At 48.4% G+C, this 125,512-nt stretch overlaps 2 protein-coding genes and 1 non-coding gene across 5 annotated transcripts; 2 read left to right on the top strand and 1 right to left on the bottom strand.

Annotated features, from left to right (window-relative positions):
* Positions 1–4,119: 4,119 nt before the first annotated feature.
* On the bottom strand, positions 4,120–44,338 carry UBASH3A (ubiquitin associated and SH3 domain containing A). The gene is made up of 14 exons (XM_067737320.1): positions 44,223–44,338; positions 42,198–42,251; positions 39,309–39,495; positions 36,384–36,582; positions 32,356–32,525; positions 31,216–31,424; positions 24,648–24,771; positions 19,108–19,207; positions 16,174–16,296; positions 14,770–14,862; positions 10,562–10,706; positions 9,800–9,906; positions 6,467–6,576; positions 4,120–4,646 (listed from the first exon to the last, which is right to left on the bottom strand). The coding sequence occupies exons 1-14, from the start codon at positions 44,333–44,335 to the stop codon at positions 4,509–4,511; spliced, it is 1,872 nt and encodes a 623-aa protein (XP_067593421.1). The 5' UTR covers positions 44,336–44,338; the 3' UTR covers positions 4,120–4,508.
* Positions 25,788–25,915, top strand: LOC137225624 (small nucleolar RNA SNORA61). The gene has a single exon (XR_010943935.1). It is a non-coding gene; the product is annotated as a small nucleolar RNA SNORA61 (small nucleolar RNA).
* A 9,911-nt stretch (positions 44,339–54,249) lies between the features above and the next one.
* On the top strand, positions 54,250–75,351 carry TMPRSS3 (transmembrane serine protease 3). 3 transcript variants are annotated; one of them, XM_067737319.1, is made up of 14 exons: positions 55,030–55,212; positions 55,633–55,771; positions 61,004–61,114; positions 61,977–62,093; positions 62,480–62,603; positions 65,335–65,460; positions 66,682–66,725; positions 67,222–67,387; positions 68,137–68,306; positions 70,388–70,483; positions 70,697–70,699; positions 71,587–71,729; positions 72,345–72,497; positions 75,334–75,351. In XM_067737319.1, the coding sequence occupies exons 1-14, from the start codon at positions 55,210–55,212 to the stop codon at positions 75,349–75,351; spliced, it is 1,413 nt and encodes a 470-aa protein (XP_067593420.1). In that variant the 5' UTR covers positions 55,030–55,209. The 3 variants fall into 3 exon arrangements, with proteins under 3 accessions (XP_067593418.1, XP_067593420.1, XP_067593419.1); XM_067737317.1 differs by lacking the exons at positions 55,030–55,212; positions 70,697–70,699 and adding an exon at positions 54,250–54,276; XM_067737318.1 differs by lacking the exon at positions 55,030–55,212 and having other exon boundaries at positions 55,678–55,771.
* Positions 75,352–125,512: the final 50,161 nt, after the last annotated feature.

Here is a 125,512-nt window from a genome sequence, read left to right as displayed (position 1 = left end):
GTGCAGTGGTTGAGAGTCCGCCTGCTGATGCAGGGGACGCGGGTTCATGCCCCGGTCTGGGAAGATCCCACATGCCGCGGAGCAGTTGGGCCCGTGAGCCATGGCCGCTGAGCCTGCGTGTCCGGAGCCTGTGCTCTGCAATGGGAGAGGCCACAACAGTGAGAGGCCCACGTACTGCAAAAAATAAAATAAAATAAAATATAATGTGTTTAATATCTGTTGGGGTTACTTCCCCTCTTTATCCCAACACTCCCTTTTGGATTTTGTTAGTTATTCCTCCTGGAAGTTTGTTTTTCCTCATGAACTTCAGAATCCACTCATTTCTCCCTCAAAAGTCATTTTCATGATTTGAATTTGATTGTGATCACCCTGTGGATGAATTTAGGAGATGGCATCCTTGTGATGTTGAGTCTTACTTTCTATGGGGGAACATGGCGTGCCTTTCCAACCATTCCAGCCTTCTTCTGTGCCCCTCGGTGGTATGTTAAGTTCTCATGAGTCCTGTAAGTGTATTCCTAGGTGTTTCATGTTGTGCTGTCAGGGCCATGCAAACGGGACATTCTCTGTGTCGTATCTCCTAAGGATGTGGGCCTAAACAAAAGTTATTGATGTTTGAACTTACCCATGAGCTCAGCCATGTGGCTGAATTCTCTTCCTGGGGTACGAGGATTTCAGTCCATTTCTTGGGGTTCCAGGCTTATGGTCCCAGCATCTGCAAGTACTGACAACTGGCTTTCGATGTGTGGCCAGAGGGTGCAGGGTCTCTGCACGTGGGTAGGAGGGACGCCTCTGTTCCCCACTTCCTCTGCCACACTCCTTGGACTGATCTGGGGGTCTGATGGAGTGGGAGAAGCAGTTAGGGCTGTTTGTAGGCCTTTGTGAGCCCCCAAGACCGGGTGACAAAGGGACTTGGAGAGGCTCCAAGCCTGGCTCCCCAGCCTGGCTCTGTGTAGGAGGTTCTGGGAGCGTGGGCCGTGACCCTAGGTGGGTGCCTTTCTCTAGACAGTAGGATGGCAAAGCCACTAGGGGCTCTTGAACTTGGGGGCTGAGAAGGGCAGTGTCCCACAGATCCCTTCCCGAGCACCCGTGCTCCCCAGAGGACTCCCAGAAATAACTGGGGTGGGAAGAGGGGGTCAGCACAAATGTCCCTGCACCTCGTTCTTCCCCAAGGCCAGGGAGGGAGGACTTTTAGGTGACCCAGGTTCTGGCCTTTACTCCTCACAAGACCTGCCCACAGGGAGTTAGATTTTTATGTTAACTGAAAATAAGTACAGAAAAAGTCAGGAGGGGTCGTGTATGGATCTGGACGCTTTAAACAGGCTCGGTTGATGGTGACATTTATTATGGGCCTTGCGCTGAGCTGCGTGCCCTGGCCAGTAACCAGCCCTTCAGAAGTATCCGTGTTTGGTGTTTGTGTCAATGTTTTTTATGCTCTGTAGTAGAGTCTTGGGGCTGCCTTGACAAAGTGCCACAGGCTGGGCGGCTCAAAAAAAAGTTGTTTATTTTAGTCTTATACTCTGGAGGTTTGAAGTTCAAGATTGAGGTGTGGGCAGGGCTGGTCCCTCTGAGGCCTCTCTCCTGGGCATGTAGATGGCCTTCTTCTCCCCGTGTCCTCACATGATTGTCCCTCTGTATGTCTGTGTCCTAATCTCCTCTTCTTATAAGGACTCCAGTCATCTTGGATTAGGGCCCCACCCCAATGACCTCATTGTAGTTTTATCACCGCTTTAAAGACCCATCTCCAATAGAAGTCACATTCTGAAGTGCTGTGGGTTAGGACTTCAGCTTATAAAATTTAGGGGGACAGGATTCAACCCATAAAATTCACCAACATGACTCATACCTAAAGCATCTCAAATTTGGTGCTAAAATAAGACTTGCTTCAGTGGAAAATTATGACGGCTCTTTCTTCTCAGAGAAACTTAGCAGCGTTTGCAGGGATGGGTGGTCCCAGACCTGTGGCTGAGGGCTTCTCTGTCACAGGCATGAGCTCAGGCCCCTCAATTCCTTTGCAGCCCAGCCCAAGGCCAGCTCCTCCCCCTGCTTTCAGCCTCCTCTCATCTTCCGAAGGAGCCAAGTACTGGCCAGGAGAAGCCCCAGTCACTGTGCCGCAAAGTTATTAAACAATGTTAACCTCCACCGTGTGGGGGGCAGCAAGTAAAACACGGTGGAGGGCCCCTTTCCAGGTTTGTGTTTTCGAGCTCACAGGTGAGAAAATCAAAGAGATAATGTGGGCGGGAACGGAGGTGGGCGCCAGTGGGCACAGGACATCTATTTCCAGATGACGTCAGCAGGGCTCAGACTAAGCTTGTAAACACCTGAGGACCAGCAGGGCCAAAGGAAAGAGGAAAGAGGAGAGTGCTCAGAAATCTTTCTTTCCTTCTTCTTTTTTTTTTTTTTTTTTTGCGGTACGCGGGCCTCTCACTGCTGTGGCCCCTCCCGTTGCGGAGCACAGGCTCCGGACACGCAGGCTCAGCGGCCATGGCTCACGGGCCCAGCCGTTCCGCAGCCTGTGGGCTCTTCCTGGACCAGGGCACGAACCCGTGTCCCCTGCATCGGCAGGCGAACTCTCAACCGCTGCGCCACCAGGGAAGCCCTCTTTCCTTCTTTTTTGGTTCCTTATTAGTTCATAGAGTTGAAAACTTACACCAAATAATGAAAAGCTTCCAAAGGCACCTCCATCCTTACCCCTCCGCACGACAGCTCTGTGCCCAAGGACACCCCGCACAGTGAGGGTCATTCTGGAAGCCGAGAATGACAGAAGTGGGCTTTTCTATCTTTGCAGCACAAGTGGGGGGCTAGTCAGAAGAATTAGAGAATATAAAGAAAACAGTGTTTCTTGCACACGTGACTTCAAGCTCCGAGATTCAAACCCATCTCGTCGTCCTGTGTAAACCCCCATCAGCAGCCCACTGAAGACGAGGTCGTTGTCTGCCCCCTTCATCACCCAGGGGCGTGAGACCCAGAAGCCTCCCCCGTGAGAGGGTGACCCTGGACATCTTGTGGACCACCCCAGAGCAGTGACCACTATGTGGACCACCCCAGAGCAGTGACCACTATGGAAACCCCATTTGCTTGATTTGTGAAGTTTTTATCATCATCGTGATTAGGAAGGTCTGTGTGGCACTGGGCTACCCAGGAGAGAATGCAGAGGGATTGCGAGGTGGTGGTGTAGCACATCCAACCACGACTGTGCCCTCCCTCTGAGCACTTGGAGAACTTTTTCTGTTTCTTCAGCACGGTTGGGGTGAGACGACACCACTGGGGGCCCCCCCTCGACTGCCTGGACCAGCTTCTTCAAAGTCAGAGCACCGTTGGATACACCATCTCTGGATACTTCACTGTGCCTGGTGGGCTTGGGGGCTCTCTGGTTTTTCCTTCCTGTTAGTCAGGGCAGGACCCACTGCCTCCATCTGTAAAGCTCCCCTCCCCCCTCCACTTGATCAAAGGGAGAAAAAGAGAAGCTGAATAAGACCTGCACCAAGGGGGGATGTCACAAATCCTTACACCTTGGCCTCTGTATAAGCAGCTGGAAGTGCTTGGAAGGACTGGGGGTGGGGTGGGCTGAAGACTGAGCGGCCCCAGAGATGTGCACATCCTAATCCCTGGACCTGTGACTACGTTACATCACATGGCAAAGGGGACTTTGCAGGTGGGATTAAATTATGGGTCTTGAGATGGGGAGATAGTCCCAGATTATTGGGATTATTGGGTGGGTTCAATGTAATCCCAGGGGAATTTACAAAAGGGAGCCAAGAAGGTCAGAAGCAGAAGGCAATCTGACTGTAAGTAAAGGAACAGGGAGATCTGAAGGGGCACCACTGCTGCCTTTGAAGACAGAGGAAGGTGCTGTGAACCAAGGAATGCAGGAGCCTCTAATGCCTGGAGAAGCAGGGAAGCAGACTCTCCCCAGGGCCGCGGAAGGAAAGGAACCCGCTGGCCTATTTCAGAACTGCTGACCCGCAGGACTGTAACAGAGTAAACACGTGTGTGTTTAAAAAGTTGTGTCTCTAATCAGTACTGTGCAGTTACTTGTTACAGCGGCAACAGGAAGCTAATACCTGGTCTGTGGTCACCAAGCCTGTTTCCCGGTTTTGATCTGGTAGGTGGTTTCCTTGCAACATTTTATTCAATATTCCACCTCTTTTGGCCTATGTGGACATAGCCAAAGAGTGATGGAAACAGAAAAAGAAAAAAACGATTGGGAACTTGATGAATAAAAACATATAAAGTAAAGTAGAATTTTCTGTGGGGTCAATGTCATGGTTCCTCATTCCCCTCCAAGCCACATGGCCAATGCACATGGTACACGGTGGCATCCCCACAGCTAAGCTCACAGGATGACGGTCCGCAGAGGGCAAACACTCTGGTATCTAAAAGTGCCTTTTGTGCTTCTACAAGTCACATTAGGGGAGACTATGACTCCTTCGAAATAACGGTATCTTACAGCCACTGCGAAGCGTTTCCCCTCTTCATCATTATGAATTATGCAAACATAGAGGCGGCTCTTAGTTGCCCAGGATCCAGTTACTCCAGTTAAACGCTGAGTTTGAGCCATGAGTCAGCGTCTTCACGGGAGGGTTCACCAGCTCCCATTTTCCTTCTTCTTTGTTTTCTTCTAAGAAGCACATACCCAGAGAAGGGATCTAGAACAGAGTTAAATCACTTATTATTATTTTATACCAGGTCCATGGATTTCAGACTTGTTCCAAAGGCAACAGCCTTGGAGGCTGGCGTGACGTCCCCACGATGCCTTGAATGCAGCGCTAACACCCAATGCAGCATCCCTCAGTGGGGCCTCCCCGCCCTCCTACGGGCAGTGGGAAGTGTCTGCAGACCTTACTCTTGGTCACAGCTGGGGGTGCTACGGCATCTCAGGAGTAGAGGCCAGGGATGCTTCTAAACATCCCACAATGCACAGGACAGTCCCCATAGCACAGCATCGTCCCGCCCAGATGTCAACAGTGTTGAGACTGAGAACCCCTTCTGTCTACCCTACTGCTTCAAGAGCGGCTTCCATTCTCGAATTCAGCGTCACAAAAGGATACAGGTATTGTGTTTTCAAACCCAAGATTAAAGGACAAAGCGAAACTTCAGACCTCAATTCCCTGTAAAATAAATGGTTTGGAGGAGATCTTTGTTTTTAAGGCTTTGTTTGTTTACATGTTCTGCTTTCCTTTATTCCCCCTCTCTTTTCAATGTCCAGAAATTCCTTGTTTAGAAGAAACGTGCAAAAACTCCAACCTGGGGGGCAGGATGCAAGTGGGGGCTGGCGTTGACTCAGGGACACCCTCTCCTTCTGTGTGTAGAGACTGGGGGGAGGGTTCGGGGATGAGTGTGATGGGGGTGGGCTCCTGAATGTCCGTTTTCAGCTGCCCCTGACTTTAAGGCCCATCGTTGGTTGGTAAAGCCCTTGATGAATTTCTGATATGAACTGGCAAGTCCAGCTAACTTGGGGATGGGGTGGGGTGGACTCTAAGTCCTCAGTGTAAGAAAGTGGCGGGAGTGTGGAAGTTCAAGGCTGGCATCTCGAGGGGGGAGGCCAAGGGTCAGGGGAGTGGGTGGGAATTTGGCCACAAAGACTAATGGGATTTTGGAACCGTGTCAACATGCAATTGACATGCAGTCTCAGTCAGCGTCTGGCGTGTGCAGCACTGCTGTCTGCATGGATAACGAGGACCCCCAGGGGGCCCCGGGGTGGGAAGGGATGCAAGAATAGGAGCGGCCACGTCAGAGTACGCGGGGACGGGAGACGTGGTGATGTCAGCAGGAGCAAGGCCCTGAGTAGACTTAGGGGGCAGGGATGGGGGCGCGGTCTGAGTCCTGAGTTTCCCGCCTCCATTCACCTCGCCATCTGGATAAAAGCCACCTCTGCTTTGCCGGGTGATGCTCCAGTTTGGTCCAAAGTACCCGTTATCCTTCTCTACACATCCGTCACCTGCTTGCTTTTTCAGTATGTGTTTATACGGCCCCGGCCCGGCACCAGGCACCCCAGCAGCTTTGACCAGCTCGTGTGTTCCGAGGCTGGATGACTCCAAAGGTAAGAGGGAGGGGCTCCCCTCTGTCCGTCAGCCCCCCAGTCCCCAGAGCAAGTGAGCCCAGCAACCGCCCTTTCTCTTCTTATCCAAATGTCTCACCCCCCACTGGACCAAGTGCTCAACTACTGGAGTGACAGGAATTATCATGTGACCTGATAATAAAAGTTCTCTGTCTTGTTTTTTATATTATGTGGGTAGCAAATGGCCACAGTTGCCATAATGGTAAAGATGACAAACATCCCCGTCTGCTCCCTGCCCAAGGCTGCCCTTTGCGTCAGAGCAGGCGGGCACGTTCTCAGGTGACAGGTGGGTCCCTGCTGCCCTGGGTTGTCAGGACGCTTGTCTTCGTCCTGAGAGGGGCGTGTGGTGATGCCGCATCGTCGGGCTGCCTGTTTCTGCGGCAGAAACACGAACGAGGGGGCGCGTACCTTCCTCACTAGCTGGGTAAACACTGTGCAGTCCCGGGGCGGCAGCCCAAGGAGTGGGCGCGTGCAGGAGTCCAGCGCCGAGCCATGGCCAACGACCAGGATGACGCCCACTGTGGGAGGAAGGACACCCCGAGGTCAGAGCAGGCACAGAGAACGCGTCTTATTAGACGGTGGGGGGGGGGGGGGCAAAGTTGTCGGGCGGAACAAGCTCGTGGTGCCCCGAGGCCTTGAGGGACCCCGGGTAGGAGGGAGGCGTGGTTGGTAAGAGCTCGTTAACACTGGCAGTCGGCCTCTCGTTTGTGTAGAAGTTCTTCTGAGCCCGTCGCATCCTGTGCGGGGCTCGGGTGGCTGCACCCGCCCGCAAGCTTCAGGGATGGGCCGGCGCCGTGCGCTGAGCGGCCTCGTCCAGGCCTCGTCTGTGAGCTTGCGAAAGATCAGCTGCTCAGGGCCAAAGGGGCCACGGATGACTCTCTCTTTACAGAAAGACCTCCAGAGTCCAGGGCCGAGTGAGTCTCCTAACGGTGACGGGCGCGGGCAAGGCTGGGAGTTAGTCCCGCGCGTGAGCCAGGGGGGCCCCAAGGCCGGACCCAGCCCGCCACCTGAGGACGGAATCAGAACCCGAGCTTCCCTGGAAAGCTGACAGTCACAGAGCGATCTATTCATTTGCCCCTAATGTGGCTATAAATCCTCCGGTGTGACCCCCAGAGCCAAGCCCCTGCCTGCTTCTCCTGTGTTATTTCTGAGTAATTTCACACTCATTTCTTTGGCCTCCAAGGTCATGGTGAGGTTGCCGGACATGCAGGTTTGACCCCTGGCCTGTGCTCTCCAGCCGGGCCACCTGGACACGGCGGCCTCCTAGACACTCTGAGCTTCCAAGTCACATGGTGTCAGTGGAGGTGATATCTCAGACCGCACGGGAGGGTGAGGACCTAACAGGTAAAGCCTGTGATGGGCCACCAGTGCCGCAGGATTGGCAGGTGTTAGGTTTTACCCTCCAGCCCCACTGGACTTTCCGTTGCTCTGTCCGCTGGATCCACACGTCTCTGCCTCCTCCTGGCCCCGCCTTTGCCTTCCAAACCCTACTCGTTCCACGGCTCAGGTGCTGCGTCCCGGGTGCCTCAGCCATGGGTGGAAGGGTCTGCATCCCTTCAGCAGGCCGCGGCCACCTGTGTCACAGGCAGGGCTCAGTAGACCCTAGAGGTAATGAAGCAATGGTTCTGCATCCTCTTCCAGAAGCCCTCAGGACCGTAGGGAGATGCTTGGAAGGAAGGTCATCCGTGGACACTGAATTTCAGCCTGGGTCAGGTGCAGACAGGTGGGCCAGGGCGGGGCCTGGGTGCATGAAAGGCCCTCATTTCATTCTGTCCTCTGATGGCCTGTAGCGATAATTGTGAGCAACGGGAGACTGATAATGAGTCAAAGGCCACTAAGGTGTGGTTTCCAAAAGCACCTTCCCCAGGGTGTCCGTCAGTCAAAACAGGTCACGTGGACCCGTCTCGGGGCCGGGTGTGTGTGCGGTGCTGGACACCGCAAGGTTGAGGCCTCAGAGCCTGTGCCCCACGGTGCACTGGGGACTCTGGCGGGAGGGCAGGGGCTCAGCTGTCCCTGAGGTCCTGGTCATCAGAGTCTTTGGTCCCCTGAGCTCCTTTGGACAAGGGATGGAAAGAACGATGGTGGGGCAAGCGGGCCGGGTGGTCCCTTATCGACTCCTTCTGAGCTCTTTTTCATGTTATTTAATATTCCTAATACTCCAGACGTTTGTGTCTTTTCCTCCAACAACATTCATACCCTTTGAGGGCAGATCGTGTGTCTTCTTTGCTTAGATTTTTCCCATGATGCTTTATCTGGTACCTGACACATTGCTGATGTTCGATACGCACTTGCTAACTTAAATCTTACAGGATTCGTTTTTCCAGTTTTACTACGGACATTTTCATATATACCCCAAAAGCGGGTCTGATGAATCTCCGTGCACCCATCAGGGAGCTCCAACGGTTGTTGACATTTTGCCCATCTTGTATCATCTGTCTGCTACCCCACGCCCTTTTCTGTGAAGTATTTTTATTTTATTTTTACTGAAGTATAGTTTATGTACAATATTATACTGTATAAGTTACAATATTATATAAGGTGTACAATATAGTGATTCACAATTTTTTTTTTTTTTTTTGCGGTACGCGGGCCTCTCACTGTTGTGGCCTCTCCCGTTGTGGAGCACAGGCTCCAGACGCGCAGGCTCAGCGGCCATGGCTCACGGGCCCAGCCGCTCCGCGGCATGTGGGATCCTCCCGGACCGGGGCACGAACCCGTGTCCCCTGCATCGGCAGGCGGACTCTCAACCACTGCGCCACCAGGGAAGCCCCTGATTCACAATTTTTAAAGGCTATACGCCATTTAGTGGCTATAAAATATTGGCTATGTTCCCTATGTTGTACAATATATCCTTGTAGCTTATTTTATACCTAATAGCTTGCACCTCTTAATCCCCTACCCCTATCGTGCCCCTCCCCGTTTCCTCTCCCCACTGGTACTCCTCGTTTGTTTTCAATACCTGTGAGTCTGCCTCTTTTTTGTTATATTCACTAGTTTGTTGTATTTTTTAGATTCCACATATAAGTGTTTGTCTTTCTCTGTCTGACTAATTTCACTTGGCGTAACGCCCTTCAAGTCCATCCATGTTGCTGCAAATGTCAAAATTTCATTCTTTTTTCTGGCTGAGTAATATTCCATTGTGTATATGCACCACATCTTCTTAATCCATTCATTGGTTGATGGACACTTAGTGAAGTGTTTTAAAGCACATCCCAAACATCACGTCATTTCACAGGATATACCTCGGTTTGCATCTCCAAATGAGGACTTTTCATTCTTACACAACAACCATGCTATTATCACACCTCACAAAATTAGCATTAATATTTCTCAAATACTTCCATATTCAGATTCCAGATTTAAATTCCATGTTCAAATTTCTTTCATGGTCTCAACCATCAACTTAAACAGACGCTTTGTCCGAACTGTCATTTAAACATGACCCAACATTTGGCTGTTTGCTCCTTAGTTTCTTTTGTTTCCTAGGAAGTGGGCTTGGGTGGTCTGTGTTGACCCTTCTGTCCTGGATCCCATCAGGTCTTGGTTCCGAAATCAGGGGCCCCAGGGCCTGGGTCGGGGGCACGTGTCTATGCAGAGGCAGCGATATAGCACTCCAGAGGCAGGGAAATGGGGCAGGGGAGGCTGGGGCATCCCTAGGTTCAAAAATCCATCATTTCCATCCCGGAGGTGAGAACCCAACCCCCAGGGCGGCTGGTACCCGAGGACGACGGGGGCACGTACCATCCTGCGGGCGGATGCTGACCATCTGTTCCATGCTCACCGCACACCTGTGCAAGTAATCCTCGTAGCGCTCGGCGGGCAGGAGGGAGGGAAGGGGGAAGGCGGGCCTGGAGGAGGGGGAGGGGAACAGAAGAAAGGTGACGGCTTGCCTCTAGCCAGGGCTCGCGGTCAGCAGGAAGCCTCCAGATCTGTGCTCAAAACCAGCAAAGAGCTGGCGTTGGGCCTCCAGCGTGCCTTCTCACTGCGCACCAGCCACACGGGCTTGTGATAGCGGCCAGCCGCGGGCAGAGGGAGATGCAGGTCCTCTGGCTGACGAACTCTAGCCAGACTGACTGACCCTCTTCTCAGCGGGCCCGACTTGTGGGCTTCACATCCAACCTTGTGGACTCAGTTTAGCCAGAATCGCCCACCCCCGTATCTGACCACTCTGGATATCCGAGCAAACTCGGCTTCCCCTCCAACCCCAGGAGGTGTCCGATCCCCTGGCCTGCCTGCGGAAAGGATCCTTTTAGGTTCCGTTTAGCGAGAATCACCCTGTTCTCTTAAGAATCTCCCATCGCCCCACCCTGCTCCTGGGAGGAAGAATCCCCACTTGGCCTTGTATTCGGAGGGGAAGCTGATCTTCCTCCCGTTCTGCAACCCCCCACTGCAGCGGTCCCTCTTGAATAAAGCCTTCCTTGGTATCTTTACCAAGCGTCGGGAGTAATTTTTCTTTAACAAGAACGAGAAAACCCCAGCAGCAGACGACGCGAGGCGGCTCACCTATAATCCATGCTGACGTTGAAGTTCGCCCCTTTCAGCTCTTCCAGGGTCATGAGGGTCGGGGTAGTTTTGCCAGCCTCCCATTTGGTCCATTCAAAGATTCCGGGCTCCACTCTTATCTTAATTTTCTTCTCCAGTTTGAGCTCTGGATTCAACAGAATACAAGTGTTTATCATCTTCGGCGTCTGTTCTGGCTTTCTGTAAAGATGTCTCTTCCTAGGTCTAAATCAAACCTTTGGAAAAAAATCTGACTTTATACTATTTCTCAGACAAAAGCCACGGGGCAGTTGGAGGGTATGAGAGGAGTGAGGACCCTCTGTTCATCAGGAAGGGCCAGAGTCTCTTGGGATCTGGGAGGTGCCACTGGCAGCAGCCTCCCTGGAGCTCATCCTGGTCACCCGATGCAGCCCCATGGCACGCGGAACCCGCGCGCCTCCTTGGGTCAAGAAGGAACCTGCACCTATGAGGACTTGGCTGGTCCAATGATCTGAGGAAAAGACGAGGGCAATCGTGGAGCTTGTTAGTCACACGGAAGCGCCATCCTGGTAAACACTTACCCCGGACTGAGCTGAAGCGGAGGGTGGATGGGAGTCACCTTCTGGAACATTCTCTCTCTCACAACTGGCCCTTCCCTAGGATTTTTTTTTTAATGAGAAAAAACCTCCACTTTCTATTGTAAATTAAACAAAACTGGAAATGGAAGTCATGAATTCAGTAAAACCTAACTGGTGAAGTTGTTTTGGACAAGACTTCATATAATCATATTTGCATCTAAGTGTACTTCATCTGTTTTGCCAAAAATAGTACATATGTTTGCTACAGAAAAGCACATTCCATAAGCTGACATTTTTTTTTAATACCTTCAGTAAGAGACCTGTAAACTAAAGTCACCTCTTTTCGAGTGGGGGAAAAACAAGACCTTAATGCTTTTATTCGAAATGGAGAAAATGACATTAAACGGAAATGCTGGCAATAAAACCCATTCCCAAAATGTATTTCAGGCTCATGAAATGGGTTCCTTTGCAAAGCACATTTAGAAAAGAGAGTTAAGCCTGGTTGATGGGGCTCCTGGGCTCTCCCGCAGCCTGTGAGGGGCTCGTGTCCACCGGGAATAGGTGACACGAAGAAAGAGTTTGGAGAGGGATGGATTGGGAGTTTGAGATTAGCAGATGCAAACTATTATATATAGGCTGGATAAACAACAAGGTCCTACTGTAGAGCGCAGGGAACTACATTCAATATCCTGTGATAAACCATAATGGAAAAGAATATGGAAAAGAATATATATGCATACAACTGAGTCACTTTGCTGTACAGCAGAAATTAACACAACATTGTAATTCAACTATTCTTCAATAAAAAATAAATTGAAAAAAGAAAAATAATACTCTACAAAATTAAAAAAAAGGAGTCTGGAGAGTGTCCCAAATGGCGTTGGGCCCTCTCCCTGTTCTGTGGGTCACACGTTGGGAAATGGTCCATCGGGACACATTCACTGACATGGTGGTGAGATAAAGCTTAGCATTCTGGGGAAAGGATGGTCATGTTCGAGGACATATGAAGAAGGCCGGGCATCCTGCTTTCTGGGTTAACACAGGATTTATGGATTTATGCTCTTTTAACTGACTTTGTCGTCCTCTCCCCACCTGCATATAGAGTAAAAGTCAATGAGAGATCATGTTAAAGACATTGACATGATCATGGTCAGAAAACATTTTGGGGAGCTTTTATTTTAAATGCAAGAGATCCACATAATAGAATAGAAGTCAGAGAAATTGGAACAGATACGTTCATAATGAAGAAACATGAATGATAACCAAAAGGGGATAAAGTTATGAAAAATGTTTTTGAAGCTCTCAGTTATATTCATTTAAGGCCAAAAGAATATTCCTTTATCTTTTTTCTCATACATTGTGACCATGGCTGGGAGGCTGGGTGGGGAAAGGGAGCCCGAGAGCATCCTTAGCAAAGGGCCTGGCGACTCGGAGGAAGTAGTCACCGTCAGAGACATCCGCGTGCTGGCCTGGCTGGACACGGGCTATCTGCAGGTGTCACCCCCGCTCACCTGTGGGCTGCCAGCCTCAGATGGAAATTCAAGTGTTTTTTTAGGTTAGTGGAAACGTATCAGCCTCTCGGATGGGTTAAAACAAAATAAGTTCCATTAAATGGCAGGTTTAAAGGCGGGTGGGGGGCATAGGAGAATCGGGGATGAGCCTGTCACCTTTTATCCTGTATTTGTGCGTGTTTCTTACTTTCTTCACATCTGATCACTGTAGCTGTTGAGTTAATTGCACATATATTGATCCTGAGCTATCCGGGGATAGAATGACTTCATATCTATTTTGCTTTCTTCTGTCCTATTTATTAAGAGTTATCAAATGGAAACAGAGCAAACACGGCGGGGTCCTGGGCCCCTCCCGGGTTTGTTTAGCAGCTGACATTGTGCGTTAACCTGCCCTCGGCTCCATGGGTCCAGAGCCCAGAGCTGCAGGGAAGCAAAGCAATGAACGTGCACATCTCAACAGTGGGGGAAACCACGGGCGTTTCTCCATCTCAGGGACCCGAGAAACCGTGCAGGGGAGTCCAGGGTCCCCTGTCATGCTCGGATGAGACATGACAAACGGAGGACGTCTGCAGGGCTGACGATGCACAGAGACGACGTCCGAGTTTTAAAAGTGCGGAAAGTGGACGGTGATGAAATGGGTTTCTACCCTCACAACTTAGCCAGTGGATCAAGAAACAGCACGTTAATGAGAAGGTAGGAAAGGACTGGATTGGCCACGGGCCCACACGGGTCCTGTGCAAGGATCAGGTCCATCCCTGGGAGGGATTCCCGGCTGCATGGCAGAATTGGGAAGGCACTTTGTCCGAGCTTCTCTGATCTACGTGGAGGAGATATCGGGGAGGGGCTCAGGCTGGCGGACCCGCCATAGTTTCAACAGCTCCTCCCGTGAAGGTCCGCTTGCTGCCCTCTTTCTGACACCGCTCCAGCAGTAGCCTCTTTCCGCTTTGTCCCCTTCCTCCACTGATGTCCTTCCTCCCTGACCTTGATCTAGTAGGTCATTCCCAGCAGCTGCAACCCCCTCTAAGCTCAGTGCCATTCCCTTCTCTATCTCCAGCCAGCCTTCCTTTCTCTGTAGCCTCCTGTCCCTCGTGTCGGATTCCAACCCTCCAGCCACCTCCCGGGATTTCACTCCACGGAGCTGACTCTTTTCTTGGTATCATTGGCCTCCCCCAGCCCCTAACTCCCTACCTTACACAGCTTAAAATCTCCACTCAATCTCCACGGCCCTTCCCTGTGCACCTCGCACCCTTTCTTGCTTCATCGTACTCACTTCTCAAATCCGTCAGGGGTTACAGCCCCAGGTCCTTCCGCTCCTCCCGGCCCATGCCTGGGGGCAGCCCCAGCCCAGCTGATGGGTCTCCGTGTAAGGCTGTGCCCATGACGTCAAGTGGCCTTTGTGCTGCCCAATGGTCACCTTGTACTTCCCCATCCCTGTCCTGGTCCCCCTCCCCAATAAGCATGTCACACGTTCAGCACTCCCCTTTCTCATGCTTACCTGGTGACCTGACTTCCTGTGTCTCTGAGAAAGCAGAGGCAAGCCACCTCCTCCACATGTGCCCACCTGCTACACCTGTGTCCACACGCTCTGCCCTCATTCCCATCACTGTGGAGGACCGGCCGTGCATGCATGGCGACCTAGGTCTTGTGCCCTCTTCCCCACACTGGGAGGGGCGGAACCAGGACCTCCAGGGCAGGCTGCCCATCTCTGGCAGGAAGTTGCTTCTTCCTGTAGGTGGACGCTCGCTCAGAAGGGTCTGCCACTGGCTTCCGATCACACAGCAGCTTTTGATGGTACTGAACAGCTCCCAGGAGCCGATTCCCTTGCCCAGGGAGTCTTGCATTTTGGACTTGAGAAGGGACCACAGCAGTTCTCAGCTCTCTGGGAACACCCTCGCCCCCAGCTTTTTAAAAAACACATGGCAGAAGCAGGCCAAAGGCGAATTACAATCCTGACCTCCCAGAAATGCTAACTGGCTCAGTGCCTCCTAACAGTCCTCGAGGGCTGGTTCACGGCTGTCTTGTGACTTTGTGTGGCCATTCGTGGTCACCCACCCCAGTCTCACCTCTGTTCACTGTCGTCTCCCCCAGGAGAAGAGTCATGAGGTCAAGGCCACATGAGAAGCTAGCTACAGTTCTCACTGACCTTCCAGGATGTGTTTGGCTGTCTGCACACAGTGGAGGGCTGGGGAGGTGAAGACGGAGGTGATCCTGATGCCACTGTCCAGCAGAGCTTCCCCTGGAAGACAGCAGGTGGAGAAGTGCTCTCTTTATAACTGTAGCTACCCATGGTGGCAACTCCAACAGGTGGCTTATTACCCGTGGCAGGCAGGGTCTTAAGTGGCCCCAAGAATCCCCACCACCACCCCGTATACACACCCTGTATAATCCCCTGGTGTGTGGGTGGAAGCTGTGAGTACGGTGAGCTAGCACCCCTGTGACCAGGTTATGTTATAAGGCAGAAGGGAGATTATCACAGGTGGGCCAGACCCATTCAGGTGAGCCCATTAAAAGCAGAGATTTCTCCAGCCGGTCACGGAAAAGAAGTCAGATAACATATTCACACTGCTATGTATAAAACAGACAACCAACAAGGTCCTTCTTCATAGCACAGGGAACTAGACTCAATATTTTGTAATAACCTATAAGGGAAAAGAATCTGATAAAGAACATCTATCTATCTATCTATCTGTCTATCTATCTAAAACGGAACCACTTTGCTGTACACCTGAAACTTATATGATATTGTAAATCAACTATACTTTAATAAAAAATTTTTTAAAAACCAAAGGTAGAGGGATTTGACATGTAATAAATTCTCTATTGTTGGCTTCCAAGATGGAGGGGGCCATGTTGCAAGGAAGGTGGGTGGGCTCTAGGAATCCAGCAGGCCCTCTGCTGGCACCAGGCAAGGAAGTGAGGACTTCAGTCCTACAACCACAAGGAACTGAATTCTCCCACCAGCCCAATGAATGTGGAACGTCTTCCAGGAGGCTCCAGGTGGGAAGTCAGCCCAGCCAGCAGCTTGATATCAGAGTTCAGACCCTGAACAGAGAACCCAGCCATGCTGTGTTTGTGTTTCTGACCCACAGAACTGTGAGCATCAAGTGGGTGCTGTTTCAAGTTCATGGTCATCTGTAGTAATGGAAACTCAAGCCCCCGGGGGCTCATGGAAGGACAAGCCTGTAAATTACATTTCTTCTTGCAAAATTAGAGGACCTGGTCTTTGGGAAAGAAGGACATCTCTTCAGTACAAAATCTGCACGGTACCAACCCCAGTGAGGTTTCCGTGGATGTTGTGATGGGCTGATTTCTGTTCCCTAAATTCACATGTTGGAGTCCTAACCCCATGCCTCACAGTGTGACCTTCTTTGAATGTAGGGTCTTTCTAGAGGTGATCAAGTTAAGATGAGCAATTTGAGGACTGGTGCCCTTATATAGAGGGGAGATCTGACCTCCAAGGGCACGTAGCAAGGACTCAAGACACGTGAGTGATAATCACTGCTACAACTATTGTGACTATTCCTACTAGAATGATCCTCAAACATACCTGCCATTCTGGACTGGAAAATTCCACAGGACGATAAAGGTGGATCGTTTTCAAAGTCTTTGATACCTCGGCTCCGTCTGGGCAGACTGCGAGGGAAGTTCAGGTCTGGCCGGTAGTATTTCCCTAAAGCATAAATACGTACCAGATGCTCAGTTCCACTGAGTTAGTGCACATTTGTCCCACTAAACTCTTAAGATCAAGACCCACATTTGAAACATGGTAATTATTTACATTGTGGTCGACTGTGTTTTTTCTTGAGCATGCTCTGTGATGTGGATTCCAGGAGGAAGTCCTACTCCCACCACCCATTCCCTCAAACACAGAAGACGTATGTTTCAGCCATAGGAACCATGAGACCTTCCTTGTCCTCTCAACCCCCCCCCCCCGAAGAGTCATTCATACAATTTTCCTGATGAAGAGCCGAGACTGATTTAGCTTAACTCGATAAGAATCTCAAATTGGTATTAATTAATTAGATGAAACTCAACCCATCCCCATAGCTTGAAGATGTCCCATTGCCTACGGGACAGAATACAGATGGCGGGAGAGGGTCCTGCATTGTGTATTATTAGTCAGCTGCTTGAGGTAGGACTGGACATCAGGGGGCTCCACTGGGACTCCCCCCCCCCACCACCCATTCAGAGGCTCAGAGCACCTTGGTTCACTTTGAGTTTGACCTTGGGCTCGAAGATTGGATGATCTGGTGCAAATCCTGGCACCACCAGTTACTAGCTGTGTGTGTAGAGGCAACTGACTAATCTCCCTTATCAATAAAAATCGGGAAACAACAGAGTTGTCTGAACGAATCAGCAAGATAATGCTTGGAGCCTGGAGCCTGGCTCAGAGGTAGTGGCCAATAGGGTCAGGTCTGATCTCATCCTCAGATTATCCAATTATCCCTGCGGATAAATGGATAATCACGCCACACCACACCAAGCCCTCTCATCCTCCCAAGCGGCCCCCAAACCTCCTGGCTACAACAGATTCTAGCAGCCAACCTGCCTCTCCTGAGACCTGCCATACATCATACGGCTGGCCTGTCACTTGCTCCTGAACACGCCACCCCAGCCTCCCAGCAGTTCACCGAGGGGAGGCAGGTGGAGGCTATCTGCATGCCTTGTGTTTTTAGGTTCCCTGCAAGATTTTTCTGGAAGCTGCCTCCCTGGAATTTCCACTGGCAGAGACTTTGTTTGAACCGTAAGCTTTACAGACCTTTATTAAATGCCAGTGTTAGGTGTGCCTGCAGGGAAAGCTGGTATTTGTTTTTCATTCAAAGCGAAGGTCCGTCACTTCTGTCATATTCTCAAGGGCATCTGTCATCCCCAAATGTGAAACTACTCCATTGAGGTCTTTTGCCCTCACTGATGCTTTATCTGTGATCACTTTGGGAGGCAGAGGGCAGAGCTCAGAAGAAGCCGAGGACCTGGGGGGTGGTTGGGTTCTGACGGGAGTACAGTCTGAGCGAATAGGGGTGTCCTGGGCCAGTGCCGCTGGGAAGTCAGGGGCCATAGAGAGTGTGGGTCCTTCGTCCAGAAGTGAGCAGAAACCAGGAGGGACGCCGGAATGCAAGGGGAGGCCAGCAGTGTCCCCGAATACCCGCCATTGTAATTGATCAAACACTGCAACTTGCAGAATTCAGACCAAGTAGACAGTCACAACGCACTTTACCAGGGCTTCCTTACCTGGTAGAACACCCATCAGCAGCTTCCTCTAAGCTGGGAATTTCCAGTGCCTCTAAAATATTTTCCCTTATAGGTGACTTGATCTTTTGCATAGATGACCAAATCTTTTCCCTCTTTTTATGAAGTCCAGTCACTTTTTTTTTTCAGTCACTCTTTTTTGACGTTGGTTGTTTGGTCTGGTTCTCACACCACCACCACCATCATATACCTACTGACGTGTGTGCCATTTCAGTCTGTAGTTTTAGTAATTGTTTTATTGCAAGAAGTGTCTTATAATTCTTTGTTTGAATGCCAATGCATCTTCAGAGCCACCTGTTTCTTTCTTGAGCCTTTGTGCCTCTACTTGGTCTTGTTTTGTAGAGACAAGCATTGCATTAGTTCTATGGGTTCTTGGCGATAGGTGTAGTCATGACGTCATTTGCTCAGGAATTTTCTTCTGCATTCAGGTCATCTGCCAATGCTTCCCCTAGTCACCTCCCCCTTTCTTGGCCTGTTGGGCTCCTGGAGGGATCCCCAAGGGCTCAGCAAGTCCAGCCACTGTGAATGGATTTTATCACTGGGTTCATTTAATGCTTTCATTTATATAATTATCCATGGCTCAGAAATAGTGGCACTCTGGGCTTTCCATTAGGGGGTGTGTGTGACACAATTGTGGATCAGTACAGAGACTGTGGGTATATTGTGTTTACAAGCCCTGTTCTCCGTTCTTGGCATCCAGAGGGGTGAAGTTGGGGTAAGCACCCAATACATTAAAAAATATGCCCTTCAGTTGAGTATAGCAAGGCCAGACATTGTAGGGAAGCGACCACCGCAGGGAAGAGGACCTCAGAAAGATGCGGCTGTGAGACTGCGAGCTGGGGTATGTGCCAGCAGCTGAGGGTCCGTGACTGCGGTCAGAGTGACTGGCTTTCAAGGCAGTGCCTTACCCACTAACTAAATGCCACGTGTGTGCTGCCAGGACACACAGGGCTGTCCACGTGTCACTCCAGCAGACTTGCTTACTATTGAAAACCATTCCTCCGTCTTCCCCAAGCGTTTGAGGTAAGATACTTACGGATGCATACACGCTCACATGCACACATGTAATGCCTGTGGAGAGAGATGGAGCGTGTGTCTATCCCACATGAACAGTCTATGCACGGTCATTCTGAAGAATGGTGCCCCAGGGGCTCTGGCTAAGAAGTCTGAGACGTGATCTCATCTGTTAGCTCTGTCTAATTCCTGCCTCTGGATTCTCCAGGACTGCACCTACCGTCGGGAGTGGAACACTGCTGCAGCCAGGACTTCCCGAAGATCTGGTCCACTCTCTCCCCATGGCGCACCACCAGGACGCTTTTCCTCAGTATGGTGGCCTGGAATGGTGGAAAGAAAGGCACGTGAGAGTGAACACCCACCTTATGAGACTTGTTCCAGCAGCTTCTCCCCCTCATCCAGTGGTGGCCTGGACACCACGTCTCTTCCTTCCTCGCTCAGTAGCTACAGCCCGTTTTACCAGGATCATTATGATGAGAAGGGACTAGAATTGCAGGTGATCTCTAATTTCTTGCAACTTTTAATTTTCTGGGCACTACAGCACACATAGGAAATGAAAAGAAAGTGGAACAAATGACCCACATCATGACACATCAACTGTCTACTTTCTGTCTCTTCCAAGTTCTTACCCTTTGTCTTGGTCCCTTCAGGCTGCTGTAATAAAATACCTGGGTGGCTTAAAGACAACAGAAATTTGTGTCTCATGGTTCTGGAGGCTGGAAGTCTCAGGCTGCCAGAGATCAGGCACCAGCACAGTTAGGTGAGGGCCCTCTTTTGGGCTAACATCTCACTGTGTCCTCACACGGTGGAGGGTAAGGGAGCTCTCTGGGGTCTTTTCCATAAGGTCACTAACCCCTTTCATGAGAGCTCCACCCGCATGACCTAAGCCCCACCTCCAAACACCATCACATTGATCAACAAGATTTCAACATAGGAATTTGGTGGGGGACACAAATATTCACCCCTCCATAGTGACTTCTTAGGAAATGATCTGAATCTATCTAAATATAATAATATATACATTTATTACTTTATAATATGATATGTAATTGTAATTCAATTATATAATATAATTATAATCTTTATAATATACTATATTATAATATATCTATCATAATGTACTATATTATAATATACTATCTATTATAATATTATAGATTACATAATATCTATTATATATAATAGATATATGTATATACTATTAGATATGTACAAATCTTCCTCAACATAGGATGGGGTTACATCCCAATAAACCCATATAAATTGAAAATATCTTAAGTAAAAAATGCATTTAATATCATTTGATATCTGCCCAACATCAGAGAGAGGATTGGACCACATGTCACTAGTCTGGGAATATTCAAAATTCAAGTATTCAAAATTCTACTGAATGCATATTGTTTTTGCATCATCTTAAAGTCAAACAACGGTAAGTCAAACCATTGTAAGTTGGGGACCATCTGTGTGTGTATATCTATATCTATCTATAAAATCTATCTATTATCTATTTATCAATCATCTATCTATCTATCTACCTATCTATCTACCTATCTATCTCTCTATCTCTCTATCTATCTATCTCTCTATCTAATCTATCTATCATTTAGCCATCCATCCATCCATCCTAGTCTCCTCTGTTGTTGGCACTCGTTTTCTTCCGAGGGGGCCTCTGGGACCACCCCAGTGTTGGTGTGTTAAATGTGGTTCACCCTGTTCTCCAGGGTGCCAGGGCGTGTGTTCAGCTCTGGGCACCCAGGGGAGAAGCCCTGCATCTACCCCTTCCTTCTCCTTTCTTGCCGGTCCTTCTTTCCCATAGCTGGCGTTTTTCTGTTTGGCTGAGGGCTAGGGGAAAACAGCACTTTATTTTACTTCATTTATTTTGGGGAGAGAAAGGCATCGACAGGAGGTTAGCAGGGTCCAGCTGTGGAAACAGCAGAGCTCTCTGGAGCTCTCCCCCTTTGCTTTGGGCAGGGGCTCAGACGGCCTTTGGGCCTCAAAACTGCAGGGCTCACGTCCACCTTTGCTCTTGGGGAGGTCAGTGCTTCGGTGAATTAACCCAAGGGCTGCATTCCAGGCTGTGGCGTGGGGGTCTTTGAGGAGGGGGCCCCTATATGCGGGGTGGCTGGGGGTTTCCTCAGGGGAGCTGGGGCTGAACCTTCTCCTCGCTGTGCTATGTCGGAGGGAGAGGTTGACCTCGAGAGGAAGCCTGAGCACATTTTCTGCAAAAAAGACGGAGAGAATGAGGGAGAGCTGAGATGGCCAGAAAGGTGAGAGTGACCTGCAGAGGCTGAGGGTGGAGCCGACGTGGAGCTGCCAGGACAGCTGTGTGGGGCACAGGCCTCCCCCGGGAGCCCCAGAGGTGACAGAGAACCTCTCGAGGGAGGCGCTGAGGCTGGGCCGGGACCCTGAAGGAGCTCGCCTCCCAGCCTCGGGGGCGGGGGTGATGCTGCCCAGTGCCAGGCCCAGACCATTCAGGGGACTCGACTCTGGAGCAGGATGGGAAATTCCACATCAGCACAGGCCCGCTGCCTCTGGGGACTCGCGCCGTCAGGGTCCGGGGACACGCGTGCCAGATGCTGGGACACAAGTTGTCGTCCACAGGTGCCCCACTTAGGGGGCCTCGGATCTCACTGGGGCCTCTGGACCAACGTGGAAAGATGAGTCACAGATGGCAGAGGACGAGGGGCAGAGCTGACAGTGCCTGCCACAGGAGGTGGGCTGGGGGGACTCCAGGGAAGACATGGGACTTGGTCATGCCTGGAGCCATGGTCACCAGGGATGGTCAGAAGGGGGAGGGCGTCTGGACAGGAGACAGCTCCAGCCAGAGGTCTGCTTTGCCCTGACCACTCCTTTTCGTCAGGTGGACCCTTTCTCTCCCTCCCCATCTTTGGCCTCACATCCCTCTGAAGGTGGGCTTCGGGGTGCAAATGAGACAAGCTGATAGTTTTGTATCTGCTATTTTTTTTTCTTTTGGCTGCTCTGCGCAGCATGTGGGATCTTAGTTCCCCGACCGGGGATCGAACTCTCACCCCCTGCATCGGAAGTGCAGAGTCTTAACCACTGGACCACCGGGGAAGTCCCTCTATCTTTGCTATTGAGTGAGGTGAGGAAGAGGTGACGAGATGTGGCCCTCCTCAGTGTGAACTCCATCACCAGACCCAGAATCACACTCTGGTTTCCCCCAAATACTGGAGAGGAAAATGTAGGTATTTTTAACAGGTAAACACTCTGAGAGACACGGCGTTCATTTGAAACTAGCCAGTGCTACTGACCACGCCCTTGGGATTGATTCTGCCGACAGGGGTGGGGCCTCGAGGGTCTGCACCTCTGGCTGCCCCCCCAGCACGTCTTCAAGTTCATCAAGAAGGACGAAGGGGCCCCAGCAGAGTCCCCGCATGTTGGAAAGTGGTTGGGAATTGCTGAGAAGGGCAGACACCAGAAAGTAGGGTCTCGGGCAAACTGCACCTGCCTCACAAGCGCTCTTGGGTCCGACACCATGGGCAGCCCCAGCCAGACCCTCCCAACCCCTCATGGGGCCCACCCACCCCTGGGGGGGTGCAGAATCCCCAGCTGCTTGACATACAGTGCTCTTCTCAGTGGACCTGACTACGTTCTGACGGGCGCGTGAAATGCGGTGTTTGTGAGCCGATGGGACGGTCAAGGTCTCCATATGTAGTTTCTCGGGGCCTTGGGGCGGAGTCTTCAAAATGGGCACAAGGTCAAGGTGAAGTGAATACTGTGGTGGAGGGCGCCGATGTTTGGTCCAGGATGCAAACACCGACCTCCGGCAGCTGCAAGGGGAAGGTCGTCTTGCCGTCTTACATTTTTTTAAAATTATTTATTTGGTTGCACTGGGTCTTAGTTGCAGTATGTGGGCTTCTTAGTTGCGGCACGTGGGCTCCTTAGTTGTGGCGTGCATGTGGGAACCCGAGCCCCCTGCCTTTGGAGCACGGAGTCCCAGCCACTGTGCCACCAGGGAAGTCCCGTTGCTGTCTTACATTTTGAAGTATGGCTGTGGGACTGCCTGCACGGACACCAGGACCCCCTTTCTATTTCACTCCCCCTGCCGAGGACGGATCTTCCCAGCAGGTCACAGGACACACATGTGCTCCCAACCTGGATCTGCTCCCTGATGGTCTCAAAGCACATCACTGCCTTGGGCTGAGGTTTTGGACTGGGGACATTTTCTTCCCTGGAAGAGCACGGACGAGTTGAACTTTGAAATGCAGAGTTTTGCATCAGGAATATTATGATAAAGTGAAAGGTCTGTGGGGAATGGAATGGAGTAAGCCCTGGGCCCACACAACAGCAGGGCTGCATCAGACCTTTTTTTTTTTTTTTTTTTTTTGCGGTGCGCGGGCCTCTCACTGTTGTGGCCTCTCCCGTTGCGGAGCACAGGCTCCGGATGCGCAGGCTCAGCGGCCATGGCTCACGGGCCCAGACGCTCCGCGGTATGTGGGATCTTCCCGGACCGGGGCACGAACCCGCGTCCCCTGCATCCGCAGACGGACTCTCAACCACTGCACCACCAGGGAAGCCCACATTAGATCTTTTGACAGAAGGCGCCGGATGCCTTTCCTGGGACTGCTGTAACAAAGCACCAACTGCGGGGGCTGAAAACAAAGGAAGCTTATTCTCTTCCAGTTCTGAAGACCGGAAGTCCAAAATCAAGGCGTCGCAGGGCCAGGCCCCCTCAGAGGCTCTAGGGGAGGGTCCCGGTGGCCCCTGCATCCTTGACGTGTGGCCGTGTGGCTGCAGTCTCTGCCCCGAGGTCACGTGGCTTCTCCCTGTGTGCCTGTCTCCTCGTCTATGAGGATCACATCCCCTGTTTCCTGTGATTAGGTTTAGGGCCTGCAAGATAATCTCCCCATCAAGATCCTTATCTCAGTCCCACATGCAAAGACCATTTTCCTCATAATAGGTGGCAGGAATTGGGACCTTACCTCTTTGGAGACGTTCTTCAGCCCACTACTCGACCATAGCAAAACGGTGGCCAGTTTTCCATTCTCACTACCTGGATGGAGTGACCTCAGGCCAGGGGAGGGTTCAGTTATCGGGGACGGTGTCAGGTTCTCGTTCATTTAAAGCACCAGTGTTCAGACAGAGGCCGAGCTCGAGCTCGGGGCTGACCATTGCAAGCCAGCTCCTCCCCTCCTTCAATCTGAAAGGGGGGCTCAGCCTCAGGGAGCCCACGGCCCCAGTCCAGGCCGGCCCCCCTCATTCCCAGAGAGTCTGGGCCGGGGGCCCCATTTTCATCGGTCTGGGGCTGGCAGGCCTCTGGCTCCCAGTCTGCAGCTTCTCCACCCAGGCCGTTCACCCCCTGAAGGCCCAGCTAAAGAGGTCACCCATTGTCCTCCCAGGGTCCCCTGCCCTGCGCTCAGCTCTTGTCTGAACTGGAGGCAAGCTCTGGGGGCCGGTGGGCTCTTGGGGAAGGAGGCAGCTGGCCGATGGCAGAGTTAGGGTGAGAGTGTGGCCCCCCAGGAGGGCTGGGTCTCTGCCCCTTTCCTGCCCCGTGACCTAGTGCCATGATGACAGTGGTCAGGCTCACAGCGTGTGAGTGTGTGCAGGGGTCACCCTCTGCCCGGGGTGGACGGAGCAGGGGGACCTGGTAGCAGAGAGATGGGGCCCTTGCTGGCCCACCTGGGTCTGAGCTCAGGGCAGCAGTGTCTGAGTGAAAGCTGCCCCTGAGAAGCTGAGTCTACCCGGAGTCGACACAGAGTCGGGCTGTGAGCGGCTCATTTGACCTCAGGGCCCCGTCACCTGTAGGGACTGCAGGCTGCTGCTCTGGGACACGGGCAGAGGCTGAGGCTCCCCGTTCCGTCTGCTGCTGGCTTCACCGTCCTTCCCGGAGCTCTGGTCTGGGGCTACACCGAAGGTGTACGTCCTGTGGGAGAGGAAAGAGATCAGTGTCATGACGACCCCGGGAAGCATCCGGTCGTCACGTGATGGAGAGCACGCATGCGACGCGACAGGTGGGTGGGGTCGTCGTGGGGATGAAACGAAACAATGGTTCAAAACGGCTCAGTGCCCAGCACATAGCAGCTCCTGAGCCAGTGGTGGTGGTTCACGTTCTCCGTCACCACCTGTTACAGACTGAACTGTGTGCCCTCAGGTGTATAGTCCTGACCCCCAGGACCTCCGAATGGGACCCTATTTGGAGGTCGGATCTTTAAAGAGCTGATGAAGGTAAAATGAGGTCACTAGGGTGGGTGCTAATTCAATCTGACTGGGTCCTTTTGAGAAGAGGAGATCAGGACACAGGGACGACAATGTGGGGACACTGGGAGGAGACGGCCATCTACACACCCGGGAGAGAGGCCTCGGGAGGGACCAGCTTCAGCTTGGGCTTCCAGCCTCCAGGGCTGCAAGAGAAGGGACACCTGCTGTTTAAGTCACCATGTCTGTGATATCTTGTTATGAGGCCCGAGCAAACCAGTGCATCATCCTCTAAGAATCGCCTTCTAAAATAACCAAAGGTGTGAAGATGCTCGTGGTTGGGAACAGGGATAAGGGAGCAGAACAGACACATTAAACACCATGGCAACACACAGGAAAGGCACAGATGCATTAGCGGGCGGGCGGGTGACCACAGTGCCCGAGCAGTTGCAGGTGGAGAAGAAACTGCTGCTCGTCTAGGGGATCAAGAAAGGTGCCCCGGGTGGGCAGCTGTTTGGGAGCTCTGAGGACCACTGAGGGCAAAGGTCATGGCACACCAGAGCTGTGAGAACTCCGGAAGGCGAGTGGCTGCTGGTGCCGAGGTGAGGAACAGGGGAGGGGCCAGGCGCTGACCGTCATGGATGCAAATCCTCCAAGAGCAAGAAATGGCCAGGTTCCCGGGGAGATTCCCTTTAGAAAGCGAAAGGCCATCTTTGTAACCTCTAGTTAAAAACAATTTACAAGCACCTCTGGTTCCCTTTCCCATGGGATCTGAACACCTGTCCTGGTGGTCGTAAAAGGACGACTAGTTAGACTGAAGCTGTCCTCAGGAGCTGTCTGCTTTAGAGCATGTGGGCCAGTTTCAAACAAGGCTGAGTGAAAAAGATACGTACAATCAGAGGAGAGAAATGGACAGTAGCTAGAGAGGGAAATGGGAAAAAAAGAGCTTGTGCTTGATTTTGTTTTTAAGATGACAGCATGTTTGCTTGCTGGTGGGAGCCATTGGGGAGGGCCTTGGGATGACAGGTGATGCTGGCGTGATGCCATTGGAGGGCAAGGGATGCCCAGGAGGGATGGGATGCAACGCGCCGTGAACAGGTGGCCTTGGCTAGTTTGGGCCCAGCATCACTGTGTGCTATGGGGAGAAGGGCACGTGGGCCCAGAGGCTGCAGGTGACCAGAGCGGGTAGACACCCTTCTGATGTTCACCTGTCCCGGTGGATAGGAATGAGGAATGCAGTAGGTGGCCTCTGGGTTCAATGAAAAAATCGGACACAAATCAACGGGTGGGCAGAGTGTCCAGGGATGCCTGGGCCTCCAGTTTACGGGGGAAGAGAAGGAGGCAGACAGTCCGCTCACGTGAGTGACTGGTAAGGGAACGTCATCTTTATTACTATTCTCTGGAAAGCATGTTCTCATCTTGCTCTTTAAATTGTAGTATTCTTTATGATTTTTAACATACAGAAGGCTTACATTTTAAGCATTTAATAATCAGTATTAAAGACACATCTGTTAAGTCTCACCCTAAGATCCATTCCACTGCTTCTCTGCTTTCAAAGCTCTCCCCAGTCCAGAAATCAGAAATACAGTCGTTTAAACTGCCTTCTATTTTAAAATGAGTTTCTTTTTCTGTTTAATTCTTGACTCAGAATTAAACTGATATCAGTGTGTGCTGTGAGGTCATACAGAACACCTCTTATTTTACACCCATTTATTTTCCTATTTCTGACGTATTTATCAGATAGGAACCTCCTAATATACCAGGTCTCCTGCTCTGTTAGCTAGTCTGTTCCATGGATGTATTTTTTCTCTTTCCCTCAAGTCAGCACCATATTATAGATTTATAACATGCTTTTAATATCTGGTAGGGTAAATATCTCCTCTCACCCCTGTTATTTTTCAAAGTGTTCTCAGCTCTTCTCTCCTAGTTATTCTCCCAGATAAATTTTTCAAGCACTCAGTGAAGTTCCAACAGACGATCCCATTGGGATTTTCCCTGGAATTTCATTAAACCTGGAAACGGCTCTGGGGGGATTCATTTTGCTCCAGCATGAGCGTGGTGTGTTTCTACTTATTCGGCCCATTTGTAAATGTTTGCCTTTCTCTCCCACAGTGGCCCCAAGTCCCCCAGTTCTCGTAAAGCTGATGGCCCCCAGGCCTCCATCCTGAGACCCTAACCGGGTCCTGAGCTGGGAGTGGCATCATTTCTCCTGCATCTCAGGGGCCCACAGGCTCAGGCCACCTGCTTTTCACCATCAAAACCGTACGCCCGGGACCCTCAGTGCCCACGCGGTGTTTCGATGTAGTGAACTCACTTCTGAAACTGTCTGCCAGTCGTACCTTCTCTTCCCATCTTGTTGCCTGTCCTGTCTTGAGTGGTAAATCCTACTGGCGGTGAGACAGGCTGGGACCCGGGGCCCTTTGCTGGGACCTGGGGCCCTTTGCTGGGACCTGGGGCCCTTTGCTGCAGGGCTTGCCCCTGGACACACCTCTCCTCCAGCAACAGATACAAAGAAACTGGACAGGACTAAAAATAACTGCGTGCATACCCAGTTGGGTCAAATTCTGGACCCAAAAGATACAAAGAGACCAAAAAACCCAACTGCCACTTTTGAAGAGCCTGGAGCAGAAACAGGGTGTCGGGAGCAAAAGCAGGGCACTGCGCGCGCCCCCCGCACACACCACCACCTAAGGGGTGGGCAGACCACCTAAGTCGCCCCTCCAGCCTGACCCCTGGACACACCCTACCCTCACCCCATATAAGGAACTAGCTCGCCCCCCCTCGGGGAGCAGGCAAGCAAGGGAACCTGTTGTTGGTTCTCACTCCCCCCTGTGGCAGCAGTGGTCCCAACAAAGCCGTGCCTGAATTTCTTGTCTGGCCTCTGATCAATTTCCATTGATTAAGGAAGCTAAGAACCCTGGTCCGTAACAGCAGGATCCAGGTCAAATAGATTTACAGGCTCATATTCTCACAGGTCAGATGTCAGCACATTCGACATCTTTAACTGGTCGTAAATAGACAAGAAGGTGATCCCCTTATTCAGACCATTGACATTTCCCTCTTCTAGTGAGCACGCTCTCAGTATTTGCAGAGTCTCCTGTTGACACAGGAAATGCTGGTGGGTTTCCCCTTCCTGAGGGCGAGGTGTGGCCCTCCCGCACCCTGCTCCCGGCCCTCGGGGCAGAGAGTGAAGCCTCCTTATCTATAAATAACATCTGTGAAGCTTACAGCTGGAGAGAAAAATTGAATTTTTTTTTTTTGCTACTCTTTCAAATGAAATACAACCTTGATTATGACGGGGATGTTGGTGATGAGAAGAGAAAGGAAAGAACGTAGCATTTTAATACTTCTGTTTTTTTCTGAAACGTCGGAGACCCACTTACTGCTTAACTTACACCATAGAAATAGATGTATTTGAATTCTCCCTGGCTTTTAAAAGGGGCACAGCTGCCGTCTGTGGGGTTGTGTGGACTGTGTCTGCTAGGGATGCCGTAGCGAGGTACCATGGACAGGGCCGCTAAAGTAACAGATACTTATTCTCATACAGTCTGGGGGCTGAGTCCAAGATCGAGGTATGGGCGGGGTTAGTTCCTCCAGAGGCCTCTCTCCTTGGTGTGTACACGGCCGTCTCCTCCCTGTGTCCTCACATGATCATCCTTCTGTGTGTGTCTGCATCCGGATCTCCTCTTCTTATAAGGACACCAGGCAAATTGGATTAGGGCCCTGTGACCTCATCTTACCTTAGTCACCTCTTTAAAGACCCATCTCTAAATACAATCACATTGTGAGGTGCTGGGGCTTCAGACGTCAACGTACGGATTTGGGGGACACAATGCGGATGACAATCTCTATTATGTCTGAGCTACTTACCTGGAGCTTGCACTGTGGCTTTGGAAAGTTGCTGAGCATGTATTGCTCCAGGGTTGGTTCTCTCATCTTGGCTCAAAGAGGACAAAGTGTCCTCTAAGCTCTAACGTTCATGGCTCCTTGTTCGAGATTATGCTATACATACATTCTTGTCCGTGGAGGGTTGAAAACTGCTGTGATGCATGACTATGTTCCATCAATATCACAGTGGTCACCTCTGATCTTTTTCTTCAAAGTAACAGGCAAATCTTATGGGGTCATTTTGTTGCTGAGTAAATCCAGAGACCCTGAACCATTGGCACAAAGGCTGAATTGTCGCACTGGTGGTGGGTCACTGATGTAAGGCCAATAATTTTTCCTGCTTGGGTTGCACGTCCCAGGTGTGAATTCTGTGCTGACACTGTCAGAGATATTTATCCACTGTCTATAAACAACAGTTTGTCTGCCCACAGCTAAAGTAGCCTTGGACAGTATCATCGGACGGCATTTCTGCTCAACCAATTAGTAAGGTGTCCAGACATTCTAGGGCCATTTTCTGAATTTGAAAGTTTGAAGTTTAGTAAAGTACACTTTGGGCCATTTTAAAAGACTTAGCCAGGACAGCTGAGTCCGACAACAGTGCTGGCTCTCTGTCCTTCTGACCCATAATCACATGTCACAGTTTGTCTTACTTCTTCCCCAGCACAGCTGGGGTGCTTCCAAAACACGGCCAATCAGACACCCCACAGCCCAGCCCAGTACTTAGTTTTCTCTTCTTTTGCTATAATTCTTGTTAATACTTATCAATTCCTAGGGGAAACTTGTTTCTAGAAGGAATAGTCCCAGAAATGTTCAGCTTAAAAGCTGGAACCGTTACTTTGGTGACAGGTGACTAATACTAGATTAACTGTGAGGTGAAAGATGCGATAGCCACAAACTCATTTTCTCCAGAATCTTAGCTGCATAGTTCTAGAAACATCCAGTTTGCCGACTGCCTGGCGACAGTGATGCTCTCTCGTCCTGAGCAAGGATTGGAGGACTTGCTAGAGGACAGGGACCAGACGGGAGCCCACACCACCTGGACCTCAGATGCTCAGTTGGGGTGGAACTGGCATCTTCTCCCTTGTTACTCCTTAAATGGTTCATTGGACCGGGTGATGGTCTGAGCTGGTTCTAAAAGGAACCAAGTGCTTCCCTGATTGCGTGATGTCATCTGGCCCCTCCACCTCCCTGGGCCCAAGTGTTCTCAGCTCTCAGGGATGACGATGGACCTGATTATCTCTGCAGTCCCTCGTGACACCAATGTCCTGTGATTTTGTTGTGGCCACTGGACACATGGCCATGTCCACACCTGCAAAACTGTGCTTCTCCGGGACGACTGGTCTACCCACACCCGGGATGGCTGTGATCTTTTCGTGGAAGCCATATCCCTTTCCACGTTGGGTGTGGGAGAGCTCGGAGCCTGGGGCCCACAGCGTGCATGGTGTGCACAGAGCTTGGCCCTGGGTTTGTCTGACTTCTCTCCCTTTATTCTCCCTTTGACCCAGTTTCCTTATATTCTTTTCTTTAAACTTAAAATTGATTAATTTAGATATTGAATAAGTAATGCATTTCTATGGTTCACAAAGTTAAAAATTATGCAGTGGTAGAGGGTGAAACGTCTCCCTCCCATTCCTATTCCATTCTCCCAACTCCCACCCTCAATCCTGCAGGTAGCCACTGTTAGACGTTTATAGACATCTTCCCTTCCAGGGAACTATTACATATGAACGTGCATATAAATACATATTGTGCAGATAGAAGTACAGATGGTAATGTTTTAATGCATCTGTTCGCCACAGTTAGTACTATCCTATACACATTGTTCTGCAACTTCTCTTGGATTTTTTTATATCAGTACATAAAATACTTCCCTGTGATCATTTTTAAAAACCTCCAGTATTCTATTGTATGGATGTATCATAATTTATTTCACTGGCTTACCTTTAATTGAATTATCTCTTCTACGGAGCTTGTATGCTTCTATAATTTGTTATGCTCATAATAAGGAAGTGGTATTTTGTAGTCCTTTTGGGATTATGATCTCAGAAAAGTTTTGTAGAGTAATTGATGTTTTCTGAATGTTTTCAGTGGAAAACCACAAATCAACCAAGATATTTACCGTATACCTTCAGGGATAATGTTGCCAGCACGGAGAAGGCAATTTTTACCAACAATGGAACTGTCTAGAAGCATACAAGCACCGTGGCCACTGTTTCCAAAAAGACGCTCTCAGACACTAAGTCTGAGAGAGGCGTCTGGGCTGCGGGGGCAGAGCGGCGCTCACCTGTGCTTCACCCAGGTGTCACACTCGCTAGCTCGCTCCGTGTAGTTCTCGGGCAGGAAGCCCCGGCAGCCGGTCTGCTGCGAGATCCCAAACACCCAGCCCTCGCTGGCTTCCTCCTGCTGCGTGGGGTCCACGAAGATGTAGTCACCGGGGCTGAGGGTCAGCTCATCCATGTTCTGCGGCTTGTACTGGAACAGGACCCTCAGGGTCTAGAATGGAGGAAAGTGTCTTCACGTCTCAAGCAAGGATGGGTTCTGTGTCTCCAAGACACATCCAAGCCTCTGTCTGATGACAGTAGACTATGACAAAAGGAAGTATACACTTGTTCAGATACATTCAGAAATGCATTTTGGTATCTATCTATCGTCTGTCTCTCTAGTTATTATCTATCTATCATCTATCTATTATCTCTCTATCTATCATCTATCTATACATATCAATCATCTATCTATCATCTATTTACCTATCTGTATCTATCAATCACCTATCTAGCTAATCTATTATCTATCTACCTCTTATCTACCTATCAATTTATCTATCTACCTATCTATCATCTATCTAGCTATCTCTATCATCTATCTACCTATTTTATCAGTCTACTATCTACCTACCTATTTATCTCTGTTTACTTATTTCTTATATGAAAATCTCAAAGCATAACCAGATGTTCACATCTGGCCCCCTTGGAATGAGGTTATTTACAGCTTCTCCCACACCACAGAACACGGTGGATTCATTCATACTTGTTCCATGGGTCTGAAAGGAGCGTAACAAGCTTTCTATCTAAAGCAACCAATCCCGTGGGGAGGGAGTCTTGAACCGAGGCTTCACTCAAATCATTATCTAAACAAATTAGCAAGCAGCACAATGTATTCATAAATCTTTGCAACCGTCCATTTTTAATACCAGAAATGTTTCCACTTTTTCCCCAAATTTCTGTGTCTGCGACTCATATATACAAAAGAATGTTAATTCCCAAACGCAGGCCACAGAATGATTTTAGACAAGGGATAGAAGTTCGTCCTTCTGCTGAAATACCTCCATCCGAGGGCTCCTGCGGGTCAGGGCTCCGTCAGGAGGGCAGCGTTCACCTATTCCCATGGCGGGGTCCAGTCCAGCCGTCCGCCTGCATTCACTCACCTGGTAGTGTACAAAGCGCATGTCCCGGGAGTAGAGTGCGGCCGTCCACTGGCAGCCGTGGCCGGGGTGGACGGCTCTGGCCAGCTGCTCCAGCGTCCTCTGGTGGTGGGGATAGAACTTGTGGGCCAGGGTGAGATGCAGCTGCTTGGTGCAGGGCTTCACGGTGCAGTCTGTGAAATCACGCAAACGAGGCACCTTGACCCGGACGTCCGCAATGCACGCCCGGGGTCTCCGCATCCGGGGCGGCCACGAGCCTGGGCTGGAGGTGCAAACGCCTTTACACACGCACCTCCTGCCTCTGCCCACTCCCCTCCCCACACCAGCGCTCCCCAGCCAGGGCAAGGAGTTGGCCCAGACGGGCCACCACACAGAGGTCACCTCGTTAAGGAGGTGGCCGGGTACTAGCAGATTCTACGAAGAAGCAGGAAAGCAGAGGGTATAGAGACACAGGTTTTGGGGGCGGCTGTTTGTGGCCCATCAATTTGCAAGCTAATTGCCCCGACAACTGATTCAAATCTCCTTCATCCCCCGGGGTGTGCATGTGACACAGTGGCCTGAACGGGTGGGCTCACGCTCCAGTCAACTGCGGAGTCTCTGGAAGAAAATGCCCTAAGCAATGCGATTCCATCAGGCATCGCAGTGCCTTTAATATTCTGCTGACTTTGGTGAAGCAGGAAGCCCTTGGAGCGGCCAAGGCCCTGGTCTTTTTTTTTTTTTTTTTTTTACGCGGGCCTCTCACTGTTGTGGCCTCTCCCGTTGCAGAGCACAGGCTCCAGACGCGCAGGCTCAGCGGCCATGGCTCACGGGCCCAGCCGCTCCGCGGCATGTGGGATCTTCCCGGACCGGGGCACGAACCCGCATCCCCTGCATCGGCAGGCGGACTCTCAACCCCTGCGCCACCAGGCCCTGGTCTTTTGGAGTGACCTCTGCCCTCATGGCCCCAGTCCTCCTGGCCCCCATCCCAGGGCCCTCAGGTTAGTGGGCAGCAGCGTCCCCGAAGCAGCCAGGATCCGGTTTCAGCCAGGTCACAAAGCAGCTTTGTTCCGGGGAGGTGGTGACTAGTGGAACTGCACAGACTCTGGAATCGGATAGACCTGACTTTAGACCCAGCTTCCCCGTTTGGCAACTGACTTTGGGGACCATCCTGGTCTGACTCAGCTTCAGTTTCGACAGCAACAACTTGAGGATTGGACGGGCTGTCCTGGGAAACCGACCTCTTAACCGTAAGGTCCCCGGGAAACTTTCAGTAAATCTTAGTTACCTGCTACCTTTCTCACAGGCAACACTTAGCAACACACAGGATCCGTCTTCCCCCTGAAAAACGTCAAGGGTGATGCACCCACTTCCTGGAGTCCAGACTTGGCAAAACCCCATTGATGTCTCTCGTCCTCTATCTGAGCCTTTGGTAGCAAAAGAGATACCGGCGAGGTCTCCAGGCCCTGAGCTGCGGGGGAGAGGAGCTCGAAGCAAGAGAGCATGTGGGTGGCGGGGAAATTCCTTTTCTCGGGTGTTCCAGACGAGGTGGGGGGGACGGCCCTGCCGTGGATGAGTCAGCGTGGCCTGGGAAAGGCCCGCTGAGGTCATGGTCAGAGAGATCACTGAGTCACCTGATCTGAATGGGCGCTTGTCTATTTCTCTGTGTGGCCCATGCCCCTGGGGACCGTGAGCTGGCCAGGATCACGCTCGCTGGCTGAGCTGTGCCTGGTGCCTCCCGATCCAACAGGGTCAGGCCCAGGGTGCCGGCCGTGGAGGGCAGGGCGGAGCCTGCTAAGGGGTGGGCGATGGACGTGAGGTCAAAGCCCGTTTCCCGGGGTGCGGAGCGGGTCAGCACGAAGCCCAGGAGGCGTGAAGCAGGACGTGGCCGGGCTCTAATGCCAGGTCCACCACCCACTGGCTTGGGGACTCTGTTGTCACAGATGGCCACACCCTGGGTGGCCTAGAACAACAGAAATTTGTTCTCATGCGTCTGGAGGCTGCAAGTCCAAAACCAAGGTGTTGCAGGGCAGTGCCCCCCGCTGAAGGCTGCCGGGGAGGGTCCCTCCCGGCCTCCTCCAGCTCCTGTGGCCCCAGCATTCCTTTGCTTGTGGCCACATCCCTTCAATGCCTGCCTCCGTGGTCACATGGCCTCTCCTCTGTGTCTCTGTGTCTTCTCGTCATACAAGGACACCGGACTTAGGGCCTGTCCTACTCCAGTGTGACCTCAACTAATTACATCTAATAGAGACCCTATTTCCAAATAAGGTCCTTTTCTGAGGTTTTGGTGGACTTGAATTTTAGGGGACACTTTTCAACCCATGACAGTGACCTTGGGCAGGCACTTTACCCTGCACAGCCCTCGGTCACTCTATTTTTAAATGAGTGGTCATTAAGAGCTACTTTTGGGGGGCATGGGAGTAAGTGAGGTACTAGGCCTGCTCGGAGGCAAGCGGCTGATACACTGCATCAGGACAGGAGCCATGTCCGTCGTCCTTCTAGAGACAAGGAGATTCAAGAACCATCCCCTGAACTCACGTTTACATAAGGGAGGCAGTCCGCAAGGACATGGGGTGAGGTTATCATTAGCTGCAAATATGACCCCAGACTCGACAAGCGAGCCTCCAAATGGAGATCTGGGTCTAAGGAAATTATTCATGTGACCGGCACCTGCGTTCATACATGTCTGCAGGGGGCAGGGAGGGGTCCTGCTACCAGGGTGCCGCGGCCTCTTCGAGTTTCAGACTCAGCAAAGCACAGCTGTGTGGAGCACCTCTGAGTACCAGGACCACGGGGAAGTTCCCCAAACATACCGCACTGTTTAAAGGACGAGAGCCCCAGTCATTTGCAGAGAAAGCAAACGACTCAGGGGTCAGAGGACATGATTCAGGTCACATCACCAACCAGAGACGAGGGAAAATTCACACCTGAGGTCAAGTCTGGAATTCTTCCCAGTAAACCCCAGCCGGAACCTCAGTCTCCAGACCGGGGCTGGTGTCTGAGGAAAGTGAATTTGGTTGATTTGCAAAGTGAGTCTAGATAATTTTCCCCCCAAGAGGCCAAGGAGACAAGACTACGCTCATACCTAGAACGTTAAAATGAATCAGCTAGGACTTGTGTTCTACATACAGCGCTGGCCTGGTGAGGAGGCCTGCCTCTGGTGGGCGTGGGGCTGGGGGAGGTGCCCCAGCCTACGATCCCCTGTCATCATGTGACCACACACCGTCCCTCCTGGGACAGTTTCCCAGCAGCCGGAACACGGCTGAGTGTTTTGAAAAAGCACATCGATGCAGACAAGGCTATTCCCACTCAGAGAAGAGCCGTCTGCTAGTTCTGAGTCTTTCTATGCGCTCACTCTGTTTTGTTTTTAATTAATTTTTATTGGAGTATAATTGATGTACAATGTTGTGTTAGTTTCTGCTGTACAGCAAAGTGAATCCATTATACGTATACATATATCCACTCTTTTTTAGATTCTATTCCCATATAGGTCATTACAGTGTACTGAGTAGAGTTCCCTGTGCTATACAGCAGGTTCTTATTAGTCATCTATTTTGTGTATAGTAGTGTGGCTATGTCAGTCCCAATCTCCCAATTTATCCCTCGCACCCCTTTCCTCCTTGGTAACCGTAAGTTTGTTTTCTACATCTGTGACTCTGTTTTGTAAATAGGTTCATCTGTACCATTTTTTTTTCCACGTGTAAGTGATGTCATATGATACTTGTCTTTCTCTGTCTGACTAAGCTTACATTTTTGAAGGACATCCTGGCCCGTTACGGAGGTTCTAGCTAATCGTTCAGTCTCAGGTTAAGGCTGTGTCATAGCTGCTGGCTGTAAAGGGCCAGGTGGGTGTGGAAGTGACCTGGTGAGGGTGCAGACAGCCCTGTGCCCGGCCAGCCCGTAGGATGACCGTCGCTGCATCGGGGAAACAGCCTCACTCTTGCGGCCCTGGGGTCTGCCCATCGCATCCGAGTGTGGCGGGCTCAGCCCCAGGCACAAAGGGACCACTTTCTATTAACCGGGCCCTGCGTGTGCTTCTGCCTGGGGCTGCCTACCTGCTAAGATGGACGCTTCCGTGGCGAACATCACAGCAAATTCCTGGATGATGTCTGCGGTGCTGTCGTTCACGAAGAAGCCCAGGTAGCTGACGGAAGAATGGAGCACCAGAGGCACGGCCGGGGGGAAGGCGCCCAGGGTCCTGTCCCCGGCTCTCTTCAGCGCTTCGTACAGACACTCCAGCTTCTGGTCCTCGCACTGAGGGACAGAGACAGGACGTCACCTGTTACCTTAGCTAATAAAAGTCAGGCAGCCTCGGGAGCCTCCTTTCTGTCCACGATGCTGTAACATAACTTAACTAGTCCTGGCGTTTGGGGTGATGGATCCGTTCTGTAGCTGGTCCCCAGTTTCTTACAGAATTCAGGTCCAGCTCTTTTGGGAATAGAATAGCCTTTGAGTGCCCAGGTCAAACATCCCTTGTCCCTCTAAACATGTGCCTCACTCCATGTTGAGTTGACCCAACCCCGCATCACATCCTGAGCCCCGTCCTCCGGTCCTGTGGCCCACAGCTGGGCTCAGCGCTGCATCACTGGCTTCTGGAGGTTTCCTGTAGACACCAAGGCAGCCCCGGGGCGCACCGCTCAGAATCTACCCTACCGAGGAGGGTTGTAGCCTACCCCTCAGCTGCTGACCTTCAGACCCGGCAGCAGGCCACACACTCGGCCAGTGACCGAGCCATCCTTGCCCCCAACGGGGTCTCCTCTGACGTGGTCTTGGCTCACAAGCTCCCCCTCAACCCTGCTGTCACCCACTCACCTGCCCTCTGGCCACACAGCCCTTGGCTCCTTGCTCAGTGGGAAAGACTCCACGCGCCCGTGTGGGACCCCAGTGGAACCCTGACAGAGCGACCCCCTTCGGGGAGCCGGCCAAATCCCGCTCTCCCCAGCAGCGGGCTCCCTCTGGGCTCCCCACAGCCCTCTTTACTCTCTGAGCTATGAACCTTATCATCGCTGGTAATGTGCACCCTCAGCCCCCCTGCTAACCAGGAGCGCGCTGAATTCAACCCTTTCTGTTGTATCTTTGCAGTCCTCGTAGGGCCTGGGAAGCTCGTGGTGCCTGGAGGGCACTCACCTCATGGTGCCTGGAGGGCACTCACCTCATGGTGCCTGGAGGGCACTCACCTCGTGTGATCTGGGAGCAAGGGGCCGCGTTACACACCGACCTGTGGATGACGGCGCTATGCGGTGGTTGAACATTATTTTACAGAATCAAAGGCAAGGGTGAATCCCTATTACACTCCTGTGCTGCACAGGGGCGCTCAGCCACCAGGGCAGGGTGGGACGTGGGTCGGGCGTGAGGGGGCAGCTACCTCGAGAGGAGGGAAATGTGTGTGTGTGTATCTACGTGTATGGTGTGTCTGTGTCACGCTGTGTGTGTCTCTGTGTATCTGTGTGTATATCTGTGTTTGTGACATGGTGTGTGTGTGTGTCATGCTGTGTGTGTCTCTGTGTGTATATCTGTGTGTGTGACATGGTGTGTGTGTGTGTGTGGTGTGTCTGTGTGTCATGCTGTGTGTGTCTCTGTGTGCATATCTGTGTGTGTGACATGGTGTGTGCGTGTGGTGTGTCTGTGTGTCTGTGTGAGATGCTGTGTGTGTCTCTGTGTATCTGTGTGTATATCTGTGTGTGTGACATGGTGTGTGTGTGTGTGTGTATGGTGTGTCTGTGTGTCATGCTGTGTGTGTCTCTGTGTGCATATCTGTGTGTGTGACATGTGTGTGTGTGTGTGTGGTGTGTCTGTGTGAGATGCTGTGTGTGTCTCTGTGTGTCTGTGTATGCGTGTGTGCGTGCACAAATGGACATGCCTCGACAGGCTGGGAGGAAGAGTTGGGGGCCCCGGTCAGCTCGCTGGCTGTCAGGACCCGGTGTGTCCATTTCTAAGGTCATGTTCGTTGCTGGCTTCACTGCCTCTCCTTTCCCTGATGAGCTCCTAGGACAAGCCAGGAAGGAGCCTGTCACACATGCCATCAATGTGCACATAGGGTGACGAACTCACCCTGGTTTGCCTGGGACTTTCCTGGTTTCAGAACCTGGGAATCCCTCCCCACTGGCCCTGGCAAATGAGGATGATTGTCAAGGGCTTTGGAAGATGCTGCTTCTCCTGGGCATCTTCTGGAAGCCTTCCTGCACAGGTTTGCATCCCCCTTTCCATGCAGCGCAAAGGAGCCTGGAACAGAGGGCTCCTTGGGCCCCGGTGGGACCCTTAGAGTTTGCTGGCAGTAGAGCCGGGTGGGGCCAGGGTGTGCCCTCAGTACTTTCCTCTGGTCGGGAGCCACAGTGGTGTCTGCCCCTCCTTCTCTCACTCTCATGCCTCCCTCTTGTCTTTTGAGCATCCCAGGTCCTTCTCACCTTCCCAGGACCCCATCCTGGGAGCTGCAGCTGGCTCTCTGAACATCTTTTGAATCAGAGAACTGGTCCCCCAGGCAGGGAGAAGTCCTACATCTGTGGCTGGCCAGCCCGTCCTTTAGTTGATCCATCACACACCTGTGTGAGGCATGGTGCTGGTCTCTGGGGGGCAATGGTAAGTGAATTATCCTCCCTCACTTGAGTGGTTCAGTCCAGTGAGGGATGCAGAGCTGAACCAGACACATGGCCATGCAACAGGGAAAGAGGGCCACTAGACTTAGAAACAAGAGGATGGTGGGAGCACAAAGGGCAGCAACCTCTTCTGCCTGGGGAGCTGGGGAAGACTCAAAAAGGGAGGGGATAAATGAGTTGGGTTCTGAAGGATGAATAGAAGTTGACCAGATGAAGATGAGGAGGAAAGTAAAGAATATCTCACACAAAGAGTCTGGGTAACACCACCATTGTGGGCCACCCTGTGAAAGGAAACCCCTCAATTTTGACCCATCACCACCTAGTTATGGCAGAAAATGACTCAGCTGCTGTGTTAATGAGCATGAAAAACTCCTTGGACCGACTCACCGTGAAGAAGTCACAGAGCGTTATGTGAGGGAAGACCTCATGGGCTCTGTTCTTTGCGCACTGACGCCTGCTCTCTCTCCAGAACTCTTGAAGTTTGTCCAGCAGGGGTCCCGTGGGACAGAGGAAAAGGGCGTACTCCTGGGGGATGGGGTCGTCGAGAGAAGGGTCATTGCAATGGCAGTGCAGCCTGCAACAGAGAATGGGACACTTTTACCTGGCGTCGTGGCCAAAAGAGTCTTTCCCCATGGAGGACACGGGACAGTGGTGACAGCGACTCAGAACAGCAGGCCGTGCAGAGCAGAGGTGTCCATGCCCGGGCGGGACTTGCCGAGCATGGGGCTGAGTGTGGCCGCAGAGCAGGTCAGTGTCCAGCCAGGTCTCAGATCCTGGCTAGTCTGATTCCCAGGCCAAAGACCCAGAAAAGCAGAGAAAGGTGACAGAAACACTCAAAACCTGGTCTTCTAATGGTGTTTGTGGGCCAGTCATCTCCTTAGGGTTGAAAATTTTGTGGAAAAAAACTCACACTTTAATTTTATCTCCAACTTCAAATTAAGTGTAAAAATCAAAGCCACAAAGAACTAGACAGAACTTAGGTGGCTACTATACTTTCTTTCAATTCAGAAAGTTATTTTAAATACTAAGAAAAAGAATACTAGGAAAAATGACATAGAGCCCCCAATTCAAGTTCATTCTCACCAATAATAAAAAAAAAATTGGGGCTTCCCTGGCGGCGCAGTGGTTGAGAGTCCGCCTGCCGATGTAGGGGACACGGGTTCGTGCCCGGGTCCAGGAGGATCCCACATGCCGCGGAGCAGCTGGGCCCGTGAGCCATGGCCGCTGAGCCTGCGCGTCCAGAGCCTGTGCTCTGCAACGGGAGAGGCCACAGCAGTGAGAGGCCCGCGTACCGCAAAAAAAAAAAAAAAATTGAGGCAACCATGAGACACTGATTTCTCACTTGTCAAATTAACAGAATGTCTTTGAGAGGGTGAAAGTTAGGCTTAATTGTGTCGAAGGTGCAGTGAGACTTAAGGATGAATTTCTGCAACCTTTACATATAGCAGTTTGCTAAGATGTGTCAATAGCCTTAAAATACCCATTATTTGAACTAATAATTCCACTTCCAGAAATTTATCCGAGGCAAAAAGTATAGATAAGACTTCATATAACATATTCATTGTACGGTTATTTATAATAGGAAAGAAGGAAAAACGAGAAAAAAGATAGTAACTTTATCATGCAGTAATTGGAAATTATGGATTTGAATAATTTTTGATGACTCAGAGAAGTGCTTGTGATATAATATTGAAGTTAGGAATCAGGGTACAGCCACTGGAGAAAACATAAGATACTCACAAATACCTTCTCCTTAATAAAAAGAAAATACCAATAGAGGAAGCTATACCCCTTCCACTGTAGCTCACTTCCCCTTTTCTAGAGGAAACCTCAAGTCTTAACCTGCTTTGTTTTCTTCTAGACATCTAGGTAACCAATCCAGATAGCACTTGTGTGTGTTTTATATAAATCATAAGCTATTGCTCAAATAATTCAGCAACTTGCATTTTTTACTCAACCCTGTGGTTTTGTAATCTCTCCACATCGATACACATACATCTGGGGAAGTTTGTCAGAATGAACCTTCTAAGGTCTGTATAACAGTGCACCATCTACATAGCTCATCCACCCATGCCATCGATGGACAGTTAAATTGTTTTCTTTTTTTAAAATTTCACAGCTCTGTGATCGAGATTTTTGTACGTGTCCTTTTAGGTCCTCTGTGTCTCTCCAGGGAATGTACTTGGACATGAACTTCTGGGGGGCAGCTACACATTCTCAGTGTTGATATTCACCGCTATTGCAGCTGAGAAAGCGAGAGACCACCTTCCCCTCATTCTCACCAACACTCGAAGCCGCCTTTTGCTGTTAACGGCATCCTGATTTGCAGCCCCCCCGCCCCCGATTAGGAGTGCGGTTGCGCCCACTCTCACAGAATCTCGGGGACCCACCACCTCCCTGTTCTCCGGCGGGTCTGCTGGGCTTTCTGGCTGAGTCACCACTAGCACGACCCTCAGGGCAGCGGGTTTGGTTTTTAATTCCAATTCTGCAATTGACTTTAGGGTTAGCCTAGCCCAGAGGGTCCCAGGTGCTTCCCTTTGTCCCATACAGGGCTGGCATTTTTGCCCTTGGCCTAGAGTTGTTGGAGGAGGAGGGGGTTCCCGCCGAGGACACGCTGAGCCCTAAGAGACCTGGTGCCTGTGTCTGCCATCCTGCTCTGGGGAGGGCACCCCAGCCTGGCGGGACCTGGGGTTTTTGTTCGATTTTCACTGCAGCTATTCCGGGGCGGAGCACGAGGGGACTTCCCACCAGGGGAAGGATGATGGCATCAGGCCACACACGGGCGGGACTGAGTTTTAGAGAACGGGGTGTCCTCTTTGATTCCCAGGGCCAGAAACCGAGGCCCGTAGCAGCAGGAGGCTGGCAGAGCCGCAGAGCTCCTGGAACCCAGAGCTCCCCCCAGCCCCCAGGCACCTGGCACCCTGAGGGGCAACGTGCGAGGCCTTTGGGGGCATTCAGCACCACCTGCAAGTTCTCGCCCCATCAGAGGTGAAGACGGTGGCAACCTCGCGTTCATATCAGCAAGACTGGCTCTGCCCTGTCTACTCAACAAATCACATGGAAATTACTCTTCGCTGACAGGCACATTTGGATTAAATCAGACTCTTAAGTGAAGAAAACGTTGTTCAAAGTTCTCTCTCTTTTGTTTTCCATTTTAAACGGGGCCTCTTTATTCCTTTCCCTGGGTACTGGGTGGGTGGCATGGAGGTTCCCCGCCCCCTGGAGTGTCCTGGGCACTTCCCAGCGCTCACCCTGCAGAGACCTCACCGCACCTACCAGTCTGACGCCTCCACCGCCGTCTTCCTTCCAGTCGCCGCCAACGCCTTGAGCCTGTGGGGAGGGAGAACGCGAGGAGCTCTCAGAACCTGCCTTCTGTTCTTTGGAAAATGTCAGAGAGACAGGAGTGTCCCTGCAGCACATGGGACCTTAGGGGGTCCCCCCCAGGGACTGGACGGCCAGACCTCACAGTGGGATGCAGCGCCCAGGCCACTGCCCTCCGCGTGGCATCACTGTGGTTTTGGAAACGCAGACGCCCTGCATCTCAGCCCATCATTTTCCTTCCCTGGCCCCCACCCCCAGTCCCTGGCACGGAGTCCAAGGGCTCCTGTCCTGAGGTCCACCCACACCTGAATCCTGCATCCCCATCCCTCCCCACGCACCTGCTCCCAAGCCAGGTGGACCTGCTCTTGGACCCTTGAGTCGGCTGCGCAGGGCCATGTCCCAGGCTTGCACACCTGCCTCCCTGCCAAGATTAGGCCCGGTGCCAACATGCCCTGGGGCAAATGGCACTGGGTCTTCCAGGCTCGGCTCAGAGGTTTCTCTTCCAGGAAGCCCTCCGCAAACCACCCAAGCAGGATGCCCGTGCAGCTCTCCTGCACTTCCCCACCGCACATATGGCCACCTTGCCCCTCATCTCAATGGACTTGAGTCCATCTACCTGATCAACTGGACCACAAGCTCCCTGGGCCCAACCAAGTCTTAAGCATCCTTGAAACTGGGATGAACGTACACTGAATGGAGTTTAACTGAAGGGGACTGAACTGGACAGATGGAGTTTGGTGAAGGTAATTCATCCGGGAATCCAGCCTGGAAATAGCCGGAGTTGACCAGGCACCCAAGATGGCCAGTGCCCAGCGCTGCTATTTCAGAGGATACTGGCGGGGATGAGGCTGCTTGGAGACGTTAACAGGAGCCTTACCTGGGCGCTCTCGCCTAAGGGAGACGTTTAAAACACGTTTCTCCACCTCCAACACGCAGCTGTTTAAACTGGAAGGAATTTTGAGTATGTCTCCGATGGTGGCTTCGGTCACATAATAAAGCGTGAGTGTTGCGAGCGTGAGTGTTACTGGGAGTGGGGTTCCAGCCCTGCCCCTCCAGAATCTGCCCTCTCCAGCCTCGGTGTCCCCGTCTGCCCCTGACGGACGGTGCCCGGCCCACGGCAAGCACCCTGCACACGCCTGGTTCTGTTCCCGTCTCACAGACCCCCGATTTACTATGAGCATAACATGACAACAAAGTCCTGATTTGGGTTGGGGAGGAAAGGGGTCCAGCCTCAGTCATTCCACGCAGCCGGGCAAGGGTTTGTCATCTGTCTAAGGAGAGTTTGCCCCCCCACCCCAAATCCAAGGTTACCTAAGGGGACTTATAATGTATTTCCCACATGAATAAACACGTGAAAAGCACCAGATCTAAGAACACTGTGGAAGCTGCAACCTGATGTCAGTCTCAAGCTCATTGTTTTGGGGGACCCTGTCCTCTCCCGGAGGGTAACCTTCAAGGTGGAGTTGTCTCTGTGTGGCCCTTCTCCTTGGACAAGTAGGCTCATGTCCACCCTGCTCGGGGAGTTCCTTAACCATTTCGCTCCATTCTCAGACATTCAAGAGAGTCCTCCCCTAAGGACGAGGGGTTTCCCTGCATATTTAGAACTACATTCTTGTGTATTTCAAGAGATCCCAGCATCAGAGACCCACCCGGCTTTGGGGCTTTCAAATTCGAGTCTAAAAAGCTGTCTCAGATTCACTGAGCTGCCCACAGAGGAGGTACAGCCAGGCCCCTCCAAACCCTGCTTCCAATTTTCACAAATTTCAAGGTCCCTCCATCACCAGCCAGCAGAGTTTGTCTTTAAAAGGCAAAGATCGTGTCATTTATAAAAGCAGAAAAGGCCTCATTTTGAGCCAGTCTCTGGCCCTGCACGGTGCACCCCTTGACAGGAAGTAAGTGCTCTGAGCCACCTGCAGTTTTGTGGCCCCAGAGGGGCCAGCTCAGGGTCCAGGGCACATGGCCAGCCAGGGCGGTACTCACGCGATGTGTGCCGGGAAGCCCATGCCCAGGAGGGGGTCCAGGAGCGAGGTGGTGCTGCGGCCCTTGAGCTTGTTGGAAACCTTGGCATAGATCTGAGTCTCGCCCGCTGCCATCTCTTCCTGATGCCGACTGAAGCGAGCAGATAAAGCAGGGAGGGAGAGGCAGGGGAGGCTGAGGCTGAGAAGAAAAACCTCAAGCCCGTTTTGATCTTTCTGACAAAAGCTAATATCCTGTTTGCATGAGCTATTGGTTTTCAGAATTCTCTTTGCAGAGTACGGGTGTAAGGTCAACCAAGCCCCTTCCACAGTGGGGTTTGGAGTCTAGAGGTCCAACCGAGTACCTGCAGGGGATCGGCCTTGGCTCTGACTTGGGCTGTATTGGGGAGCGAGTCGGCCTGAGAGGGAGGGGGCAGGGTGGGGGAGGGGAAGCCGGTGTGGGGTTAACTCTGAACCACTGTATCTTAACTTCCTTATCTGCAAGGCACTGCATCTAGTGTCCCTGCTAGCTCTAAAAGGTTTGGCTCTTCTAGTTATTCATTGACTTTTTTTTTTTAATTTAAAAAACTCTTAAAGTTTAATATGCATGCAGAAAAGCTGATGAATCGTACGTGTACAGCTCAATGCATTTTCACAAAGTGAGCTCGCTAACCTAACCCTCCAAGACCAGCAATAAAACAAAGGTCCTCAACCAGGGGAATTTTGGCCCCCATCCCCAGGGACCGCTGGCAATGTTTGGAGACATTTTTTGTTGTCACAGCTGGAGGAGGGGGTGTTTGCTACGTGCACCCAGTGGGCTGAGGCCAGGAATGCTGCAGCGTATATGACAGCAAAGAAGGGCCCAGACCAAGATGTCAACAGTGTCAAGGTTGAGAAACCCTGTTCTAGAACATCACCAGAACCTCAGAAAACCCCTGGCCCCCAGCATCATTCCCCCAGCCTCCTCGTTTTCTCCTCCCTCCCCCAAAATGTAGCTGCTGTGCTCACTTGTATATTAATTTTGCTCATCTTTGAATCTGACATAAACAGAACCGTACAGCATGTACTCTTTCATGTCTGATTCCTTTTGCCCAAAATTATGAGTGTGAAATTTATCCACGTTATTGAGTGTAGCCATGGTTCACTGTATTGCTGTGAACTATCAGATAAATGCACCGTCATTTATTTCTCTAGTTCCCAGCTGATGTACATTTGGGGGGTCCAGTTTTGCCGCTGCACACATTCTTGTCTATGTGTGTGAGTGCCCCATGCGTGCATTTCTGTTAGGCACCCGTCTAGGTGTGGGATAGTGAGGTCATAGGACATGTGCATCCTTCATTAGAAACTGCTAAGCAATTTTATAAAGCACTTGTACCAACTTGCCCCCTTGCCAGCAGCGGAAGAAAGTTCCTTCTGCTCTACGTCCTTGCCCACACTTGATGTTATCAGTCTTTCAGCCAGTCTGGGGCTGCGTCGTTGTATCTCACTGTGGTTCTAATTTGCGTTTCCCCAAATGTCAGTGACACTGACCACCATGAGACAGGCTGTTGACCATCTGAATTTCCTCTTTGGGGATGGGCCTCTTCTAGTTGTCTGCCATTTTTAAATCGGATTGTTTGTGCTTGCTTATCAATTTGTGGAAACTCTAGAGATGAGTCTTTTTTTTTTTTTAAGATGTTAGGGGTAGGAGTTTATTAATTAATTAATTTATTTTTGCTGTGTTGGGTCTTCATTTCTGTGCGAGGGCTTTCTCTAGTTGTGGCAAGCGGGGCCCACTCTTCATCGCGGTGCACGGGCCCCTCACTATCGCGGCCTCTCTTGTTGCGGAGCACAGGCTCCAGACGTGCAGGCTCAGTAGTTGTGGCTCACAGGCCTAGTTGCTCCGCGGCATGTGGGATCCTCCCAGACCAGGGCTCGAACCCGTGTCCCCTGCATTAGCAGGCAGACTCTCAACCACTGCGCCACCAGGGAAGCCCTAGAGATGAGTGTTTGGTTGGATGCCTTTACAGGTAACTTCTTCCAGGCTTTGGTTTGCTTTTTTAATCTCTTACTAATGTCTTTGGGCAAAACAAAAGTTCTTAATTTGAATAAAAATTAATGTAGCAATCTTTTCTTTTATGGTTAGAACTTCCTACATCTTATTTAAGAAATCATTGTTAATCCAACATTGACGAAGATAGTCTCCTATGTTTCCTTCTTGGAGCTTTTCCATGTTTGCGGTTCATATTTAGCTCTAAGATCCCCTTGAATTCATTCTCTATATGGTGGGAGGTAGGCATAAAAGTTCACTTATTTCCCTATACCTTTCTTTATTCATGGATAAGACCATCCTCTGCCCAGTGAATTGCAATAGAATGCTTATTATAAGTCAGTAGACTGAATATGTATTAGTCTGTTTCTGACTCTGTTTTCCTGTTTGATTTGTTCATTTTTGTGTCCACACTACACTATTTTAATTACTATAATGCTAAGGCCTCTGATTTGTGTCTTCTTTTTTTTTTATTTTTATTTTTTGCGGTACGCAGGCCTCTCACTGTTGTGGCCTCTCCCGTTGCGGAGCACAGGCTCCAGACGCGCAGGCTCAGCGGCCATGGCTCACGGGCCCAGCCGCTCCGCGGCACGTGGGATCTTCCCGGACCGGGGCACGAACCTGTGTCCCCTGCATCGGCAGGCGGGCTTTCAACCACCACGCCATCAGGGAAGCCCTGACTTGTGTTTTCTACTTCAAGATTGTCTTGCTCCCCTGGGCCCTTTGATTTTTCATATAAATTTAAAAATCAGGTTGCCATAGTGAGCCATTGGAGAGTGCAGAAAGACCCTCATATGTAGCCAAACTGATTCTCAACAAAGGGATCCATGTAATTCATGGGGGAAGGGGTAATATTTTCAATAAATAGTGCCGAAAACTGCATATGGATATGGGAAAAGTATGAACCTCAACCCTTTCTCCACTTCATGCCCCCAAATTAACCAAAAATGTATGATAAACCTAAATGTAAAAGCTAAAACTGTGAAACTTCTAAAAGAAAAAGGGTTTGCTATGCTGGAGTTTGCAAAGCTTTCTTAGTACATAAAAAGCATGAATCATACAAGAAGAAAATTGATGAATTGGCTTCATCGAAATTGAAAACATCTGCTCTTGAAAAGACATCATAAAGAAACTAAAAAGGTCAGGCACAGACTGGGAGAGAATATCATCCTATATACACCTGACAAAGGACTTATATCCAGAATATATAGAGAATATAATATAATATACCGCAAGTCCCCTACATACGAACGAGTTCCATTCCGAGAGCACGTTCGTAAGTCCAATTTGTTAGTAAGTCCAACAAAGTTAGCCTAGGTACCCAACTAACACAATCGGCTATATACCGCTGCTCTTACGCTTGCTTCCAGACATCCTGGGTTTGAAATAAAGACACTGTACTGCTGTACTCTATACAGTACTGTACAGTAAAGTACACAAAAGCACAACCACTTGTAGAGGATGCTCGCACGTGACAATGTACGCTAGACACGTGAACTAACTTACGTGATTGGACATGCGAACGCACGTTTGCATCTTTGACAGTTCGCAACTTGAAGGTTCGTATGTTGGGGACTTACTGTAATTGCATATGTATCTATTGTGTGTATTTATATTACTATAATCAATAATAAGAAAACAAACAATCCAGTTTAAAGATAGGCATAAGATCTAAATGGACACTTAACAATAGAAGATACATGAATGGCTAGTGAGGATGTGAAAAGATATTCAATATCATTAGTCATTGGGGAAATGTAAATTAAAACCACAATGTGATACCACAACACACTTACTAGAAGAGCTAAAATTGAAAAGACAGACGATACCAAGTTTTGACAAGACTGTGGAATAACTGGAACTCTCATAATGTTGTTGGTGGGAATACAAAATTGTCCAACCAGTTTGGAAAACATTTTGACAGTTTCTTATAGTTAAACATACATTTGCTATATGACCAATCCATTCTTAGCAATCTGCCACAGAGCAATGAAGATGTATGTCCACAGTAAGACTTGTATATGAATGTCCATGATGGCTTTATTCACAAGAGACCCAAACTGGAAAGAATCCAAATGTCCATCAACTGGAGAATGGATACACAAATTATGGTATATTCAATCCATGGGATAACATTTATCAATAATAAGTAACACACCACTGATTCATGCAACAGCATGGATGAATTTAAAAGAACATTTTGTTGGCTGAAAGAAGCCAGACACAAGATCATGCATACTATATGGTTTTATTTAAATGAAATCCTAAAAACGGTAAAACTAATCTATAGAAACAGAAAGCAGGTCACGTGGTTGACCAAGACTAGTGTATGCAGGGGTTTTGGGAGGATAATGGAAATGTCCTATTTCCTGATTTGGTGGTGACTGTATAGGTGCATAGATGTTCAAGACTGACTGAACTAAACACTTAGGATGGGTGCATTTTATAGTGCGTAAACTAAACCTCAATAAAATTGATTTTAAAAAAGGAAAGGGAAGGAATCCAGAGGAAAATCAAAAGCAGTATATGCCAATTTCCACCAATCAAAAGGCCCGCTGAGATTTTGCTGGAGATTTCAGTGACTCCATAGATCAATTTCAACAATGTTAAGTCTTTCATGAGTATGGTATATCTCTCTATTTGTTTAATTTCTTGTAGTAATGCTTTGTAGTTTTCAGGGTCTTGTACTTCTGTCATTAAGTTTATTCCTACATGTTGTATGTTTTCAATGCTATGGTTTAAAAATAATTTCAGTTTCCATTTGTTTGCTGCCAGTGTATAGAAATACAATTGAGTTTTATGTATTGATGTCACATCCAATAATCTGGCTGAGATCACTTATTTATTTATTTATTTTTGCGGTACGCGGGCCTCTCACTGTTGTGGCCTCTCCCGTTGCGGAGCACAGGCTCCAGACGCGCAGGCTCAGCGGCCATGGCTCACGGGCCCAGCCGCTCCGCGGCATGTGGGACCTTCCCGGACCGGGGCACGAACCCGTGTCCCCTGCATCGGCAGGCGGACTCTCAACCACTGTGCCACCAGGGAAGCCCTGAGATCACTTATTAATTCTAATATTTGGTAGATGCTTTTGGATTTTCTATGTACACAATTATGTAATCTTCAAATAAGGACAGTTTTCCCCTCACTTTCTAATATTTATAAACTTTATTTCCTCTTCTTGCCATATAGTCTGGCAAAGACCTCCAATGCCATGTTGAATAAAAGTGGCTTTTTGGTAGATACTCGTTATCAAATAAAAGAAATTCCTTTTCACTCCTAGTTTACTGAAGTGTTTTAAAATTTCATTAATGGATATTAAGTTTTATCTTATGCTTCTTCTGCGTCTATTGAGGTGATCATATTGTTTTCCTTTTTTATTCAATGAATGAGGTAACTTACACCAATTGACTTTTGAATGTTAAATCGATCTTGTTTTCCAAAGATAAAACCTCCTTGGCTATAATATGTTATCCTTTTTATATATCGCTGGAATCAATTTGTTAATGTTTTGTTTAAAATCTTTGCATCAATATTTGTAAGTTTGCTTGGCCTTTTGTTTTCCCTTCTTGTAATTTCCTTGTCAGGTTTTGGTATCAGCAGTGATCAACTCATTCTGACTTACCTGTGACTTTCTTGGTCTTAGCACTGAGAGTTCCCATCTTGGGAAAACCCTCTCTGTCCCAGGAAAACAAGAACAGTTGGTCACCCTAGTGTCAGCCTTATTCTGGCCTCATAGATGAGTTGGGAAGTGTTACCTCGTTCCAAATTCTGAGTTTTTGTAAGTTTGGTATAATTTCTTTCTTAAATATTTGAAAAGATTTATCAGGGAAGTCATCTGAGCCTAGAATTTTCTTTTTTGGGAAGTTTTAAACTATGGATTTACTTTATTTAAGCAATATAGCACTATTCTTCTTGTGTTTTATTAAATGGTTTTTCAAGGAATTTGACCGTCTTATGTAAGTTGCCGAATTTCCAGGCACTTCCAATTCTGTTCCATAGTTTCTGTATCCAGATTGTCATCTTAAAAAATAAAAGTCCGTTATTTTACCAGCAAAAATGGGTTTATTCGAGAATAAAAGAGAATCGCAATTCAGGACAAGTAAGTCACAGTAAAAACCACAGGCAGGTCTAATAAACAAAGGAGAGGAACATTATTTTATAGTAAAAAGGAGGAAGCTGGGAGGGCTTATTTTGAACTAAGTCCATTGGATAAAAGTGAGAATTCAGGGTGATGATGGTTTGTCCCTGGCTGAGTTACCGGGCTGGTCAATTTCTTGTAGGAGATGCAATGTACATCTTTTCCTGTTGGGGGGCATAATTGGCGATTCTTTCCTTTTGGTGATCCTTCCGCTGGGGTCTGTAATTGACAATTCTTCCTGTAATTGACGTCTACCTGTGTGTCTGTGAGAACTCCCACTTCTGGCCTTCCAATTCCATTTTAGTGAGGTTTCCCTCTTAATTTTCACAAGGTTTTACACTATTGCTTTTATTATTCTTAGATATTTGATTATTATTGAGGCACTGTAAAGTATATCTTTTAAAAATTTCATGTTCCTACTCTCTGTTGCTGGTAAATCAAAATACTATTGATTTCACATTATTTTACACTCAACTTATATCCACAAGTCTTACTTGACTTACTTATTCATTCTAAAAGTTTATCTTTAGAATTTTAAAGATATTCTTTGTGCAAAAATAATTTTGTCTATGAATAATACTAGCTGTGTTTCTTGTTTTCTAACCAGTACATATTCTTTTCTTTTAAAAATTCTCCCTTCCTTCCCTCTTTCTTCCCTTCCTTCCCTCTTTCTTCCCTTCCTTCCTTTATTCCTTTCTTTTTCTTTCATCTTTTTTCTTTTTTCCTTTTCGTTTTCTCTTTCTTCTTCTTCCTCCTCCTCCTTCTTCCTTAGTTTTATTGCTTTGGTTTGGACACCAAATATTGACTACATATGACATATACCTATATAGTGCATCTCCTTATATTTTCGTCCACCTCAGAGGAAAGAGTTTCGATATTTCACCTTTAAATGTGAAAAGTAAAAATTATATTTTAAAGTAATATCTTTTTCCTTTAGGAATTTCAAAAGATGAAATAATTTCAAAATCAAAGAATTATAGATCTTAAATTTGAATGTCTGAAAATAGGCAAAGCTTGTTACCCAAAGGGAAAAAAGTAGAGTTGGGGTCTGAAATAGAGCCTCTCTTCAAACATACTTTTCTCTTCTAATAGTAAGCCACTTTGTGAACCCTGGTGCTTATAGCACATTAAAATGTAAATTTTTTAAAAAAAATATCTTATCCGTGTAAACCAGGAAGTGCCCAACTAGCTTAATTCCTTTCTCTTAGACTGCAAAGTTATCTTCAAAGGCCAACAGTGAAAGGACTAAAGCTTCCTGATCAAGGATTTCTACTGTGGTTGAGCCCCAAAGCCTCCCTTCACTCACTAAAGGAATCAAGGTGGAAACAGACCACACCTGTAACTCAAGCTGTGTGAAGATGGTTACTAAGGCTTCACAGCTTCTAGATCAGTCCTCAGGGGAGGATGCCCCTTCTCATACCTTCAAACGGGGACCTCTGAAGACATTAGCTTGGTGAATATCTGCCAGCCCTACGTATGCTGATTTCTGTTTCCTTAACATTTTATTTTGAGTTTGATGGAATTGAATTGTAGGTAACCTTTCTGAAAAGCTACTTTATGGTGGTAGAAGTCCAGCTACCTTCATGGGTTCTTCCCCTAATACTCCCTGGTGAATTGTCCCAATCTTTGACTTCATGTGACCCACATGCCAACATGTGAACACATGGTAATATGCCCTCGTGGCTGCTTTTGGTTTTCTGCATGTCCACTCAGTATTCTCCATCCACCTAGGTTTACAATCAACTCGTAGACATGGAGGCCCATCGTACACTCACCATTGGGCTGGACACCCAAAGAGTACATTCTAGACTCTGTCCTTCGAGAGCTGTACCACACTTGGGAGCGCCAGCTATGACACTCAGGTAAAAGCAAAGAAAGAATTAAGTTCTAAGTTTCCTGTTGCTGTCTTTGAGAGCAAATGCTCCTTCAGGGACTGGGGAGGGTAGTTAGGACAGATGTAAAGAAGGGATGTATGGGCTTGAGGGACACCTGGTGTTAAATGCAAAAGACACTGAGAGATATGTGAGCAGGTGCTCGGAGGTGGGAAAACAAGACTGAAGTAATTCACGATTGGCTGAATATAGTTCTTTGGCTACTGTTGCCATTGACAAATACCACCAAGGCGACCTTCAAAATCAATCCCAAACCCTGCCCTTGATCTCCACCTGCACCACCAGCACCCTGGTTGCAGTCGTGGTGGCCCAGGGTTTCAGTAGCCTCCTACTGGTCCTCTGTACACACAAACCTGCCCCTATACTTGGTGCACACAGGTCGATCCCCACCACACCCGGGGATCTACCACATCAGCTCCTCCACCCCTTCCCTCACATGGATGCCAAACCAGAGTCCTTCCAGGAGCCCGGGCTCTCCAAGCTCTGCCCTTTGGCCTCTCCAGGCACATAGGCTTTCCTGAGCTTCTCCAACACTCCTAACTCATCCTCTCCACTGGGCCTTTGGCATTGATGGTCCCATGCTTGGAGCAAGCTCCCCTCTTAGCTGGAGACAGGCTGGGACCTGGGATCCTTTGCTGCAGTGCTTGCACCTGGACAAACATCTCCTAGAGAAACAAAATGCAAAGAAACTATAAAGGATTAAAAATAACTTCGTGCATGCACAGTTAGGACAAATTCTGGACAACAAGATTCAAAAAATACAAAAAGACCAAAAAAAAACCCCACAAAACCCCAACTGCCACTTCTGAAGAGCTGGGAGCAAAAGCAGGGCACTGCGCATGCCCCGTGCACTCAACACCACCAAAAGGGTGGGCAGACCACCTGAGCCACCCTCTGGCCTGACCCCTGGACACACCCCTCCCCTCACCCCATGTAAGAAACAGCTCAACCCCCCTCGGGGAGCGATCAGGGGAACCTGTTACTTGCTTTTGCTCCTTCCTGTGGCCACAGGAGCCCCGATACAGCCCTTCCTGAATTTCCTGTCTGGCCTCTTATCAATTTCTCTTGGTTAAGGAGGCCAAGAGTCCTGGTTAGTATCAGGCTCACGAGACCCACTTTGCCACATCATCAAGGGCTCTACGAAAACATCACTTCCTTCCTGGAGGCCTTCCTCCACCACACCGTCCCATCATTATCTAAACCTCTCCTGGCCTCATCTCTTCCTACTGTTTGTCATCACCTGAGACCACAGGTGAGTGCTTTGTCCCCTCTGCCACCTGCTCTGAGTCTAGATGGCTGGCTCATGGCAGACGGCCCATCAATGTTTGCTGAATCAGTGAATGCACGACTCTCATCTAGCTCACATTCACCCTGGCCTTCCAAAGGGCTTCCTAGTCCCCTGCCCACAGCAGCAGGGCTCTGTGCTTTCCTGATAACACATCTCTAAGCCGTATTGTGTGCAGAAGCCTCTTGGGACGCAGAGGACTCTGCAGAGTGGAGCGGGCAGGGTGTCTCTGTAGAGTGCTGGCTGCGGGTCCCCTGTCCTTTGTCTGCAGAGCGCTGCAAGTCTAAACCTGAGGTCGGGCACACAGGGGGCTCGAAAGCCCCACCAAAGAGTTTCCCTGCCCTGCTGGGTGACCTTGCTCAGCAGCGGGCAGGACCTGCCTGTTCTTTTAAATAAAAGGAGTGCCTGTGTCCCAAAGCCTCTCTTATGAGAAGTTTCTGAAAAGGTTTGCTTACCTTACTTAACTAATTAAAGGCAAGCCACATTTTCCCCTCTCTGGTCGCTGCAGTCAACCACCAGTGGTACTTGATAGTCACTGCCAGGTAGGGTTACCCAGGGGCCCGTGATCAAGCCATTTGCGTGATGATTGAGTCGACAAGGCTGAGTGCCTCGGTGGAAATATTTCCCGGTTGGACTCTCCTGTCGGCAGCCTGCTCACCATCACGCTTGCTTTTATAATGAGAAAGGAAATTATTTCTGCTTTTAATGATGGCGGCTCCAGAAATGGTGAGTGGAGTGGGGGGTGGGGGTGGGGCAGGTGCAGGGGAGAGAAGCCGCTTCTAAAAGATGACTTCTCAACATTTCTGGATGTGAAACCCCCCAACCATGACCTGCTGGGAAGGGACTCCCTTACCTAGGTTCCCCGTTTCAGAAAGCCTTTTGCTGTTGATTCTTATTCTCGTTCTAAAGCCAGGCTGTGGAATTTGCCACAGGCTGACGGTCAGCTGCAGTTACGAGCAAGAATCAAGGTAGAAGATGCTGAATGTGAATTATTAGTTTCCTAAGCTGTTCGTCGAAGCTACTCTCGCAATGGAAATGAAATAAACATTTTTAGCGCATGACTCTTGCTTAGATTTTCCCATGACCACGTGAAACAGCATGAAGACAGAGTTTAAGTGGCTTAATAGTTCCCTTTTGAATTTCAAACATTACAAGTAAATGGAGAGAAAATAACAATGGGTGATCTAAGTATCCATGTTTATATGACTGTTGGAAAGTCTAGGCGTTAGCACGTTGCAGAAGCAACTTCCTGGGGTGCTCTCGCCTGATTCCTCGGAGAGTGAGCTGGAATTCAGTCGGGAACATTTGGACTGTTTCTTTGCTCCCTCTGCCCCTCTTTTGAGTTATTGGAAATGACTTCCAAAGGCTTCTGACCTGTCCGGCATCACGATAGGTGGAATTCTCTTGGAGGAAACAGATCCCCCGTGTAGCTTTTGGGCGAGCCCGCAGTCCCCAGCCACTCCTCCCTTTGCGAGGTAAGGGGGGGGGCGGGGACTGGGCACCCAGAGGGCGAGGATACTTTCATCCTTAATTAGGTCAAGCCTGTGCGAGCCAGGAAAAGGTTGTGTTTACGGGAAGCTCCGAATACTGGGGGTGAGCGTCCCTTCCTTGGTGCTATCTGCATTTTGGGGGCACGGACATGATGTGAGTATCCAGACTTCTTATAGTATGGTAGGTGTATCACCTGCACGGGCCAAGGGTCAAGTTTAAGTGGGACAAAAGAGAGAAGGAAAGAGTTTGAAAGTAATGTATCTTCTGAAAAATAATGGTAACTAACTTCTAAATGGTAAAAGGGCATATCTCTAGAGACATGCTATTCAATTGATTTGAAGATTGGTTGAACAAATAATGGGAAAGTCATACGTTTGGCAGAATTACATTCGTAGTTTCGCTCACTCTCGACGTTTCTGCGTTATCTGCTGTGGCTCAGAAAAAAAAAATGCGTTCTCCCTGGACAAATAGTTTCGATTTATCGGCACTGAAAGCTCTTTATGTGGATTGTCAGACTTCAAAGATTTCACACGACAAAGATTCGTTTGATGCTAAAACTATAAATAGGGACGCGAACGCTCTCTATTCTTTCCTGCGAAGGAGGTGGAGGTAGAGCCTGGTCTCCGAGGTCCTGAAATAGTCACCATGGGGGAAAATGACCCGCCTGCTGCCGAAGCCCCCTTCTCCTTCAGATCGCTTTTCGGCCTTGACGATTTGAAAATAAGTCCTGTTACACCAGGTAGGTGGCACCAGGTATCATTTCTGCCCCGCTTCCCCTCCCCCATATAGATGATGGATGTGGCTGAGTGTACCCCTGGAGAACTATCTCCCCAGGAGCCCTCACACCCACAGGCCGCTTCCTCGTGTTTGCAGAATCCTGGAGAGAAGGGGCATTAGGGGGGCCGTCACTTTGGTTAGCCTCTTGCCAACTCCCTGGAGACAGGTGTTGGTATTCTCTGGATGGAGGTTTTCAGAAATCGAGGCTCCCACTGCCCCTGGGAGTTAGGGGTCAGATCCTGGCCAGGAAATCTCTGAGCCCTCCAGGAATTCCTGACAATCAGTGGTCACCAGCCCTTCCAGAAAACTTAAAATAAGCCGGTTGCCCTAACGATATCAGATACCTAGATTAAAATTCAACAGCAGGTGACGGAGTTGCTCCTAGCAACCGAAGGAAAGAAAGTTGGTTTTGGAAATGGGTCATAAATGCTTGGAGAAATGGCAGACTCCTTCGTGCCTGGATAGGATCTTTCTGGCAAAGACCCTATCAGGACTTGTCACAGGAAGCTGTGGCTCCCTGGTCCTGGCTGCAGTCGGGAAGGCTGAGCCCAGGGGCTGGGTAGAGGGACATCTGGGGCCCCTGGCTAGGGTTCCAGAAATCATGGCATGGGGGCCGCACTAACGATTCCTTTTAAACCACCTGGACAGCGGATGTGGACCGATGGGAGGTGGGAGAAGAGGTTTCAAGTAAGGGAAAATATACACAACTTACAAATGCTTTTCAAAAATTAGCATCAGTGGAAATGAAGAAAAAACATCCTGCAGTTACCTAACCACCCAAACTTAGCTAGTTTTTACATTTTCTTTATTCTCTCCATGCCCTTGACCATAAGTATACACTCACAGGCAGTGCAGGTGCAGACAGGCGTTCTTCCATGTGCTTTTTGGTTTTCTAAATGCCCTTTTTTATAGGATCAGGTAGGTGTGTAGTTTACGTAGCCATTTTGGTCATCATTTGACATATAATTGTTTCTAATATTTTATAATATAAATCATAACATGATAGCACTATACATATTCTTTTCTGCTAAGTTTTGATCATTTCTTCATGATTAATTCCTCGTCATGGGAAGGAATAAAAACTTTTTTAAACTTTTCTTTTTAAGTAAACCAATGCACTGTTTATGAGAGAAATTTAGAAAATACAGTTAATCAAAGTTTTTTTAAGATGACCCACAATTTTACTCTTACTCAGAGATAAACCTATTAGCACTTTATAACTTATTTCTTGCCTTTTTCCTATCAACATATCTGTATTTCTCTTTGGAAGTGAAATATGAAGGTAGACCCCAGAGATATTTTGGGTTTGGTTCCAGACCACTGCAATAAGTAAATATATTTTTTTAAAATTTTATTTATTTATTTATTTTTGGCTGTGTTGGGTCCTTGTCTCTGTGCGTGGGCTCTCTCCAGTTGCGGCGAGCGGGGGCCACTCCTCATCGCGGTGCGCAGGCCTCTCACCGTCGCGGCCTCTCCCGTTGCAGAGCACAAGCTCCAGACGTGCAGGCCCAGCAGTTGTGGCTCAAGGGCCCAGCCGCTCCGCGGCATGCGGGATCCTCCCAGACCAGGGCTCGAACCCGTGTCCCCTGCATTGGCAGGCAGACTCCCAACCACTGCGCCACCAGGGAAGCCCAATAAGCAAATATTGCAATAAAATGAGTCATACTAATTTTTTAGTTTCCCCATACGTATAAAAGTCAAGTTTATTCGATAGCATAGTCTATTCAGTGTGCAATAGCTTTATGCCCCCAAACAATGTACATACCCTAATTAAAAAATTACGTTTTAACTTAAACAATTAACTTCATCGCTAAAAAATGCTAGCCTTTACCTGACTACACAGTGTTGCTACAAAGCTTCAATTTATGAAAACTGCAATATCGGCAAAGCGTGATAAAACGAGGTCTGCCTATACTATTTGTATGATTTTGAAGCTTATTTTTTTTTAACTTAAAAATATTATGTTCATCTTTCCATGACATTAAATAATTAACTAGCCTTTAAGGCTTGGCAAACTATGGCCCCTGGGCCGAATCTGGCCCGCTGTCTGTTTTTATAAATAAAGTTTTATTGGAACACAGACATATCCATTTATTCACATTTTGTCTGGCTGCTTTCAGGCCATAGCTGCAGAGTTGAGAAGTTGTGACGGGACCACTTATGGCCCATAAAGTTTAAAACATTTATGATCGGGTCCTTCACAGAAAAACGTTGCCGACCCCTCTCCTCTATCGTTTTAGATATTTCTATGCCATTTGTTATCTCACCACCTCCCTTTTGTTGGTCACTTAGGCTGTCTCCATCAGTCCGTGTGTCAATATTTTCAAGGTCGCTCCTTTAAGTGTCCTTTACATAGAGATTTGTGTACATCTATGATGACTTTTTAGGATAAATTCCTAGAAGTGGAATTAATAGGTCAAAAATTCTATCCATTTTTTAGCTTTTTGGTACATATTTCCAATTTGACTGTCAAAAAGTTGACACAATTTATACTCTTATGGACTGTTAAGTGGAGATCCATTTCCTTTCACTTTGGACTGCAGTGGAAATAGTAGTAGTAGTAGTAGTAGTAATAATACATTGCAAAGGTGATATGTAATTGTGTCTAATTTGTGGTGTGTTTTTCGTTTCCAGAGGGGTTGAAGGGTTTTTGTGTGTGTGCTTGTTTATCATTTGCATTCCTCCTTTGAAGAGATGCTATACCTTTTGCTTTTTATTCCAAGCATGACCTCAAAGACAGGGCAAGGAGGAGGGGGACCACAGTGGGACCACAGGGCACGCGGCCGAGGAGCCGTAAAGTGGCAAACGTGAGCGGATACAAAGGCGCTGTGACTGCAGGAGGCGCTATAACTGCAGGACACTCTGGATCTACAACTGGGGCTCACTTCCTAAACCTCACTCTTAGATACAGAACAGCTAGAATGATGAGAAGTCATTCTGGGGTTCCTGCTGAGTTTTAAAGTGTGACTGGAGAGCCGGCATCTCAGTAGGGAGAGTGACTGATTGGGGCAGGCTTCCGGAGGCGGGGGAGGTGGAGGGGAGGGGTCTGCTTTGCTGACTCTAAATGGGTCATTTAGAGTCAGGAAACTGAAAGGAACTGGTCTCTGGCCTTGAGATAAAACCACGTTCATTATCCCGAAACCATCCCCAAACCAACCATCCATCCATCCATCCATCCATCCATCCATTCCTTCAATCTACTAACATTTACTGAGGACCGTGGAATGGCTAGTGCCATTCTAGGTGCTGAGAGCACACCCTGGAACAAGCTGCCTGCTCCTGCATCCAAGGCTAAACAAGGACCGTGCGGGTGGTCCCTCTGCCCCGCTCCACACTCACAGCACAGAGTCTGATGTGCATCTCCTATCCCCCCATTCTTCCCTTTCTGCTCCTGCGTTTTCCTTGTTTATTCTTTTCTCCTTTTTTTCCCATTTCATCGCTTTCTTTTTTCCATTTTTGTTTTCTAATTCACTTCTGTTTTGGGCAACCGGGAAGGGTACTGACCATTTTATAATCGCAGTCTTTATAGCCAGAGGATGAAGTTGTGGGTTTCCAAAGACAGACAGGGAGCCTCTTTTTGGCTCTTCCATGGGAGACTCTCGGCCCAACGTCTCCAAGAGCAGGAAAACAGGCCAAGGCAGTCTCCGTCCTGTGTCGTCATGTGAGGCCTGGGAAGCTTCCTCCCCTCCCTACATTCTAACCTTCCTAATTATAAGAGAGGACAACTTCAGCATAGATGTATTTTCAGGATTGATGAGATAATTTGCATGAAATGGCCTGTTCTCCTGAGAGTGAACGTTGCAGTGGAAATCCTCCTGTTGTCCAGAGAGGCTTGCACTTTTGGGTATCTTAAACTCTTCACATCTTCTTTTCTACCAAATCAGCCTTGTTCTATAGGCAAGAACTGGGAAGGGTCTGGGGCTTTACCCTACTTGCAAGCTAACAAGTCAGCCTGACCCAGTCCCACGGATGCTGGCAGAAGACACAGCCCTTCCGTCAGACACGTGTACGCACAGCACAGGTGGCACGAGCATCCTGTTTGAGTAGGTCACGCTTGCCCACCACGTCCCTCAGCAGCAACGTGGAGCGGCCCAGGTGCACGCTGTACATGCAGCGGGTCTGCACCACAGCTGAGGAGCCCTGAGCTGAGGGAATCCACATCTTTTATAATGGGCTTCAAACAGACCTGCACAAGCTTTGTCCCAAAGGAAGAGGTGGTATTTACTAAGCCAGATGTAAATAATAACCTGTCCCTTGCTCCGGAGAAGGACACCATCTCTGTCTTCTAAGGTGTTTGCTCTGCCAGCATCCTCCAAGAGATGGTCTGGAATAAAGGCCCTCGGTGTCTATGCCCAGGACTGGTGGAGAATGACCCGCACATCATCTGGTGACCCTCTCAGAGATCCCAGCTGTCTCTCTCCTGAAAGCACCCTGCTTGGGTTTTACATGTTGCCTTCCTCTGTAGGAAAACATCCTTGGGAGTTGGGGTTCTACCTCCCCTCCGTATTAGTTTCCTAGGGCCACCAAAACATCACAAACTCGGTGGCCTAAAACAGGAGAAATCTATTATCTCTGGAGGCTAGAAGTCTGAAACTAAGGTGACCGCAAGAACTTGCTCCCTCTGACACCTGCAGGGGAAATCCTTCCTTGCCTCACCTTAGATGTTGGGGTTTGCTGATAAATCATGGGTTCCCTGGCTTATAGATGTATCACCCCCATCTCTGTCTTCCTCTTCACATGGCCTCTGCCCGTGTCTCTTCACATCATCTTCCCTCTGTGTGTGTCTGTCTCTGAATTTCCCCTGTTTATGAGGACACCAGTCATTTTAGATTAAGGCCCACATTAATGACCTTGATTTAACTTGATCACCTCTGTAAAGACTCTATTTCCAAATAAGATGATATTCTGGGTTCTGAGGGTTTGAACATAAACATGTCTCTTGGGAGACACAATTCAACCCATCACACCGTCCCCTAACCGAGGACGGATGGAGCTGGGCTGGTGTTGGGGAGCTTGGGGCTCAACTTTTAGAGAACGTGCCCCTGGGTAGGCGGCCATTTCTCGAAGTCAACTCCCTTTGGGCTGGAACATTCTCTGCACTGAGGGCAGGGGGGATGAAGAGCTAAATTTTGTTTTATTTCATTCAGATTCGCTGTTCCGTGGCCTTTTGCTCTCCCCGCTTTTTGGTTTCTAGATGCCGACGCGGTGGCTGCCCAGTTCCTGTCTCTGCTGCCACTGAAGTTCTTTCCCATCATTGTCATCGGGATAATTGCACTGATATTAGCGCTGGCCATTGGTCTGGGCAGTGAGTACCATCCATTATTTAGTAGGTTCTCAAATACCTGTTCAGGCGTTTAGACTTTCACGGGCTCCCCCCTCACACCAACCCGGGCCCGCCACACAGCCCTAATTACTAAGGCAAACACCCTCTGGGTTTGCTGATTTGAGCTTTATTTGCCGGCAGGATCGTGAAGCCGACCAGGGCCCCAGCGGGGCCTTTGGCTGTGGTGGAGGTTTCGTCACCAAGGAGCCTCTGCCCAGTTAACAGTGGCCAAAGGCAGCTGATGAAACTGAACCCACAGGCAGGAGAGGGTGGGAGCGGGTGGAGGAGACAAGGAGGCCATTCATGCCAGGCCAAGCTGGGTTTCAAATAAGGTGCAAGTGGCTTTTGAGAAAGAGAGTCATTTGAATGGTCCCTGATAGGGAACAATTTCGCATTTACTCTTCAAATAGGCGGATCTCAGATCAGTTTAACTCTCCACGTGCTCGGCTTTGGGGTCCATGGTGCCCTCACTTCTCGCCCAGGGTCAGAGAAGGCAGGAGGTAGAGTGGGGGCCAGGGGTCCTCTCTCAAGTCTCCTTGCTCAGCCGGCTTAGCCAGTCGGCCACAGCCATGCACTTTCTCTCTGGACCTTGAGCCACCGGAGTCTAAATTCATCTTGAGTTGTGGCCTGAGGTCACTTAGGGAGACACGGTGGGGTGCAGCTGCCCCACCTGCTGGAATCTGGAACAGAAACTGGGCTGAGGGAAACAGGCTGCTGGCAGTGGTGCCGTTTCAATGCAGCCTTCATGACGCTTGGGCAAGCTCAAGGCCGCGTGGCAGGTGCACGGTTGTCAGTGCTGTGCACTGAAGCAGCCCTTCCCCGACCCCCTCCCTCCTTTCCTCAGTCCACTTTGACTGCTCCGGGAGGTACAGGTGTCGGTCGTCTTTTAAGTGTATTGAGCTGACGGCTAGATGCGACGGAGTGTCCGACTGCAAAGACGGGGAAGATGAGTACCGATGTGGTAAGGTCATGCCTTTTCAGAAGCAGAAGCAGGAGGACGTCAGTACAACCCGACCCTGACCTTCCCCATCTGAGACATGGGTCCAAGGCAATGCCTTTGTTAAGTCATGGGATCCAACTGGCATTCAGCCCAGGAGACCCTGGGCTGGGTATTAAGGGAGGGTCCTTACATGGAGCTAAAATTGGGTTGGTAAGCAAGCAGAAGAGAACTCCAAGAGAGCTCAGGGGTACAGACGATAAGAACTGTGGCCGCCCTGCGTGGGTGGGGCACTGACCAGGGGCAGGTCAGACTCAGCACGGGAGGGTCTAGGCTGGCTGCAGAGAAATTCTTCCGGGTCTCAGGGCTCCTCAGGCCACTAACGACCTGTCTTCCTGTGCATTGGTCAGTCCGCGTGAGCGGTCAGAACGCCGCACTCCAGGTGTTCACGGCTGCCACCTGGAGGACCATGTGCTCTGAGGACTGGAAGAGTCACCACGCTACTGTCGCCTGTGCCCAGCTGGGGTTTCCAAGGTAATTCAGAGAGTGTCCAGCAGTGGGCAGGACATGAGCAGTGATCACGATGAGGGCAGACAGCTGCCGTTTAGCTGAGCACGCACAAGGCACCTGGACATCCCCATGGCAACCCCGCGATGCCTGACATCACAGGCGTGCAAACCAAGGTCCCAACATGCTAAGTGACTTGCTCAAGGTCACATGGGACCTAACGTGTTTGGGGGCGTCTCAGGTCAGGACCCTAGATGCAAACATTCAATAGAGAGCTTCAGAGCTGAGGACTGAGCCCCCAGTTCCTCAGGCCACAGCTTTTGGGCAGCTTCCCGACACCACCCAGCTTGGTCCCACTTCCCAAGGAGCCCCAGGGAGCCAAGTTCGAAAAGTCAGCAATTTAGTGAATGTCCAGTTATTCAAAACAGTTGATTAGCAACAGGTGGAAGAAAGAAACAGGTAGAAGAGAGAACTATTGCAGTGGAATCTCCATGTTTCAACGTTCTGCGTTCCTTATGTGACTTTTTGCACTGGGGCAACACATTTTGGCCCTGATGCGGCCCCGTCCCTCCCCTGGCCCCTCCTTCGGGCCCCCGGTAGCTGCTGTCTTCCTCGGGTGCCCAGGACTGCACTTCTGCTCCTCTTTGTGCCGGACTCTTGGAGTTCAAAACCAGCAGGCTCTGAGTACCCACACTCTCCTCGGGAAGTGGGCATCCCTGTTGGCGCCCAAGGAAACGGGTGTTGAAACCTCCACGCTCTGAGCAGGGAGCCCTGACTTGCAAATCTGAGGCATCACATTCTCAACTCTTTCCTCCAAAGCCAGCGACACCCACCCTCCAGCCCGTATCCCTGACATGTGCCTCTTTCTCACCCGAGACAACCTGGATTCAGAAATCAGCTGCACTTCAAGCCCAACGACAACAGCAAAACACCCACACAATTGCCTTCAGGAATTATGTAGACTTGACCCCTCATAGGCAAGGAGGACGTTCACATACCACACACACACAGCCCACATCACACACCACAAACACACACACGCCACACACACCATGTGCACACATCACATCACACACACGCCAATTACACAGACACACACACAAACCCCACCACCACGGCGCACAGCTGAAAGCTTCCCTTGGGCATTTCTGCTCCATAGGAGGTAGTTCCTTGGACTCACTAGGGGGCGTCCCTTCTTCTTCCCATCTGCCTCCCCTGCTTCTCCCTCCTGGACCACCTCCCCGCCCTGAATCCTTGGCCTCCCCTCTGTCCTGCAGAAGGACCCAGCAGCCCCTCTCTCCTTCTCCCAACCCTTCCCGGCAGTGCTCAGGCATCTCTGCACCCCAGCCGTCTGCGGAGAGGCTCCTTCCTTGTTCCATCTCAGGGCAAGTCTGGAGTATGCAATTTTCCGGTCTGTCCCCTCAACACTGTCCATTTTCTTCCCTCTAAACTTGCTCTGTTCTTCCCTGTTTCTTCAGTTCTAAGATTTGCTTCTGTATCCTTTCTTGTTTATTCTTCCTATTTCTCTCTTGAGAGCCCTCCTTTATCCCCTCTGCTCTATAGCATCCTGTGTCAGAGGCCTGCGATAAAGAATAAAAGATAGACTGGCAACTCAGATTCCCAGCACACCTGCAGCCCCGTCACATGACTGAGGCCTCAAAAACAAGGCGAATAATAATACCAGCTTTAAAGGGTCGCTGTGAGGGTCAAGTGATCTTGGGGCTTTGAAGCCGGCCTGGACCGCAGGGACGCCCTGTAAGAGTCTGTGGTCATGGTTGTTGTTACCACTGAGACTTTGACAATTTATGGGGCTCCAGGTGCAGCCTTTGGGGTCCCTTTGCATCACCCTCACCGCCCCACTGGTGGCCCAGTCCACCTGTATCAGGATCTCCATCTTGGTAACATCCAGCTCTTTCATCTGGTGCCTGACGTATCAGCGGGTTGAGCAATACCTGGGGAGGCTGGAAGGGTCATCGCTGCTGCCTAGATTACATTTTTCTCAAGACTCAAACCTGGCTGCACTTTGTACACCACGTACGCTGCCCACGCCGCCCCCCAGCGTTTACAATCACCTGATGAAATCATGCTTGATAAGCTGGTGAGTTCGTGAGCGAAGCAAGCCAGCGACTCTGTCTTTTGTTCATTCCACGACCTCCCATCTCATAACTCTTTGGATGCCTAATTTGAAAAATATTATTCCCTCTTTTCCATCATTCTCCAGACCTGTTTCCTGACCCTTTAAACACTGGCTTGTCCTGGTGCCCCCGAATCTCTCCGTCTACGTGCTCATCTCTGTAACGGGAGTCCTGCCAGCTCTGGGCAGCCTGGGAAAGTCTTTCATCCCCCCCCACCCCCAGCCTATCGTACCTGGGGCGCTCAGCATCCCCACTTCGGTGCTCACCTGAAAACACTCCACCCAATTCTGTGTTCTGTTCCCTCTGAGGCAAGCTTCAGGCCAAGCAAAGGTCGGTTCAGCTCAATGCATCGGAGTGTCCCCCCAGCTACGTCAGGAAGTGGTCCTCCCTCGCATGTGGCTGGAGCCCATGGTGGGTGGATGGGCTGTGGGGAGAGGGTCGCCCCAGACTCTTCCAGGTCTGGAATACCTTGCTAAGTTGGCAGAAGGAAGCCATTTACGGTTTGGGGCTGCAAAATGACTCCCCTCCCAGTATGATACCTGTATCCTTGTGACTTGAGCCCAGGTAGATTTGCTACAGAGTGAATTCCACACATCACGTCTGTGTTTCCATTGTGCTTGCAGCTATGTGAGTTCAGACACCATCAGAGTGGATTCACTGGAGGAGCAGTTCCGAGAGGACTTCGTTTCCATCAATCACCTCTTGCCAGATGACAAAGTGACCACTTTACACCAGTCGGTGTACGTGAGGTAAGCGGCCAGGTGGTGCTGTGTCCACTTATGTCCACTCATCCGCTGGACCTGTGCATGAGGTTGTGTTCTCCAAGTGCAAGGTGCGGGTTTGGCCACTTTGGTTAGAAGGGTGGACGCACCAGGCTGGGGTACAAGAACTTAATCCCAAGCCAGGCAAATACAGCCCAACAGACAGAGGGAGGAAGGATGGTAAAGGGGTCCCGTGATGCGCGTGCCGTAAATGCAGCATTGCACCGTGCACACGGTGGGCGCTGCTGATGTGTTAGGGGAAAGGAGGGAGGGAGGGAGGAGAAAAAATATTAGAAAGAAAGAAATTAAGAAAGAAACGTATCCTTCTTTATTTACAAAATACTTTAATGTTCACCATTTGTATTACATGTTTCCCCAAAGAAGTCATAAGGAAGGTAAAACGAGGTATCCTTAAATGACAGTCAGGTACCTGAAGCTTACAGGGGTCACCTGTCTGGTGCACAGAGGTACGTCAGGCTTTCTGAACCCACGTTCCATGTGCTCTTCCTGACTCATTGGACCAAACCCCAAGAGGAGTGTGTTCTCTGCTCCAGGAAACACCTGCCTGTCAGCCTATTGTGCAATTGACAGTCGCTCCTGAACCCACGTGAAATCTGCAGGGACAGCTCCTCTCTTGGGTCCTAAAACCTCAGTCTGGTGACACTAGCTATTTCTTGCATGATCATGTGACAGGACTGGGGCTCTAAAGGCAGGAAATCTACAAAGGGATCTACAAAGGGATCCCAGGGTGGATTGTAACATGAGCACCCACCCACGCAAGGGACAGTGTGTGTCATTTCCCGGGCAATCACATCTCAGCTCTGGAGGTGGGGGGAGGTCTTCTCTGACATGCATGTGTCCCAGGCTGCAAGGACTTTGTGGCAGGAGAGCCACAAAACTGACATGCACATGACCCCAGTGTATATTTATATAACATAGCTCATTAGACATTTCTTATCATTAGCTATACAAAGCCTAGAAATACTCAACACCCGGTCACGCACACCATACCTCACTGTAGTCACGTGTTTTATAATGAATTGTGTGACCTCACTCTCGTGGGGTTTTTTTAAATTGTAATCTGTATTCAAGAGCAGGGGAGTAAAGTTTATTTTTCTTTTACCCCAAGATTTAAGTAAAAAAAAAAAAAAGTGTTCGGTTCACAGGCCTCGGGTATTTATCATTAAACGCATTCTTTCTCCACTTTAGGGAGGGATGCACCTCGGGTTACGTGGTTACCTTGAAGTGCTCAGGTGAGAGTTACAGAAACGCAGAGAGAAATGGAAGGAAGCCCTGGCTCACAGGCTCCTGTCCCCCCTCCCCGCTCCTTGGACCGCTCTGTTGGCAGTCCCCTCCTCCCAGGGGCCAGGTGGGAACTCTGTGACCCCCATCTGCCAGGTTGGTGAAGAGAGCCCTGGGCGACTTCTCAGCAGCAGACAGGACCATGGAGCACGATGTCCTGTCCTTCCGTGGTGGCTCCAATCGCCTGACTCTCTGTCACCTTCTCTTCCCCACCCCTCCTGCCAGAAAAGTGTGCACGGGCTGCTTAGTGCCCGCCCCCAGCCTGGGCAGGCACCCTGTGTTCCTGGCAAGGGGGCGCCGTACCTGGCGCTGTGTCCTGACGGGCTTTTCCCACTGCACCCCTACAGCACCCTGCTTGTCCCACGCCGCAGGGGACCTGCCCCCCCCATCCCTCACCCTGTGCTCCTGCCAAAGCTCCCGCCCCTGCCCCTCCCTCTCGCTCTGCAGTCTGCGGTCTGAGGACGGGCTCCAGCCCGCGCATCGTGGGTGGCAACGTGTCCTTGCTGGCTCAGTGGCCCTGGCAGGCCAGCCTGCAGTTCCAGGGCTACCACCTGTGCGGAGGGTCCGTCATCACCCCCGTGTGGATCGTCACTGCTGCCCACTGTGTTTATGAGTGAGTTCTCCTGACCTCCTTGCGGGGGGTCCTCATCTTCTGCAGACCCCCATCCCAGTCCGGGCCATGTTGGGACAGGGCTGATTTGGGTGGTCGACAGCAGGGCAGGTCCAGAAAGCAGGAAGACAGACCGGATGGTCACAAAGTAATGTCCCCGGGGCGGGGCACCTTCCTTCTTCACTGTGGATCCAGCTCCATCAGCTGGGTGAGACTGGTGACCCCGGGCTCATTTTAAGGATCTCTGGCCCGCAGCTCTTACAGAAAAGAGAGAAGGAAGAGGAAGGAAGCTCTCGCGGGAGGGAACCCAGCAACGTAAAGGCCCTAGGCCTCCCCGTAGCTCATCACAGTGGACCATGCTGTGGCTGAGAGGGAGAGGGAGGGTGCAGGGTAGGCAGGGGTGTCCCCAGAGCCACCCCTCCTTGAGTCTCTCTCCAGGGGGGTGGCTTGGAAGAAAACCACAGAAGATACTTCCAAACACAGGGGCAATTGTCCCCGTTATTTCCACCTCCCTCTACTTCGGTTTCTGATGGAGAACAGACCCTGATGGACTCTCACAGGGAGCAAAGTTCAGCTCACTTCTCAAATGCCCAGAGGTGCAAAGAGCAAGGCCTGTCTAGGAAATGCATAGGGTGGGTCTGTGCTTCTGCAGGGCTTGGTGGGGGGGACGTCTGCTGGCATCTCCTTGGCACCGGCTCTCGGGACACCTGAGGGGTCCGTGGGTTAACGTGCTTGGGGCTTTCTCATTTTAGTCTCTACCTCCCCAAGTCATGGACCATCCAGGTGGGCCTCGTTTCTCTGCTGGACAGTCCAGCCCCCTCCCATCTGGTGGAAAAAATCATCTACCACAGCAAGTACAAGCCAAAGAGGTTGGGCAATGACATCGCCCTCATGAAGCTGGCCGGGCCTGTCACTTTCAACGGTACGTCTGGGTCTCTGTCATTTTGTTGCTATCCTTTGTTTCAAGAGAATTTGAATTGCTTGTTGAAGCATGGTGATGAAGGCTGCCTTACAAACTCTGCCAGATAATTCCAATACGGGATTCATTCCCGCGTTGGCCTCAGTTGACCGTCTCTTTGTATTAAGTTGTGATTTTCCCCCTTCTTGGTATGATAAGAAATCTTCAGTCACATTCTGGTCATTTGGACCATCGTGTTAGGAGACGTACATCGTAAGGAGACGTACCTCGTAAGGAGACGTACGTCTTCAATGTTAGCAGACGGTCACCCTGTTCAGGTTCACTCTGCAGGTCCTGGCCTGCTTCTGTGGGCTGTGGTTCTGATGATTATTTGACTTCAGAGCCTGTGTGGTTCTACTTTGGTCAACTTGGTTTGGCTGGGGCCACGGGGGCCCTCACTTGTGCTACTTCCTTTCTGCTGGTACCACCTGGAGATTAAAGGGACTTCCCCAGGCCAGACGACCCGGTGCCTGGGGGTGGTAGAAGGGGGTCTCAGGCACGTGGGAACAAAGAGCTTTTTCTTGTGTCGTGTTTATTGTGGTGAGGTCCCCACCCATCTGCCTGGTGTCTCAATCTTGGCTGAGAAAGAGAGGGCCTCCCAGGCCAGCCAGCTGCTCGTGGTGGGATCTTCCCCGCAGCCCTTTCTTTCCAAGTCAGAAGACACTGGGAATCTCCAGCTCCTGGAAATACTCAGAAACGTTCTCTCCCAACCAGCTGCTGAGTTCAGAGGCTCTGTTTCTCCACAGAAACGTCAAGTCCTGACTCCCGGAGGTTTCAAAAACACCAGAAAAGCCGCACAGGACAGAACTTTCCGAGGTGTTGCAGATGCAGCAAAGCATATGAGCTTACTCCTAAATAAGTGAAAGCCCCCTGCTGCTTCCCAAGGACTAGGGCAGCTCAGAGAGCAGCAGAGTATGATAAACAAGGCCCCTTGTCGGAGCAGGATCCTGGCTCAGGACCAGCAGCAGGTTGGACCTGGCAGAATCAACAGTGTGTTTATCACACAGCACACAGAATTCTCTACGTATCACACTCGGAAACAAATATTTCTAGAGAAACAAAGAAATTGTAAAGGTGGTGTTGGTTTGTTAATTATGATTAATGACCCTTGGTTATAAAGAACTGAGGTGCCAACACTTGCACTTTGACAAAAATTAGAATGAGTGCCCTTCCCCCTTCTACCTCTCCTCTAGCTGCCCCGGAAGCTTAGCGTGTCCCAGAACGCGGGCACACGAAGTCCCCGTGACAGTCTTTGGTGGAGGGCTTACGTGACACAGGCCACGTGGACAGGCAGGCTCGTCGCCTCCAGATATGTCAGGAGGGATGGGAATATTCACACACTGTTGGTCCATAAAGCAGCGTGCCCATGGTCTAGAACAAGAGCAGGCAGGCTATGGCCCATGGGCTGAATCTGACCCTTTGCCTACTTTTGTAGATAAAGTTTTATCGGCCCACGGCCTGGCCCATTTGTTCACCACGGCCCGTGGCTGCTTTCATGCTACTGTGGCAGAGGTGAGGGTTGAAACAGAGACCACGTGGCCTGCCAAGCCTAAAATATAAAGTATTTGGCTTTTTTTTTCTTTTTTTTTTTTTTTTGCGGTACGCGGGCCTCTCACTGTTGTGGCCTCTCCCGTTGCGGAGCACAGGCTCCAGACGCGCAGACTCAGCGGCCATGGCTCACGGGCCCAGCCGCTCCGCAGCATGAGGGATCTTCCCGGACCGGGGCATGAACCCGTATCCCCTGCATCGGCAGGTGGACTCCCAACCACTGCGCCACCAGGGAAGCCCTATCTGGCTTTTTATAGAAAATATGCTGAGCCCTGGTCTGGACTCCCTCATGTTGCCACGGTCTCGGGTTGTTTTAAAGTTTCAGGGCTCTGGTGGGCGAGGGGTCCCTACTCTGAGCAAATAGCTTCCAAACGACCAGGGACCTGGCCTTTCTCTGGGAGCTGGCTTGAGCTGCCGGAGCGGTAGGCACTGAGAAGACGGTTTTCTCAGACCACAGCTGCCACAGGCTTGAAAGCTCTTGTTTCCTCTCCAAACAGAGATGATCCAGCCAGTCTGTCTGCCCAACTCCGAAGAGCACTTTCCTGATGGGAAGATGTGCTGGACGTCAGGCTGGGGGGCCACAGAGGATGGAGGTCAGTGTTCTGAAATCAAGATTCTGAGTCCAGGGTGCCTAGAGCCGAGAGGGCTGTGGGCCTGCTCCCCAGGCTCCCCGTGTAATGTCCCCGCCCACGTGTCCCGGTCGGGGTGTAGCGCAGAGCCCCAGCCGGCCGCTGAGACATGAGAGGAATGGGAGGCGGGTGTGCCCTGTGGTGAGCCTGTAATACGTGAAGGTCACAGTTTACAAGCAGGTGAAGTTAGAGGGTGTCGATCTGTTCGGGTGGGTGGCGAGGCTGACCCACCGCAGATGTGTTAGTGTCTTGTCGCTGCTGTAACAAATGACCCCAAATTTACTGGCCTAAAGCAATGCACGTGTATTACCTTACAGTTACGGGGATCAGAAGTCATAAATCAGTGTGTCGGGAGGGCTGTGATCCTCCCAGAGGCTCTGGGGGAGGATCCGTTCCCACGTGTTCCAGCCTCTAGGGCCCCTGCATCTCTTGCTTCTGCCCTCACCTCCACCTTCAAGCCAGCAGCACAGCATCTTCCAATCTCTCTCCCCTCTGACCTCCGCTTCTCCTATCATCACATCTCCTTCTCTGACCCTTTGAAGGACCCTTGTGATTAGATTACACTTAAGGTCCACCCAGAGAGCCCGGCATCGTGTCCCCATCTCAAGGTCTTATCACATCAGCAAAGTCCCTTTTAGAAGGTGACACGGTCCCTGGTTCCAGGGGTTGGGATGTGGATGCCTTTGGGAGTACAAGTTTCTGCTGACCACCCCCAGGTTCCACCCCAAAGCTGTGAGTGGGATCTTCACGTGCCTCAGTTTCCCTGCTGTCATCTGGGTTATTCTGGGAACTAAATAGACTGGTGTAGGTCAAGTGCTTGGCCCAGGACAGGCTCTGGCAGGGCGGGGGGGGGCCCTGTTGGCTACATTTGCCCCCCGTCCTCCCACATTGGTGACCTTAGGGAAGTGAGTGGCCCTGACATGAAGCAGCGGGGTCCCCCAGCCCACTCCCCAGGGTGCAGAGCTCTAAGGCCATCCACCTCCAGGCTTCCCCACCCGCATGCAGGCCCCCTGAGTTCCCGGTGGGGGCCCCCCGCACCACACGAACCACCCCCTGCTCTGACCCAGGCGATGCCTCCCCGGTCCTCAACCATGCGGCTGTGCCTCTGATCTCCAACAAGATCTGCAACCACAGGGACGTGTACGGTGGCATCATCTCCCCCTCCATGGTCTGTGCTGGCTACCTGAAAGGCGGTGTGGACAGCTGCCAGGTAGGGGCCCCTGGTGACCCCTGGGGGCCACGCTGCGAGCAAGGCGAGGCTCTGCTGTGGCAACCCAGCCTGCGGGAGAGGCCACCACCAGCATGTCCCTGTGACTGACTGAAAAGCAAATTTACAGGGCGTGGGAAGAAGTTTGCTCAGGATATCAGTGTTTACCCAACGCTCCCCTCTGCCTGGGTGCTGGGCAGTGGGAAGGGTCTCGGAGTTTGCAGAGGGACCAGACGGGCAGAGGGCAGGTGGGGACCAGGGAATCCAGTCTGCAAAGCTACAGTGGGCGAGACTCCAGCACTGCCTGGTCCAGCCGAAGCCCCTGGCCAGGCAGACCCTCCCTCTGGAGCATCCCTCTGTTTCCCCAGCTGCCTTGACCTTCGTGGGTTCAGGGTACCAAGATCTGGCAGGGAGATGGCTGCAGGGGGACTGTCCCCAAAGGATAAGGACCCCACTATTAGGGGTACAAGTCAGTTCCAGAAGGACTGGGGGGTGAATGCAGAGCCATCTTCATGCTGTATTTTGTGATAGAGTGAAGGGGGGGATCCTGCCACCAGGACAAGGGACACACCATGGCAGTGCCTGTTGTGTGCCCTTTGCTCTTTCCTTGTCATCCAGGGAGACAGCGGGGGGCCCCTGGTGTGTCAAGAGAGGAGGGTGTGGAAGTTGGTGGGAGCCACAAGCTTCGGCATTGGCTGTGCCGCGGCGAACAAGCCCGGAGTCTACACCCGCATCACCGCCTTCCTGGACTGGATTCATGAGCAGATGGAGGTGGGTGCAGCGCCGCCCCTGCCCTGGAATCTCGTGCTGGTGCCCGTCAGTCAGTCCACCTCTGGCATCCCTTCCGTGGGACCCCAGTCCTGCTGTCCGGAGCCAGGAAGTGATCAATCAGTTATCGATTTGTCAAGCAGTGACTTTGTGCTTCTGGGCGTTAGACTGAGCAGGGCTAATCCCACAGACAAGGCCCTGACGGGGTGGGCATGGCGGGTGGGCACACACGGGGCGAGTGTTGCTGGGACGTGAAGGAAACATGCTTCCACCAACTGGGGAAAGGAGGAGGGGCAGCCGAGGAAGAGCCCTGGGGGACGGGAACCAGCCAGGTGGGCACGTGTGGGTGTGGAGACAGGTGGGGGATGGAGAGTCTCCAATCAGGAGGGGTCTGGGCGGTTCTGTGCTTTGGGGGGGCCTCCCTGTGGGCGGTCGGGGGTGGTGCTGGAGGAGGGAGATGGGTCAGTGAGGCTGGCTTGGCAGGACCAGGGCTGGCAGGGGGAGCCCTGGTGATGGCGGGAGGAAGAATGGGACGCCCAGGGACAAGGAATGCCCCAGCCTACTCCAGGCCCCAGTGCAATGGCTTAGAAGACAGGGGGAGACACCCACCTAGGGAGCGAGAGCCTGGACAGCCCGGCCTTCCACCCCACGGGCGCGCAGCAGATGTTTGCGGACCTGATCACCGGCTCTGAGTCCCACGTCAGGCCTTGGACCAATTTCAAAGAACTTTTTTTTTTTTTTTTTTGGTGTATTTTGTTGTTGTTGTTTTCGTTGGGTTTTTTTGAGGCAAACTTTACACAGAGTGAAACTGACCATTCTAAAGTGAAAATCTGGGGGCATGTAGCCCATTCACGATGTTGGGCTGCTGCCGTCTCTACCTAGTTTCAGAATATTTTCATTTTCTGGAAATAAGACTTCATTAAGCAGTCGCTCCCTGTTCCCTGTCCCCCGGCCCCCAGTGACCAGTAACCTGCTTTCTGTCCTGGTAGATCAAGACCTTTAAAATGCTCCTTTTAATTTAAAGCATTTGGCTAAGAAGGACCAAACTCCTCAAGTGCCTTGGTGTTAATTTCCACTTCTTCCTCCTTGAATATTTGCCTTAAATCAGGAGCTACGAGCAGGGCTGAGGCCCCAGGACCGGGCCTGGCTGGAATTCCAGCCCTGCTGTTGTATAGCTGTGTGTCCTCTGCAGGCAAATAGTGCCAGCCCATTGCAGGGCAAGGCTAGGAGACAGGCCTGCCGGGGACTTCTGCTGGGGCGCATTTTGCTGTTAGCTGACCGCCTGGCCCAGCGCTGAGGGCTGTGCAATGCTCTTCAGCCCCCAGTTCAGCCCCAATCCCTCACCCCCTCAGAAAACAGACGTTTGAAAGAGCAGCCTCCTCACTGCAGTGGCTGCAAACAGCCCGTGAGCAGGATTGAGACGGGTGAGGGTCATGTGGGCCGGGGGGGTGGGGGCATCACGTGGGTACAGGGAGTGGAGGACCCTCCGCATTCGCCCAGGGAGCCTCGGAGGTGCAGCTCCACGACGCTGCCCCCAGGCTCAGAGGGTCCGTGGGACCAGGCTTGCTGTAGGGGTAGGTTGAAGAAGTTCGGCCCAGTCCTGAGCTGGTGGGGAGGACCAGGTTCCAAAATCAGTCTGGGAGGTTCGGACAGAGGGGTCCTGACCTCTCAGCCCATTTCCCCCAGCACCGCCCTGGCTGTGGGGCCCTAGGACCATTCCCATATTAGAGGTGAGGGGACCCACAGAAGCCCCCCGCCGAGGCTGATAAGGGCAGGGTGAGTCTAACCAGCTCCGTGAGCCCAGCCCCCCACCCTGCAAAGCTCAGTGATGGACCTCCAAGCGGGGCCGCAGAGCACTCCTCCTGGCTGCCCGCTAGCGTTGAGGGTCCAGAGGGTCTGATCGGACGCCCTGGCGATTCTGAGGCAGGGGTCTCCGGGGCACACTCTGAGGACGTGGGGGGATTTTAGAAAGGACGCTTCTTCCTCCCAGAGCTTGAGAAGCAGGTTCTCCTGGATGTAGGTGGACGGCTCCCCTGAGGCCTGGGAGAGCATCTCAGCCACGGCAGCCTCTGGCATCTGAAGGCCTGTGTGAGTCACGCCTCTCTTCAAACGTCTCTGGGACGACCCAGAAGAGGCTTCCCTCCCATGAGCGTTTTCCAGCGGGCCTGCATTTTTATTTATTTTTTATTTTTTGTGGTACGCAGGCCTCTCACTGTTGTGGCCTCTCCCGCTGCGGAGCACAGGCTCCGGACGCGCAGGCTCAGCGGCCATGGCTCACGGGCCCAGCCGCCGGGGATCTTCCTGGACCGGGGCACGAACCCGTGTCCCCTGCATCGCCAGGCGGCCTCTCAACCACTGCGCCACCAGGGAAGCCCCGGGCCTGCATTTTTAGTCGTTTCTTTTGAACTTTGATGTGAGGGCCTTCCAATAGCTCTCACACCTCGAGGGGAATCACCCCAGTTTTTAGCTGATGCTAAAGCTTGCCGCATCACCTTCATTTTCATCCAGTAGTTTTCTCTCTCTGCTGGACGCTTAAAATGAAATTGTTGCAACTCAAAGAGAGACACAGGAACGCTGATACTAAGAGCTGGAAACGATGGAATAGTCTCAGGTCGATGACGGAGACGGCGGGGGTGTGGCAGGTTGGAGGTGTGGCACAGGGAAGGGGAGCTATTTCACACTTACCTGGAATCCGCATGGAGCAGAGGCCAACTTTGTCCCCATCAGTCGTGAACAGCTGACGCTCCACTCAGGGTACAGTCAGGTGCTCACTCCATCTTAATATTAGAGAGATGCCTTGAAGCGCTGAAAAAGATAATACCTGTGTTTTCATTTCTAGAGGGACCTGAAAACTTGAAGAGAAAGAGGCAGGTTACCACCTTGAGTTCCGGCCAAGATGGAGACATCCCTGTCCTTCCATGGATTCTAACAGCAGAGCCAAAAGAAGGAGCATCTTTTCGTTCCTCTACATCTAGAGCAATTTTCTTCTGTCACCTCTAACAAGCCAGAGGGGCATTGGACTGAAATGACCCCGAACCTCCTTTCTGATCTCCACTAAGAACAGAAGCAGGAATGCCTCCAAAGTGCTACAGTTTCCTTGTCCATCTGGTTTCCTCCCCTGCAAAGCGATCCACACCTTAGCCCCTCAACAAAGACACGGCAGCCTGGACCTGCAGGAGCGCGGTCAGTGCAGATGCAGCTGTCTGTGCCTTTTTATCCGGGCACCAGAACCTACCCAATTTTCTACCAGGATCTCCTTTGACATGTGGGAACGTAAGATTATAGTTTGAGGTCTATTTCTGGTATTTTTTGTAGCCTTTGGTGCTTGAGGTATCATTGTCCCTTGCTTCCAGAGGATGTCCCCTTTCTTAGTGCATTCATCCCTCCGAGCTTGTCTGAATGAATCCTGACTGCTCATATACGCTTAATGCAAGAGGCTCAATTGATTTGATCTCTTCTGTATCCATCGTGGGTTTTATATTCTAACAGAATTTTCTGTTAGAACAGGTTTCTCGGCAGATCAGAATCATCTGCTATTACATCACAGGGCTCAGAAGCAGAGTAAGAAAAGAAAGTACTAAGTCAAAGCCACCTAAACCTCACACAACGGTACTGAGGCAGACTAGACAGTCTCAAGTCGTTAAGAGGCCAGAGGTGTCCCTACCTCTCTGTATGGGCCCATTCATCTCCCACGCAGCTGTAGGATTAGAGACCCCTTTCTGTACCCACACACCTCCTGCGGTCCACATAACACACACCTAACAGAGGAAGGTTACCTGGTAAGTAATCACTGTCCAGTGGTGCTTTATCACAAATGACTTCATCAGGATATGAATCCGTTGCTTTGCCTGAGGTAACAGTGGGAAAGATGGGTGAGTTTCAAAGAGCTCAGAGATGGGTCCAGGTACCCGGCGAAGGGCCGGCTCCAGGGAGCCTCCATGTGTGAGAAGGGGATGGGGAAGATAGGGAGGGAGAACTAAGGGCAAACCTCATCTGATGCACCTCACTGTATCATAGTCACTGCACAGATCTCTGTACATGTCAGAAAGTGACAAGACCATTTTTATTTTAAGTGGGTCTGCCCAGCTCTCTTTGAAAGCAGTGGTAGCTCACCAAAGCATCTTGAGAAAGAGGAACAAAGCTGGAGGTATCACTCTCCTGATATCAAACTATCCTACAAAGTTTCAGTCATCAAAACAGTATGGTACTGGCACAAAAACAGACACACAGATTAATGGAACAGGATAGAGAGCCCAGAAATAAACCCACACTTATATAGGCAATTAAACTACACCAAAGGAGGCAAGACTATACAGTGGAGGAAAAGACAATCTCTTCAGCCACATGCATAAGGATGAAACTGGCCTACTTTGTTATACCATGGACAAAAATAAACTCAACATGGATTAAAGACTTAAATGTAAGACCTGAAACCACAGAATTTGTAGAAGAAAACATAGGCAGTAAAATCTTTGACATTGGTATTAGTATTATTTTTTAGATCTGTCTCCTCGGGCAAGGGCAAGAAAACCAAAAATAAACAAATAGGACTATATCATACTAAAAAAACATTTTGCACAGTGAACGAAACCCTCAACAAAATGAAAAGTCTGCCTACTGAATTGGAGAAGATATTTGCAAATGGTATATCCAAAAAGGGGTTAATATCCAAAATATATAAAGAACTCATACAACTCAATAGCCAAAAACCAAACAATCCAATTTTAAAAGTGGGCAGAGGACCTGAATAGACATTTTTTCCAAAGAAGACATAGAGATGGTGGACAGACACATGAAAAGATGTTCAACATCAATAATCACCAGGAAAATGCAAATCAAAACCATCATGAGGTATTACCTCACACCTGTCAGAATGGCTATTATCAAAAAGAACACAAATAACACATGTTGGTGAGGGTGTGGAGAAAGGAGAACCCTTGTGCACTGTTGGTGGGAATGTAAATTGGTGCAGCCACTATGGAAAACAGTATGGAGGTTCCTCACAAAATTAAAAATAGAACTACCATTTGATCCAGCAATTCTGCTTCTGGGTATTTACCCAAAGGAAACAAAAACACGAATTGGAAAAAATATATGCACTGCTGTGTTCATTGCAGCATTGTTTACAATAGCCAAGATATGGAAGCAATTTGTGTCCATCAGCAGATGAATGGATAAAGGAGATGTTGTGTATATATGCAATGGAATATTATTCAGCCATAGAAAGGAATGGAATCTTGCCATTTGTGACAACTTGAGTGGACCCTGAGGATATTATGCTAAGTAAAATAAGTCAGACAGAGAAAGACAAACACAAAAATGAAAGAAATATTTCACTTACACGTGGAATCTAAAAAACAAAACAAATGAGCAAACATGACAAAACAGAAAAAGGCTCATAGATATAGAGAACACATGGATGGTTGCCAGAGGGGAGGGGGGTGAGGGTTGGGTGAAATGAGTGAAGGAGATTAACGGGTACAAAATTCCAGCTGTAAAATAAATAAGGCATGGGGATGTAACGTACAGCACAAATATAGTCAATAATACAGTAATAAGTTTGTATGGGGACAGTTGCTAACTAGACCTATCCCAGTGATTGTTTCATAATATATTTAAATGTCGAATCACTCTGTTGTACGCCTGAAACTAACATAATATTGTACGTCTGCTATACTTCAATAAAAAAACAATGTTCTATAGGAAAAAAGAATAAGAAGTCATCAAGTTCTTCAGATTTCAGTCTATAATGGTATCATGGCACATAATCATTTGTTAGTTTAAATAAACCCATATAACTTCACTAAATTTACCCTGTTATACATAAAATAATACTCCAATTAAAAAAAAAAGAAAGTAGTGGTAACTCACGTATTGAAGATCCAAGCTGTGAAAAGTTGAAAGATTTCATATGTGATCATCTCAGTTTTGAAAACTTGACTTTGGGGTCAATGCACTTTAGCCTGTTGTGGTTTCCTTCTGCTAGCTTGCTGGGAAAGACTTGCTGTCTTACATCTTTCAAAGGGTCCTGGATAATACTAATGGTGGGGAGTTACTCGGTGTGTGCTGGGTCCTGACCCTGTTCTAAACCTGTTCCCTACGCTTACTTGCTTTATCGTTACAGCACCCCTACGACACAGGGTTTACCACTAGTTCCAGTCGCAGATGAGGAAACCGACTTGTGAAAGTGACGAGATTTTCCCAAGACCACACGTCGGGCCAGTGGGGTACATCATACCAGCAGGAATTAAAGCAATAAACTAATTGCAAAGCTACATTCTTTCACATTTGAGTCCAAAGAGACTTTGTGCCACCAGTTTGAACCCATCTGAGATGTAGTAGTGATTCAAAGTCGTGATCGACTTTGTCCTCTAGAAACGTTTGGTTCCCATGGAGCCGTTTGCTGGCTTAAGGTTCTCGAGTAAAGCGGTTTGTCATCTTGTTCCTTTTCTCCTGTGCCTACAACAGCTTGACACCTACCTCACACCTGGCAGCCAGGCCACAGCAGGAGCCGGGAGAGAAGGCCATGGCTGGAGCGTCCCTAACCTGCAGCCCAGCCACAGCCAGAGGAACACACCATAGATGAGGTGGGCTGCCTCCCCTGACGGCTCAGACCTGAAGAAGCAGCTGTGAGGCATCCGTGTCCCGAGGTAGTAAATGAGGGAGCCCCACCTGCGCCCAGACATCCAGGACAGTGGCTGGGAAACAGCTCCTCCCCCTCTCTCTCTTTCTCTCTTTCTCTCTCCCTCTCTTTCTGGTACTTTAGTATTTGATATGGCTGTATTTAAATATGTTTATAAGAATTGCAGAAGACCTAACAATATTATAGAAAGCTTGGAAACAGAGTATTAAAAATTGGTCCGGGGCTTCCCAGGTGGCGCAGTGGTTAAGAATCCGCCTGCCAATGCAGGGGACACAGGTTCGATCCCTGGTCCGGGAAGATCCCACATGCCGCGGAGCAACTAAGCCCGTGCACCACAAGTACTGAAGCCCATGCACCTAGAGCCCGTGCTCCACAACAAGAGAAGCCACCGCAGTGAGAAGCCCGCGTACTGCAACAAAGAGTAGCCCCCGCTCGCCGCAACTAGAGAAAGCCCGCGTGCAGCAATGAAGACCCAACACAGCCAAAAATAAATAAATAAAATAAATAAATTAAAAAAAATATTGGTCAACAACTTGAATACTGTAATTGGCCACAAAATCTGTTAGTTGCCTCCCTTCTCTAATAGGAGGGCTTCTGGCCGGGAGCTGAGGAATCTGCTGAAGTCTATCTCCTCCAATTCGTACCTGGAGAGACCACCTGGGCTGTGCAGGAAGATGCCAGGACGGTCTGGCTGTGGATCCTCCACCCTGTCACCCTGTCCCACAGCCCAGCCTGGGAGCCACTGCTGGTGGAAGACGTTCCAGGCGTGGGCGCAGCTGTACTGGTCTCAATGTCCAAAGGCTTCTCTGCGAGAATTTCCCAACAGCAGCAGTGGGGCTGGGATACTTCTGCAGCAGCCAAGCCCTGATCTAACGGGCAGGGGCAGGTGCATTTTCCAATGGCCTGGCCACCAGCACCGGGGAGGCAAAGGGACGTGCCAGCAGTAAGCAAGAAGAATCCAGTTTCTGCTGCAGAATCGTAAACAACACTGGCTTCCAATCAATTAATTTAGACTACTTACTCGCTGGGCCACGTTTTCCCCACAGCGTGAAAAATCCTGGCTGGCTTGTTGTGTCTCAGTGACTTGCAACACAACGTCCTCTGTGTCTGGCCCAGCTCCGCACCAAGAACTGTGGCCTGTCCCACCTGCTTGGGAGCAACTTCTGGAGACTGGCTACCCTTTATTCACCTGCACATCCCAATATCCAGACCAGGACCCAGAAGCTGCTCATGGACACGAGCGGAGTGACCGAATGATGACTATGAAATAAATGCACCACCTCCATGGACTATACCTGAAGCCACTGTTTCATAAACCAGCACAAATTATGTATGGAAGTAGGTGAAAATCAACCTAATGATAACATTTATAATTTAAAATTATGACGTATTTAAAAGCACATCCATATTTCTCCCCTTAAAAGTACAAAATAACTGCCTGATGTGTGAAAACCAAACCCTGCTACATGTCTACACTGTGTTCTGGTCTGCCGTGGAGTGATCGAAATTCTGTAAAAAATTATGACCCAGAGTCTAGTTCACAGAACAATGGTCAAAGTGATATCACTAAGGGGTGAGAAACGACAAGAGAGAGAATTTATTTTAAGAATGAAAAGAAAACAATACTGATGCTCTTTAAAATCCATCACTAAGCATTGATATCATGTTTTCAGACTTGGGGAAATGGACTCTTAAGACATAATTTTTTTTTTTTTTTTTTTTTTGCGGTACGCGGGCCTCTCACTGTTGTGGCCTCTCCCGCTGCGGAGCACAGGCTCCGGACGCGCAGACTCAGCGGCCATGACTCAGGGGCCCAGACGCTCTGCGGCATGTGGGATCTTCCCAGACCGGGGCACGAACCTGTGTCCCCTGCATCGGCAGGCGGACTCTCAACCACTGCGCCACCAGGGAAGCCCTTAAGACATAATTTTTATATCAGGGTGTTTTTTTTTCTTTCTTTCTTTTTTTTTTTTTTTTTACTGTTTTACCCTTTCTTTCCTTTTCATCTTAGGTGCAAACTAGAAGCTTCCACTGGCCCTCATTTCCTTGCTGGGGTCAGAGCGGCGAGGGAGGTTTGCAGGAAGAGCTGGGGTCTGCTGTCTAGCCCACATGTGCCTTGGCCTCTTGCTGACATCCCTCTTCTCCAGGAGCAGCTGGTGTGGGGATGCAGCTGCCACATCTGCACGATTCCCTGTATTCTCTCCTCAGGCCCCGGTGGCGTGGGGGGGGGGTGGTCGGGCCTGGCCCCAGGCAGGAGGCCCCCAGGTTGGTACATTAAAAGGTGTTCCCAACACAGTATTAAAACTTAGTGCTCATTTCCTGCAGACTCCAGAGGACAAGGCAAGGAAAGGGAAGGGATGGAGTTGGGGACCATCCCTGGGTCCAGACCGCTGCTTGTTTATCACACCCACCCTCAGAGAACTTCAAGGGAAACCTAGGAGCTTCCCAGGCCTGGCCACCAGGGGGCGCTCTGGGGAGGGCACCCACTCCCACCCCTTCCACCTGGTCACTGGAAAATTCCAGATTCTCTCCCAGGTCCCGGACGGACAGCTGTCTGCTGGGACTGTGACGCTGGGGCCACAGCTCGCCTTCCTCCTGGCTTGTGAGAGGGCTGCCTGCCGCCAGGCCAGAGCCAGAGCTTCTTCCTGTCCCCATCCCCGGGGTGCCCACCGTGACTCAGTGCTGGCCACAGGGCAGGATGGATGCCAGACGGGCGGCAGGGCCCAGGGCGAGATTCCAGAGTCTGTACCCATTTCAACCAGAGCAGGAGTCAGGCCTTCAGCTGTGAAATTGTGAGGACACCCCTGCAGTCCCCAGCTTCCCTGAGGCTGAAGCCAGAGTGCCTCCATGGGCCTCCGTGCGGGAGGCGGTTATCTTCTCGGTGCAGTCACATCCGGGAGGGGCGGGGGGCTGGGGTTTCCGTTTAACCACTTTCCATCACCAACCACACAGAGGGCTGCTGAGAAAAGGAACCATGAAAATGATTGTTTAAAGTTATGCTTGGTTCATGGAGCCCAAAGAACTATGATTTCAGAAACATTCTTATCGGGCTAATATATATGTTTTTTAACATCTTTATTGGAGTATAATTGCTTTACAATGGTGTGTTAGTTTCTGCTGTATAGCAAAGTGAATCAGCTATACATATACATATATCCCCATATCTCCTCCCTCTTGCGTCTCCCTCCCTCCCACCCTCCCTATCTCACCCTCTAGGTGGTCACAAAGCACCGAGCTGATCTCCCTGTGCTGTGCGGCTGCTTCCCACTAGCTATCTATTTTACATTTGGTAGTGTATATATGTCCATGCCACTCTCTCACTTCGTCCCAGCTTACCCTTCCCCCTCCTTGTGTGCTCAAGTCCATTCTCTATGTCTGCGTCTTTATTCCTGTCCTGCCCCTAGGTTCTTCAGAGCCACTTTATTTTTTAGATTCCATATATATGTGTGAGCATATGGTATTTGTTTTCCTCTTTCTGACTTACTTCACTCTGTATGACAGGCTCTAGGTTCATCCACCTCACTACAAATAACTCAATTTCATTTCTTTTTATGGCTGAGTAATATTCCATTGTATACATGTGCCACATCTTCTTTATCCATTCTTCTGTCAATAGACACTTAGGTTGCTTCCATCTCCGGGCTATTGTAAATAGAGCTGCAGTGAACATTTTGGTACATGATTCTTTTTGAATTATGGTTTTCTCAGGGTATATGTCCAGTAGTGGGATTGCTGGGTCATATGGTAGTTCTATTTTTAGTTTTTTAAGAAACCTCCATACTGTTCTCCATAGCGGCTGCATCAATTTACATTCCCACCAACAGTGCAAGAGGGTTCACTTTTCTCCACACCCTCTCCAGCATTTACTGTTTCTGGATTTTTTGATGATGGCCATTCTGACTGGTGTGAGATGATACCTCATTGTAGTTTTGATTTGCAGCTCTCTAATTATTAGTGCTGTTGAGCATCCTTTCATGTGTTCGTTGGCAATCTGTATATCTTTGCAGAAATGTCTGTTTAGGTCTTCTGCCCATTTGTGGATTGGGTTGTTTGTTTTTTTGATATTGAGCTGCATGAGCTCCTTGTAAATGTTGGAGATTAATCCTTTGTCAATTGCTTCTTTTGCAAATATTTTCTTCCATTCTGAGGGTTGTCTTTTGGTCCTGTTTATGGTTTCCTTTGCTGTGCAAAAGCTTTTAAGTTTCATTAGGTCCCATTTGTTTATTTTTGTTTTTATTTCCATTTCTCTAGGAGGTGGGTCAAAAAGGATCTTGCTGTGATTTATGTCATAGAGTGTTCTGCCTATGTTTTCCTCTAAGAGTTTGATAGTGTTTGGCCTTACATTTAGGTCTTTAATCCATTTTGAGTTTATTTTCGTGTATGGTGTTAGGGAGTTTTATAATTTCATTCTTTTATATGTAGCTGTCCAGTTTTCCCAGCACCACTTCTTGAAGAGGCTGTCTTTTCTCCACTGTACATTCTTGCCTGCTTTATCAAAACTAAGGTGACCATATGTGTGTGGGTTTACCTCTGGGCTTTCTATCCTGTTTCGTTGATCTATATTTCTGTTTTTGTGCCAGTACCATACTGTCTTGATTACTGTAGCTTTGTAGTATAGTCTGAAGTCAGGGAGCCTGATTCTCCCAGCTCCAGTTTTCTTTCTCAAGATTGCTTTGGCTATTCGGGGTCTTTTTTGTTTCCATACAAATTGTGAAATTTTTTGTTCTAGTTCTGTGAAAAATGCCACTAGTAGTTTGATAGGGATTGCATTGAATCTGTAGATTGCTTTGGGTAGTAGAGTCATTTTCACATGTTGATTCTTCCAATCCAAGAACATGGTATATCTCTCCATCTGTTGGTACCATCTTTAATTTCTTTCATCAGTGTCTTATAGCTTTCTGCATACACGTCTTTTGTCTCCTTAGGTAGGTTTATTCAGAGGTATTTTATTCTTTTTGTTGCAATGGTAAATGGGACTGTTTCCTTAATTTCTTTTTCAGATTTTTCATCATTAGTGTATAGGAATGCAAGAGATTTCTGTGCATTAATTTTGTATCCTGCTACTTTACCAAATTCATTGATTAGCTCTAGTAGTTTTCTGGTGGCATCTTTAGGATTCTCTATGTATAGTATCATGTCATCTGCAAACAGTGACAGCTTTACTTCTCCTTTTCCGATTTGGATTCCTTTTATTTCCTTTTCTTCTCTGATTGCTGTGGCTAAAACTTCCAAAACTATGTTGAATGACAGAGATGAGAGTGGACAACCTTGTCTTGTTCCTGATCTTAGAGGAAATGGTTGCAGTTTTTTCATCATTGAGAACGATGTTGGCTGTGGTTTTTTCATATATGGCCTTTATTACGTTGAAGTAAGTTCCCTCTACGCCTATTTTCTGGAGGGTTTTTATAATAATGTGTGTTGAATTTTGTTGAAAGCTTTTTCTGCATCTATTGAGATAATCATATGGTTTTTATCCTTCAATATGTTAATATGGTTTATCTTCACATTGATTGATTTGCGTATATTGAAAAATCCTTGCATTCCTGGAATAAACCCCACTTGATCATGGTGTATGATCCTTTTACTGTGCTGTTGGATTCTGTTTGCTAGTATTTTGTTAAGGATTTTTGCATCTATGTTCATCAGTGATATTGGCCTGTAGTTTTCTTTCTTTGTGACATCTTTGTCTGGTTTTGGTATCAGGGTGATGGTGGCCTCATAGAATGAGTTTGGGAGCGTTGCTCCCTCTGCTATATTTTGGAAGAGTTTGAGAAGGATAGGAGTTAGCTCTTCTCTAAATGTTTGATAGAATTCATCTGTGAAGCCATCTGGTCCTGGGCTTTTGTTTGTTGGAAGATTTTTAATCACAATCTCAATTTCAGTGCTTGTGATTGGTCTGTTTATATTTTCTATTTCTTCCTGGTTCAGTCTCGGAAGGTTGTGCTTTTCTAAGAATTTGTCCATTTCTTCCAGGTTGTCCATTTTATTGGCATATAGTTGCTTGTAGTAATCTCTCATTATCCTTTGTCTTTCTGCAGGGTCAGTTGTTACTTCTCCTTTTTCATTTCTAATTCTATTGATTTGAGCCTTCTCCCTTTTTTTTCTTGTTGAGTCTGGCTAATGGTTTATCAATTTTGTTTAGCTTCTCAAAGAACCAGCTTTTAGTTTTATTGATCTTTGCTATTGTTTCCTTCATTTCTTTTTCATTTATTTCTGATCTGATCTTTATGATTTCTTTCCTTCTGCTAACTTTGGGGTTTTTTTGTTCTTCTTTCTCTAATTGCTTTAGGTGTAAAGTTAGATTATTTATTTGAGATTTTTCTTGTGTCTTGAGGTAGGCTTGTATAGCTATAAGCTTCCCTCTTAGAACTGCTTTTGCTGCATCCCATAGGTTTTGGGTCATCTTGTTTTCATTGTCATTTGTTTCTGGGCATTTTTTGATTTCCTCAGCGATCTCTTGGTTATTTAGTAGTGTATTGTTTTGCCTCCATGTGTTTGCATTCTTTACAGATATTTTCCTGTAATTGATATGTAGTCTCATAGCGTTGTGGTCAGAAAAGATACTTGATATGATTTCAATTTTCTTAAATTTACCAAGGCTTGATTTGTGACCCAGGATATAATCTATCCTGGAGAATGTTCCATGAGGACTTAAGAAGAAAGTGTATTCTGTTGTTTTTGGTTGAAATGTCCTATGAGTATCAATTAAGTCCATCTTGTTTAATGTATCATTTAAAGCTTGTGTTTCCTTATTTATTTTCATTTTGGATGATCTGCCCATTGGTGAAAGTGGGGTGTTAGAGTCCCCTACTGTCAATTTCCCCTTTTTTGGCTGCTAGCATTTGCCTTATATACTGAGGTGCTCATATGTTGAGTGCGTATATATTCACAATTGCTATATCTTCTTCTTGGATTGATCACTGGATCATTATATAGTGTCCTTCCTTGTCTGTTATAATAGTCTTTATTCTAAAGTCTATTTTGTCTGAGTGTTGTTACTACAGCTTTCTTTTGATTTCTATCTGCATGGAATATCTTTTTCCATCCCCTCACTTTCAGTCTGTTAGTGTCCCTAGGTCTGAAGTGGGTCTCTTGTAGACAGCATATATACGGGTCTTGTTTTTGTATCCATTCAGCCAGTCTATGTCTTTTGGTGGGAGCATTCAATCCATTTACATTTAAGGTAATTATCGATATGTATGTTCCTATTACCATTTTCTTAATTGTTTTGGATTTGTTATTGTAGGTCTTTTCCTTCTCTTGTGTTTCCCGTCTAGAGAAGTTCCTTTAGCATTTGTTGTAAAGCTGGTTTTGTGGTGCTGAATTCTCTTAGCTTTTGCTTGTCTGTAAAGGTTTTAATGTCTCTGTCGAATCTGAATAAGATCCTTGCTGGATAGAGTAATCTTGTTTTTTTTTTAAATTATTTATTTATTTTTGGCTGTGTTGGGTCTTTGTTTCTGTGCGAGGGCTTTCTCTAGTTGCAGCGAGCAGGGGCCACTCTTCATCGCGGTGCGTGGGCCTCTCACTGTCGCGGCCTCTTTTGTTGTGGAACACAAGCTCCAGATGTGCAGGCTCAGTAGTTGTGGCACACGGGCCTAGCCACTCCGCGGCATGTGGAATCTTCCCAGACCAGGGCTCGAACCCATGTCCCTTGCGTTGGCAGGTGGACTGTCAACCACTGCACCACCAGGGAAGCCCCGAGTAATCTTAGTTGTAGGTTTTTCCCTTTCATCACTTTAAATATGTCCTGCCACTCCCTTCTGGCTTGCAGAGTTTCTGCTGAAAGATCAGCTGTTAACCTTATGGGGATTCCCTTGTATGTTATTTGTTGTTTTTCCCTTGCTGCTTTTAATATTTTTTCTTTGTATTTAATTTTTTTTCTTTGCATTTTTTAACATCTTTATTGGAGTATAATTGCTTTACAATGGTGTGTTAGTTTCTGCTTTATAACAAAGTGAATCAGCTATACATATATCCCCATATCTCCTCCCTCTTGCATTTAATTTTTGATAGTTTGATTAATATGTATCTTGGCATATTTCTCCTTGGATTTATCCTGTATGGGACTCTCTGCACTTCCTGGACTTGACTGACTATTTCCTTTCCCATATTAGGCAAGTTTTCAATTATAATCTCTTCAAATATCTTCTCAGTCCCTTTCTTTTTCTCTTCTTCTTCTGGGACCCCTATAATTCAAATGTTGGTGCTTTTAATGTTGTCCCAGTTGTCTCTGAGACTGTCCTCAATTCTTTTCATTCTTTTTTCTTTATTCTGCTCTGCAGTAGTTATTTCCACTATTTTATCTTCCAGGTCACTTATCCGTTCTTCTGCCCCAGTTATTCTGCTATTGATTCCTTCTAGAGAATTTTTAATTTCTTTTATTGTGTTGTTCATCATTGTTTGTTTGCTCTTTGTTTCTTCTAGGTCCTTGTTAAATGTTTCTTGTATTTTCTCCATTCTATTTCCAAGATTTTGAATCACCTTTACCATCATTACTCTGAATTCTTTTTCAGGTAGACTACCGAAGTGCTATTGAAGCGCAACTCCTTATAGAGCCATGGATAATCAGTCCAGCGCAGCAGCTTCTGGGTGGGTCATGCCCCCGCAGTGCCCCCTGCCAGGTGACAGTCTTCTCGGGCTAATATTTTTTAATTGAAACTTTTATTGAGATAATTATCGTATCACATGCAGTCACAAGGAATAATACAGATAGGGGTCTTGTGAAATTTGCCCAGTTTTCCCTCATGACGACATTTTATAAAACTATGGGGCAGTATCACAGGCAGAACGTGGACAGTGTTAAAGTGCATTGATCTTACTTGGGTGTGTCCAGTTTTACTTGTTCTTGTGTGTGTGTGTGTGTTTATATGTGGTATATGTCTTGTGTGTATATGTGGTATGTCTGTTTATGTGTGGGTGTTTATGTGTGCATGTATGTGTATGTGGGGTGTGTGTGTCTGTGGTGTGTGTCTATATGTGGTATATATATGTGTGTATATGTGGTATGTATATGTGTGTGTGGTGCATGTGTCTGTTTATGTGTGTGTGCTTATGTATGTGTGTATATGTGGTATGTACGTGTTTTATATGTGGTGTGTGTGTGTGCATGTATGTGTATGTGGTGTGTGTCTGTGTGTGTCTGTGTGTGGTGTGTGTCTGTGTGTGGTGTGTGTGTATTTAGCTCTGTTCACTGTGTAAAACCCATGTAGGTCTGTGTACCCACCACCACAATGCAGACACTGAACAGTTCCATCACTGGAAGGATCCCTCCAACTGCCCTTTTCAAAACCCCACCTAATTCCTTCATGAATCCACCACCCTCACCTCCCACCCCTCTCCCTTCTCTAATCCCTGGCAGAACCACTAAGCTGTTCTTCATTTCTAAAATATAGTCATTTCCAAATGTTCCATATGGAAGCATACAGTTTCCATTCCTCTCAGATAAATGCCCAGAAGGGCAACTTGCTGGGTGATCCCATAGTTGCATAATTAGATTTTTAGGAAACTGCTGCCCTCTTTTGCAGAGCGACTCCACCATTTGACAAGCTCAGAAACGCACGAGAGCTCCAGTTTCCTGAGCCCTTGTCAGCATCTGCTGTGGCCCCTGGTTTTTATTTGAGCCATTCTGATAGGTGTTTGGTGGTATTCCATTACAGTTTGAATTTGCGTTTCCCTGATGGCTAATGATGGTGAACACCTTTTCCTGTGCTCATTTGCCATCTGTGTATCATGCTCTTGGTGGAACGTCTCTTCCTGTTTTGGCCATTTTCTAATTGGATTGTTTGCTAGTGCTGAGATTTGAGAGTTCTTTATACATTCTAGATACAAGTTCTTTTTTGGATGTGTAGTTTACAAATATATTTCCTACCAGTCTGTAGTTTGTCTTTTCATTTTCCTCACACAAGGATTCACAGAGCAAAAGTTTTAAATTTTGGGAGGAGGGTACATTTATCAACTTTTCCTTTTATGTGTCATGTTCATGGCACCAAGTTGAAGAACTTCTTGCTTAGTTCTAGGTCCCAAAGATTTTCTCCTAAAAGTTTTTATCCTAAAAGATTTATAGCTTTGTGTTTAATTCTATGCTGTATTTTGGTTAATTTTTTATATAAGAGGTGAGGTTTAGGTTATAGTTCACTTTTTTTTCCCCCTGTGGATGTCCATTTGTCCAGCACTATTTGTTGACAAGGCTGTCTTTTCTCCATTGAATTGCTTTTACTCCTTTGTCAAAAAAAAGAGTTGGGTGGGCTTCCCTGGTGATACAGTGGTTGAGAATCTGCCTACCAATGCAGGGGACATGGGTTCGAGCCCTGGTCCAGGAAGATCCCACATGCCATGGAGCAACTAAGCCCATGCACCACAACTACTGAGCTTGTACTCTAGAGCCTGCGAGACACAACTAATGAAGCCCACGTGCCTAGAGCCCATGCTCTGCACCAAGAGAAGCCACTGCAATGAGAAGCCCACACACTGCAACGAAAAGTAGCCCCCGCTCGCCACAACTAGAGAAAAGTCTGTGTGCAGCAACGAAGACCCAACGCAGCCAAAAATAAATACATTTATTTTTAAAAAATCAGTTGGGCATATTTGTGTGAGTCTATTTCTGGGTCCCCTGTCTTGTTGTATTGATCTATCTCTCTTGTCTTGATTACGGCCACTAGATAGTAAGACTTACTATCAGGTAGAGTGATTCCTCTCAGTTTATTCCTCTTTTTCAAGATCGTTTTAATTATTCAAGGGCTTGTGTCTTTCCATATAAATTTTAAAGTAAGCTTCTCTATGTCTACAAAAACCTTGCTGGAATTTTGATAGGAGTTGCATAAACCTATAGATCAATTCGGGGAGAATTGACATCTTGACTATGTTGAGTCTTCCAACATGTCTCTCTATTACATTTTCTTTGATTTCTTTCATCAAAACGTTGTCATTTGCAGCGTACAGTTCCTCAAAATATTTTGTTAAATGTATACCTAAGTGTTCCGGTTTTTGATTGGTTATAAATGGTATTGTGTTCTTAATTTCAGTTTGTGTATGTTTACTGATAGTAAACAGAAATACAATTGAGTTTTGCATACTGATCTTGAATCCTGTGAATCATTGAACTCTTTATTATTTCTAAGAGTTTGTGTTTAGTTTCTTTGGGATGTTATACATAGGTGATCATACCATCTGCGAACAGTTCTATTTCTTCCTTTCTCATCCCATGTTCTTTTAATTTCTTTTTCTTCCCTTATTTCAGTGGCTAGAATGTCTAGGACTATATTAAACAGTAGTGATGAGAGCAGAGAGACTTGCCTTGCTCTCAGTCTTATGGGGAAAGCATTCAGTCTTTTTCAAGTTTGACATCAGCTATAGGTGTAGAGGCTCTTTTCCAAGCTGAGGTCATACCCTACTATTTTTAATGGCTGAGAGGTTTTGTCAGTAATGGCTGTTGGATTTTGTCAAATATTTTTTCCACATCAGTTGATAATGTATGGTTTTTCTTCTTTAGCTTGATGTTGATTATTTTCTAATGTTGAACCAGCCTTGTATACCTGGAATAAACCCTATTTGGCCATGGTGTATAGTTCTTTTTTATTGTTGAATTAAGTTTGCTAATATTTTGTTGGGAAATTCTGCATCTAAATTCATGAGAGATATTGGTTTGTACTTTCCTTTTTTTGTGTTGTCTTCATCTGGTTTTGGTATCAGGGTGACACTGGCCTCATAAAATGAGTTGGGAAAAGTTTATCCCTTTTCTATTTTCTGGAAGAGATTGTGTTAAATTGTTGTTAATTATTCTTTTAAAACTGGGTGGAGGGACTTCCCTGGTGGCGCAGTGGTTGAGAGTCTGCCTGCCGATGCATGGGACGTGGGTTAATGCCCCAGTCCGGGAAGATCCCACATGCTGTGGAGCGGCTGTGCCCATGAGCCATGGCCGCTGAGCCTGCACGTCTGGAGCCTGTGCTCCGCAATGGGAGAGGCCACAATGTACCGCAAAAAAACCCACAACAAACAAACAAACAAAAAACTGGTGGAAATTTCTTTTTTCAGAGATTTTACATTATAAATTAAAATTCTTTGATGTTTATAGGGCTGTTCAGATTGTCTATTCCATGTTCATTGAATTTTGGTTGTTTGTAGCTTTTGAGAACTTAATCCATTTCTTCCTAGTTGTCAAATTTATAAGCATAAAGTTCTTCACAGAATTCCCTTTATATCCTTTAGATGTCTGCAGGGTCTGTAGTGATATCCCCTGTTTCATTTCTAATGTTATTTGTGCCTTCTTGCTTTTAATTTTTGTCCGTTTTGCTATAGGTTTGTCAATTCTTTCATTTTCCAAAGACCTAGTTTTCATCTCATTGTTTTTTTCCTATTTTTCAATTTCATTGATTTCCACTCTTATTTTTCTTATTTTCTTCCTTCTAATTGCTTTGGCTTTATTTGGCTCTTATTTTTCTAATCTTTTGAGGTAGAAACAATTTTTTGATTTGACAACTTTTCTTATTTCTATTGTAAGTTAATGCAATGAATTTCCCTCTCAGCACTGCTTTAGCTGAGTCCCACAAATTTTGTTATGTTGTGTGTTCATTTTCATTCAGCTCTATATACTTTTAAATTTCTTTAGAAACTTCTTTTTTAACCTGTGAATTATTTATACAAGTGTTATTTAATTTCTACCCATTTAGAGCTTTATCTATTGTTTGCTATTGATTTTTCATTTGATTTCATTGTGGTCAGAGCACACATTCTGTATGATTTCAATTCTTTTAGATTTGTTGAGATTTATTTTATGATCCAGTATACTGTCTATCTTGGTGAATTTACATGAGCACTTAGAAAAAATGTGTATTCTGCTGTTATTGGGTGGAATGTCCTAGAAATACCAGTTAGATCCTGTTGGATGGTGTGTAGTTCATATGTGCTATGTCTTTGCTGATTGTCTGTCTAGTGGTTCATCTGTTGCGGGGAGGGGGGTTCTTGACGTTTCCAACTATAATTGTGGGCTTATCATCTATTTCTCCTTTCAGCTCTATCTGTTTTTGTTTCACCTATTTTGAGGCTGTTTTTTTTATAAGGACTAAAGCTTTTGAAAATTTTAAATGCAAAATAATTTTTTTAAGAGTCATGTAAGCATCGTAACAATTTTTGAGAGTATACATACTACATATTTTTACCCCAAACCACTTTCAACTTCTTCATCATGCTATCCTCATGCTGACTGTGGAAGGAAAGGTCAGGTCCACAGAGGTCTGGGTCTCAGAAACTAACGTTGCCCCTTAGTATTTTTTTGGAATCTTTATCTTCTTATGTGGAAAAATGAAAAAGATGAAGAGTGGACATTCAAGGCGATGTTGTAAACATCCTATTAAAACACTTAAGAAAAATGACATCCCTTTTTAAAGCAAGGATTTAAAAATAGAACATTCCAGATGAACGAGTAGACCTGAAGCCATTCCCTGACACATACATAGGGATGAATTTCCTACAAGGACCCTAGGTTGTGTGTGACCTGGAGCTTGATTACTCCAGGACTGCCTCTTTCTCCTCCAAAGAAGAAAGAATGTGAAAACGCAAGGGAGAGATAATAATATGGGGAGAACCTTGAATCTCTTCTAATTTACATTTTAAAAAGCCAATCATTTTTTTTAATTTTTAAATTTTATTTTACTTATTTTTTTATACAGCACGTTCTTATTAGTCATCAATTTTATACACATCAGTGTATACATGTCAATCCCAATCTCCCAATTCGCCACACCACCATCCCCACCCCCCACAGCTTTCCCCTCATTGGTGTCCATACATTTGTTCTCTACATCTGTGTCTCAACTTCTGCCCTGTAAACTGGTTCATCTGTACCATTTTTCTAGGTTCCACATACATGCGTTAATATACAATATTTGTTTTTCTCTTTCTGACTTACTTCAGTCTGTATGACAGTATCTAGATCCATCCATGTCTCAACAAATGACTCAATTTCATTCCTTTTTATGGCTGAGTAATATTCCATTGTATATGTGTACCAAATCTTCTTTATCTATTCGTCTATCGATAGGCATTTAGATTGCTTCCATGTCCTGGCTATTGTAACTAGTGCTGCAATGAACATTGGGGTGCATGTGTCCTTTTGAGTTATGGTTTTCTCAGGGTATATGCCCAGTAGTGGGATTGCTGGGTCATATGGTAATTCTATTTTTAGTTTTTTAAGGAACCTCCATACTGTTCTCCATAGTGACTGTATCAATTTACATTCCCACCAAGAGTGCAAGAGGGTCCTCTTTTCTGCACACCCTCTCCAGCATTTGTTCCTTGTAGATTTTCTGATGATGCCCATTCGAACCGGTGTGAGGTGATACCTCACTGTAGTTTTGATTTGCATTTCTCTAATAATTAGTGATGTTGAGCAGCTTTTCATGTGCTTCTTGGCCATCTGTATGTCTTCTTTGGAGAAATGTCTATTTAGGTCTTCTGCCTATTTTTGGATTGGGTTGTTTGTTTCTTTAATATTGAGCTGCATGTGCTGTTTATATATTTTGGAGATTAATCCTTTGTTGATTCATTTGCAAATATTTTCTCCCATTCTGAGGGTGGTCTTTTCATCTTGTTTATGGTTTCCTTTTCTGTGTAAAAGTTTTTAAGTTTCATTAGGTCCCATTCGTTTTTGTTTTTGTTTTTTTTTAAATTTCCATTACTCTAGGAGGTGGATCAAAAAAGATCTTGCTGTGGTTTATGTCAAAGAGTGTTCATCCTATGTTTTCCTCTAAGAGTTTTATAGTGTCTGGCCTTACATTTAGGTCTTTAATCCACTTTGAGTTTATTTTTGTGTATGGTGATAGGGAGTGTTCTAATTTCATTCTTTTACATGTAGCTGTCCAGTTTTCCCAGCACCACTTATTGAAGAGACTGTCTTTTCTCCATTGTATATCCTTACCTCCTTTGTCATAGATTAGTTGACCATAGGTGCATGGGTTTATCTCTGGGTTTTCTGTCTTGTTCCATTGATCTGTATTTCTGTTTTTGTGCCAGTACCATAATGTCTTGATTACTGTCACTTTGTAGTACAGTCTGAAGTCAGGGAGTTTGAATCCCCCAGCTCCGTTTTTTTCCCTCAAGACTGCTTTGGCTATTCAGGGTCTTTTGTATCTCCATACAAATTTTAAGATTTTTTGTTCTAGTTCTGTAAAAAAATAAATGTCATTGGTAATTTGATATGGATTGCATTGAATCTGTAGATTGCTTTGGGTAGTATAGTCATTTTCACAATATTGATTTTCCAATCAAAGAACATGGTATATCTCTCCATCTGTTTGTATCATCTTTAATTTCTTTCATCAGTGTCTTATAGTTTTCTGCATACAGGTCTTTTGTCTCCCTAGGTAGGTTTATTTCTAGGTATTTTCTTTTTTTTGTTGCAGTGGTAAATGGGAGTGTTTCCTTAATTTCTCTTTCAGATTTTTCATCATTAGTATATAAGAATGCAAGATATTTCTGTGCATTAATTTTGTATCCAGCTACTTTACCAAATTCATTGATTAGCTCTAGTAGTTTTCTGGTGGCATCTTTAGGATTCTCTGTGTATAGTATCATGTCATCTGCAAACAATGACAATTTTACTTCTTCTTTTCCAATTTGTATTCCTTTTATTTCTTTTTCTTCTCTGATTGCTGTGGCTAGGACTTCCAAACTTTTTGAATAATAGTGATGAGAGTGGACATCCTTGTCTTGTTCCTGATCATAGAGGAAATGCTTTCAGTTTTTCACCATTGAGAAAGATGTTTGCTGTGGGTTTGTCGTATATGGCCTGTATTATGTTGAGAGAGGTTCCCTCTATACCCACTTTCTGGAGCGTTTTTATCATAAATGTGTGTTGAATTTTGTCAAAAGCCTTTTCTGCATCTATTGAGATGATCATATGGTTTTTATTCTTCAATTTGTGAATATGGAGTATCACACTGATTGATTTGCCTATATTGAAGAATCCTTGCATCCCTGGGATAAATTCCACTTGATCATGGTGTATGATCCTTTAATGTGTTGTTGGATTCTGTTTGCTAGTATTTTGTTGAGGATTTTTGCAGCTACATTCATCAGTGCTATTGGTCTGTAATTTTCTTTTTTTGTAGTATCTTTGTCTGGTTTTGGTATCAGGGTGATGGTGGTCTCATAGAATGAATTTGGTAGTGTTCCTTACTCTGAAATTTTTTGGGAGACTTTGAGAAGAATGGGTGTTAGCTCTTCTCTAAATGTTTGATAGAGTTCACCTGTGAAGCCATCTGGTCATGCACTTTATTTCTTGGAAGATTTTTAATCACAGTTTCAATTTCATTACTTGTGATTGGTCTGTTCATATTTTCTATTTCTTCCTGGTTCAGTCTTGGAAGGTTACACCTTTCTAAAAATTTGTCCATTTCTTCCAGGTTGTCCATTTTATTGGCATAGAGTTGCTTGTAGTAGTCTCTTAGGATGCTTTGTATTTCTGCAGTGTCTGTTGTAACTTCTCCTTTTTCATTTCTAATTTTATTGATTTGAGTCCTCTCCCTCTTTTTCTTGATGAGTCTGGCTAATGGTTTATCAATTTTCTTTATCTTCTCAAAGAACCAGCATTTAGTTTTATTGATCTTTGCTATTGTTTTCTTTGTTTCTATTTCATTTATTTCTGCTCTGATCTTTATGATTTCTTTCCTTCTGCTAACTTTGGGTTTTGTTTGTTCTTCTTTCTCTAGTTCCTTTAGGTGTAAGGTTAGATTGTTTATTTGAGATTTTTCTTGTTTCTTGAGGTAGGCTTGTATAGCTATAAACTTCCCTCTTAGAACTGTTTTGCCACATTGCATAGGTTTTGGATTGTCTGGTTTTCATTATCATTTGTCTCTAGGTATTTTTTGATTTCCTCTTTGGTTTCTTCAGTGATCTCTTGGTTATTTAGTAATGTTTTGTTTAGCCTCCATGTGTTTGTGTTTTTTACGTTTTTTTCCCTGTACTTGATTTCTAATCTCAAAGCATTGTGGTTACAGAAGATGCTTGATATGATTGCAATTTTCTTAAATTTACTGAGGCTTGATTTGTGACCCAAGATGTGATCTATCCTGGAGAATGTTCCATGTGCACATGAGAAGAAAGTGTAATCTGCTGTTTTTGGATGGAACGTCGTATAGATATCAATTAAATCTACCTGGTCTATTGTGTCATTTAAAGCTTGTGTTTCCTTATTAATTTTCTGTTTGGCTGATCTGTCCATTGGTGTAAGTGAGGTGTTAAAGTCCCCTACTATTATTGTGTTACTGTCGCTTTCCTCTTTTATAGCTGTTAACAGTTGTCTTATGTATTGAGGTGCTCCTCTGTTGGGTGCATATATATTCATAATTGTTATATCTTCTTCTTGGATTGATCCCTTGATCATTATGTAGTGTCCTTCATTGTCTCTTGTCACATTTTTTATTTTAAAGTCTATTTTATCTGATACAAGTATTGCTACTCCAGCTTTCTTTTGATTTCCATTTGCATGGAATATCTTTTTCCATCCCTTCACTTTCAGTCTGTATGTGTCCCTAGGTCTGAAGTGGGTCTCTTGTAGACAGCATATATATGGGTCTTGTTTTTGTATCCATTCAGCAAGCTTGTGTCTTTTGGTTGGGGCATTTAATCCATTCACGTTTAAGGTAATTATCGATATGTATGTTCCTATGACCATTTTCTTAATGTTTTGGGTTTGTTTTTGTAGATCCTTTTCTTCTCTTGTGTTTCCCACTTAGAGAAGTTCCTTTAGCATTTGTTGTAGAGCTGGTTTGGTGGTGCTGAATTCTCTTAGCTTTTGCTTGTCTGTAAAGCTTTTGATTTCTCCATCAAATCTGAATGAGATCTGGGTAGAGTAATCTTGTTTATAGGTTCTTCCCTTTCCTCACTTTAAGTATATCATGCCACTCCCTTCTGGTTTGTAGAGTTTCTGCTGAGAAATCAGCTGTTAACCTTATGGGAGTTCTCTTGTACGTTATTTGTCATTTTTCCCTTGCTGCTTTCAATAATTTTTGTTTGTCTTTAATTTTTGCCAATTTGATTACTATGTGTCTCGCATGTTTCTCCTTGGGTTTATCTTGTATGGGACTCACTGTGCTTCTTGGACTTTGGTGGCTATTTCCTTTCCCATGTTAGGGATTTTTCAACTATAATCTCTTCAAATATTTTCTCTGGTCCTTTCTCTCCCTCTTCTCCTTCTGGGACCTCTATAATGTGAATGTTGTTGCATTTAATGTTGTCCCAGAGGTCTCTTAGGCTGTCTTCATTTCCTTTCATTTCTTTTTCTTTATTCTGTTCCACAGCAGTGAATTCTACCTTTCCGTCTTCTAGGTCATTTATCCGTTCTTCTGCCTCAATTATTCTGCTATTGATTCCTTCTAGTGTAGTCTTCATTTCAGTTATTGTATTGTTCATCTCTGTTTGTTTGTTCTTTAATTCTTCTAGGTCTTTGTTAAACATTTCTTACATCTTCTCAATCTTTGCCTCCATTCTTTTTTTTTTTTTTTTTTTTGCGGTACGCGGGCCTCTCACTGTTGTAGCCTCTCCCGTTGCGGAGCACAGGCTCCAGACGCGCAGGCTCAGCGGCCATGGCTCACGGGCCCAGCCGCTCCGCGGCATGTGGGATCCTCCCGGACCGGGGCACGAACCCGTGTCCCCTGCATCGGCAGGCGGACTCTCAACCACTGCGCCACCAGGGAAGCCCCTGCCTCCATTCTTTTTCTGGGGTCCTGGATCGTCTTCACTATCACTATTCTGAATTCTTTTTCTGGAAGTTTGCCTATCTCCACTTTGTTTAGTTGTTTTTCTGGGGTTTTATCTTGTTCCTTCATCTGGTACATAGCCCTCTGCCTTTTCATCTCGTCTATCTTCCTGTGAACGTGGTTTTTGTTCCACAGGCTGCAGGATTGTAGTTCTTCTTGCGTCTGCTGTCTGCCCTCTGGTGGATGAGGCTATCTAAGAGGCTTGTGTAAGTTTCCTGATGGGAGGGACTGGTGGTGGGTAGAGCTGGCTGTTGCTCTGGTGAGCAGAGCTAAGTAAAACTTTAATTCACTTGACTGTTGATGGGTGGGTCTCGGTTCCCTCCATGTTGGTTGTTTGGCCTGAGGCAGCCCAACACTGGAGCCCACCTGGGCTCTTTGGTAGGGCTAATGACAGACTCTGGGAGGGCTCACGCCAAGGAATACTTCCCAGAACTTCTGCTGCCAGTGTCCTTGTCCCCACAGTGAGACACAGCCACCTCCCGCCTCTGCAGGAGACCCTCCAACACTAGCAGGTAGGTCTGGTTCAGTCTCCCCTGGGGTCACTGCTCCTTCCCCTGGGTCCCGATGCACACACTACTTTGTGTGTGCCCTCCAAGAGTGGAGTCTCTCTTTCCCCCAGTCCTGTCGAAGTCCCGCAATCAAATCCCATTAGGCTTCAAAGTCTGATTCTCTAGGAATTCCTCCTCCTGTTGCTGGACTCCCAGGTTGGGAAGCCTGACATGGGGCTCAGAACCAAAGCCACTCATTTTAACATTGCTGGTGACACCATAAAGAAGATGCTAAACGGCCCAAGCTGGTTCACATTTTATGTGGTAACATTTTGGGTACGTGATTGGCACCTGAGCCATCAGGCTGCTTTGGTGAGATGCCTCTGGTTTTCACCAAGAAGCTAGGCAATGCCATCCTGGAGGGCGGGTGAGGGGTGAGGTCAGGGCACCTGGTCCAGGTCTTACCCACCACTGAAGAACCATAGGGTTCAGGACATTCTCTTAACCTCACCCCCAGGCCCCTGAGTCCTCCTTCATAACCAGCCTTGGCTACATGTTAGGGCTGTTAGGAAGAGAAAACAGGATCCTTGGTACAGGGGACTCTTTCTGTCATTTGTTTTTGCATAAACTTGTGTAGCATCTTGAATGGTAAAAGTGGTTTCGTCTCCATCAGGGTGAAGTTTGCATCGACGCTGGAATGCTAATAACTAAGTCTGGGAGGTGGCCTATTCCACACCCCTCTGACGAGTGCCACACCTGCTGTCAGAGCCTCTGTCTTGTGGAAGGTGCTGCACAGCAGGGACAAGAGAACCAGTTTAGGACACAACCAGTGAGATAAGACTTGGCCCAAGAATCATAATCCTTTATACATCGTACTCCAACCAATGGACGTGCAATCAGATTTGCCTGAATTCTAGGGCCCAGTCTTTGGGAACTCTATTTAGAAGAAGTAGAGGGAAGACATGAACAAAACGTATAAAATTGAAATAAAGTTTAGTCAGGCTCTTCTGAGATGATCAAATCCAGGCCCTTTGTCCAGTAAATGAAACGCTCCCTACTGGTCAATCATGACTGATCACTAAACCACAGGATAATCTGGGGCTTATGAAACAGTATTACAGAAACAGCCTCAGAGCAAAGCAGGGGCTAGTAACTGCCATCCTTGGGCAGCCCCACTTAAGGGTAGTTTACATGTAATTCTTCTTATTCTTTCCTCTGCTGGAGTGGAGACGGTTCACCACCAGTCCCGGCCAGATGGAAAGTCCTCATGCCTGAAATAACAAATGTACTCACACACTTCTGTCTGGGGTAGACATGGATTGAAATTTGGTCTCATGGTCAGGAGAGGTGCAGCACCAAGGCCCGAGGGGGTAAGACTCCAGCCAGGGACAGCAGGCGGGAGGAAGTAACACAGCCAGTGTCACTGGGAGGGGGCTGGTGCAGTCCTCACCTTGGGGACTGAGGTGCAGATCAATGGGAGAATGTACAGTGTCCGCACTTACCCCAGGCTCCTGGAACCTAGGCAAGGAATCAGCAGATGAATTCCAGGCTCACTTGCTGGGCAGAACAACCCTGGCTGGTGCCGAGCTGAGTGTAGGATGCTTAGCTGCAGCTTGGCAGAGTCAGGGAGGCTGGCGGGGATGGCTTGGGGCTGAGGAATCCGGTATCAGACTCCTTGTCTCTCACTCCTAGTTTTAAACTCCTTGGAGGCCATGGTTAGGACTTGGTGGGTGTTTGGAGCCTTGGTTAGTGGAAGGGATTGCTGGGCTTTGGCATTCCCTCTCTGAACAGAGAAGGGTGGTGAAGGCTATTGCTGGGCTCAGCGGGGAGGAAAGTGTGGAGAGGCCTCTGTGTGGATCGAGGACTCAGTGGACAGGAATGTGTGGCTTTGCTCAGCGGGATTACTGAAATCTATGGGATTATGGGCAGCTCACACCAACTCCTGACCTGTGTTTAACTTTAGGGAAGGTTTAGGGAAGGTGTGAGCAAGCAGGTCTTGGGGGAAGCAGGTCAGTGGGGTGTGGCCAGTGGGGAACCCCTCCAAGGTCAAATACCTGCTCCAGGACTGACTCACTGCCTCACCCATGGAGGGGAGGTGGCAGGGGAACTCCCCTCTTTTTCTCTTTTTGGGGAGAGCAAAGCCATTACACCTCATTTTTAAAAATACAGTATTTTTCAATTATAAAAGTTTATTATGTGCCTTATAGAAACATTTCAGGGACTTCCCTGGTGGCACAGTGATTAAGAATCCACCTGCCAATGCAGGGGACGCAGGTTCGATCTCTGGTCTGGGAGGATCCCCCATGCTGCAGAGCAACTAAGCCCGTGCACCACAACTACTGAGCCTACGTGCCACAACTACTGAACCCCACTCACCTAGAACCCGTGCTCCGCACAAGAGAAGACACCGCAAAGGGAAGCCCACACACCACAATGGGAAGCGCCTGCACCGCAATGAAGAGTAACCGCCGCTTGCCACAACTACAGAAAAGCCTGCACGCAGCAACGAAGACCCAATGCAGCCAAAAATAAATAAAATACATAGATAAACAAACAAACAAACAAACAAACAAAAAACATTTCAATGACCAGGAAAGCAGAATCCAAGAGAAGGGATGGAACTCACCATTTCACAGTGACACCCACTGGTGTATCTACTTTTTTCTCCTTTTTTCTACTGAGTTGTTTGTAAAGCTTTGTTGTCTTGTTCTTTCTGAGTTAACACTGCAGGATGAAAATTCTCCACGTGATTACAAATTCCATAGAGATACACTAGTGATGGTTGCATGTTTCACCATGTAGCTGTAACCAAGATGTGTTAGCGATTTCTCTACTACTGGTAATTTGAGTTGCTTATAATTTTTCACTATTAGTAAGATTTCCTTTGATGAACATCTTCATGCAAAATGATTTTTCTTGGGGAAAAAAGTGATTTTTCTGTGCTTGGGATTCTTTCTTTAGGACATCTCCAAAGTAGATTTACTGAGTCGGAGAGTGTGCTGTTTCTCAGATTCTTGGTACAAAATACCATGTTGATTTCCACAGAGGCGATGCCGATTTCCACTTACTATGGGTGTAGGTGTTCATTTCACCTGAGCTTCATTCAGCAGCATTGAATCTTCTCTTAAAAAAAATCAAAATCTGACAATTTGATTGGTTTGAATATTGTTATTGTTTTAAATTATTTCTTTGATTGCTAATAATTTTTCTCACTTTTCCTGTAATTTTTAATCATTTGCATATTGTTTTCTAAGAATTTTGTGTTCATGTTCTTTGTTTCTTTAATTATTGGAGTTCCAGGGTTTTAGAAATCATTTTGTGTGAGATCTTTACATCTTAAAGTTTTTAAACCTTTGTCCATTATATATACTATAAACTTTGCACAGTTAAAATTTTTTGATATCCAAAGTTCAAGATATTTTACACAGTCAAATTTGCTGTCTACCTACGTATTTATATACATTTAGATGATTTCTCTCATTTTTCCAAGGGTTAGAAGTCCCTAAACCTTCCAGAAGTTTGTTAAGTATTTACTGTCATTTTCTTTAATTTACATTAAACATAGCTGCAACAGTACCTGCTTTGGTTGTTGGTCAAGAGGTCAAAGTAGGTTATCATTGCTTCCTTCCCATTTCATGTCCTGTTATCATCTGCAGTCATTCCAGCTGGATGTGGTTATCTCCCTGGTAGGGTGACCCAAATCTTGACATCTGTAGGATATGAGTTCTTAAGTAGTCTTATATTTACTGCGTTGCTTTGGTTTTTCATCGACCAGGACCCCTGAGTGAGAAAGCACTACCAGTGACCCCCTTGGGCTACAAGCATTGTCCTGCTGGTTCCCACGGTGCAGCAGTTACACAGTTTCCTTTGGGAATTAGAACCACTCCTTCTAGTTGATAATTCTCTGCCAGCTGGTTCAGGGGCCTGAAGAGGTCAAGGGTACTATCTTCACTGCCAGTTCAGTGGAACCAAGAGTGTGTTTCTAAGTGGAAGCCAGCCTCTCTTGGGCAACAGCACTCAGGCCATGGTCACGGGGATGGGAAGCAAAATTTCTTACATCCTTTAGTCATCAGAAAATCCACTCCTACTTCTCTTGCTTGGTTTCTGGACAGGCACACTTGGCTTGAGATGGTCCCATATTCTGCTGCTGTTTGAGGCATATACTGCTGGCTGCCAAGCAGATAGGTCCATCATTCTATGAAGCTAGCTGCTCCTGGGTGGTGGGCATGTGGAAAGACCAGCGAATAGCTGGGACATTGTTCTATTTCTTTGACCTAAAATGTGTTGTGATGTATTCTGTGCACTGGATTACACTTGCTGTAAATTCACAAGTGAGTGGTGGTGCTGCCAGGGGCTGCAGGCTCAGAAGGAAGGCATGTCCAGACCCAAACTATGTGCCCCTGGCCCTCTGTAATGGAAGGAATCCTATCAAATTAACTTGCTGCCAGCTTGCCGGCCACTGCTCCTGGGTAATGATGCTATATCCAGTCTCACGTGCCAGCCTTTGATGGGAATTCAGTGGTATAACTCAGATCAGCCACAGCTAGCAGAAACTCATGGGATTGATCCTATATGTCACCATCGCCACTTTTTACATGGGCCATTTGTATATGGACAGGGAAAAGAAAATTGATGTGTTTGCATTCATGAGCTCTGCATTCATCCCTGGACGACACCTACTGCAGCCAATGAGAGAGCCTGAGCCAGAGGCCCCAGGAAAGCTGTGGTGGCACAACTAAAGCTCAGGAACTAGAAGACGGTAAATGTTTGTTGCTTTAACCCACTAAATCTTGGGGTCATTTGGCACATGGCAACAGAGAACTTAGACAGATCTGTGCTGTTTCACTTATTAGGACTTCCCAAAGGTGCTGTACACTATCTGTGTCTGCCATGAATATTTCACAAGCCATAGAAACTTCTGGGCTCAGTGGCAGGGCATCTTGTAATACAGCCTGGACCAGCTGCTGCCAAGCAGTCTATGACTCTTAACTCTACTCAAAATTGCAAACTTACCTGTGGCTTGGTAAATAAGCCAGAACAATATGTCCAAATGTTGTGTATATTATCTCAAAATCACATGAGTATTTTGGGGGTGAGTAGTACAAGCTGCAGAAAATTATCTTTCTCTTTCAAGAGGATATTTCCAGTGTACTGGGTCTCCTAACACCTCACTCATAGACCAGGTCCCTGAACTTTTGCAGTTCCAATCTCTGACACATCTGTGTTTCGCTAAGGCATCTTACTTCCTGTTTTCCAAATGTAATCAAAATAGCATCCTGTCATCAGTGTCATGGGCCAGCGGGATGTTTAACATAATGTTCAAGGTCCCTCTGAATGTGTTATATCAGAGAACAGGGGACTTGATGTAACCCAATATAACTCACACAGTAGAGGTATATTGCTGCCCTTGCCATGCAAAGGCAAAGTACTTCTGATGATTTTTTCTGAAGTAATGGAGAAAACCAAACATTTTCTAGGTCAGTAGCTGCATATCAGGTGCCAGGGAATTTGCTCCAGTAATGATATTTCATCTAGAACCTCAGCAACAATTGTCATCACCACTTGGTTAAATTTATGATACTCTATATCAAGGACGTGACAAATGTCGGTCTGTGGGCCAAATCCTGTGTGTGGCCTGTTTTAATACAACCTTTAAACTAAGAATGGTTTCTACATGTTTTAAGGGTTACAAAAATAAAACAAAGAAGAACATGTAATAGAGGTCAAATTTTTTCCACCAAGCCTAAAATATTTACTACCTGGCCCTTTACAGAGAACGTGTGCTCTGTAGTCATTCTCTGTAACTCACCTGGCCTGAGCGCTGGCCAAACATGTGAGCTCAAAGGGCATGTGCAGTGAACACTCCTGAATCTTTCACATCCTTGATAGTGACATGGATTTCTGGAATTCCTTCCTGGACAGTGATAGTGGTTTTTCTTCCCTGTCTTGGTGAGAAAGACTTCCACTATAATATGCCTCTCCAAAAATCGAAGAAGCAATGTAGCTACTGAGTGTATCTGTTCTGGGCCTTAGGAGGTCCCCAAGGGATGTGTGTGTCACCTCGCTGGACCCAGAGTGAGGCCATGTCTTGGACCAAGGCTTCAACCAGCACCTGAAATCCACAGGTTCCATCTTTGGTGAACCACAGGAGATTTGGGCTCTGAGGATTAGTGTCAGTTCGGAGCTGATATTTAATGACCTTCAGAAAGCCTAGATATTTTTCTTTCTCCAGTAGTAGTCACCCCGGTTGTATTAGTTTCTAGGACTGTATCATAAAGTACCACAAGCTGAATTTACAGCAGAAATTTATTGTCTCTCATTTCTAGAACCTAGAAGTCTGAGATCAAGGTGTCACCAGGGTTGGTTCCTTCTGAGGGTAACTCTCTCATAGCTTCTAACAGCCTCAGGCATTCCCTTGGCTATAGATGGTGTTCTCCCTGGGTGTCTTTACATCATATTCCCTCTGTGTATGTCTGTGTCTAAATATCCTCTTTTTATAAGGACACAGTCATAATGGATTAGGGCCCACCCTAATGACCTCATCTCAACTTGATTACCTGCAAAGATCCTATTTCCAAATAAGGTCACATTTACGGATACTGGGGGTAAGGACTGCAACATATTTTGGGGAACTCAATTAAACCCTAGCAAACGAGTACTAGTGAATGGCTCAGATCACTCTGGGGAACGCTTGGGGGACGGCTCATCACTTGTATCTGTGGCTTTGCTGTAAGGCTCTTCCTCAAGGCGACCTGGCCTGCATTCTTGGTGAGGGACTTGGTCCCACATCAACTCTGGGCTACAAAGACTTGAGAAGCCCAGAGGGGATTGTGAAAGATCCTGGTGGCCCCCCACCAGGGCATTTTTGAACATCTGAGTGATGGGAGAACCCAAAAGAGTTGCAGGACTGCATTGGCAGGAGCCTGGGGAGGATGGTTGAGTGTGGAGTCAAGGGATGTTGGACCCTAGGGTGGCCGAGAAGGGTGCACATCATAGGTCCATCCAACACTGAAGCCTCCCTGAGCTGGGACCCCCTCACCTGCAGCATCACTGAGCTTCCCACAGCTAACGTGCCTGTGAAGTACCTGGGAACTTTCTAGAATGCAGATTTGACTTCATGAAGCCTGGGAGGGAGCGTGTCTGCCGAGATCCCAGGGGTGGGATGCTGCTAACCCAGGGCCACCTTGAGTAGTGAGGTTGCCATGTTTTGGAGGTGGAAGGTGGGTCTCTGGCATTTCCCCGGCATGAACTCTTGGCCACCTTCGAGCCCAGGGCTTGGTTACCCACTCACAGGACGGTCATAGCCTCCTGTACACTTGGCCAGCACATCCGCCCTGAATCCTGGGGAGTGTGACAATGTCAGTCCTCTGAGCTTGGCACCTCATCCTCTGTGGTCTGACACCCCCAAATCTACCCTCAGTCTTCCCCAGAATCCTGCCAATGCAGCTCTGCAACTCTCCTGGACACAGGCTGTCCACCCTGGCAGCCCAGTGCTTGTGTCTGGGCCATGAGGGGTCTCACCCTCATGCACCTGGAAGCGATGCAGGATGTGGAGATGGCCCCATCCTGTGTCCACATCCCGTGTGAGCCCTTGGGTGGTCAATGGTCAATGGAAGCATTTATGGAGGGGAGAGATGCTTGGCCTCAGATGGGGGTGGAGAGGTCATCTCTGCTGGGGGAGAAGGGTCAGGGTATTTGCTCAGGATCCCAAATTCTCGGCCTCACCTTTCTGCCCAAACTTCCCAACCCCGTGTCTCAGAGTTTAACTCTTTGCTCTCCAAGGCCAAGACCTTGGTGTAAGGAAGTGGGACGTGCTGGACGTCTAATTGGTGCTGAAAATCCAGGAGCCTGGCCCAGCCTGAGCCCAGCCCTCATGACCTCACAACAGTGGAGGCTTAGTTGGGAAAGCCACTCCCTTTTCCCATTCCCAAAGGGACACTCTCACTCCTCCATTCCTTCTTTCCTTCTTGAATGTTGTGTAGCTCTCAGAAGAAGCCAACTGACCCCCATATTTATCACGTGGCTGTTACCATGGAAACGAGATGCCCCCAGGTACCTTAACTCACACTCATGCTCCCAGGTACCTTACCTCACACTTCACTCCACATCACCTCTGGTAGGTTTGGGACCTTTTTCCACCTCTCCAACCAGGAGACATGCCCTGGGAGCCAACCTTGGGTCTCATTTCCGGGGTCGGTTAACAGGGTCACTGCCGGTAGCAATTTCTGTGTCAGTCAGAAGCCCTGCAGGAAGCAGGCCTGTCACTCCAAATCTGGGTAATTCAAGGAAAGTTCGATGGAGAGAGTGTTGATCTCTCTTTGGAGCTAGTGAACTCCTCAGCCTGAGGAGTGAAGAGAGGGGTCAGTTTTGGTGAGCCAGAGAAGACTGCTGTGTGGAGAGGGCCGCCCACGGGGCTGTGGGTAGACGTGGAGGTACAGCCTGTCCAGGGTGACACTGCCAGGAGGGACCAGGAGGCAACCTCCGCCCACTGAGTTCACTTTCTCCCAAGTACCCATGTCCTGCTGGTGCCACCACAGTGGCCAAAAGCCAGGGGATGTGAGGGCTGGAGACACAGCTGATGCGCCTCCAGGGGCTCAGAGAGCTGATCAGGATGGGCAGAGGACCCCAGCCCACCCCACTCAGGCATGCACCCCCGAGCAGAACCAGGGTGACTGTGAGATGGAGGTTGACGGGGGGCAGGCCAAGTCAAACTACACGCAGTGGGAGTGGGTGTGGGGAGGGGGCCTGGAGATGGAAAACTTTAGCCCCAAAGCAGGAAGGCCTGCTGGGCATGCAAAACCAGGGGCGCCCACTTGGAACCCTAGCACGAGAGGACTGCAAGTTAGATCAGGCTCCAGCTGCCTCAGGGTCCAGACACATTATTTTCCATCAAGAAAAGTGAAACCCAAGAGGACTTCCAATATCTGTACAAGGCCACCCAGCTCGTTAGTGGACCAATACTCAACTCAGTGCAGTGTCTTCTTCACCAAATGGTCATTTTCTAAAAACAAGACCATCGTGTGCTCTTGTGTTAGTGTTGTCCGCCAGGAGTCTTGGAATCACCACTGCAAGTCTGAGAGGCAGTCTGGAGAGTGACGTGGGCCCCCGTCCACCCACCCCCCACTCACTCGGGAGGGCAAAGTCAGACACACACCGGGAAGGATGTAGCAAACAACCATGAATCCTGCCCATTGGGCCTCTCCTGGAGACCCCGGCTCAGGGTCGGCAGCTGGAGCCAGGGTGGCGGGCTGCGGGGGAGCCTGACTAAGAATGTGGGGGCCCCAGTTTTGACCCTGTTCCCCTCCCAGAGGGGCTGCCAGGACACACGTACCAGGTCACCCAAGAGAAGTTATTCTCTCTCCGAGGCCAGACTCATTTTCCTCCGAACCTAATCTTTCACTGAAGCAAAGAATTTCTCTTACATTCATTCATTCATTCATTCTTCAACAGATATTTGTTGAATAAGGCACTGTCGTAGGTGCTGGGGCCACCTGAACGCACAAAATAGACGAAGCTCCCTGCATTGTGGACCTTCTGTTCTACTAGGGGGGCAAGGGTGTCAATACATAACAAGGACAGAGTGTAAGCAAATCGTTGTGTCCCTTAGAAGGCAGTGAGAACTGCAGAGCAGGGGAGGGACCTGGGACACTGCGGTTGGAGGTGGCCCTTTGGTACAGGGTCAGGGAGGCTGCACCGCAAGGACCTGAGAGAGGGAGGTCCCCCCCCCCCCCGCCAGATGCAGGGCCCCTGCTAGAGGGAGAGACCGCTGCTTCATCAGTGTCACATCAGCTCTCGTACACACAACCTCACTGTGAAAAGGACTCCACTGGGAAAGGAAAAAGCAAAGCAAAAAAAAAATCTAATTAATTAATTTAGGTAAATAAGTAAAAATGCTCCCACAATTCCTTTAAGTGGGATGTTGAACATTGGTGAATTTTCAATGTCCATGCCAACAGGAAGGGCATGGCTCTCTGGACAGGCCAGGGTGCTGAAGGACCTAAGGGTGCTTTGCTCATGTACCAGTTTGCCATGGAAAAGTCTGACAAGACAGATGAGTGGAGAAAAGAAGAAGTTTGAAGTCCAGTTCCTGGTATTTCCAGGTCATTTTGCCCAGGCACTTGGGTCCTTAAAACCATTGGAAAGAGTTGCATGCCCAGTTGGAAAGGACCAGGCTGGGCCAGGGGGCTTCACTTGCCCCTGTCTGCCTGTCCGTCCCTGAATCGCCATGGGGGACAGGTGAGTCATTGTTGACACACTGTGCCTGGCATGGGCATCTCACCTATGACTCACTCCCCCGTGAGTGTACTGTTGACTTAGCAGGAGGGTCTCCAAAAAGCTCAGGCACTGGACCATGTCGTGACCAAGGAGACTGCCACAGGATAAGAGAGGGATTTTCTGAATCTCAACTCCCTCAACAAAGATGACCATGCAATATAGCATTTTCCTCTGTCAACAGACTTGTCAGTTGGGCTTGGCTGTGTTTAGGAAACACCTTTTAATCGTGGAGATTACTTGGAATGAAGGGTGTCGGGGCCCTCCTTAGGCAAACGTTATCTGACCCTCTTTAAAAAGCAAACAGAGCCTGTGGTATAAGATCGAGGGCCAGGACGCACACTCATCCTTGACGGTGGTCTCCTTTGGACAGAGGAGGAAGGTCATAGCCGCCATGGAGCCCAAGGTGACCTGCGTCCTGGTCATGGTCTTTGCTCTGGCCCTCAGCAGCCTGGCTCAGGGCGAGGCCGGTAAGACACCCCCTTTCCTGCTCTGTGGTGGGCACGCGGGGCAGGGGTCCACCTCTGGGAGTCATGGTTTCACAACGTACTTTTGAGCCAAGTGCTGTTTAGTGCCAGGGGCTGTTCTAGACCCTGGGAAGATTCTGGAAAGCAGAACAGGGGAAGATAGCAGCAGGGTGGAGGGGCCCGTGGAAGCTTTGGGGACTGCGGTGAGAACGTAGCGGCCTCGGTTGGCATGTCTCTTCAGTACTGATGCTAGAATATTCTGGGGCTCTTAAGTATCACATTTCAAAGAGCTATCTTTGATGTTAATGCCCAAGCCAAACCCCTGGGGCTGGACCCACTCAAGGTCCACACAGACCTCTAAGAGCCTCTTCTGAGGACGGGCGTCCCCTGGGAACCCTGCTGGCAGGTTCTGTGGGCTCTCCTGGGCCCCCTGTTCCGTGGAACCCAGACCACCTGTCCCATTGGTGCATGGTCCCATCAGTGCCTAGTCCATGGGTGTCACCAAATGAGAGAATTAAGGAGGGGGGACACTATTGCTTCCTCTGAACGTGCTTGTGTCAAATCCTCTACCTGCAGAACAGGGTCAATCTTCAGCTTCAGACGGTTGTCAACAAAATTACGTGTGATGATATTTGGGAAAAGCTACAAAGTGCTCAATGAACGTTGCTTATTATTGGTAGATACACTTTTAAAGGGAGAGGGCTGGAGAAGGATTTTCCAGAGGTTTCGAAATGAGGATTCCGATAGAGGTTTGAAGGGAGGTAAAAGGATGGGTCCCATGTATCTCTGGACATGTTCCAAGGACCTCACATGTCAGGAACAGCGGACCAGGCATGTGAGGAGGGGATGGGGAGAGGAAAGCCCCACAGCCTAAGGCAAGGAGGAGGGAGGGGGCTTGGACCTGAAAGGACGTATGACCTCCTGTGGGGATGGAGGAGGGTGGTCTGCACCTGGCCGCACCCCGGTCCGTCTGCATCTTCCCTGGCACCCCAGTCCCCAGCTCTGCCCACGGCGCTGTCCGCTTCCGGGAGGCTGGGCAGCCTAGCCCTGGTCCCCACTCTCCACACCAGCTTCTGGCCACCCACTGGCCCCTGCCCTGTGGCCCAAGGCTCAACCTTTCTCTATGGTTCTCACAGGGTCAGCGATCCTGTGAAAACAGAAAACTAGGAAACTCCGTCCAATTACAAGTGTAGCCCTGGCTGGAAATCATTTCCATTTAGTCCTGTTATGCAACAGAAAACAGTGGGCAAGATGGACTCCTGGTGAGGACAGAACCCTTGGAAATCTTCAGTTCCCGTTTAGGATGGCAGCTGGGAGGGGGTCAGGTTACCCAGCAAAGCAGTCCTCTGCCCCTACCCCTGGCTGCTGCATCGCATCCTGCAGGGAGAGAAAGGACGAAAGAGCTGTGGTCCAAGCTCTGCACACACAGCCTGTCTTGACCTTCCCCACCACCCTGCCCGGTGGAGTGGGCAATGACCACCTTCTCTCTACGGCGGGGAGGCCAGACCCTGGGGGGTTTGATGTCCCCAAGAGGCTGCACCGCCAGTGGGAGATGGACGCCCGTCTTTCTGCAAAGCCACAGAAACTTTTCTTCAAAGAAAGCTGGAGGCGATCCTCAGATGTCGATACAAAAACCCACAAAGACCAGCTCGAGTGACGGGCTCTGCTTTAAGATGCTCAGGTGGACTTCACGAGGGACCAAAGGCGAGCATCCTGCCTCCCAGTCTAGGAGACGCCAGGCATCTATCTGTCTTTGGTTGGACTGCCTTCTTCTGAGAGCGAGATGCTCCAGGTCAAGGCCAGCTCGTGACCACGTCTGCCCTGAACCTCGGTCCTCCTTGCTCTGTTCCGGCTCCTTCCCTCCCAGTCTCTTTACCACCCACACTCCCAAGGCCTGGCTGCGCGTCCCCTTCACCCGGGGACAGAGTCTGGTCCGGGAGTGGATGGCGCGGCTGCACGGCCAGGCCTCTCTCTGGAGGCCAGCTGGTGGCGTTCATCCACAAGCACGCCGAGCCCACGTGCAGAGCGGAGCCCCTAACCTTCGAAGCATCCCCCCTCACCCACAAGACAGGGTAGGGGTTCCGGATTCTTCTTCTGCTACCTGCCTCAACCCGCCCACCACCCGGTCTGAGCAGTATGCCTTCTCAGAGCCCTACACTGTGGCCCTGAGTTCAGACCCTCCCCATCTTGCATCTAGAACACGTGGGAGCCGTTAGCCGCCCGCGAGCGTTCTCCACTTTGGGTCAATGTCGTCACTCCTCTGCTTAAAGCTTCCGAGTGTCTCCCTTTGCTCTTGGGCTGAAGTCGTCCACTCCAGCCCTCAGCCTGGCTTCCCCAAACTACCCTACCCCGACTCCTCATCTTACCTCGAACACACTTTGCTCTCTCTCTCCACCACCTTTGAATGCGCTACTCCCTCTGCTTGGAGCACCCATTGCCTCGTCCTCATCAGGTCAGCCTCCTCCGACAGGAAGCCCTCCTTGCTTTGTTCAGCCTGTTGTCACTCTCCCCTCTTGGGCCTGCCCACGGCTGGTTGCACTGTGCCGTTTTGTACCTTTACTCAGCTCCCGCCTCCGTCAGACTGTGAGCTTCTTAACAACAACGTCTCTATTTTTAATTTCTGGGTCCCTATCACCCAGCACAAGGCCTGGCATGAACTTGACTCCTGAGGGGATAAATAGATCCCTGTCTATTTCTGCTGCACTGGCTCCCGTTTCTAGCACCCACAAGCGGTGCTCCACAGATATTTATCAATTGAGTGAATAAAGTTTAATAATTGTTGAAATTAATGAGCAAATGAGTAGATTATCTAGGTAGGTGCCAAGTTTACAGATCCCAGGCACCTTGCATTTTCCCAGAGTCTCAGTGTTTGCGCATCAGGAAATGAGGACAGGGTCTCCTCTTGTATGGGGAGCCCTGGGTCTGCATCAACTGCTCGGCTGGCTGCTGATGTAATTGGGGAAAGGAAGTGAGCTGCAGTGCGGGTAATAACAGGAAGGGATCCAGCCTGCCACTTACCTTCACCTCTTGGCCCATGTACTTTCAGAGACGTGTCAGATGGAACCCCATCGAAGGGTAAATTGTGGTCACCCCAGTATCACGTCTACGGAGTGCAAAAGTAAAGGCTGCTGCTTTGATAACAACATTTCTGGAGTCCCCTGGTGCTTCCATCCTGTGGCCGTTGAAGGTAAGCCCATGACAACACCGTGGGGTCTGAAGATGCAGAATTCGTGAGAAAAAAACACCACATGGGACCACGGGACCCTGCTCCGAATTGCCTGCTGCGTTTTTACCCAAAGTAATGGCCAAGGGCTGACTAGCAAGAAGTGGTTTTGCCTAAATCGGTCTGAATCCAGGGCTGGGGGATGGAAACACAGGGGTGAAAGACCCATTGGGTGAGGCACCCTATTTTTTTCCTGGCTTTTCTTCACATCTCGAACTACAGATCTGTGAAGAATTGTCCTTGGTAACGCGCTTCATCGCTTGCTTGGGGGTAGGGAGTGGAAAGAATGACAAAATATAAAGACAATCTTTGTTTTCTAAAGAACGTTCCCGGTCACGCTTTTAAGCAAATTCTCTGTAATTATTTAAAAGTGAAAGAAAATACTTATTCTTGCTAACGCACCTCTTCTTCCCCACACTTCACCTTTGCAGGGGAGTGTCAGTTTTAGACGCTTTTCCGGTGGGGATGGCATCAGCCCGGCGCCAGGGTCTTAACTCCATCTCTGGCCGGATGTTTCGGGGTCCTCTGAGCCTGAACTCACTTCCTGGATTGACTGCTCTGATTCCTCGTACCCAAAATCAGCCTAAAAATTAAAAGAGATAAATGTTACTCTGTGCTGGTACTTCTTTTAAAAAATAGAAAGGATTTTCCCTTTGAGGGAGGAATGTGATATTTGCACCTCTGGGTTCTCATCGTGGATTACACATTAACTCAGGCTATCTTGGGCCAGATGAGAGCGTGACTTGTAATTGCGTTAGGCTCTCTCGATGGGTATCAGCCATCGGCGTCCGTGCACCAGGCCATTGGGTTGCAAAGTCTCAGAAGCAACTCGGAGTCACACCCTTGTCAAATCATGAAAACAGGCACCAAACCTTACTCACATTCTTTACATATTCATGGTGGTAATAAAAGTTGCCTGGTAATTTCTTCACTTCCCCCAGATGGAAACTGACTTAGGAGATCGGATCCATCGCAAAGCGTCTGCAAGTGTTAATAATAAAAACAATTGCAGAGGACGGCGTGGGTTGACGTCTTGAGGAAACACCCACCCGCCTGGCCCCCCACGCTTGAACTCCAAACTGGAAAATAGAACAAAATGGGGGGTGGGGTGGGAGATACGGAGGCCACGGTGCCCTCTTATCACCGACACAGGCAAGACGGAAGGGAGCCAGTCGGACCTGCCTGGACCTGGGCAGACGCCTCACCCTGGCGGGCAGTGCTGGGCTGAGCAGGTTCAAGTGCCCCCGGGGCAGTCAGCCCTGCTCCAGGGAGCTCAGCTCAGCCAGCCGTGCTCCTGGACGCCTCCTCCCAGAGCTTGTCTCTGGGGTCCCAGGAGCCCCGCCCTCCCGCCCTCCCCAGCCACCTGGTTCCCAGAAGGAGGTACCGCCCTCTGCGCGATCAGTTTTCTTCCCAATTTTCCAGCAGATCCATCACCCACCCGCAACCCTTGGCCACCAGGACGATTAAGTACAGAGGCCCCGGGGGCCAGGAGATACACTGCACATGCGGAAACATCAGGATGGGGACCCCAGCACACGAACACAGCAGCATGCGTGTGTGTGCAATAGTGTATGTGTCGTGCGTGTGCCGTGACCTTCGCGGGAGAATGCGCAGAGAAATGTTGGCTTCTCTTTTTTTTTTTTTTTTTTGCGGTATGCTGGCCTGTCACTATTGTGGCCTCTCCCGTCGCGGAGCGCAGGCTCCAGACGCGCAGGCTCAGCGGCCATGCCTCACGGGCCCAGCCGCTCCACGGCACGTGGGATCTTCCCGGACCGGGGCATGAACCCGTGTCCCCCGCATCGGCAGGCGAACTCTCAACCACTGCGCCACCAGGGAAGCCCGGCTTCTCTTTTTTTTAGATCTGAAGCGTATCTGATCTTTCTCGCAATCTTCACCTGTTAGTGAGAGGTAAAAATAAACTCCCTGTGTTTACTCCGGCCGCTCTGGAAATGCAGCGTGTGACGGTACTTTGCGCAGCGTCTGCAGGTAGTAGTCGCCAGTCTCTCTGGACCCTCCCTCTCCCACTTTCCTGCCCCTCCTTAGAGGTGGGTGGACAGAGGGGACCAAGCCCCCGCGGCTGTGGAGCAAGGGAGTCCTTGGGTCTGCGTCATGCCCTTTGGGTCGCCACTGACCTGTCTGGGGGTCTCGGCTGGAGTTTTTTCTGGAGTCCAGCTTGTCGCGTCCCCTGTACCTTCTCCCCACGTTCCCCAGTGCCAGAGAGGAGGGCTTTCCCCCATGACAAAACAGGCCCGTTTCCCAGTTCCCAACATCCGTTCCTTCCCTGACTTCCACCCTATAAAGAACGGAAAAAGTACTCACTTTCCCAACCTCTCTTTCAATGAGAGGTAGGACTCCACTCTGGCCCACGAGGCAGGAGCAGGCATCTACCTGAAGGCTCTGGGGAAAGGCTTTTACTGCTTGGTGAGAGGAGAGCGCCCTCTAGCGGTCATGGACGGCCCTTGCAGCCTGCCTTTGCTGTGTGGCGTGAGGGTGTGATGTGGTGCTTCAGGCAGTCATTCTATGATAATGCGGAAAAGCCAGAGAACTCGAGCCTTGATCTCCCTCAGCTGCTGATTTGCTCCAGCATCACCCACCTCCACACTTCATGTCAAGTAAACCCAAATATCCTTATGGGTTAAACCTCTGCTGGTTGAGTTTTCTGTATCTTCCAAGACTTTACCAAGGCCTGTATCTTCCTTGTACCTTAGAGGGGTGAGTCTAGATCCCAGCTACCACGGGCAGGGGACCAGCTCTCAGCCAAAGTAAACGTCCTCAGGGTGAGTCCTCCAGGCTGGGCCCTTCATCTGTTAAAGGCCAGTGGGCAACCTGTCCCCTCTACCACACCTAGTGTTTCACCAACTTCTCACAGAGCCATCCACCCGCCTCAGGCTCTCGGGAGGAATTTTGGGCTCAGAATCAGGAGTGATCAGGGGCAAAGGGAGGTGCATGTGGGGAGGATTAAAAGGCATTTCTTTAGGTTTTCGAAACAAACTCCATTACAAATGTTATCTTACCCTTATCTTCATCCCCGTTTGGTAAGACAAGAAATGTTTAGTAACTCGCCCAATCGAGCAGGCACACAGATCAGACCAGACTCCCCTGGACCAGAGAGCCTCTAGGATCAAGGTTCACTAATAATTTCAAGGATGCAATCAGGAGAAAGCCAAGAATGGGATCTGGGACACGAGGGCCGTACCCACGCTGCCCCTTTGTGTCACATGTACCCCGGCTCTGAGAGGTGAACTTGGTCTCCTGGGGGTTCCTGCAGCAGCGGGCTGCACTGGGCATTCTCCCCCTTTTCCTGGGCAGAGAGCGTGAGGGCTACGCCACTTTTCAGGGAGCTGTGATGCACAGATTGGGGTTTCTTGACCCTAAGTACTCCTGTGGCTGACAGGCACCAGGCTGTGGGGCGGAGGCCAGGTGACAGGAGGCCAGGTGGGTCCCCTGCCTTCCTTCTGTTTCTCTGGATTCTTGCCCACTGAGGGAGTGAATGGATGGAGGACCAGCAGCTTCAAAACCCTTCCCCCTCCCGCCACGTTACAGGGAAAGAAATCTGCGATCCACGATGGCTCGGCCACCACCCCTGGCGTTTACCCGCGTGGATGCGAGATCCTACGGCTCCACTGTCTGGACACCAGGCCTCTGGGGCTCACCCGCATGGGTACGAGAACACGGGGGACTCCTGCAGGGGTGCCCAGTCCAGCACCCCGCACGGGTGGGAAAGGGATTTGACTTGGCCTCGGCCACGCTGTGCTTCCTGAGAATCACAAAATCCCTAGGAATTCTGACAGTGGAGGCAACTGAGGGCAGAGAGGGAGGCGCCCAGGCAGCGTGTAGGGGGACCTGTCAGAACAGATGCCGGTGGAAATGCTCTGGGAAGCCGGGTGGCCTCAGAGGGCAGTCAGGCCCGTGCCCGCCCGTGCTGTCTGGCCTCAGCCTCCCAGGACATCCCAGTGGGTCCCAGCGCTCAGTGAGGCTGTGGAGGGAGAGAGGTGAGAGCCGGGGTGTTGGGTCCTTCCCGTGTTCAGAGCCAGGATGGGGGAGACGGCAGGGGAGCCGGTGGGGGACAGAACAGGACCGTAAAGAAGTCACCACCACCCACGGGGGCAGACCTGCCCCTATGGCCGCCTCCCTGTCACGCTCTCGCATCACCTGCCCCTCCCCATCACGCGCCCCCATGAAGGCGATTGGTTGGTGACCCCTCCTGGGGAGGGAAATCTGGGCTTCCCAGGAGCCTGGACCGCCTCCCCGCCCCGCGCTTCACTACAGCCAGGAGTCCACGGCCAGGGAAGCAGAACATATGGCAGGGCTTAGGAGCAAAGGGCACCTTCTCACGGCCAGTGCAGAGGCCTTGAAGCATCCAGAAGGTGGTGGAAAAAAGGCAGGCTGCGTGACAAAGAACAGCTCTGCTGGTAAGGCACAAGGAGCCTTGACATGGGGACCATGTCACACGCATGCACACACACACACACATGCCGACACACATACACACAGCTCTTAAGGGGCCCACGCTGCTCCCTCCCCCCAGCCTTGGAAACCAGGCTGAGGGAGGCTATTTGGGGGTGAGCTCTCTTGCACATCAAGACCAGTGGATTTCTGCCAGAGGAGGGGAAGCCACCCTTATACTTCCTATGTCTGAATACGTAGCTTGTTAGTGGAAAGTTTTATGTTTTCTATCTTCGTTTTTAGAGACAGGCCTTCAACTTCAGAACGACGCAATGGAGTGATGTGTCAGTTTAGAGTTTTCTTGGTTTTCACACAGGTGGAGCTACAAGGCTAACTGGCCAGTCAACACAGCTGTCTGACACCCTGCGTACTACCCTTTCCCTCCAGCCTGGAAACCACCAATGTGGGAATTTTTCTAGAACTTTCCATGTCCTTGAAGAGCTTCAGACAAAAGTCCAGGAAGTTTCTCCTGGGAGAGATTCATATTTTGAGAGGAAGTCAGGGGTCTTCTGGTGGACACAACTGGTGTGGGAGGGAGTCACGTCTGTATCAGCCCTGGAGAGAATGGGTAACAAATGCATAACAGAGGAGCCCAAGTGAGCACAGCTCTCCACGCAGCCTGAGGGGCCGGGCAAGGACAGGTGGATGTGCAGAGAGGGGCCAAAGGGAGAGGGAGCGAGTCCCGACCCCGAGGCTGGCAGTGCTGTCACCCAGGTGTCCCAGTGACAACTGAAGCCATGTGACACACCCTCCCCTTTCTTCATCAGCTTGCGCTGGTATCCTCGTCAGACCGGACGACTTAAACAACTGACATTTATTCTCACAGTTCTAGAAGCTGGAAGTCCAAGATTGAGGTGTGGGCAGGGCTGATTTCTCCCGAGGCCTCTCTCCTTGGTGTGTAGATGGCCGTCTTCTCCGTGTTCTCTGTGTGTGTCCTAATCTCCTCTTCTTAGAAGGACACCAGTCATATTGGATTAAGGCCCACCCTACTGGCTTCATTTTAACTTAATTATATCTAGAGACTTCATCTCCAAATAAGGTCACATTATGAGGTCCTGGAGAATAGGACTTCCACATGTGAATTTGGAGGAGACATTTTAGCCCATAATAGCTGGTGTCTCTTACTTGCAGCCAAGGAACGCTAATAAATGCAAATTACCAAAGGGCAGGGGTCACAACTGTTTGTTGCTGAGACTAGTCACTTCTGCTCTAGGTGGTAAGAAAACAAAGGGAATACATGAGACTGAGAATGTGTCAAATGCAGACAGTGAGCAAACCCAGAGACCGTGAGACATAGGGGACATTCACACTGTGTGTTAAGGGCAGACAGGGAGTGAGTGGGTCACCTGTAGGGTGTGTTATGTGACAAAGAGGATGGAACAGGCAGAATGTTATCACAGGTGGGACAGGATGGAGGATCCGTAGGAAGCAGACTGCACATCTCCAGCCTGGCCGCTCCGTCATCCTTAATCAGGCCCCCATTGATGACCCTGGTCATGGTCCAATTCAGGCTCCACGTGTCATCCCAGACACAGACTAACAGCATGGCTGCTCTGTGGGTCACTGTGGGCTGCAGTTGGGCCAACGCTGCTTTCCCTGAGTCTCCCCAATAAAGCCTGAGTGTGTGGTGGCACTGCCCATGTCCTGGCCCCTGTTCAAGCCCCAGTTCTTGTCCTTGTCACCATGCATTGATGGAAAGGCCGAGAGAGGAACAGGACACATGAGCATCTCATGACCCAGGATCCAGGTGTGTGGTCCTTCCACCCACTTGCACCCCATGCAGAGTGCAAACCTGCCACTTCTGCCCCTCACTTTTCATCACGTGTGGGAGATAGATTTACTAAACCCCGTGGCTCAAGCACCTTAATTGGATCTGTGAGCCTTTCCACTCTGCAGCTGGCCGTGTACTTGGAGGTTATCATTGTTTCTAGAAAATTGCCAACACAACAATAGGCTTCTATTCAGAACATGTTGAACTAAGGACCAGACCAGGAACCAACTCTGGAAGCCAAGTTGTGGCTTCAGATACTATTCGTAGGGTTGTAGGGAAGGGTATTGTTAGCTCAAGAAAACTCCCTTGCGTTTATTTGTGAGTGTGGGCAGAGACAGCTTGTGGAAATATTCAGTGCTTGTGAGCCCGACAGGAAACATTAGCTAAGAAGAGACACATACCTGGGAAATACCAGCACAGGAATGTACTGGCAGGTATCAAACAGTCACCCATTTAAAGGTCCGAGCTGTCACATTATAGTTAGTTCCAGAAAGGGAAATAGTATTATTTTAAAGGTATTTCTTAATTGTTCTTCTCAGCTCTTGACATTGCCCTGAGCCGGACATTTTGGGGGTAGCAAACAGATTAAATTAGGCAAAGCCATACACACTCACATATATATGTGGTACAGTGTAGTTGATTGAACCTAAAAGTAGGGAACATCTACTCTAAAGACAAACAGTGATGGGATTTTTGTATTTAATCTTATCTGGCTCATCAGTGTTGAGGACTCAGAAGGGCTGAGAGTTTACCCTACTTGCAAGCCAGTAGCTTCATGGCCGCTGGCCGAGGACAGGAGACTCCCGGTTCAGAGATAAAGGACCTTATTACTCATCACATAGCAAGCAGCGTAAGCAGCAGCACGCTTGTCTTGGTTCCCTTTGCCCCCAAGTCCTGCAGGGGTGCCACCGATGAGCTCAGATGGGTGTCAGCACACACAGTGGGCTACCTTCCGGGAGAGAAACACTGACCTCTCAAGGGGTTTAAATCTTTCGAGGGGCAGTAAGCTTGCCGGCCCTCTGCCGCCTGCTTATCTACCTTCCAAGGTTGTTTGCCGCACAAATATCCTGCCACGCAGGGCCACACGGGAGCTGCACTCAGGAACACAGCGAGCAGCCAGGGGCTGTGGAAGGAGCTGTGTAGTATCAAGAGGGCGGGGTGCTCCCTGGTTCCTGCAGGAGGATAAGATTGGCTTGATTGGATAGTTCTGCTGGCTGGCAGGGAAGTGAGGTCCACTCCTCAGGGATAAGCAGGAACTGTGCCCAGTCCCTAGATAAGGAGGTTGTTTGGCTAAGGGGCCTTATCTGTGGGAGCTGAGTAAGGAGGAGAATTCGTGGTTAGGCCACTCGCGGCCTCTCAATTGCCAGATGTCAAGGCATCTTGACATCATTAGCATTCAACTGTAATTTTAGGTCCTAAGCTATCGGGACAGTTAGCATCTCATTCACAAGACCTGCGGGAACATGAGAGACTCACGGGGAATTGTCTCCTGAAAATCAGTATACTAAATATACCATTTCCAAGACCAGATTACGGAAGGGGCAAAGAGCACTGAGGCACATTTCTGTAACATTTCATTTATAAATACATATATTTACCACCTTCCTTTTAAAATTTTGTTTTTAGAGAGTTGTAGGACTAAAATACAGGGATAGGCAGATTTTTTTTTTCTTCAAAGGCCAGAGAGTAAATATTTTAGGTTTCCTGGGCCATACAGTCTCTGCCACAGGTAATCAACTCTGAAATCATAGCTAGAAAGTGGCCATAGACAGTGTGTGAATGAATGGGTATGGCTGTGTTTTTAATAAAGTTTTATTTAAACACAGGCAACAAGCTCATGGGCCATAGTTTGCCAACTCCTACTATAATATATCATTTTTCCTTGACTTGTGGTAAGTTTCAAGACTGGCCAGCTCCCACTCAGATACAAAAGGGGTACAAAAGAGACATTTTGAAGGAATGTAAATCTTGGTTAAAGTCCCTCAAAGTAGGACAAGGAGGAATTCCATTGCACAATACATTGAAAAATGCTAAGGTTTATGTCCGTCCAATTATGTCCCCCAGATATAACCCATCAAGACCTCTCTATTTGCTCCTTCCTAAAGTCTGTACCAAATTCTCATCAGCATTGGCTCATCTGCTTATGTCTCCTCCCAGCTTTGGCCATCTTCTTTATTATGTAGCTAAATTAAGTCCTGGGTTTTAGAAGAGTCTATTATTATTATTTTTGCCTGCATTGGGTCTTTGTTGCTGTGTGCCAGCTTTCTCTAGTTGCGGTGAGCAGGGGCTACTCTTCGTTGCGGTGCGTGTCTTCTCATTGCAGTGGCTTCTCTTGTTGCAGAGCATGGGCTCTAGGCACGTGGGCTTCAGTAGTTGTGGCACATGGGCTCAGTAGTTGTGGCTTGTGGGCTCTAGAGCACAGGATCAGTAGCTGTGGCACATGGGCTTAGTTGCTCTGTAGCATGTGGGATCTTCCCAGACCAGGGCTCGAACCTGTGTCCCCTGCATTGGCAGGCAGATTCTTAATCACTTCGCCACTAGGGAAGTCCCATAGAAGAGTCTATTATTTACCCATTCTATTGATCAGCACAGCCAAACTCCAGAAACCTGGAATGCTGGGGAGGGAAATTGAATTTGCATGTTTTTCAGCCCCACCTTCTATATTTAGGAACACTGTACATGCAAATGTTAGTAATAAAAATTTACTTTTTCCCCTGATGACAGTGTAAAAATGAAATATTATCCTAGTCAGTATCCGAGTGAGGGTTCACCAGGCATGTGAGACCTTGGAGATCATTTGATAAACTCTGATTCCAGCTCTCATTTCACAGATGAGGAAATTAATCCAGAGATGAGAAGAGGCTTGCCTTACTTATTTGCATATATCCAGGCCTAGGTATTATTTTATGAATTCCATAAGGAAATTTGGGCGAATGGGTGACATTAGGAGGCAGACTCCTCTTCCTCACCTTCTGGGTGTCACTTACCCATTTTTCCACCCCACACCACCTCACTAAGTAGGTCTAGTTTGTGCAGATGCTGGCTTTGGTTCTAGGGATTCAAAATAAAGGAGGCATAGGTCCGGCTCTGGATGCCACCCTGCACTTACTTTCTGTGTTGTTTGGGGAAACTATTTTTCCGTATACACTATAAACTGGGGGTGATAGGTTCAGCCCTTCATTTGGATTGTTGTAAGAATTAAATGACATACAGCACGTGAAATCCTTAGAATATCACCTGGGACAAAGTTGGCCTGCAGATTTAGCTGTTACCTTTGGAACAATTAATAAAGGAACCAGAAACATAAAACTCTACTTAAAATGCAGGTGTGGCTAAGTGTTGTGAATCAGGTGAACAAAGGATGCTTGGGGGAGGGGTGAAGGGCCCTGTCTTCTCTCAGGGGAAGTGAAGGAGGCCTTCCTGGAAGAAGTGGTTCCTGAGTCAAGAGCTGAAGGGTGGACAGGAGTGAGCAAGGCAAAGAGTGGAGGAAGAGCACTGCAGAGAGAGGAGGACATGCAAACAAAGTGTCAGAGGTCAGGGTGTGTCAGAGGGCAAGAGGCTTAGGTTATGAAGGAGACCCGGCAATAGAAGAGCGCGGGGCTGGGGGGGTGGGTATGTGGGGACCAGCTCATAAAAGGTCTCGCTTTTCACGCACGCTTCAGGCTGGGAGGTGTGAGGGAGTGCCAGGGGAGTGACATGTACTGATTGTCACTTTATAAAGGTAATCAAGGCACCAGACTTTTGTCTAGATGAGGACAAAACTCTGGCTGAGAGATTATTTAGGAAACAGTTGTAGCAAACCAAGGGAGAAATCATGAGACTAGACTGGGCTGTAAACACAAATGCTGACAGAGGCCCAAATGCTGCCATAACTGAATAAATCCAGCCGGGTGGGAAGTGGTGGCAGCACTGCCCTGCGTCAAGGGACAACCACAGCTTCAGCCTGAAGAACCAATTTTAGATTCCTTGGAGGAGAGGTTGGCAAGTGACAGATTCTTACAGCCTTTGTTTGTCTAAAAAAGTGTTTTGAAATCTCTGTACCTTCTGCTCAATTCTGCTGTGAATCTAGACTTGCTCTAAAAAATAAAATAAGGGCATTTTCTGTGAGTATAGAATTCTGACTTGACAGATTTTCTCCTTTAGCACTTTAATATCGTTGTTCCATTGCCTTCCGGATTGCACAGTTTCAGATGAGAGGTCCCTTGTCATTCTGTTCTTTTTCCAATACAATATTTTTAATAACTATTTTATAATACCAATTTTTCTAAAATATACTTTGAGTATGTTTCCATCCAAACCTTGAACTGACATTTAAAAAATTTTTTTAATTTAATTAATTTTTTTACACAGCAGGTTCTTATTAGTCATCCATTTTATACACATCAGTGTATACATGTCAATCCCAATCTCCCAATTCATCACACCACCCCCACCCCCACCACAGCTTTCCCCCCTTGGTGTCCATACGTTTGTTCTCTACATTTGTGTCTCAACTTCTGCCCTGCAAACTGGTTCATCTGTACCATTTTTCTAGGTTCCGCATATATGCGTTAATAGACGATATTAGTTTTCCTCTTTCTGACTTACTTCACTCTGTATGACAGTCTCTAGATCCATCCATGTCTCTACAAATAACTCAATTTCGTTTCTTTTTATGGCTGAGTAATACTCCATTGTATATATGAACCACATCTTCTTTATCCATTCGTCTGTTGATGGGCATTTAGGTTGCTTCCATGACCTGGCTATTGTAAATAGTGCTGCAATGAACATTGGGGTGCATGTCTTTTTGAATTATGGTTTTCTCAGGGTATATGACCAGTAGTGGGATTGCTGGGTCATATGGTAATTCTATTTTTAGTTGTTTAAAGAACCTCCATACTGTTCTCCACAGTGGCTGTATCAATTTACATTCCCACCAACAGTGCAAGAGGGTTCCTTTTTCTCCATGCCCTCTCCAGCATTTGTTCCTTGCAGATTTTCTGATGATGCCCATTCGAACTGCTGTGAGGTGACACCTCATTGTAGTTTTGATTTGCATTTCCCTAATAATTAGTGATGTTGAGCAGCTTTTCATGTGCTTCTTGGCCATCTGTATGTTTTCTTTGGAGAAATGTCTATTTAGGTCTTCTGCCCATTTTTGGATTGGGTTGTTTGTTTTTTTAATATTGAGCTGCATGTGCTGTTTATATATTTTGGAGATTAATCCTTTGTTGATTCATTTGCAAATATTTTCTCCCATTCTGAGGGTGGTCTTTTCATCTTGTTTATGGTTTCCTTTGCTGTGCAAAAGTTTTTAAGTTTCATTAGGTCCCATTCATTTATTTTTGTTTTTATTTCCATTACTCTAGGAGGTGGATCAAAAAAGATCTTGCTGTGATTTATGTCAAAGAGTGTTCATCCTATGTTTTCCTCTAAGAGTTTTATAGTGTTTGGCCTTACATTGAGGTCTTTAATCCATTTTGAGTTTATTTTTGTGTAGGGTGTTAGGGAGTGTTCTAATTTCATTCTTTTACATGTAGCTGTCCAGTTTTCCCAGCACCACTTACTGAAGAGACTCTCTTTTCTCCATTGTATATCCTTGCCTCCTTTGTCATAGATTAGTTGACCATAGGTTTGTGGGTTTATCTCTGGGCTTTCTATCCTGTTCCATTGATCTGTATTTCTGTTTTTGTGCCAGTACCATATTGTCTTGATTACTGTCGCTTTGTAGTATAGTCTGAAGTCAGGGAGTCTGATTCCTCCACCTCTGTGTTTTTCCTTCAAGACCACTTTGGATATTCGGGGTCTTTTGTATCTCCATACAAATTTTAAGATTTTTTGCTCTAGTTCTGTAAAAAATGCCATTGGTAATTTGATATAGATTGCATTGAATTTGTAGATTGCTTTGGGTAGTATAGTCATTTTCACAATATTCATTCTTCCAATCTAAGAACATGGTATATCTCTCCATCTGTTTCTATCATCCCTAATTTCTTTCATCAGTGTTTTATAGTTTTCTGCATACAGGTCTTTTGTCTTCCTAGGTAGGTTTATTCCTAGGTATTTTATTCTTTTTGTTGCAATGGTAAATGGGAGTGTTTCCTTAATTTCTCATTCAGATTTATCATCATTACTGTATAGGAATGCAAGTGATTTCTGTGTATTTTGTATCCTGCAACTTTACCAAATTCATTGATTAGCTCTAGTAGTTTTCTAGTGGCATCTTTAGGATTCTCTATGTATTGTATCATGTCATCTGCAAACAGCAACAGTTTTAATTCTTCTTTTCCAGTTTGTATTCCTTTTATTTCTTTTTCTTCTCTGATTGCCGTGGCTAGGACTTCCAAAACTATGTTGAATAATAGTGGCAAGAGTGGACATCCTTGTCTTGTTCCTGATCTTGGTGGAAATGGTTTCAGTTTTTCACCATTGAGAATGATGTTTGCTGTGGGTTGGTCATATATGGCCTTTATTATGTTGAGGTAAATTCCCTATATGTCTACTTTCTGGAGAGGTTTTATCATAAATGAGTGTTGAATTTTGTCAAAAGCTTTTTCTGCATCTATTGAGATGATCATATGGTTTTTATTCTTCAATTTGTTAATATGGTGTATCACATTGATTGATTTGCGTATACTGAAGATTCCTTGCATATATGGGATAAATCCCACTTGATCATGGTGTATGATGTTTTAATGTGTTGTTGGATTCTGTTTGCTAGTATTTTGTTGAGGATTTTTACATCTATATTCATCAGTGATACTGGTCTGTAATTTTTTCTTGTAGTATATTTGGTTCTGGTATCAGGGTGATGGTGGTGTCATAGAATGAGTTTGGGAGGGTTCCTTCCTCTGCAATTTTTTGGAAGACTTTGAGAAGGATGGGTGTTAGCTCTTCTCTAAATGTTTGATAGAATTCACCTGAGAAGCCATCAGGTTCTGGACTTTTGTGTTTTGGAAGATTTTGTTTGTTTG

This window comes from Pseudorca crassidens, chromosome 5, assembly GCF_039906515.1.
Source record: "Pseudorca crassidens isolate mPseCra1 chromosome 5, mPseCra1.hap1, whole genome shotgun sequence".
NCBI lineage: Eukaryota > Metazoa > Chordata > Mammalia > Artiodactyla > Delphinidae > Pseudorca > Pseudorca crassidens.
The sequence above is the reverse complement of the archived record's forward strand: the minus strand, read 5'-3'. Positions and strand labels throughout refer to the sequence as shown.

Bases quoted from the DNA above. Each gene is read 5' to 3' on its own strand.
- UBASH3A (XM_067737320.1), bottom strand. From the start codon at position 44,335: ATGGCAGCGGGCGAGACTCAGATCTATGCCAAGGTTTCCAACAAGCTC. The intron at 36,583-39,308 runs GTGAGTCGGTCC...TCTGTCCCTCAG, and splicing joins CGCTCTGTGACTTCTTCACG to TGCGAGGACCAGAAGCTGGA. The intron at 10,707-14,769 runs GTCAGTGAGAAC...TGTTGAATCCAG, and splicing joins AGCCAAACACATCCTGGAAG to AGCTCAAACTGGAGAAGAAA.
- TMPRSS3 (XM_067737317.1), top strand. From the start codon at position 54,250: ATGGCGGCTCCAGAAATGGTGAGTGGA. The intron at 55,772-61,003 runs GTAGGTGGCACC...TTTGGTTTCTAG, and splicing joins AATAAGTCCTGTTACACCAG to ATGCCGACGCGGTGGCTGCC. The intron at 71,730-72,344 runs GTAGGGGCCCCT...CTTGTCATCCAG, and splicing joins GCGGTGTGGACAGCTGCCAG to GGAGACAGCGGGGGGCCCCT.